Below are 138269 nucleotides of genomic sequence, written 5' to 3'. Positions count from 1 at the left end.
GTAAAAATGACTCTTCATTTTCAAAAATCTATAAGTACTATACTTAAACATATATAACAATAAATTTAACTATAGACAGAAAAATCATTAAAAGGTTATATGTAAATATATAGCGTCTAATTGAGTTGGGTTGAGATTTCCTAGCCTAGACTAACTCATCTCCATATAACCTAGCCCAAACTCGCACATCAATTGGGTTGAGCCCGAGTTGAGTCTAGGTTAGCCCGCCCAAGTTGCAACCCTACCTATAAGTAATTTTCCTTCCTTTTATACCCATGCCTACGGCACTGTCATCCTCTTTGTAATTAAGGGGGTTAAAGAGGAAAAATAATAATGTTGGAAAAGAATTAAAAAAATATTTGAGTTTCAATGGGTAAAAGAGGTAAAACAGTAAAATTAGATATGTTTGATAAAGAAAAAGGGGAAAAGAGAAAAAATTATAAAGTTGAAAGGGTAATATTGGGAAAAGTAGAAGAAGAGAGCGATTAAGTAAAGGGTATTTTTGAAAAGATGAAGAAGATAATAGATAAAATGGTAAAACCTATCCTAAGATACATTGTTTATGGGCATAAATCTTTAGACAAAAAGAGTTGGACCCACCATTGTGTATTCGTGTATAGACTAGAGTTTGCCCATGCCAACGACACAAACCCACCATTCGATAATATGCCGAGATTGCTTGTTATAATTTTTTAAGTGATACAAATCATAATTGACACTATCATTTCTATATATAGTCCATTTTTAGATGACTAAGTTAACTAATGAAATTTCTCGTACGCAAGATCCGAAGACTCCAAGCAAGCAAAATAATGATTAGAAGACATGAGAGAGAAAATGAGGGAAGATATAATTTTAAGGAGAAAATGATAATTTGGAGAGAGTGTTAGGCAAACAAATTACAAATCCAACCAAACTCGACATAGTTGTAACGACCCAATTTTTACCCTTGTTTAAATTATCAACGAGTCACCCCAGTTAACATGTTGTGTATTCATAATGATGAGTAAAGAGCATGATGGAGAACTTGAAGAAGCTTGTGCAATGCCCTTCAATCTTTTTCCCAAAGTCCATTTTGAACTTCCCAAATTCTTAAATTCCTTTTTCGGATATCTTGAGGCCTCCTCGACACTTCAACCACATTCCGAACATAGAGATCATGCGCTTAGGTCCAAATCTCACATTAACCCTTAAAATTTGTAAAACTTGACAAAATAACCAAAATACACATGAGAACCATGCTACATTAGGAAGTTGATTCTTGCCAGGAAACTTCTAATAAAAGGATAAACTTGGATTGGAAAGTCAGAATTTTGTAGGATTTCGCAAAGAAAATATATAAATAGGGACTCAATCAAGGCATAAGTATGTAGCATTCTCTAACTCCAAATTGTTACTTTGTTGGATTATCTTCTGACATCAGTGTTCGGATCATCTCTTGACAGGCGTATCCACTAGAAATCATAGATAAGAAAACTAAAGGATCTAAAGAAAATCACCCTCATACATATAGTGTTTAATTTATGTGGAAGAAAATGATGAAAAATAGAATAATGGAAAAATTGCTCTGAGACACGTAATTTTCTACGTTGTCTTATAAACAATTGGCGGCCCACTCCTCTTGAAATCGAAGATACAATTGGATTTCTGACAAATTTGTCTTCAGGATACAATAGAGTCCAGTTTAGTCAAAATTGTATATTTTATCAAAGTTTGCATTAAATTTGAAATAATCTATTATACAGAATTTCTAATACACGTAGATGCCTTTTTTGTAGAAAATAGAAAAAAGTTCAAATAAAAAGAATATTAGGAAGAGAGAGATTAAAATTTTATGATATTTTTTTTTGATAAAATTGATCTCTATATATAGAGAACAATCTCAAAGGTCACATCTATTCGAAAATGGATAAAGGATCTCAATAGAAGGTGTTATTTGGGTGAAAAACCCATTGGAAGGCACCCTTTACATCGAAATCCAACTGATACGTTATGGAACCATAATGACAAAGTTTGGGGTTCGGGAATAATTTGGCAATAAAAAAAAAAAAAATTAATTGAAAAAAGATCAATAAAGTAGGAAAAAACATCAGATAATTTTTTTTTATAAAAGTAATTTTTTTAAATTATAAAATATGTATTTCATATACTAAATATTAAATAACATTTAAAAATACTAAAAAATCGTTGATTAAATCATGATTTTTCAAAAATTCATTGTTTAAATCACAATTAATCATGATTTTTTAAAAAAATTAAAGAATTTTTTCAAAAACTTCGTGCCTTTTTGAAAAAAATTGTGATTTACTCGACAATATTTAAAATCGTGAATTAATCATGACATTATAAATATAAAAAAATCGTAGATTTTTGTCACTATGTCTAAACCACTAAGCACAATTTGGGTCCAAGAATCCATTAGGCACCCCCGTGGGTTCATTTGGCACTTTTTGGGCTGGTTTGGACTCTCTCTATCTCTTTATTTCCCTTCTTTTTTTCTTTTTTCTGTCTTTCTTTTAAATTATGTATATATAGAATACCAAAAGAATATTTTATTTTTTCATATAATTAATAAGGGTTCTCAAGAAGAGAGTCTTAGAATGAAGAATGAGGGGAGAAGAGATCTTATTTATAGCTTTCAAATTCTCTTAAAAAAGATTTAGAAATTAATATGGGATTTTGAAAAGAGAGTTAAAACAAATTTTCTCGTAAAAAACAAACCCCAACTCATGTGAAAAGACAACAACCAGTAAGATTGCTCCAATCCAAGTCACTCACTTTTCACTTTAACAAAAAAACACAACAAATTAAATGTAATTTTCAAATTGTCATTTAAAACAAATTAAATTAATTTTATTTAAATCAACAATAAATAAATATAAAATCATATTTATTTTTAGAACTTTTAGGATAAAAGTTCCAGAGGTTTATGGCAATGGTAAAAAAGGGCCACTTTTTTTTAATGCTCAAAATAGAGTTATTTCTATACTAACTCATGTTTTTGGACAGAAATGTCCTCACCTATAATTTCTCTTATAAATCCTTGAAAAATAATATTTTAAATTATAAGTTCCTTACTTCCAAAATTTTATACCTTTGAGAGAGTGAGAGAGAGAGAGAGAACTATTCGCTTTATCAATACCTACCAAAAAGTCATTAGACTTAACCAATATTTGAGAAACAATGGTGAACCTTGTAGATTTACAAATTTTCATGTTTGATCCACGATCTATTGAAGATTTCCACCAAAATGTTGTCCATTTCTTTCAAATTATTTTAATTGTTCATATATTCTTATAATCTTGCTATATTTCTCATCCATAATTATATAAATAGAAAATGATAGCAAAATTTTTTAATCTTAAGAGAATTTTTACAGTTCATACAATTTACCTAGTGTCAAGTCTTAACGTCACTTATTGTCAAGGTTCGATGATATTTATATTTTTTACTTACAGAAACTTCTATTTGACAATTTCATCAAGATTCAACAATAGGTACCATTAAGCCTCAACGCTATAATATACTCCAATTTCTAGGTTCGATGATGGGGTAAATTTTATGAACAAAACTGTATACATTCCATGAAATCAATTTTTTTTACTATCATTTTTCATTTATATAACTATGGACAAGTAATATATCAAGATTATAAGAATACGTAAACGATTAAAAAAATGAAGGAAATAGAGGAGAAATTTATAATCTTGATGGAAATCTTCATTAGATCGTGGATCGAACACAAGAATGCGTAGATCTACAAAGTTCACCATTGTTCTTCAAATATAGAGCCTCTTTAATAAGCTCCAATGGCTTTTTAGTAGATTTTGATAGCGCTAGAGAATGGATCTCTCTCTCTCTCTTTCAATGGTATAAAATGTTGAGAAGGAGGAAATTATAATTTAGAAGATTATTTGTCAAGGGTTTATAAGAGATAATGTAGGAAAGGGCATTTTTTTACAAAAATATAAGTTACTATAGCAAATAACCTTATTTTGAGAACTAAAAAAGAGTGGCTCTTTTTTTTTTTTCATTGCCTTAAATCTATGGAATTTTTATGCCAAATGTCCTTATTTTGAACATATAGTACTTCTTTTTGTGGTCGTGGAAATGTACAACCTTCTTCTTCTTTCTTCTTTTCAATTTTTGTATTTATTTATGACCAATTCAAATAACAAATTTTATGGGCTCTTTGTTCGTCTTTGTTTCGGAAATGTCTATTTCCTTTTTTATATTATTCATGTATGGTGATATTATTGTTGATTGGAGAAGAAGAGCACACCATCTAGTTTTATTAATTATTATTATTTGAGTCGTGATTTTTTTACTCAAGTATTTTCACTCGGTTTGACATGGCAAGGGCACGAAATCGTTAATCATTTTCTTTGGAATACACAAGGAAAAATCAACGGTTTTTGACCCTTACCACGTTAGACCGAATCAGAAAATCATTAGCCTTATTATTTTGGGACTAGATCCTACAGCTCTTGTTCTACAATTCATAGAGCACCACATTCAAGGAAAATAACAAAACAGCCCTCTTGATTACATGGTTTAGATTAGATTTACAAAAAAGAAGAAGAAAAAAGTATCAATCTTTTTAGCCTTAATTAAGTGTTTGAATATGGACAGTCAATGTACTCTTATATTTAAAGGATTGGTTACAATTAACTTCATGACAGTGGCACACCCTCAAACGTTGACATGGCTACAATATTTTTTAGAAGAGTCATGATAATATGACTCGCAAGATGGCATACTCAATTGACTCCATGACGTGATAAGTTCAAAAATCGTAGATCTATATGTCTCCGGATACACGATTGCATTTTCCCATAAAAATGTGTATTTTAAAGGGATCTTATATCCCAAGACGTACAGATCTCTATGATTCCCAAATTTATCCACGCCAGAGAGTCAATTGATTATGCCACCAAACGAGCCATATTATGAGGAGTCTTTGTAGAATAACTCTTTCATAACGTGTTTGATCATTCTCTCCTTTCCAACGGAATACAAAGCATAGACATGGTAGCTTTATCAGCTCCAGGTGGATTGTCGTCCAAAGGTTTTTATCGCCGCTGATTATGATGGCAACGCCACCTACGTTACATAAATGTTTTGGACTTTGGAACTTTTTTTTTATAAGTTAATTATATTGTTCAAAAGTCACTATTAGTTCGTCTACTCGATGGTATAATGGGTCAACCCACTTAAGTTGACGCGTTACAGTTGCTTTCCCACACGTAGCTTCAACTCTGAAACTTCCTAACGACAAAATCGTGCTGAAAAGTACTCGGCATGGGCCCAGTTTGCTTGGAAGAGTTGACCAAACCTTCTCCTTTACATAATACTTTTCCCAATTCCCCAACCCCTCCTTTGATGAGGTTCTTGCAGTTCTCTGCAATGTGATTAGACAAATGATAGAGTGCCACTTGGCAAAAACATCAAAATCTAATCATCATCATTACTTCTGTTGTGGTTTGTGGAGCCTTATAATATTGGTAAACAAAGGTGGCTCCGGGCTTTGAGTTTGAAAGAAATTTTTTAATAATATTTTTATAATTTTACTAATATTATATAAAATTCTAGTTAGATTTCCTAAGATATATATATATATATATATATATATTTTTGTGAAATAAAATAATATGTAATTGTGAATTTTCTCTTCATAATGAAATCGATGTTATCAAAAGAGCATTAGAAGAAACTGTATGAAGAAAGTACTACAGAGGATCTACGTCCCTTTAGTAAATAGTTGAGATATATTTATAAATCATAAACACTTCCCTTAGTAAGAAATGACCGCTTCACCTTGCAATCTTATGCTACACTATTGTAGAGGTTGAAAATGGTATTTTTCAATAATGAATTTAAATTTTAAATTTGAGAATTTGGTATTATCCAATTTTAACATCTCAAATAAAGTCAAAAGTTTCTTCTTATTATTATTTTTTTTTCTTGAAACTTAATTTTTTTCATAAAATCTGGATGTTGTGGTGTTGGATTGTCATTGTCATAATCCGTGTAAGCTCAATGACCCTTTAAAAGAATTTGAAACCTAAACAATCTAAAACAAGTTGACTTTTGGATAATTTAGAAACACCCCCTATGAAATTGATAATATTAGGATTACCCTCATTGACTGTAAGTCAACATTATTTTTTCTCAATGATTTAATATTGAAATTTTAATATTTTCCAAATTTTGATTTAGTAATTTAAGTATTTGAAGAGCATTTAAAAATAAAAATAAAAATAAAATCTTTATCTCAAAATCATAATAATAATAAAAAAAACTCAACATTGACTTACGGTCGAGGTTAGTAAAATTAATCTTGCATTTTGCAAAGGAGTAAACCTAATATCATCAATTTTACAAGGGGATGTTTCCAAATTAATTTTGATTTTTCTACTCAAATAAAACATTTACATGTGGATAAAATATAATTTTTGTAAAACTTGGATACCTATCATTGTAACCAAGCTTTTGAAAACCTCCCATTATGCTCTAAATTTAAAAGAAGAGTCATGATAATCTCACTTATACACATGACATACTAAATCAACACCCCTAACGTGACAGATTCGGGGATCATAGATCTGCATTCCTTGGGATATAGAGCCATACTTTTTTTTTTTTTACGAGAAAGTACAATTTTGTATCTCGAGAAATGTAGATCTATGATCCCCAAACCTATCATGTTAGGATTGTCGATTGAGTATGTCACGTGCTTAAGTCGCTCTCAATCGAGAGCTATAGAGAAGAATCTGGTCCCCCCATACGGACACATTGTATCTTTCACGGTAATCTCAATTTCCATCGACCGTTCAAATCCATATTGGGGTACGGAAAACTCCGTTAAATTAACACTGACAAAAAAAATAAAATAAAAAAAGTCTATGATTAGATTCAGACCGAGCGCGTGACACGTCATCGCTGATGTTTCTTTCTTTGAACGCTCGTGCGTAATATGTGTCGAAAACATCATTCCTTCGTGACGGCTTCCATAACGGGCCCACCATTTTCCCTTATATCTACCGTAGTCCCGCGCTTTCCCCACGCATTCTCTCTCTGTATCTCTCTCATTGATGGGTTCTTGTTTCTCTTCAGAAAGCAATCAGGTTACTCCAACGGCGAAGGTTATCTCTTTTAACGGAAATCTTCGAGAATATTCTGTTCCCGTTACAGTTCGTCAAGTACTTGCAATAGAGATCACTACATCTTGCTTTCTCTGCAATTCCGACCAATTATACTATGACGAATACATTAAAGCAATGGATTTCGATGATGAACTTGAAGTGGGTCAGATTTATTTTGTACTACCGACAAGTAGGTTACAATACCGTTTAACTGCGTCAGATATGGCGGCTTTAGCAGTTAAAGCGAGCTCTGCTCTCACGGGGATCTCGAACAAGGACGGTGGACGACGTAAAATGATGAGGATTTCTCCTGTTTTGGAGATGAATCAGAAGAGTATTGAGTATGATGTGTTGAAGAAATTTGAGAAATCAACTGTTGGGACGACGCCGATGACGAGATCTGGTTCAGTCAGAAAGTTGCGGAGAAGTTCTTCGAGACGAGCTAGGATGGTGTATCGGTCTTTTAAAATGAGGTTGAGCACAATTGTTGAAGGTTCTGTTGCTGAGTAATAAGAAGAAGAGCACGGCTTCTAAACAAAGAAATATATTTATTTATTTATTTATTTTATTTTTTCTAACTCTCTTGCTTGTAATAAAGAATTATGAGTAAATTACTATACATTAATTTCATACGCGGATTTAATTTCTATCTAAAATTTCATCTCTTAATTGCTCTGCCTCATGAAATTATTTTTGATAGGCTTGGGAACCGGATGAGACAGGGCCGAAACCAAGGTATATGGGCCCCTCCTCACACACGTGCAATGCCCGCACATCACACACACCAGATAAGTGAGGGAATGCCCTTGCGAGTGCCTAAGGAAATATTGCTCATACTGAGTATTGAACACACAACCTATGGGCTATCATCACCACTTATTGGATTTGAAATTGCTCATTGTTTGGAGAAAAGTATGAACAGAGGCCAATTTTTTTCTAGAATCAGCTTTAGGTGCATAAAAATTGGTAGTTTAGGAAAGAAAATGCGTCCTTCAAAGGAGAAATTCCTTAAAGAATTCTAGAGAGATGGACTAATTTGGGAAATTCTCTTCCCATCTCGGCGTTTGTTGGATACATAATTTGTAATTGAGATTTGCATAATGGTCAAGTCAAAAATTAAATAAGCTTGATGGAGATGTAGGTAGAGAGTAAAGCAGATTGAATTGTTTTTTTAGGAATAAGGTGGCAGTCTAGCTCAATGTGTTTCGTTATAAAGTCAGTGAAAAACTGAAATGAAAGCTTGCTATCATATATAAAAGAGTAAAATGGCTTAGAAATTACACGTAATAAAAGATCATGGAGAAGGTAAAGAAGACATGTAAGCTCATGACAAGTAGACGATGCAACAAAGGGTATTTAGCCTTAGTGGATGACTGATGAGAAACAATGTTTTCTTATATATTGGTTTTCTAAGAAAGTGAAGAATCACCAATCATAGTACAATAATAGCCTTTTGGGCGTCTTCGTGTCGTTGGTCAGCTCTCACTAGGTAACCAATATCTGGACGAGTTATTGTAAGATAGTTAAGTCGACCAAAGAATTGGCACTACTTCGTAGAATCAAGTTCTCCATGAGTGCTAGTGTTGTTGAGCTTAAGGTGTCGCAACATGGGCAAAGTAGTAGAACCAGCACCAAGTAGGCTCATATATATCTTGGAGGATTTCAAGAGTATACTTACACGAAAGCATGTTCCATGTTGTGATCTCGATACACTCAAAATAGTTGAGAGGTCCAAGGTCCTTGATGTGGAAATGATGGTGGATCAAAGATTTATCTTTATAAGAATGAAATCTTATCTTAAAATAGAAAATATCCTAATTGATTAGAGAATTTCTATACAAGGATAATTATTGATTGAGAATTCCTAGATTTGGTGGGAGGGTATTGAGTCCTTCCTTTTAAGGGTGGTTTTAACTTTGTATATTTAAAGGACTATGGAAAAGAAGGTATGCTTGCAGTGTATGTTTAGGGTTGGAATATGATTAGATTAATTAAAAATCAATATTGTTTTAGTAGATTTAGTGAACTAGAGAGGCTGTAAATTACAGGACAACAAGAAAATGTGATTGAAAGCCTGTTTTTATATGGTTTTGTTAGTCTAGACTTGCTATACATTATTGGACAGCAAGTAGGAATGATTTTGGGAGAGATTTTTTATAGATTCAATTACATTTTTGGGATTGGTTGGGTTGGGACGTATAATTTGCTAGAGGATTTGGGTAGGTTCAACTAGGTTTAGGGAGTCTAAATGATGTTGGTTGGGACTAATTTAGTGTTTAGAAAATAAAAAAATAATTAAAGAAAAACTTAAGGAAGATGAAGAAGAAGAAGAAAATAAGATGGTGCCTATTAAACCACGAAGAAAAAAAATTGAGTAGAGGGATGAATCTTATTCACCAAGTTAAATGCCCCAACATTCATGCAAAGATACCAGAAAATTTTGTAGATTTTATTCAAAAAGCTCTTTCCAAATTAACATAAACATGTCTTTAAATAGAAAGTATAATGTAAAAAGCAAAATACTTAAATTACGTTTAACTTAAAAGACAAATTACAAAAATACTTTAATTTTCATAATTCTCTTTCTCAAACTTTCAACGCTTAAAAACTCAATAAACAGATCTACTAAAGTTATCAAACAACCCCCAAATGTCAATACTAAGACCATAGGCAAATAAAACATGCAAATAATCCAAAAAACATGAAAATAAATCCAAAATAAATAGAAAATTAAATATGACCACCCGTTGTGGTCACTTTCCAATGTGGAGTCTTCAAAAAAATTTGCAGAGAGGGTCTTCAAGTCCTCTCAGAAGTTACCATTGATCCACAAGGAAACTTCTGGTTTCCTCATCATATGGTAGTATTTAAAGGGCAATGATCTGATGTCCCCATCAATGGGTGAAAACAGAGAGTATTGCTATAGTCATCACTGGGAGTAGCCGATGAAGGATGAGTGTTGTTAGTCAACATTGTAAAAAAGATGAGTGAAAAAACTGTGAATTCATACTACGGAGATTGCTCTTATACTATGTAAAGTTTTGAGAGAAAAATTGCATATTCCATAGCTTTAGGTATGAGAATTTAAAGAAACAACAAAATAAATCAGATCCCTAAATTGGGCATGAAGATGAAAGCTAAATCCCAATATAGTTATAGGATATACAGAATATGGAGAAAAAAAAAAAAAAAGATCTACACAGAATATTCATGCAATCCAAATCCATGCTAAGAAATGAAGATAAGACCTAAATCCTAATATGGTTACAAGATATCCACAATAAGGAAACAGAGATATACACAGAACATTACAACAGCCCAAATCTATGCTAAGAGAGACAAAGCTCAAAGGAATGGACAGCATCTCGATTTTTATTTATTTTTGATAAATCAGCATCTTGAATTTTTCTTCACAAATTGTCCATGGTGAAGGGAATTGACATGATGATGAACAGTTTAAAGATATAAAATAATATGATTAATCTAATTGTAACACTTAGATCGGATTAAGGAAGCTGTATTCTGGTGAGGTCATTGGCTAAATCTCCTCCAAAATTTTAGTTTCACTTCCAATTGCTATTTCCTGCCAAAACAATAACCACCACAATGCCAACAAAAGCTTTGATCACCATCTTAGGAACTTTTCCCATATCATACATAAATGTAAGACAGAAACTTAAGGAAGATGTGAAAATAAACCATCTTATGATGCAAACTCAGTAAGCTGAAACTGACCACTATATAGTCATTAAAATCCCATAGGCAAGAGGGCTGTCAATGGATTGGCTTCCAATCCGATCTGGAAGCAATTTGTTTAGAAACAGATCGAATCAGAACTGACTTGATACTTCATGGATTGGGTCCCTACTCCCTACCAATAGGATTCTTATCTGATCTCAATATTTGAGTCCAAATCCGATCCAATGATAATTGAATGGGATCAATCCACTTCGATATATGAAATGTATACAATATCATATATTTAAACAAAATATATAATTTAATTTTTATTTTTCCTCACATATTAGTTGATAGGGTCCCTATCGTATTGTGGCATAGCTGATCCAAAACCAGTCCGACATGTTATCAAACCGGATCATAATTGGAACCCAAATCCTTGATATGGATCTTAAGTTATCCAATCTTATGGATCGGATTTTGGATCTAACCTGATCCATAGCAACCCTACAAGGCAAACCATGTTTCAAAAGCAATAATTATTGTGAGGCCCCTTTCCCTTCATTATTTGTCATATAGAAGAATATAAGACTAAGGCAAACAAAAACTAGAGAAAATCAAAGAAAGTGGGAGATATAAGTTTAATACAATTTTATTCTACGAAAAAATTATGAAATTAAAAAATGAATACATCCCAGATGTGATATAGACAAGATAGAAATATAAGTACGAAGGTTGTCGACTGACGATTGGATTCTTCCTAAATCCTATTATCCCAAGAGTCATGATCGGACGTATGGAAACATCCCAAGCAACAACAGCCAAGGTTAAGGGATAGTAGATTGAGGTTGAACCCCGAGAAGCATATGTTTGGTGTTGAGTCAGGAAAGTTACTTGGCTATGTCATGACTTCAAGGGGAATAGAAACAAATCCAAATCAAATTAAAACATTGATCAAGGTGAAGCCTCCAAAAAAAGAAGAATTGCATTGAATTGCTTCATCCCCCGAGCTTCGGATAAGTGCTGACCATTATTCCAACTCTTGAGGAAGAGCCAGAATTTTCTTAGATTGAGGGATGCACAGCAACCTTCGAGCTAATAAAGGAATACTTGGGAAGACCACCCATTCTACCGAAGAGTTGGGGGATGTATTCAGCAATGTTAGAATACTCAATCAATTCAATTCTGTTCCGAACAGAAAGGAAGGAAAAAACGACTGATCTGATTCATCAGTAAAGCCCTCACATATGCAAGATCAGGTACTCTTAAGTTTGAGAAGATTGTAGATCCAAAGCTTGAGACCTTCCTTTCAAGCATCCATATGGATGATCTTGGAGTATCCCTTGTAGACTATACCCGAAAGGACAGATCTGTGTGGAAGAATGACAAAGTGGACAGTCCAGTTGGTAAAGTTTGACCAACATTATAAGCAATGAATGGAAGTCAAGGGGAAAGGTATGACAGACTTCTTGGCCATTTTCGAATAGAAGATGTTGGCTTACATGAGAAGAAAATGCTGTTGATTAAGGGGAAAAAAAAAGCAGGTCGATGTCAGTATATGGGATCTTGGCAGGGGAGAGGTTATTCGTTGACAGATCGTCGAACACAAATGGTTCAGGAATCAATACAGTGATTATCAGATCTGATAATACAAGGCTGGAAAAGGTGGTTTGACTTGAGTTTAGCACCTCCAACAACAAAGTGAAGTAGGAAGCAGTCATAACTAGGTTGAGGATGACATCCCTTCTAAAGGTCAAGCAGCTAGAAGTATATAGTAACCCAACTAATCATAGATCAAGTGAACAGGAAATCTGAATCCCAAGTCAAGAAAATCTCAGTACATAAGACAGGTTTATGGGCTATAGGAAGGATTCGAAGAGATGAAAACATGGGCTGACAATAAGCATGCAGATGCCTAGGTTTTTGTGGCATCTATCCTACAAACAACTGAGGTGATAACGATCAGAGTAGAGTATCAGGAAAGGCCATCCATTGAAGAGCTTTGGAAAGAAAAAACCATGATGGCTCGAGAAGAAGAATCAATGTAGAAGACTCCTCTTCAGAAGTACTTGTCGTCAGGAGAGCTACTTGGAGACCCAAAGCAAGCAAGGAAGATCAAAATAAAGTCAACCAGATATACCTTGATAGGTGGTGAGTTGTACCAGAAATCTTATGAAGGACCTCATTTGAGGTGCCTAGGTCCCAAGGAATCTATGAAGATGTTGGTAGAAATCCAGGAAGAAATGTGAAACAAATTTGGGAGGACGATCATTTACACATAAAGCTATGACTAAGGGCTACTTATGTCCACTCACGCGAACAGGTGCCAAGAAGCTGGTGAAGTGTAATAGCTGTCAAAGACATGCTAAGAGCTCATCAACCAGCCGAGGAACTCAGGTCAATGCTTAGCCCTTAGAACTTCTCTTAGTGGAGGATGGACATTATAGGTCCAGCCCGGTAGTTCCTGGAAATTTAGTTTTTTTTGACAGTGGTCATTGATTATGTCACCAAGTGCATAGAAATGGTCTCGTTGGACCTTACAGGAGAACATAGTATGTTGATTTGGGATTTCTCGCACTCTGTTAACAGATAATGGAGGACATTTACGGGAAGGGTGTCAAGTATATTTGCACCAATCTCAGGATCAAGTTAACATATGCCAATTGCGCCCCTCCAGGTTGTTGCTTCCTAACCCCAAGGGGATTTCGACCTAATCTAAATTCACCATATGCCCATTGTGCAGCTCTTGTTAGAAGTGTACTTAAAATGGAGGGGGGACAATCAAGGTAAAGGATTGGTGGTCCAAAGGAAGGTGCATGAGTTCGAAGCAAGAAGCTAGGATGTCAACACTGATTGGGGAAAGGTTGGTGTAGGTATTGAAGCACAGGTTGACCTCTTTCTGCCTTTTCCCCTACTTACAAAGCAACGGTGTTCAGGCATTGAGCTGGGCATTGAATTTCACCTTACGTATCGAATTTACTCCATGTAAACCAAGTCCTTATCCAGTACTCTAAATATCCTAAAATAGGTTATTTTGGAGTAATTTAGAAATACCCTTGTTTTTAGTGAATATTAAGATACCCCCGTGTTTACAAAATGATGGCATAGCCCCTCAACCACAGTCTTCTCTGATAGACTAACATAAAATAACTTAAATGCCCTTGTCTTTAGCCCCTTGCCAAAAAATGTAATTTTTTCTCTCAAAAACCCATCATATAAAACCTCTAGTATAAAAATAGTTACCATTGTCTACGATCTCAGGATTCCATCTCCTAGGGGAAGTTCAAGATAATGAATTTTGAGGACGAAAAATCAAGGGTTTTTGGCAAGAGGTTGAAGATGAGGAACAAGAGGTTGAAGTTGAAGGATTGAAGGCAAGGTCAAATAGGTTTTAAAAAAATACCCTAGAGATTGAACAGCTTGAATAAAATGGGTTTCTGGCCAAAAAAAAAGAAAAAATCTTGGGTTTTTTGGTGGAAGTTGAAGACAAGGGCATTTAGGTCATTTTCTGTCATGGGGGTAATTCACCAGTATGAGAACAGGGGGGCATCTCAAATATTCCCCAAAACCATGTCCAATGGAAATCTATGTGTTTTGCACGTGGTACCCAACATAACAGCAAAAAAAAACTAAAATCCTGAAACACATGCTGTGTATGATCTACTTTAAGCAACATATATAAGTTAATAGATTTCAACTTGCCTTCAACTTCCCATCTGCTGAGAAATTGCATCTCGAGGTGATAGCACGCCCTTGCTCTAACAACCATCCGGCTTCACAGCAAGTTTCACCATCATCTCTTTCCTCAATTGAACACCATAACTGCTTTGGGAGCATCACAAGATTTTGTTCATGTTTAACCGATTTTAGTGGCTTCTCATCTACAAGTTCCTGAAAAATATTCTGGAGGCATAAAGATACGTTACGATTACATAGAAATCATGGTAATGGGTCACAATCTGTTCATCAACTTATTGACTGTTATAAACACTTACAGTTCAATTAAGACAAGTGAAACTACAAACACAAAGCCGAATTCAAGAATGATGGATAAGGGGGGCCTGTGACAGCTGGCTCTCTTTTGGATTCTGGTTTCTATGAGAATCTGGAAGAGAAATATCACACCAAAAGATAATTTGACTCCGAAAATCATTTATGAGGATCAAAAAGTTGGAATCTGGACATCAGAAGCTCTGCCAAATGCTACCTAAGAGAGTTACAGCTGAATGCAAGAATGGGAAAAGAGTCTTAGGGTCTGTATGATGTCAGAGAATTCGTATTCAAGGGAAAATGGTCATGTGAAAATGAGTTCTTTGGGGAAATGAGTTCCAATGTTTGATTGTAACTAGGAAAATGTGAAAAGAGAATTGACTTATAGTTTCAGGGGTAGAGGTAATAGTGAAAGAAAATCATTTTCCTGCAGGTAGGTTGGGAAAACATCTTCCCACACAAAGGAGAAAATCGCTTCGGGCGGAAAATTGGTTCTCCAGAGAAATCCTGCAATCATACACCCGAAATTCACATATCCCATGGAAAACCATTTTCCCATCCATTTTCCATGCACAGTCATACAGACCGAAAGATAATAAATAACGGAATTAAAATTTTATTTTTCTAAAATTTAACTTCATGCAACTTATTGGAGTAAAAAAAAGGTACTGGAAAACAATAAAATAAGTTCTAAAACTCACACTTAGAGGACTCTGAAAGTTAGCAACAACTCGGGATCCCCTCCATACACCACTAACTTCTGAGCTTTTCATGGGATCGGTAGAAGCAAATCCAGAATCACGGATAGCACACCCACCAAGTTGTTCCCCATTTCTGAATGGCCCATACCATTGTTCACGAAACACCTTGATATCTTGCAACAAAAACATGGTCTTATCTACTCGAAAAACCTGAATGATTCTCACACGAGACTCCCGATTTTCAGGATCAAACAAGCAATGCTCCAATTCCAACAATTTGAATGAACCATTATCCTTCATGGGCCAAAGAGCTACATAACATCCACTTGAGTGATAAGCAAATGCAGAAACTTTGTTATTTACACCCCCTATATTCCTCTCATCAATGCTATGCTGTGTTGCAGCATCAGCTTCACATCCAACGGTTGGAAGTAGCTTTATCAATTTATATACAAGAACATTTTCCTCTGATTGGGCAAGTGTGGGGCATTGAGTTTGCCAATCAAAAACCCGAACCTCCCACTCCCTATAAGCCTCAGGCACAACATTCTCAGGAAGTTCAATTGGCTTTCCTTGGCTAGTGAATTCTGCGCCGTGCCCATCCCATTCACCAGATACATTACTAGAGAATTCTGCCCACTCTGATATAAAAGAAAAAAAAAACAAATTTAAATAATGACACTTGTCACATTCGAGTGGAAATTCAAAATTAACACATACACAAGCTTGATGATCAAAAGGAGCTGTAATTTGACTTTTTCCTTGAAAATATATGGAAATTTACATAGCTCACAAAATATTGGATTTTTTCCTTCTTCTTGTAAAGTCAATAAAAAAAAAATCCACCAAGTTGTTCCTCATATTCTAACTTGACTAAAAATGAAAATATTTTAGTCTATTATATCTTCATAACAGTCAATGTGACCTATAATTATTTTTCCAATTTATCATTTTATTTTGTTCCATCACTACAAGAGGAGGATTTTAAACTTGGGTGACATAATTGAATGTTAACCTCAAGATATTTGAAAGAAAAAGTTGGGTGCAACATGTGCCAATCATACATAACAATGGGATAGATATAAAATTACATCAAGTTTTCGAGAGGTTTCGTGATAAAAAATGGTGTCTTGTTCCCATAGAAACATACGATGTCTACATGGCACGTTTAATTGGGGGAGATTAAACACATTGGGCTGCGTTCCATGTAGAAAACAGCTTAATTAGACTATTGAACTCCAACCAAAACATGCCACGTATGACACATTCATATTCTATGGGAATGGGACACCTTACCTGATCCTGATTCTAACTTTATTAGCTGAGAATCATGTAATAAAACTAGAAAGTTTTTATTAAAAAAATGATTTACCAAAAATAGGATGAAAATTGAAAATTTTCCAAAACAGTAGACAATTCATTTGAGTTAAACTGGTAAATTTCTATCTATGTAAAATGTTTTAATTATGAAAATAGTAATTTCTTGCTTTCGGAATCAAAATGAATAATCTACGTTTTCAAAATTTTCAACTTTTTCTCGACAGCTTTTGCTAATTTCTCCAAAAAAAAAATTCCATAAAAAATTGGGAGAAGGACTCTTTATTGAGAATATGTACCGAACAATCCCCTAATAAAGAATTCAGACCATTTAAGTCCGACTTTATAAAATATTAGTCTATTAAGGATCTTTTAAAGATTTTTTTAAGAAAATACCTAAAATGCCCTTTTAACAACTTTACAAAGTGTTTGATCTAAAAATACAGGGTGTCAAATAAAAAACTTGACCAATTTATTTAGTTATTAATATTTTGTGAAAAATAAAAATAAATATTATATTTATTAAAAATTCAATTCAATATAATTTTATTTGACTCATTCAAGTTGACTTGGTAATTTTTTAGTTGAATCAATTCGATTAACATTCAAATCGAATTTTAAAATTATGTTTTAATTATTTATATATTTTAATAAATCTAATATACATATACCAAATCAGTTTGATGATGATCATACTCATCTCCATCATCATCATTGGTGTAGTCATCATCATCTATGTGATTTAAAGATTACTAGCTTTGGTAAGTGAAGCAAGTCTTTTTTTGAAAAAATAAGTTGATCCATAAGAGATGACCATAGTTAAGGGGCATGTCATTAATTATAAAACATAGGAGTAGCTCAAATATTCTCAAATAAACATGTTTCTTTAAACTTCAAAAATCATTGAAAGGGTAATTATGGTATTTTTGCTTCAAAAATCCTTTTTAGACTAATATTTGATAATTTGGGTACTAAAGAGTCCATATTTTTTAGAAAGGACTTTTTGGTACATATTTTCAAAAAATAGGTCTTTGCAGTCATTTTCCCTAAAAAATTCCATAATTCACCAATTACCAGGACCCATGCAATATACATAAACCCATTAATCCAATGGGACTGACTAGTTGCACACCACATGTGACCAATTGCACTCCACTAAAATTCACTATTGGACTCCATTTGTGTGATTGCACTCAAAAAATAAAAATAAAACCGTTGCACTCTTTTATTTCCTTCTTCTTCTTCTACTTTAACATGCCTACAAAAATTATTACTTGTTCAGAAATTTTTGCAAAAAAGATTGCCAATATTTTATCAGATTTCCCAAGGAATCAAGACACGTTTCCATTAAAGAAAACTATTTAAACTCAATCAATTAATAAATAAATGATTAAATATCTTGAAACAAAGAGAACACGAGCAGAACCAAATAGTTGAACAAGCAGATTATCCTAATGAAGTCCAACTTGTAGGTTAAGAAAGATTATATAAAAATAAAAATAAAAAAGGGGTATTTTTTTAAGATTGGAGGGCAACCAGACACTAGTGGTGTGCAACTAGTCGGTCCCTTATCCAATTAGGTGGCAAAAAATTGGAATGTTTTTCCCTTAATTACATGAAAGTCGTGCAAATTGCAAGCTGTGTACATCGAATCGAACTGTGAACCAATTAATTACGGGAAATGGTCTCTGTAATCATTTTTATAATATCCAACAAATGCCGATAATATACTCCTCGGACAGAAAACCATTCTGACAAATTAAACATGATTAAGCAAATAAAAAAAAACTAGAGTTGTGAAGTTGATTTGAAGAGAACTTACGATTGATCATCGTTTTGGAGCTCTTTTCCTCAGTAGCGACTTTTGTTGCAGAGGCAGAAATCGAAGCTCGCTTGTGAGATTGAAGTTGCTGACGCAAAGATGGAGATTTAGAGATGAATTTAGGGTTTTGAAAGTTAGAAAAAGGGAGGAAATCGAATTGAATAAAAGTTTTGTTATGAGAGAGAATATTTGGAGATAATGCCATTGCTCTCTCTCTCTCTCTCTCTCTCAAGAGAGCACAGACCGCGCGAATTGGAAAATAAGAATAAAAATGGAGGGGAAATGTGTGGATGGAATGGGAATATGCGATCGATTTATTCTCGCACACGTGTAAAATGTTGTCTTTTACCTGATAGATCTTGCAGTGAGATCTGAACCATAGATTTTTTATGTTGTATCTCAAGGAAAAATATATGCTTTTAAATTCATTGCCACATCAGCACAGTGTTGAAGGAAGTCCTCGCTATGCCCACTTCTTCAAAGATTAAACTTTTTATTTCATAATAAAATATCAAAAAATTTCATTGAAACTAAATAGGATCCTACTGAATTTACTTGAAAAAACTCAGTAGGAACCTATTGATTAGAACATCGTTGAAACCTATTGAATCTTTTTTTATAGATTTGATAGAATCATATTGGGTCTATATTGGTGAATTCGGTACTAACCTATCAAATCAAGTTTTATTTAAAAACAAAAAAACAAAAATTCAAACCGTTGTCGATATTTTCTAACAACCCCTTAATTAGGAGTAAGATTTTCCACAAGTAATGCCAACCTATTTTGCAAAGTCTAAGGGTATTGCTGCTTATACCACAAAAATCGTTATTGAAACCTACTTGAAACTTACATAAATACAAAGAAGAAGAATGAGATGGAAAGAGAGGAGAGAGACAAAGAGAGGAAAAAAGAGGAGAGAGAAGAAGAAGGACAGGACCTAATAAGAATCGGGTGGGATGTGGGTGTATGAGTAAAGTTGGATTGCTCGTTGCACCCACTTTTTTAAGTGGGTGGAAACAGTAAGTGGGCGAGATAAACAAAAGGATGCGTACACAAATAGCACAGCCTGAAAATTATCCCTTTTCACATTAATGATCGATTACAAATGATAAGAAATATGATATATTATTTAATGACATTAGTAGCAAATTATTATCTCTACACAAATTATTTACATTTTAATGATAAAATTAACCCTCTTCACATCAACAATGAATTCAAATTGTAAAAGGATAATATTATCTAATGATGTTGGATAAAATTAAAATACCATTCATTTTTATACAGATAACTAAGATAATCTTATTTATATTTTTGTAACCTTGAAAATTATGATAGGCTCTTGCTTCTCTTTTTCTTTATCTCTTTTTTGTTTTTTTTAGTGTCACACTCTAAAATAACACAAATTAGATTAACATGGTTATGTCTTATTCAATTTTAATTTATTTATAAATATATTTTTTTAAATATATTCATAAAAAAAAAATAAAAAAAAGTAGTTAATATTATTTGAATTTGTTATTGTTACATGAAAATCTAATCACAAAAATAGGGTTGCTAACCTATTAGCATCTCTAACTACCTTAGTTGGTATTGTAGAGTTGTCTTGTGTAGAGCCCAATCAAACCTTTTTACAAAATCCTCTAGGAGGATAGTTTGGGTGGATTGTATATGAGGTTGTAGTTGGTTTGGGCTTTGCCTTAACCCTTGTTAACCATTCAACCATTCATTAAAAAAGAAAAAAAAAGAAAAAAAAATGCCACAATCTTAATGGTGATAGATCTTTTTTGTGTATAATATCATCGGACGGTAATTATGTTTATGTTGATATTTTATCTACGAAAATTTTTTTACCAATGGGATGAAGGATATTTCATCTTTTTAATAATATTTAATATTTTAATTGTGGTAGACAATTTTTATCCAACATCATAGAATAATTAGAGTTTGCCCATACATGCTAGCACGACATCTCTTCGAAGTTAAGGGGTAGGAAAGGAAATACAATAAATTTGGAAGGGTATTATTGAGAAAGAATAGTAAGGAAAAGACAATAAAGTTTGAGGGGCATTTTTGAAAAGGGAAGTAGAGGAGGAAAGACAATATTGTTGAAAGGGTATTCTTGACAGATAATAAAGACAAAAAAATTTCCTCGAGACTCAAAATGAGATTAAATCCCAACCCTTTTATACAGAGATAAAGATAGTCAAGACCACCGTTGTATTTTATTTATATAGATATAATTAATTTTTTATCAATCTTTGTAAAAAGAGGGGTAATCTTGTCATTTAAAAATAAATGTTTTTGTCAAGGAAGAATTTGTAATAAAGTTAAAAAGCAAGGTTTTGTGACGAGTTGTTTCAACTTTAAGTCATAGGTCTTGACATGTTCGGGTGCAAGTGTTCCTATTCATGTAATATCAACACATCCTAAAAAGTAAGGGGATGTTCGTATTCAATATGGTTTGTCTCCACATGTAACGTACCTCAAAAGGATGGCATCAACTTTGTGAGACTAACCCCAAGGGACACCCCTTATCTCCCAAGGTCGTTTGGGGTCTATCTAATATATTTAACAAATTTCCAAACTTAGATAATTTGGAGTCAAGGTCATGACAGACTTGGTGAGAAGAGTTAGAGTCTGTGACAAGATGTCATCAAGGTGAAGTATGAGGTTGACGGGTTCGATTGGGGAAGTAAAATAATTACATGTGATCATGGGTGTGATTTTTGAGAAGAGATTTTCAAATTTTGCCACAAAATACTTAAAGAGATCATTTTCAAGGTGGGGGGAAAGGGAATAAGATTAGGTTTTGGGAAGATCGCTAGATTAGGTTTTTGGGAAGATAGCTAGTAAGTGATTTCTTAGTCTCTCATGGAGCATATCTATATTGGGATCTTGGGTTTAAAAGAGATTTTTTACAATAGTGATTTCTTAGTCCCTTCTGAAGCACACCTATCTTGGCATCTTGGATTTAGAAGAGATTTTAATAATTGAGAGGTCCAAGATGTTGCTAATCTTCTTGTTTGTATTTTTGAAGATCATGTTAATTGCACAAGGGAGGACAAAAAGGAGTGGGAAGGAAGTAAGAACAAATTTTTTTCCATGAAATCTTGATTCAACTCTTTGGCACGTGTTCACACTTTATCTTTTCTTGCCCATTTGAAGGCCCAAGGTTCATTTAAAAATTTTGTTCTTCATTTGATCTGCAACCCTGGGAAAATCATTACTTTATATCAAGTAATGGCTAGGAGATGCATTGGTAAACCATTGTCCATTTGCTATAGAAGTTTGGACGTATTTTTTATCATTATTTGACTTCTAGTGGCATCTCCTTCCTATTGTCTTTTTTTTGGATAACCGAGTATCTTTATAGACAATGGACCAAGCTTGTATATAGGCTTTACTCCGTCCATAGACCATGGTTTTATCCAATGACTAGTCTTAGGGCACATGTAACGTCTCGTATATCACACACACCAAGTAAGTGAGGGTGCGCCCTCACGGGTGAAAAATTAATTTTTTTTTACTATTTTTTTTTCAAAATTCATAGAATTTTATCCTTTACAGCCCTAAAACAGCATATCATATTTTTGGATGTTAACAAAGTGAGCCCAAGGACTCTTAGTAAGGGTGAAATCCTGAAATCCTTACTAACTTAGTAAGGCTAGTCGGAGTCCATACAATTATACCTAGTTGGATTGGGAACTTTAGCTTTTGTTAAAATAATTTATCTTTATTTACAAACTAAAGAGTAAAAATAAATAAATAAACAAATATTTTTTTCAGTTAAATTTTATCCCAAGGACAATTAATCAAAACCTTAAACAACGATGGGAATACATGCACATCAAGTCCCCAATTTTAAACAACGGGTGGCCCTGAGAAATTAATGCTAATACTGGGTGTTGAACTCACGACCTATAGGCATTAATTGTTTATCGGTCCGAAATTGTCATTTAGCCAACCCCTCGAGGTTCTATTGTTCTTATTTAGTTTGAAAGTTGGTTTGTTGAAAGAATTATGACAATCTAACTACCTTAATGTGATAAGTTTGAGAACCGTAGATTTGTGCTCCTTGGGATACACGATTCCCTCGAGATACATTTTTTTAATGGGGAAGTGCAGTTGTATATCCTGAGGAGTGCTGATCTACAATTTCGAACTTGTCACATTAGGGTAATTGATCGAATTTATCACATGTTGTTGTCAGATTATCAAGAATCTTATTGAAAATCATCCTTTTAAGAGAATAATTCTATGGTCTCTAATCCCATTTGTCATTTATTAGGACATCTGATTATAACAAAATAGTAGAGTGTTCGATGGGAAGGAAAATCCTTTGCAAGAAGTGTTTGATCTCTGTTTTGAAACTTTTATTCTTGCGAGGAGATTCTTCGAAGATTATCTATTTAGATGGACCTATATTGCACTCATGGAGATTTTTCTCTTTAGGATTATTTTAGTTTTTTTCCTATTATTTTCTTTCTCTTCCTTGTATTGTGGGGCTCCTTGGCCACTCATTATCTTCTTAATAATATAAATAACATTCTGCTTTTGCCTATGATAATTAAAACAGAAAAAAACGGGCAAAAGCCATAATGGAATCCAAGTTTGACATGAGGTCCCCAAGTCGTCACCTTAATCTTAATTATGATTTTGAGGTCCAAAGTCCCATCAATCTTAGCTGTAAACAAACTCAGAGTTTGACTAAATCTTTGGCACACCACATCAATCTTACGAGAAGAATGTCAACAACTGATATTTTCTGGGTACGTAAGTTTGACGTCCTCTGAACTTCAAATACTCAAATTAAGCGCACAAACCCCTATATGACTTAAAGTTCTAATTAGATATTTATTTTTAGGGAAAATTACTTAATAGACCCTAACGCTAACCTTTATTTTAAAATTAACTTTCACGAATTATCAAAATAATCTATTTAATAAATTTTCTTTGCAAAATAATCCCTAAAACCCATTTTAGATATTTCTCATGATTGAAATATCAAAATTGTCTTAACTATCATTTCTTGTCAAAAAAAGAAAAAAAGAGAAGAATTTTTGACATTTCGATCAAGTTTTGGAGATTATATTCCGATGAAAAAGATTTGAGAAGGAATAAGTCATTTCAAAAAATTTGAAAATATATATAAAAAAATAGGATTTTTTCAATTATTTTACCTCCGTTTTAAATGGAAATCGATCATTGATAGCTCTTTTGGTTTGAAATCATTTATACAAGTCATTAAGTCAAATTTTAAGTCAATCTTTCTATGTATTTTAGTTGGAGAAACTTGAACAAACGAAAACGGGTGGGTTTTACAACGTTGAGGTCGACCTTTTTTTATTAAAATTATTATCGAGGTTGACAATTTTTTTATTTATTATTGGTGTGGTCGACAAATTTTTTTTTTTTAATTATTAGTGAGGTCGATAATAATTAAAAAAATGGCGATCTCGATAATACTATTTTTAAAAAATTGTCGACCACAACGTTGTAAAACCCACTTGATTTTATTTTCTCAAATTTTTTCTAACTAAAATACATGAACATATTGACTTAAAACTTGACATAATGACTTATGTAGATAATTTCAAAGAAAAAGAACTATCCTTGATTGACTTTCATCTAAAAAGGAAGTAAAACAATTGAAAAACCTTAGTTTTTTTATATGCATTTTCAAAATGTTTGAAAAAAAAAAAAAAACAATAATTGAAAATGATTTTTTCTTCATTCTTAAATTCTTTTCATCGTAATGGAGTCTTCAAAATTCGATTGAAATGTCGAAAATATATATATTTTTTATGAAAACGATGATTTCAAATGGTTAGGGCAATTTTGATATTTTAATTGTAAGAAATATCTAAAGTGGGATTCTTAGACTGTTTTAAAAAGAGGGAATAACAAAACATACTATTTTGATAACCCGCAAAAGTCAACAACTAAATTGAAAGAAAAACTAGCACCACAGACTATTAAGTAATTTTCCTAATTTTTTTTTTCACAATTGATTGTCAGCCTTGATTTGGTAAGACTTACATATGAGTAATCAAACCTTTTATTTTATTTTATTTTTTATTTTGGTACAACAAGACTAACAAAATATCCCCAGATCATTGAGTGCTAAAATAAAATTTTAGTGGTAGTGTATCAAATATTTAATACATTAATGTAAATTTTCGTTTAAATACATATACGACGGCTAAAAAACTACGTGGTTAGCTCCCATTGAACTCAAACTTATTATCCGTCGAATGGGGTCAATATAAAATATATACTTTGCCATTGAACATCCCAACCCACCTTATTAAAATAAATTAAAATCGGTTCAAATGGTATGATTCATTCGAAACGATTGGCTTGAACAAATCAAATCTATGTTGGTCAATTCTATATTGGTGAGAGGTGGGCCAAGACCAAAGACCTAATTTAAGATCATGGCAGAGACAAATTCAAAAATTATGTTTGCTCTTTCTTCACCTAGTTACCAGGATGGTTCTAGGATGTGTAGATTAAAAATTATAAAAGACAATACTTTTGAGTTGGATTTGAAGTTTTAATTTTAAAATTGTGAAATTTTTTTTTTTTCAAAGAGAGGTGTTATTGGCACCCCATTTTTTACTTATTACACCCACATTTATTGAATTAATTATCACACCCCAATTAAATATTAAAACATTCTTCTAAGTTCTAACATTACCAATGTTTTGCTCAAATTAAAATCTCAATATTACGAAACATTATAACACTACTTGTTTAAATAATCTCAACTTTTACTTATTTCTCCATCATTTATTATTTTTATTTTGGGTGTAATAAGTAAAAGTTGGGGTGTTCTATTCTAATCCCTAGTGACACGTTCCGACACATGACCCCTTACGTCAAATCAAAGAGTTCAAAAGTTATCCAGATTTCTAGCCGTAAGATTCATTCGATCGACTCGATTTGTGTTGGCCAACAAAACTGTCTAATTTTTTTAACCAAACGAGTCGTGCTACACTTACTTCTGTCGACATAGAGCTGACGTGGAAGTACACAGAGAACCATAGATTTCTTTCCTCGAGATACAACAAAAATTCTATGGTTGTATGTACACTGCCAGGTCAGCGCAGTGTTGGATGTAGTGTTGGAATAAGTCAGTTCAGCATTTTCCTAACAGATAATATTAGTCAACCTTTTATGTCCAGGGTTCCCACTACTGTCTTAAAAGCTAATGGTGGACCAAAAGTTATTTTGAGCTCTGAAAAACTGTTTTCTTCTGCAAAAAAGGCCAAAAAAAAAAAAAAAAAAAAAAATCGAAGATCACAAACCAACCTAAAAGATAAAAGGGTGGAGTTGTCGCAGAGACAGTGTTTTTGGTTCCTCTAAGGTTCGTTTGAGCTTTAATCATGGCAGGAGGAGAGAGTTTGCAGTCGAGGGAACTCGACCAGACACCCACATGGGCTGTTTCCCTCGTTTGTACTGTTATTATAATAATCTCTATAATATTGGAGAAAGTTCTTCATAAATTTGGACAGGTAAGGATTAACAGGTTGTTTGATTTCTTTTTTGTCAAATTTTTAGAGTTTTTTTGTTTTGGACTTTTTTTTTGGGTTTTAACGTAGATTTTGGAGAAATTCGATGGGATTGTTGACTTTCTGTTGGTTTGATCTTGATTTATTTAGATTCAAATGGTTTATTGGTGTTGAAGGCTTGCATATTTAGAAATTATTGTACCTCAAATCATACTAATTTGTTTAGTTTTAGAACACCCAAAGCACAGTAACAAAGTTTGAATTCGGTATTTGGTTAATTCGGATAAATAAGTTGGATCTTTTCATAAAATTTCTCCTTTTTCGTCCTTTTGTTTCTTAATTAATTAATTTCTGAAGTGTTGGGTGCATTGGAGAAGTTTGAAGGGGCTTGATTGGCTCATTGGAGTTGAGGCCTTGCATATTTAGAAATTATTGTACCGCAAATCATACTAATGTTTTTAGTAACAAAGTTTGAATTCGGTAATTATTTGGTAGGGGTTAGATTAGGTTAATTCGGGGATTTTTTCGTAAAAAAATCGAGAAAATTAAAAATAAAATAAAATGCAAATGATGTTTTTTTGTTACCAAAACACATCATCTTCAGCTTCTCTAAAAGCCCTATTTTTTTCTTGAGATTTAAATGTTGAAGAAAATAAAATTTTGAGGGTGAAGGATAAATTTTTTACCATATTCAAAGTAATTGATAAATCCGGTGATTTGCTGATTAAATTTGCTAGTCCCTTATCTGGAAAATTTTACGAATTTTCGGAATAATTCAGAGAATTTTGTGACTATGACCTGGAAAACTAATTTGATTATTGGGAGCAGGAAGAATGGGTGGTCATTTTTTGTTGGTTTGATAGCTTGATTTATTAGAAAATTGATCGTTGAGGTAACCGGGCGAGTGAGTCAATGTGTATCTCTCATCACAGATCCGAAATGACTTGCCTTGTATTATGAAAATCTCCGCGAGCAGACTGATTTGGATGTAAAAATCAATTATTAATAATTTTAATGTTTATGATCTGTATACAATAACATTTTATAATTGAATATCTATTAATCCAGTTTATAATGGAAAAAATAATTTATTTTATTTAAATTGATTTTAACAAGATGACTCAGACAAGTTTATGCATGACTTCCACAAAGGTTCTCTGGGTTTGAAAGCCATGGTGGCCATGGCAATACTTCCACGAGACTCAGATGAAAAACAGGGTTTCTATTAATCCAGTTTATGCATTCTGTTCTTAGTTTCAGTTTAACTATTTTTGGTAAAAAAGAAAAGGAAATAACACATCGGGTTTTCAAATTTTTTCTTCTTCTTCTGGTTTGTATCAATTTCATTGAAACAAGTAATCTGTTGGGATCCAATAGAATAAAAAAACAACAACAATGAGTTATTTATTATGTACCTTTTTTGTGCTTTATATTTGAAAAAAAAGAAGTTCTGAAAGATATTGTTCAATGTATTTTTTATTTCAGTTCTAAATGACTAGTTTTTGTTCACTTTGTTTAATGGTTCATGATTTCTGTGTTGTTTTGATTTTAGTGGTTTACTGTAAGGCACAAGAGGGCTCTCTTCGAAGCTCTTGAGAAGGTTAAAGGAGGTAAGAACACAACTCTTGATTGTCATTGACAATATTCTATCGAGAGGAAAGGGGAAAAGACTCGTACTATTATGTTTATTTTGTTTTCTTCAATTAATTCATATATATTTTTTTTCCGCAGAGCTAATGGTTCTGGGTTTCATATCTTTAATCCTGACATTCGGGCAGGTCTACATTGCCGGAATCTGTATTCCCTTAAAGGTTGCAGATACAATGTTGCCATGCCGTAATAGGGGTGGCCTTGAAGTAGAGGCTAGCAAGGACGATAAGACTGAGGAACATCACCGAAGGCTTTTATGGAATGAACATAGATTCCTATCAAGTCGTTCGGAACCTACTCAATGCAAGGATGTAAGTTTATCTTCTACAACACTCATTTTATATAATTGGAATCGAATTTTCTGATTGAGAGTACAATTCATATAATATTACAATGAAACTATATATGTGACAAGGCCACAACACTTTTGTTCCCTTCGTACAAAGGAAAACCAAAGAAGGTGATAAACCTTACTTCTTTAAGGGAAGTTCAAGTGACTCAAGGGAGGCAGTTCTTGAGGCTCAAGGCTGGCTCAATATAAGTTGAGGCCTAAGGCGAAAGTTTCAAATGAGGGTCTTTCTATCTTTAATATATAATATATTATATAAATAATATTAATTAACTATTTATATAACAATTATTTAAAATCCACTTTTCTCCTTTTTTTGAGATGCAAATATAGAACTTAAGAAAAAAAATTTTAAACTTCCCCGGTGTGGACTTCTAATGTGGATATGCCCTCATGTTTTGGTGAATATTAGAAATGCCCCAATATATGTTTGGAAATAAACTGATTACATGCCTCCATTGACCTCAAACTTCTTAATAGATTAATGAAAAATTTAATCCAAATGCACTTGTCTTGAACATCTGACTGAAAACCATTGATTTTTGTTCTCAAAACTAGTTATCTACTACTTCTTTCGATAAAATATTTAACCCTCAATTTGAACCTTAAGATTCTATCTACTTCTACCTTCAAACCACAAGTCCAAATATGATTTTTGTGTAAGCATTAAATTATAGAATTTTGGGCGGAAAAATCTAGGGTTTTGTACAATGGTCAAGAAAGTATAGAAAATGATGGGCTGAAAATAAGGTTGAATAGATTGAAATAAATTTACTTTTATAGTTTAAGATCTTGAAGATGAATCGTTTTGGATAGACAATAATGTATTAGGTAGAATAATCTAGTTTGTGTAAAAAATCTAGAGCTTTCTTTAAAGGGGTTAGTGTTAGCTTGAAAATGAGAATTGAAGATAAGATTGTGTATACTAAAAAAGTAATTGATAGAGATTGAAGAGAGATGGCCGATTTTGAAAAGAAGAATCAATGGCTTTGGCATGAAGTTGAAAATAAGGGTATTTAGGTATTTTTTTATTATCAATCTATTAAGAAGATTGAGGTGAAGGAGGCATCTGCAAAACGTAAGAGACTTTTATCTAAAATAAGAGAAAGTGGACTAGAAGTGGTTCGAGTCCCCACTTTTACATTTAAACTCAAGAGTCAGGCTAGCTTGGCTTAATGAGGTTGCATAAGCGTAGTGTGTTCACATTGTGTCATCCAAAAACATGATCCGATCCAGGGGATGTAGACGAGAAAATTTTAAGAACTTTGAATTAAAAAAAAGCTATTTTGCATAGTTGAATTTCAATTTTAAATTTGAGAGTTTGGTAGCCATCCATTTTCAACACCATGGATGAAGCTTAAAATACATTAGTTTTTTTAATTTGAGTTTTTCCATGAAATCTAGAAGGCTAGTGGTGTTGGATTGCCAATGTGGTAATCCATGTGGGCCCAACAACCCGTAGTAAGATTTGAAATATTACTTAGTTAATGAGAATTTTTTTTTTGTTTAAAATTTAATAACTATACTGGTAAAGTTATTATTATTATTTTCTTTCTAAATTTAATATAATGAGCTTCCGTCAAAAACCAAGAAACTTGCAACAACAACGCACGTTGGTTGGTTTTCAAAATAACTTATCGTGTAATCTTCAAAACCATTTAATCAATAACTTAATTACAAATTAGCCCTTTTGATACATGTGCGTTTGCATAGCCCACCTTCTACACACCCTTGCAGACGTTGAGTAGTTTTCAAAATCACAAAAATCTTTATAATAGATTTTTTTTTTTAATTGGAAAACTAAAACGAGATTTCTTTGGATTGAGTAATTTTTTCTTTTGAAAAGTCTCCGTTGCCCAGGACTCTTAAAGGGGGCTGGCCCTGTTGAGGCTATTTGAACAAAGGTGATAGTTGATTAGAGATAATTGAGATCCTAGGACCGGTTCTATCATGGAATCTAATAGAGGAGGTTTGAGACCTTTCACGAATGTGGTATCCAAGCCATTTTCATCGGGAAGAAGGTGAAGGAAGTGTTACGCCCCAAAATCCTATCACACACCCACCTGATTAAGTATTTGAATTTCGAGGTGTGAGATATTTCTTATAAGATGATAAACACATATAATATAACAAATTTTGACAAACCTAATATTGAAGAAATATTTTGGTAAGGACTGTTCCGATCATTTGATAATCAGAAAAGATAATATTCAGAATTTACTAATAACTGACGGAAGCAAAGTGGACCATAACCGACAGTTGAACACTGTGAATGCATCTTAGAAGTTACAAAACTTTTTATTATGTGCTGATCCAAAGGGTTATCCCGTTTTTAATTTATTATTTACTGCGTTTACTACTCATGCTCTTCTGTTTTTTGTAAGTTTTAATTGTTTTACTTAGTTTAAAACAACCCTCTTAATTTGGTATGAGAGCATATTCATAATAAAAGAGAACAAGAACTCTCACTCCTGTAAAGCAGGAAGGGAGGCTCTCCGCCTATTCCCGGTCGGTCATACGAAGGGCGTGCTAGCTGATAATTCCAAGTGGCTGCGACTCTCAGGCCAGACCTCACTGTAGCGGCTCTTGGGACAAACCCACCAGAGTGAGGTGTTAGATTCACCTTGGGTTTCAGTGAGAGCATACACACTTTGGTATCAGAGCCTAGTTTAAAGACCTATGGCAAACAAACTCCCAAATCTCCCAGATCCATTACCGGATCCTCCTTGGAGTAAATGGACCTCTATCCGTATCCAACGGATTAGACCAAACCCGAAGTAGAAGAATCTACAAGTAGACCCACGGAAGAGTTACCTACTGAAGGGACTTATATACCAGTCCACTCAGACGTATATTGTACTCTTGAATACAACACATAGACAAAAACAACAGTTCTATCTCTCAATTTTCTTTATTTATATATAACATAAAGAAATATTGAAACATACTACAAAAAATATACTAACCTGCTCTCTCAACATAAACCAATCTACTCTATCTACTAACTCTCATAACAAACAATTCTACTGATCCTGAAATTGCTACAATCTTAAAGTTGATTATTGATCACTTGAAAATCTTGAAACTAAGATGATTGGTAGAGTGAGTAACATGAGAGTTACCCAGTAGGAAACACATATTTGTAAATCATAGTCTTAATATGTAGTTGATCATACAATCCATTAATAAATAATCCAGGTTTATTAAAACAATAAATAACTCTTAAAGATCTCAAATAATTGTAAAATAAAACAGAATAAAGCTCTGAAATAAATTTGAAATACACATCAACTCATAATATCACATAATGACAGAGTACTACAATATAGAGTTGAGGGTCACGACTGATATGAATATCTTAGTCAAGATACAATTGATCCAATACTTCACTGACTTAGTTCTTGATTTTATAGCCAGCCTCTGCCGTATTTGTGTGATTGATTTCCTGACTCAGGTTGGTCGTTGACCAAGGTATTAAGAAATGGGTCAAATAAGTTGGTCATTCTTTCCTGACTACTATAGACTATAAATGATTATTGACTAGTCATCTTCGTCTATGTCAATTTGGCGTGCATGTGATCCTTGGTAAACTCTATTAATTATGAAACTATCTTTACATCTTGTTCTTTATTAAATATAAAGAATTTCTCAGATTCCTGGGGTTATGTTTCGTTCTTATGCATCTCATACTATATATAAATCAGACATTACAACTATCATCCTAGAATAACGTGTCACTCCGGAAATGATATAAGTTATTCTTTATAGGCATTCGCAATATCTTTAATAGATCACTAAAATAATATATTAGTATAATTTTCTTCTTTTCAAAACATGAAATTTTCATTTTCACAAAATATGAAACTTTTTGCTCTGTTTTTTTTTTTTCTTTACAAAACTTGAAACTTTTATATTTTTAAGAACATAAATTAAATTGAAAAGTAACATCAATACGAGTATGAATATCTGGTCTTTCTGTGAAATACTATCTTGTCGCAATATCCATTCCCGTGAGCACGCAAGCTATATCTCGGAATGTAAATCATACCTCGCGAGTTATAAATATGAAAAAATTACACCTTGCAATCACATGAGGTATATCTAGGAAAATAATTTACACCTCACAATCATGCGAGCTATATCTAATGTACTTGGATATTCATACATCATACACATCAACTAATTATGAACCGAGTTCTCAGTACAATAATACCAGGGATCACACCTCTAGTGCTACTTTAAAACAACCAACCAGAATCTCTTTTGAAAATATTTCTCTGATCAGTCCATACCTTGAAATTTCCTTTACAAAATTAATAAAACCATTCTTGAAATCACAATGAAATTTTTTTAAACATCAAATATCCAATTTTTCATAAAACAATTCTCTTGTTTGGTTAGTTGAAATTGTAGAAAAACCTGTTTTAGTTTTCAATATTTTTCATTTGAAATTATTTGAAATTCATTTTTTCCACAATAACATTTCTACTTCTAAACTAAATGGTTAATCAATGCAGGTTTCTGATTAAGCATATATTATACTCGATTAGCTCATAACCATGTTCTATTGTCTCGATTAGTTTAATAATAAGAAACATTATTTGTTTTATTTATAACGAATTTTAGAAGAAATAATTTTACAATTAAAACATTTTACTGGATCATTTTAGGGCCATCAATTAAAATCTCCTATAAAATAAATCTAACATCAATGTACCCAAATTCTAATTCAACATGTATGAATTTTGGCAAAATACATACATTAGACTAATTTTTTGAAACAACTCATTTATTTCTAAACAAAAACGATTTAAAAAAAAAAAACAAATCTATGACTACAATTAAGAAATTGGAAATCCCTATCTCTTTGGATTTGATTCTTAGCTTTTGAAATCGGCATCCTAAATCTTTATTCAACTAGTCCAACTTTTAATTCACTTTTTGACGAGAACAAAACCTAAATTAAAAGTCAAGAGACAAACAATTGGCATTTTTGAGGTGTTTGACATTTTTTGCTTTGTGCAGATGAGTCAAAAAACTCGTTGAACAACCACTGAGTCCTTGAGCAAATTTATGCAAATCATCTAAGAAAATGAGAAGGTCATAAATACACACACACCAAATGTGAGATACTAGGAGTATTATGGAAAGAATGGGGGTAATCTCCCCATTCTCATTTTTTTTATTGGTTAGTCTAGAGGAAAACACACACACACACACACCCAACAAAACAAAAACAAGGTCAAAGGGGCATGTCATGTCACACCCCAATCCTCGAGATTGGATAATCCAACCCATGAGTCATGAATCGAATTTGGATCTAGGACCCAAGGGTGAGATAGGAATAATTTGTATATATTTTATTTTAGGTAGAATGGTAAGAAAAAAAAAAGATTTTTTTTTTCCAGTAGGGCATTTTTACTTAAACACAACATAAGTAAACAACATACTATAACTACTAATACTATAATGTAAGAATTTTTTTTCTTGGAACTCATTTGTTTAAGTTTTCATAAGAGATAAATATTATGTAAAATACACTTTAAGTCTCACACTTTTGTAGTTTTAGTAAAAGTGAAATTCCTTTTTCGATGATGAGAACAATTATTCACAAAATGGATCAATCAATTGAACTACATTGAAAAAACAGATTTTGTATACCGTATTACAAAATTTGTAAATAAATAATTTTTTTTTTTTTTAAATTACGAGGGTTTTTGGAAATGAAAGGTAACATCCTCTAGTTTTTCCAGAAAATAAAATATAGAGCCTTTATTTGAAGAGTTCAGTTGATATGTATATTCGAATCCCGATTTTTATTATTTCTGCTACTGCAGTCTTAAGTGAACAGCCTGCAAAATAGAATTATTAAAAATAATTCCCGATTTTATTTTAATTTGAATTTTTTTATTTTTTTAGGGGGGGTGGGGGTGGAATCTACTAGGACTTGAGAACTCTCCAGTAAAATATTGTGATTTTTCAAAGTTCCTAGAATTTTTGACAATTTATGTGATCAGATCTGTCCTAAAATTTCAGATTACACCTATTAATGTCCAAATATTTATCCTTAAGTCATTTCATAGGATTTCAATTTTTCACCTATTATTTGATATTTCTATCATATCATAAAAGCTTCAATTGATTTAGATCTCTGTATGTATACCTTCTCAAATAAAAAATATTTTTTTTTGGTGACGACTCAAATTGAATAGATGATGACCCCAAAGTCAGTTAGGTGTTCAAACAAGAAAAGGAACATAACAACTATCGCTTTCAAAGTCGTCAAAACTAAATAAAAAGGTTCTCCCATCGCCCCATACACCCTTAAATCAAAATAATCATAACATTAGACATAGCCTAAACATAGAGATTTGAAAATAAAATGGTAGCTGAGCATGTTTGCCCGGCTCATCGCCAATAGCTCCATAACGTAATCTGAAAATGTTAGAACCGCATAAGCTACAAGCCTTGTAAGATTAATCTATCACTCTTTTTCTTCTAGTAACTAATTAAAGGAATAAAAAATGCAAGCATACTAGTGACATTAACATAATGATGATGTAAATGTAAACAACATGTAAATAAAATCTAAATCTCCCCAGGCCGATTTTTCCCAACTCCTAGTCCATATCATTCCGAGATCTTCTCTCGAGGGTTTAGGGCGTACCGCCCATGGACTTCTGTCCAATAGCATAATCAAGCACTATCTCACATTCACTGGTAGAACAAGCTTTATCCATTGTCAAAACTTGCATTGCTTATTTCGTGCAATATGAGCACAATAAAAGTACTAACTAGACATGTTCACATTTTTTTTTTCTTTTCTAATAATTAATCACAAGAACAAGAAAGGTTTAGATTTTTCCTACTTGTTTTCTTGGATAAAAGCTTCCGATCATCAAACTCTTCAAGATTGCATCTCGTGATGGTCTTCCTCTATAGAACTCCAAGTGTTACTTAAGTGGTGTTAATTGAATAAGAAGGAGAATATCTTGTTATTGAGATGAAGCTGGAAAAAAATGAGAGAGGTAATGATGAGATCCCTTTTTGTCAATTCTCTCAAGTTTAAAAGGGAAGAAAAATATTATTTATTAACACCCCCAAGCTTCCAATGAATTTGGTGGTGGACCCACATTGTGTCAAGGATTTTTTTGTGAATGTGGGTCGTTGGAATTGGGTTCGTAAGTTGAACATTTATGGGGGTCATGCTTATGTTGCAGCTTTGTTGCAATGTTTATTTTGGTCCCTTGTTTCCTTTTTTTCCTAGGCTGTTCTTCTTGACCTCTGTTTTAATGAAATTCTACTTTTTAGGGGAAAAAAAAACATACAAGCAATAACTTGAGCTTTAAAGTTTAACTGTTATTGTTTCCTTTCTAGTTTATTATCATTCAAACCACACTTCATCATTACCTCTTTTGAAGAGATTCTTAAGGATCATTTTTAATGTAGATTGTGTTTTGTATGAAATAATTGCCGTGCTTTGAATGCCAATGCATGCATTTCTATATATCCCAAACTGTAACTGATGCAATTCTTCCTAACAGGGGTATGTACCGCTTATATCTGTAAATGGGTTACATCAACTGCACATATTCATATTCTTTTTAGCAGTCATTCATGTAGCATACAGTGCTTTGACGATGACGCTTGGAAGACTAAAGGTGGGTGGAAATGTAGGAGTATTTATTTGTTCTCTTGAAACGCTTGACAAACCTCAAAGTAATTGCAAGCATGACTTAAAATCTCGAAATGCATCGGTCAATAGGTATTGGTATCGGCCAAGACCTTACGAAACATTGAATGTTTCGGGAATGTATAAGAATGTATCGGCTGATACTGTATTGGTTTTTTCATTAACTGAAACATTCAATCGACACGATATTTTAAACCATGGTTGCAAGAAATAAAGGATGAATCTGTAGTCTGAAGTATTATTGACTGTATGCATTCATAAATAGAGTATCAGGACATGTAGTAGTAAAGGGGTGTTGGGATTCACCATTTGATGGGTCCCATCTAGGAGATCACCTAGTTCAAAAATCAACTTGATTGACTTACCAAAAAAAAAAAAACATCAACTTGATTGGATAATGATAATTGTCAATATCTTTTGTGTGCTTTTGATGGTCATAAAAATTTGTTGTTTAGTCCATGAAGAAAACCCCATGATGGATTCTATCTGCTAATTAAATTGATTTTGGATTTGGGAGGTGTCTTAGGTAAATCCATTGAATAATAGGGGTTCTACACATTCTATTTGTCTCATGTTATATGGTTATAAGATCAGGTCTTAATCAATCTAGGCTTCGCTTGGCATTTGTTGACTTTAAGCTAGCTCAGTTCAAGACTGCATAAATATCCATAAGTCAGGCAAATTCAAAATTCAAAATTCAAAATTTCATTGAATTTGGCTCTCGGGCTTGGCCTGAAAGCTGTTAGGCCTAAAGATTCAGGTCCGGGCTATCTTGTATTCAAAGAATAGATGTCTAAGACTGTAGATTTACTCTGTATCGGTTGTACTTGTTTTTCATTCCTGAAGCTCTTTTATGCAGATACGTGGATGGAAGAAGTGGGAGGAGGAGACATTATCCCACGACTATGAATTTTCTAATGGTATTTTTGTTGCATGACAAATCACCTGACTTCCTAGTGTTTCAAAATGAAATACCAATCATATTTTATCATCATAAATAATACTTTTTGTTGGAATTTTTGTGAAAAAAAAAAAAAACTGAACTGGGCATACTTTATTCATGCAGATCCTTCAAGATTCAGGCTTACTCACGAAACATCTTTTGTGAAAGCTCACGCCAGTTTCTTGACTAAGATCCCATTCTTCTCTTACTTTGTAATAATATTTTCATAATCTTAGAAGCCCCATCTGCCTTTTATTCTTCTCCTCGGTGGAATTTGGTGGTAGACAAACCTTGCATTGTGAGCACAATTTTTATAAATTTTTTTTATCTCCAATAAATATTTTCTATGCGCTTAAAATAATGGCCCAAGTCCTGTTCAAGTATTCTCTCATCAAGAACAAAACAAACCTACAAGGTTCTCTCTTGTGAATTGAACATGTCAAGAGAAACGCCTTTCTTATTAGCAGCCACGACAAGACTTGTGAACCACCAAATCATATAAATGCTCTCACCTCTACCTCCCCTGGAGCCCTCTAGCACTGGTATTTTATATTATTTTTCATATTGGTCTGATGCTGAACAATATTCTTCTCTTGCAGGTTTGCTTCTTTCGACAATTTTTCAGGTCTGTTCGAAAGTCTGACTACTTGACCATGCGCCACGGGTTCATCACAGTGAGTTTATTAAGCTGCAAAATTTTAAATATAAACTGTTATTTTCTGTTGCAAATTTGTGGATTATGTTATTCTTGTAGGTTCATTTAGCTCCTGGAAGTAAGTTTAACTTCCAAAAATACATTAAAAGATCGCTCGAAGATGACTTCAAGGTGGTTGTGGGAATCAGGTATGTTTATATTATTTATGGTTTCCTCAAGCCAATCTTGTTACGGTTTTATGTTGCCTCTAATTTTTTTCCTTTATCATTCTAACTTAATTTCTTCATGCATCGGTAGTCCTGTGTTATGGGCAACGGTTATGATCTTTTTGCTTCTAAATGTTAGTGGTGAGTTACCTCTTTCTTCCAACTCTCAAGTCCAAGTAAATATTGTTCAATTTCAATTTTAAATAAAAATTAGTTTTGTTCATTGAGTCATTTTGTTCCTTTAGGATGGCAGGGGTTGTTTTGGGCATCCCTACTTCCCCTTATTGTAAGTAAGCTTTGTCTTAAAAGATTAGATTTCTACCTGTATTAATTGATTAAGGAGAACATTGAATTGGTTTCAGGTAATCTTAGCTGTTGGAACAAAGCTTCAAGCTATTATAATAGAAATGGCTCTCGAAATCCAAGAAAGACATGCAGTGGTTCAAGGGATTCCTCTTGTGCAAGTCAGTGATAAGCATTTTTGGTTTGGGTGGCCTCAATTAGTTCTCTATCTCATCCATTTCGCTCTGTTTCAGGTATTACAGGTTTCTCCTCTTTTATGGCTAATAAGATCTACGGTAATTGTTTTGAGTAGAATATCATAAATATCTTCCGATGACATTTTGCTAGGTGTAGAATGGGGCTCACTATTTGATCGTTCTACCAGGGAAATGTTCTAGTTCAAAAACCCAACCCATTTTGTTCAACTAAAGCGTCTATTGCTTTAATTTGGATGGATCAGAAAAAATATATTCTTCTTGTCCAGAAAAATCTTGATAGGTCCAGCCATAGTCACAAAAAACTGTTTTTTTGTTCCGTTTATGGTTTTATAATTTTATTTAATTTGGGAAATATTTATATTTTTTATATTTTGGGATCCATCAAGTGGTTGGTTTTGGATAAGTTTAAAATTTGTATGATTTTTGAAGTTGGAAATTTTATGGTTTTATAAATTTTATTAATCATGGAAAAATATAAAATAGGAAATATACATTTTTATATTATTTCCATGTTAAAATATATTTTATTTTTTTGATTTTCCTTATTTTTTTTTCCAGACTTTTGCCTATTTTTTCGATGATGTGTGGTAGTGTTGTTAGAGCATGTTTAGCGGTTTAGATTAGATTCAATTATATAGAAGCATGCTAAGTTGATTGGAATTAACTTACACATTAGAAGCATCTTAGGAAGGTAGATTAGAAATGTTCTGTTCTGGAATTAAGTATGTTTGGGAATGTATGCATGGGCCTCCTGTTTCATCCTTTTTTTTTTTTGCTCCATTATCTCTTTTGATTTCAAATTTTTAGTACATTCCATGATTACAATACATTTTCCCACTCAATTATATGATTTACATGCTAGAACCAATTGGATTGACCCAAAACAGGTTAATGAACTATAGTAGAGACTGACTTTAGCCGGATGGGATTGGTGCTTGATATTTAATACCAAAATTCTCATCACCCGATCCTCCTACCCTAGACTTAGGTTTAGACCTATACCTTATACAGGATCCAGAGTCAAACTTTGTTCATATACTGTAAAACTAGGTGGCGACTTTAGTTATACCCATAGACCTAAAACATGACATGAATCCAACCCAAAACCAAAACCCAACCAAAAACCCGCTCTGAGCCTACTCAAGGAGGGTTGAAGCTCCCACAACTATGTGGGACTTTCCTTGGCTTATACATCTTTTATTTTAACAACTTTCCTGTTTTATGGGAGCCAAGCTTGGAACTTCATTCCATGCGAAAGTAACTATGTTTGAGTTATCCTGATGGGGCCATTGTCTTTTATGTGCAGAATGCATTCCAAGTAACATATTTCTTGTGGATATGGGTAAGGAACAGTTCTGTTTCTTTGTCACTAACATTTGTGTTTTCTTTACTAGTTTCTGGACAAATATCCTTTTAAGCCAAAGTTTGACAGTAATACTTTTCCCTGTGCAGTACGAGTTTGGGTTGAAATCTTGTTTCCACGAGAATTTCAAGCTTCTGATTGCAAGAGTTTCTCTTGGGTAAGACTTAGTTTCCATCTATTGTTCCTCGCCATGATAGGACTTGACACAAATTATTGCATCAATATCATCATATTGCTCAGACAAGGATGTAGAAAATAGGAACATGTGGGTGAGGACATCTTCATGTCTGACATCCATAGAGGCCCTCATGTTTGGTGCACCTGGCACACATTTGGTGGGTGACCTACGATTGGGTCTTGTTTTAGAGATTTCTCGTATCAATGATTGCCCCGATCATTGGATTATATATTTAGTATTCATATTTAATGAACTCGAAGTTTCTTGAATTAATTATTTTCTGAATATTCTGGGTGGTGCAGGGTAGTAGTCCTATTTATGTGCAGCTACATCACTCTTCCTCTTTTTGCCCTTGTAACTCAGGTGTGTTCTTTCTCCGTTCAATTCTTCTTTGTTGTGTATGCAAATGGGCCAGGCTTGTTTAAGGCCTCTACATTGATAGAGGATGGGCTTCCGTCGAGGTTGTATGCTTAAACATGAGCCCAGGCTCCCCGACCCGCAACCCTTACCAACCATACAGAGGGGTTTCAGCTGGGCCGATTTTATTAAATATTTAAGATTTAGGTATACCCCTCTCATTTTTGTGAATATTTGAGTTACCCCCATGTTTACAAAACTAGTGACATGCTTCCTTGACCTTGGCTGTCTCATTAGGAGACCTTGAAATGATGGATTGAAGTTTTGTAAATTAAAAATACTTTTTCAGAGAGGTTGAAGATTTTGAAATTGACTGGTTTTGGGGGAAACAAAACATCAAGGGTTTTTGGTAGCTCGATCTTGGGGTTCTCTGCTGGCCTGTTGGCTGTCACAGGCCAGACTTGCATCCTCATGGTTTGTAAGATAAAAGAGATGGGTTTGATTTGAATTTCATAAGTTCTGTACGTATGAGGGAGTAATCCAGATAAGTTTCTGAAAAGTAGTCACAAAATTCTCGAAATTTTTTCAAAAATTCGTGAAATTCTCTGAATAATGGAGTAGTTGATTAAATAAGAGAATCAATGAATTAATCACTAATTTGAATGTGGAATATGATAACTTTTTTACTCTTCACCCCAAAAAATTTGTTTTCTTCAACATTCAAATCTCAAGAACAAGATAGGGTTTTTAGGAAGGTTGAAAACAAGGGATTTGGTACGAAACTCAAAAACATTATTAGCATATTCCCCCAAATTTGTCCCATTGTTTTTACAAAACTTTCCCAATTCTATCCAAATTGAACCCAACCCCTGCTGGATCTGAACTTTGTTTTACCACACTGAAAACAATAAAGGGATACCTAGATTGAAAACTAACTTATTATTTTGGTGATGACTCGCAGATGGGATCAAATATGAAGAAATCTATATTTGATGAACAGACATCAAGGGCACTTAAGAATTGGCATAAGGCGGCTGTGAAGAAGAAAAATGAGGAAAGGGCAGGACGGTCTCGCACTAGTACCCCGGGTGCATCACCCTTGCACTCCATGGCACACGCACTTCATCGGTTCAAGACTACTGGGCACTCAGGACGCTCGTCCACCTCCACTAAGAAATACCACTCAGATAATGATCTGTCGGATGTGGAAAATGACCATTCACCCACATCATCGACAACCAGACTGATTGGCAACACAGATCACGAGGCTCTGGAATCTGGAATAATAGAACAACACGATCACAATTGGGAAGTAGAACACCCGGCTCAAGACGATTTCTCCTTTGCAAGGCCCGACCCACTGAGTGGACCAAGAGACTGATAGTGTTTGTTGTTGTTCTTGTTGTGCATAATTGTCTTCCCACTTTGTATCATGTTTGATCCGATACGTGAACACTAGATGCTTTTGGGATTGTTTGTACTTACATGATGTGGTTGCATATGTTTTGAATAGTCCATTCATGTGTAAAGGTTTTCTATTACCTAGCAAAGGTTAAACTCTCTATGTTCAAATTTCCTCTAGAGTTAGGACTCTCTCTCTCATACAGTAAGTGGTGAAATTGGAGTTCTAGAATTCCACTCCATGGAATCACACTTGTCGTCGTGTCTTCTAAACCATCCTCCTTGTCATGGAGGTAAGCAGTCCCTTGATCTTCTGGTTATCCTAGATTGTGATATGGGCTTTGCAATGATAACCAAATCGATACTTTTCATCACAATTGAAATAAAATCCCATCTTTCTTTATTCATTCATCTCAATTGGTGCTTTCAGTAGTAAATCAATGGATGACACGCAAGTTTGGCAATTTAAAAAAAAAAAAAAATAGGCACTCCAAAGTTCGACACCGAACACTTGTGCTCATAATGTATGTTCAAGAGAAAAGGCAGAAACGATGGGACTTGTTACAACATGGTTACCATTAACCTCAGACCACCTGAGATACCCATAATTGCCCAAGTTTGTTCTAATGCGTCCCAACTTAATCTCAATTGTCACTGAAAATTTAATGTTGTCGTACTTAATTCTGAAGAAAAGTATCTTAGGCTCCACAACAATTTTCATGCCGGTTTGAGCCCACACCATAGCACGATAAACAGACAAAGAATCAACAACGTTCGTCAATACCCTATTAAAGGTGTGGTTTGCTGTGTGGGTGTTGTTTAGGATGATGATGAATGATGGATAATTGAGATCGAGATTGGCTTGATCACAAGTGTATTTCGATCTCCTACCAATAACCCTCATTTGCTAACTAGTGTAGTTCAACCCACACAAGAAATTGATGTAGTCCTGCACTTCTATATCATAAACTAGACCTGGATCCATGGCCTCGTTTGGGTTTAAATGTCCAGCTCCAAAATCAAGAGGGCTCCCAGATGTTCCTGTACTCATGTCAATGATCCTTCCATTCATATTATCGATCCAATCTGCAGTAGTCATCATAGCCGATCAAATGGCAGCGGGACCCCAATCGTTGTGCACTGCTTTTAGCAAAGCAGCTATGCCGACTACATGGGGCGACGACATGGATGCACCAGACATAAGGTCATAATCAGTGTGCAAGTATTCATTCCCAATTCGGGCACTTCCCCTATTAGGCACGTATGCCGCCAAGATATTAACTCCCGGGGCTATTATATCCGGCTTCATTATCATAGGAGCTAAACGATTTGGTCCTCGAGACGAGAAGACGGCCACCTGAGGAGCTGGTTTAGTACCCAACACTGTTATTTGAAACTTAATGTCCACAGTAGGCCGTTGCGCAACCTTTGTCATGTACTTCAACACAACCTTTCCGTCAGTCAGGCTAATGGCCACAAATGGCATAAAGAAAGCACTGGGACACAAGAATTGTGCGGAATCTGTCGCAGGTATCGCTCCTAGTGCACCTGTTCTGTTGACTTCATCCATTTGTTGATATATATCTGATTCTTTACTGAACTTGCAGAAAACAATCTTGTTTGAAACATCTTTAGGATTTAAGGATTTGTAATCACAAATCTCCTTACTTGTATTACCGCGTCCATGATAGAGGGAACTCCTGATACAAACAAGTCCTTAGGAAATATCGATCTTCCTTTGATGGTTGCAACACCTTTACCGAGAGTCACATAAGCGAAATAGTCTCGATAAATAGTTCCTGCACCGACCGTTGTGATCCAAGGAGCACCGTTAGTGACAGTGTAGGAATCAGACCCTCTATTTCCAGCAGAACAAGACACAAAGATCCCTTTCTCTATGGCTGCAAATGCTCCCAATGCAATTGGGTTCTTGAAAAATTCTGTTTCGGAAAAACTCAATGACAACGACATGAGATCCACACTGTCTTCTATGGCCTGATCCATGGCGGCTAATGTGTCACTTTCTGCCGAACGATGCTCGAGAATCACTTTGTACATGGCAAGCCGAGCCATGGGCGCAACCCCAATCACTGTACCCTTGGCGTATCCAAAGTAGCTAGCATTGGACACATAATATCTGGCCGCAGTCGACGCAGTGTGGGTGCCATGCCCGATAGAATCCCTTGGCGTATCATCATCATCATCACCTCTATGATTGCCACTTTTTTGCTTCGACTCTTTGCTAAAATAACGAGCTCCGATAAGTTTACGATTACAATTTGAGGAATTGAACATGACACCAGTCTCACAGGCACCACGCCAACGTTTGGGCACTGGTGGCATACCATGATCATTGAAACTCTTGCTTTCGGGCCAAACTCCAGAGTCAATAAGACCTATGATCATGTCATCTCCAAAACCTGAAGCCCGCCACAATCCATAGGCCTAGAAACTGTGGGGTGTGAGTAGTGTCGAGGTGACCGAATGTTTCAGGATATGTGGCAATGTGACCTGGCATTCTCTCCAACTCATCAAGTTGGGTATGGGACAACACCGCACTGTGGCCGTCCATCACATGGTTGCAGGTGTAGAGATGGGTAGGAGCAATGCCATCAGATGTTGATAGTGAGGAGAGTGTTGAAGTGTACCAGCTATGGTGAGTGGAGAAAGGAGAAGGAATGGCTGATTTGTCCATGTGGATGATATAGGTCTGACGTTGTTCCATAGTGGAAGATGATGAGGAGATGATGAAGAGATATAAGAGAAGGTTGAGAGTAAAGATGTGATCCATTGTTGGAGGGATATGGAACTTTGGTTGCAGGTGTAGGAAGGACTTGAAGGTGCTTTATAGTTTATATAATAAAATGCCTAAAAAGAACAGTCAAGTATGGAAGACATGGTTTTTAAACTCGTCTGAGACCGAGACGTATAGCCCGAGTTAACTTGGTATTGAAGCCCAACGAGACCAACTCACAAAGTGTTATGAGACGATCATGTATCGTGAGATAAGTGAGTCATCTCAGATGATATTTTCGATTATCTCGGACGATACAAATGATATGGACGAGACAACGCAGTAAAGTGTTTAACTCGCAAGTTAAACGAGATGTCTAGGACGAGATTTTAATCTTGTCCAAGTTAAACGAGACAAATGAGTTATGCCTCAATCTTCTATTCTTTCACCCCCAAATTGATTTTTTTTTTAATTTCATATTTTTTTGGGTTTATGTTTTAATAGGAATCATTTCTGAATTTTTTCAGAATTTTTCAGATTTTTTAAATGGTTAAAAATCATTGTCTCAATGTCGAACGAGACAACTCAAACAAGACGAGACATATCATCCGAGTCAACTCGGTATCCGAGCTGAATGAGATGAGACGAGATACCGAGTTTAAAAACCATGATTGAAGACCCACATTTTTTAGAGCTGCTATTGGTACCTCAACTTGTACTTATTACAAACTAATTTCTTAAATTATTTATCACAACCCAATAAAAGACTTAAACCACACTCTTTAAACATTACAAAGGTTTGGATCAAATTATAATCTCAATATTAAAAAACATTATAGCACTCGTTCAAACATTTTCAGTAGTTGTTTACAATTATAATTAGGTTCATATAAAATCCTAAACCCAAAAATTAGAAATCTGTAGAGAGCTTCTATTGGCACTCCAACTTTTACTTATTCTCAACCATTCACTTATTTTCTTTATTTTTAATTCGGTTGTAATAAGTAAAAGTTGGGGTATCAATAGCAGCTTTTTTTTTTTACCAAAGGAAGTAAAAAAATATCCATGGTTTATCCCCAATAAGTCAAAGTCTTTGACAAGTACTTCTTGCAAAGGTGGCACATGTGGTTCTGGGGTACTCTCGTTATTATGAGGGCTCCACTCCAGTTGGCTTGGACTAGAGGCCTACTTGATAGGGAAAAAACCTGGTGGACTCAGTTCAATTGCCAACTATTGTCTCCTTTGGAGATTAACATTGGTTGCTCATGTTATTAAATGTTCAGAATCTTTAAGCTTCTGCAATAAGATGTTCTATAGCCCTTGAGAAATTATCACCCTTCAACCTCCATTCGTGAATCAGCTCTCTGAACTCTGCCACATATTGGATGTGTATCCAAGGATCACATTGTAAGCTTTGACATGGGCATGTCCAAAGGTAGGACATCGGCACAGTCAGGGTAGGATGTGGACACAGCCAAGGGCAAGCGATGGACTCATCAAAGGGCAAGACATAGACAAGTCCAAGGGCAGGACATACACCAATACGCACGCCCATTGAGCGTGATATGACCAAGGGCAAGACATATACCAATTTGCACACCCATTGGGCACGACCAAGGGCAAGGCATGAAAAATGTAGAGGGAAGGCCATAGTGTCACAGCTGTATTCTTTTGAAGCAAGATCGTGCGGCGCAAATGGGTGCTAATCCACAAGCAAGCCTGTAAAAATGATCGTACACCACAAACGTAACAAGCAAACAAGATAATGGGACAACACGAGGCAAAGCCCGAAGACAATTTTGTTGATATAATATTGATTACACGGCGTAACGTGTTACAAAAGCATAAATGTGCGTTACAAATCAATAGATGATCCTATGACACACGGGACTTCACGTAGCTTGGCTTGAGGGCTTCAGTCAACATGGATGTAGGCCCGGGATTAGGAAGCACTAGACACCCTTCTTACAAGGTGTATAATATTCATTTCCTAGGTTTCCAGAAAGAAACATCAAAAGTGGAGGCTGGTTATACTCCCTTATTACAGAAAATGCCACTAAACTAACAGATATACCCTAGCACGGGGTTGATATAACTTTATAGTGAGCATTACATAATATTACATGGGTGCTCCCGAATGATTCCAGGGCAATTCTAGGTGTTAGAGTACATGGCCGTTACACATAGGCATGCCCTTGTCCATGAGTAAGGGTAGGATATGGGAAAAACATAAACAAGGCAGGGCCACGAGCACGATTAAGGGCAGGACATGGCCATGGCCATTGGACTGAAATATATAGCCCATAAACACTACACATAGACAATTAAATATTAATTAGGGTTGGGTTGTTACATGTCATTTGAAACTTTCCTACGAGTTTAAAATATCTAAAGAAATATGTTCAAAGTGTCTATATATATGCTTCTAACAACATATACTCGCATTTTTCACGAACGGACTAAAATGGCCTAGTAATGTATATTTGACAATTTTCACTAATGGATTGGCATTGAGAATTATACATATCCAGTTCTATTGGATAATGTTTGGGGATCAGAAAGAGTCTTAAGGATGAAGAGGCCTTAGTGTTAGTGGCTACACTTCTTGGCAATTCAGATTGACATCCACATCTAATTACTAATTTTTCTCGTAAAAATGTTGTAGATAACATTCTAGTGTGAAGGGATTAGGGTTTAAACCTCACATCTACAAATTACAATGGGTTGGGAGTTGCCACCCAGTTCAGTATTTATCGTTTGGCCTTAAATTCATTCAAGAAAGCTTTAAAATTTTCAAGAGATTTTCTGGAAGCCTTTGAGAAAATGAAATGATTGTCTGCGAAAAAGATGATGTACTTTGTGTACCTGACATGAGTAAGAATCTTGTATTTGGAGACCTCCTCTACACAAGAGGCTTTCAATTGGTGTATGAGTTGGATAAACTTATCTTTTCCAATAATGGACACATTAGGAAAAGGTACTTTTGTAATGGGATGATCAAATTGAATCTAATACATGCTTCTTCTTCCACTTGTATGGCTGAGTCTATTTCTTTGTGGCATGGAGAAGATTAGGGCATGTGAATTATACATCCATAAAGAGCACATCTAATCTCAATTTAATTTCTAATTGTAATGTTGACAATTTTGAGAAATGTCAAATTTTTTCCCAAGCTAAGATTGTTAGAAAAATATTTTAAATCAGTAAACCAAACTTCTGATATTCTTGACCTTGTGATCTAAATAATAATGTCACTCATGGAGGAAATTAATATTTTCTTACTTTTATTGACAATTATTCTAAATATGCATTTGTGTATTTATTAGAAAGCAAAGGTGCGATTTTTGCGAAATTTATATCTTTTAAAGCAGAAGTTGAGACCCAATAATAACCATAAAATCAAAACACTTAGATTTGATAGAGGTGGTGAATAATACCCAACAAAGTTTATTAATTATTTTTGAAACACATGGCACAATTTGTCAAGTTACGGCACCTTACTCGCCATAACAAAATGGTGTTGCAAAAAGGAAAAATAGGAGTTTAGTTGAAATGGTTAATGCTATGATTATTAGTTTTAGTTTACCCTAGTTTATGTGGGGTGAAGTTATTTTAATAACATGTTTTATGTTGAATATAATTCAATCGTAAGTCTAATTTAAATCGTCTCAAAGTAGGGCTTAAAATGGGACAAATTTTATCTGAAATCCGAGTGATTTGAATTTGAATTTAGCTAGTTTGGTTTCTTCAAGTATATCTGAATTAAAATATGGGTCGAATATGGGTTGATGTCCCTTGACCCAATTCAGATTCGGGTCGGATACTAATCCATCCCTATATCCGTCAAGATCTGAATGATATATTACTTTGTGAGTTGTATTTTTATATTTTTCAAGTTATCTTTTATCAATTAACAATGGTCAGCTGAAGTAGTTAAGGCCTCTCTTAAAAGAGGAGATGTCTTGAGTTCAAGTCACCATTTGACCACACTTTAGATCCGAGTCGGATTCAGATATAGACATACTCACATCCGACTGAACCCGACTCGTTTTAAGCCATGTCTCAAAGTGTGGGGTTGTCTTGCTTATGTAAGAGAGAGCCCAGTCCTAAGAGACCAAAATTCCAAAGCTTCTCTGATGAGACCATTTGCAATAAAAAGATAGCTAAGAACTTTTCTTTTTCTCGATAGCACAAATCTGTCAAATCTTCCTCCGCCAAACTAAATGGTTGAACCGTTATTAGCGAGAGTGTTACTTTCTGTATAAAACCCTAATTTATCATTCTTTAACCTCTATGGAAAACCTTCTATTTTTCTCATCGGTTCATCATTTTCAACCTCTGTAGAAAAACTTTACTTTTTTATTTGTTTTTAAAATCAATCATCCCATCTCTCTATCCCATTCATCATTTTCAACCTCATCTAGAAATCCTTAATTTTTCGTCGTACTTCATCTTTGGACGTTGGAGTCTCCTTGTTTGTTTGAAGTTGTTAGTGGGAGTTAGGGATGCCGCATGAGGTCAAGTTTTCACATATTGTTCTATTTTGAAATTTTGTAACATTTTAATTTTTTTATACGTGAAAGTGAGTTCAAACTCAAAGACATTTTTGTTATAAATTATTTCTTGAATCCTTAAAAGATGAGGTTCAGATATTAAAAGAGCTACATAAAATAGTGGAGCAAGGAGTGTCAATTCCTTGCCACTAGCCAAGTTATTTCTATTTTCAAGACTTAAAAAAGAAAAAAAGAAAAACTTTAGATATCACTTCTTGAACAATGTCTATAGAAGTGATGTCTATTCTTTTAATGAATAAACACACGTAAAAAGGGATTTCAAACATTGATTTTCCCAAAAACCTAAGTCTAAAGTTCATACATAATCGATGTCTAATATCCCACACATTTAGGCATGATCCCTTCACCCGTGAATACTGCACTTTAGATTTTATTTTTTAGAAATCGATGTTTATTATTTTTAAAAAAAATTGATGTCTAAAATCTTTTTTATGGTAGTAAATTTTTTAAGAATGTTTTTATTTTTTATAATATAAACATAATAATCTTATTCATTTGCAAAAAAAAAAAAATCTTTCACTAATATAAAATTAAGATAATTTTACATTTAGATAGGACTTATGCTCATCTTGCAAATAATGACGTGCTTGTGCAAAATTCAATGCTTCGAGATTTACTTCCAAGATAGAAGAGTTGTTTAATTGACTTACTAAGGCCTAAGTGGGGGGAAAAAAGGCGATGATAGAATGAAGAAGTCACAATTCGGTGCGGTTTTCACTTTCAACAAGCGATAAAAATAAGCATGATGGTCATTCGTCAAAGTTATTGTCTTGGTGATGGGAAGCATGAATTTATTCTATAATCAAATCCGAGGCATGAATTGTCACTGTTGCACAATTGTGGTTTAGCATTCAACCATTTAGTATATAAGAAGTTAAATATAATGGTTTACAATACAAAACGAAACATTGAAAGTTGAAAAGGTCCATCGAATTCCAATATTAAAAATTCACTTCATGATGTAATTTTATTTGGATTTTGTTAATGTGTGCCCTAAGGACACACACGTTAAAGTGCAATAAATACACCTTGGGAATAAGCATGAGAGAGTATTTTGGTATAATTTTTTTTTTTAAAGGGCATTTTCAATACAAAATCCAATTTCCAAAGTGTATTTATTGCACTTTAACGTGTACTTTAAGGGCACATGTTAACAAGGCCCATTTTATTTTCATTTGATATTAGGCTTAGTAGATATGCCCTTTTGATTCCACTTTGGGTGGTTTGTTAATGCTGGCAGAAGTAACCAATAAGAGATCTTCCAAAACAAATTATCAAACGAATCTAGGATCATATTCAAACTAGGATAATTGTAAATTGATCTTTATTACACTTACATGTTTCTAACCTTGCTAAAAAAGGAAACTTCATTTACCCAAATTTTTTAAGTCAATATAATATTTTGTTATTTTTTTCATTCACAATTGCTTGCAAATATACTCAAGCACCAAGAAATTCTACGAGTTCACACCATTTTTGTTATAAAATGACATGTTGCATCAAATGAAGGCATTTTGTCTTTTTTTTATTTCATTGATTTTGATCATTTGGCTCTCTATGTTTATGATAATGTATATATACAACACATGTGATATAAAAAGTCTCTTGAAACTTTGAGAATACTCGTTTTCTAACCCATAAGGGTTGAGATATAGATATCACTTAATTATTTTATCATTTCCTTTATAAGTACAACAACTGTCATTAAATTTTATTATAAATATAAAACTTACGGGTCAGGTCAAGATCAAGTGACTCATGAAGAATGATTCTTGGAAAAAAACACATGATCTCAATCGTCTAAATACAAAATCCAACATTTGGGTCCTCAAGATAAATATCTCCAAGATATATGTTATGGAGATTAATATATATCTCAATTGTTGGATCTTGTATTTAAACGATTGGGATCATGTGTTTTCTTATGAGTCAACGGATTCCCACCCAATGTTTATTTATAATTTACTTGTTGATTTTTATATTCTTACAAAGTATCTATATTATATATATATTGCTCACTGACAATTTTGAATTCAATAAGTGAGACCGTAGGTTGTGTGTTCGATACGCAATACGTGTAATATTTCCTTAGGGGCCACCCGTCAGTCTGTTCCCTCACTTACCTGGTGCGTGTGAGGTGAGGGCGTTGCACGTGCCAGGGGAGGATTCCATATGCTTGGTTCCGACATTGGCTCATCCGATCCCCATAGTCAGAGGTAAGTTCGAAAACCACCGTTATAAAAAATAAAAAAATTAAATATTAACTTTTAACAATTCTTTTTATATAATAATATAGTAAAACAGGTGCAAGGCAAGTGCATTTTACTTGTAAAAAAAAAAAAAAGAAACCAAGAATATCTAACGTTAACTTGTTTCTTTGGTGTAAAAATTACCTTGAAGCCTATACATATACATTTCGGACCCACTCAGTTGCCGGCTATCTCTCGTATGGTTTGAAAGGCAACACACGTAGGACAGGCGTCAGTGTGTATAGATACAGTATAACTTATACGACTGACGATGACTATTTTCGTGAGTCAACAATCTCTCTGTTTCTCCCTCATTTCCTTTATCGCTGTTCTTTGTTTTTATATATTCTCTCTCTCTCTCTCTCTCTCTCTCTCTCTCTCTCTCTCTCTTATATTAGTTGAATGCTAATAAAGTCTAATCCTAACCCTAATTTTCGAAATTCGATTTCCATGGAAGATGAGGAAACAGTTGGTTACAGAATTATTGTTCTTTGTTCGAGTTCCTAAAGAAGATTCAATAGGTCTGGGAATCTTTGAAGCGGAATTAGGTTTTTGGAGAACTCTTCAGTTTTGCAGATTGCACGAAGAAGGTGTGATCTCTTGTTAGTTTTTTTTTTTTTTTGGTTGTAGTTAATTATGTGGAATTCTTGAATTGGTGAAACGTAAGAGTTATTAGGGTTTATGTTTCTTGGAATTTTGAGGAATCATAAAATTGGTTATGTTGATATTTTACAATTTGATGTATCCAATTGCAGTATTTGTATCTAAATCTCATCGCCGTCTTTGCCTAATCAGAAATATTTGAGCCGGCTAGATTTCAAATTAAACATATATAAAATAAATATTTGTGATCTTATCTTTTAGTTCCTCCACATTTTCTGCCATAAACTCATAAATTAGAGCCTTCAACTGCTCAATTTCATTGCTTTTTATTGTACTTGCCCAATTATCTCAATCGAGTTTCTTTCCTTGTGTATTTTATTGGCAAAATCCTCTCAAATGTGCTAATTTAAAAAAAAAAATTCCTTCCCTAGTTATATATTCCATTCAGCTATCTCAACATCGTTGTCTCTGCTACATTCATTCTGTAAATATATTGAGTAAGGTTGTTAAAATGCAAATCAAGTAAACGAGCATTAAATTGATTCACAACTTCTGCGTAGATTAATTTGAATATAGATCCATATTATACAGAAATAATCATCTACAAATATCACAAAATACTTAAAATCAAACAAACTTGGTACTCTGGATGGGCCCTATACATAAGAGTGAACCAAAATAAAAGAACTCAACCTACGGCACTCTATATGTGGTTGAAAAGTAGAACAACCCTGGAATCGAACAAATTTAGGTTGTCCTACACCACCCGAGACTATATTGAAATTTGGCAACTCTAAACTACTAACATTGCTGTCTTTGTGTCTCTAGATTAGTGATGAGGGGTTGATGCACACTCAACTCCTCCCACATTCCTCTTAGTGTAGAATAATACACTCTTAGGCTTTTGTCACTCTTCTGCGATGAGAAAATCTCTTCATACAACTGGTAATCTGATATAAATTCATTTTTTAAGATTATATGTATCCTGAAAGGCTTCTCAAATTTCCTTGATAGTGACTAAGAACATGACATTAGAACCAAATGTCATTTTCATGTTATTCCACAACCTGGTCATATTCTGTACATTTCTCTGAATCCATTCATCTAACTATCAGTCCCCTCTTTAGGTTCTTCCAACCTCAAGTATTTCAGTTTTTCTCTCTTTTTTTTTTTTTTTTTTTTTTTTTTTTTCTGGTTAAAGTGTAAGGAAATAATCTTGCCTACTTTGAGTCTCGTCTTCTTTTGGTCTAAGGTTTACAAAATTACAAGGATTTTAGGGGGGGTATTCTTTGAAGATTTTGTAAATAATTGGGAAAGGGTGTGTTGTATTTCTATGGAGTAGTCCCTTTGTATTGGAACTTGCTTGGTTGGTCATCTCGTCTGATCTCGCTCTTTTTAATAAAATTTTGCTTATCAGAAGAAAAAAAAAGAGGATGAGAAGTCTTCTGAAAGTGCTTACAGCGCTGTGAGAAAATTTGCTCACAGCACAATAGCAGTTTGACATGTGGTGCAAGTGACGTAAGCATTGAGAGAAAAATTATCTCACATGCCTGCAAGTCCTTTGCACAGATTTTTTTAAAAAATTTCAAATCATAAATAGGTTCTTTTGTCCCATATGGATTACTACTTTGGCAATCTAACACCTCAGACTTCCAAATTTCATGAAAAAACTCATATTCAAAAATACAAAATCAAAAGAAAACAAGTTTTTCGAGCTTGATCCAAGATGTTGAAAATTGATGGCTACCAAACCCAAAATTAAAATTAAAATTAAAATTCAACGGTGAAAAAGCTAAAAAGGAAGAAAAAGATATCACAAAAAAAAAAAAAAAAAACCACCCTACAAAATCCGGATGCAATTAAGAACACAAAGCATCTCAATTAAAGATAAAATCCTCCAAGAACACCCCATCGAAATCTTTGTTTCTCTTGCTCCAAAAGAAAGAAGCCCCAAAATCTCTAACAAAACATCTCGATGCAATTGCGCCTTACCCTGGAAAATCCACTTGTTTCATTCCTTTCAAATTCCCCAAGCAATGAAGAAGGGAGTAATGGCCCAATGATATCTCTTCCTGTCAGAAAAAAAATGTTCCAATTTCACCCAACAAAGAGATAGTCCATAGACCAAGGAAACACCTACGCAATCCGGAAAAGGGAAAGAAAAAGACACCAAATTTCTGAAGTGAACGCACAATGAATAAAGATGTGATTGCCCGATTCGGCACTAGAATTACAAAGATGACAAGCATTAGGCCCAACAAAACCTCTTTTCATTAGATTATCCCCAATAAAAAAAACTTATACGGATTTAGACCATGTTAAATAATTTTTATCGTTGAACTTTATTGAAGTCATCTGAACTCCCAAAAATCGGGATATGTTTAAAACATTGCTTCTATCACTCTTATCCTCCATAATCATAATCACACAATACAAACGAACTCTGATTATACTGAAAAGAAAAATAACTTACAATGATACAAGGGTTGTTACAAAATTTTAGGCCACTTGAGGGGGTCACGACGCCATACACTAACCTTGTATTCTCAAAAAAATACAAGAAACAAGCCTAGCATATCATGCCCCTTTTCTTTCGACACATTGAATGAATTTTCCAACAAGGTTTCAACTTCACAAACCATCACACCACTATTAGATTAGGAAGAAAACTAAGGAGAAACCCCTTAAAAACAGCAAATATGGATTTAGGGTTAAAAAAGGGGGAAAAAAATAAGAGGAAAAAAAAGACAAGAAAAGATGAAAAGAAAAACCTAGAATCAAGATAAAAAATTCACTCACTCTGATACCATGTTTAGTTAGAAACTAGGGTTTTATGAACTTTTAGTATATGAAGAAAGGAGAAGAAGAAAAACTAAAAAAGAAAACAAGAGATTGAAATTATAAATTGGAGATTGAACAATAAGGTACGGCTGGTCGAGCTAGTGCCACCTTTTATCATAATTCCAATTATACAAAAAAGACAAGTAGTACCACATTAGTACATTAGTGTGCAACACACTTAAGTGAAACAAATATAAATCCATATACTATCCTTATTTAACAAAAATAATAACTAAAGAGTATATAACTATACCAGAATGACATTTTAAGAATAATATATACTATTTATACATGTTATAGTGGTAAAATATCTGAAAATTTTCTTTTATTTTTATTTTTAAAATTTTATAATATTTGTAAATCTAGTTTCACATCTTTTTTACATTTGAAGTAGTGCAACCTTACCATCTAACTTGGGCACATCTTAATCCAAGTACTCTTTGTAGTGACACACTTTATATTCTTGGTTGGAATTTGATGACTTACTGTGAAAGTCCTAATTTTATTTTCTTGCAATAGGTTTTTCTCTATAGATGGCAGAAAGCTGGGATGGGAGTCATGATGCTGGTAGCCAGTCTGAGGAGAGCTACCACTTTGAAAGGACACATATTGAGCCTATTTATGATTCATTTGTTTGCCCTCTTACAAAGCAAGTAATGTGTGATCCTGTTAGCATAGAAACTGGGCATACTTTTGAACGAGAAGCAATTGAAAAGTGGTTCAAGGAATGCAAAGAGAGCGGAAGGAAACTAATTTGCCCTTTGACACTGAAAGAGTTAAGAAGCACCGATCTAAACCCTAGTATAGCTCTACGAAACACAATTGATGAATGGAACATAAGGAATGAAGCTGCTCAGCTTGATATTGCTCGTAGGTCCCTGACTTTGGGCAGTTTAGAGCACGATGTTATGCAAGCCTTAATGTATATCCAACACATCTGCCAGAAAAGCAGATCGAATAAGCATGTTGTTCGTAATGCAGAGTTAATACCAATGGTTGTTGACATGTTAAAGAGCCGAAGTATGAGAGTTCGGTGTAAAGCCGTAGAAACCCTCCGTATTGTGGCAGAGGACGATGATGATAATAAGGTTATCTGTAGGTTTACTTGTTTTACTGGTTTGATATTTGTGCATATTTGCAGCCATAGCAACAAAATTTTGTGATTTTTGACAAATATCGTGATTAAATCACGATTTTAATAGTTGTCGATTAAATTGCAATTTACAACAAACGAAAAAAACGCAAATTTTTTGGAAAAATATTTGATTTTTCAAAAAATCATGATTAATCGAATTTTTTTTAAATCACAGATTATTTTTTATTATCAATATTCAATATTTTCTAAGTGTTATTTTATCATGTAATATTCGAAATGCATATATATATATATATATATAGATATTACAATTTTTATTTTTTAATTTATCCGATTTTATCAACTTTTGCCTAGTTTTTCTGAAGCTTTCTATTGCCGAATTATTCCTGAACCCCGACTTTGTCACTATGTTCATAGCCATGGAAGTAATTTTTGGGTATGTTCTTTACTTTTTCTTGTTCTGCAGGAAGTAATGGCTGAAGGGGACACTATACGCACAATTGTTAAATTTTTGTCTCACGAGCTTTCGAATGAGAGGGAGGAGGCTGTGTCACTGCTTTGTGAGCTCTCAAAATCTGAAGCTATGTGTGAAAAGATTGGTGCGGTCAATGGAGCAATTCTTATACTAGTTGGGATGACAAGTAGTAAATCAGAGAATATCTTGACTGTTGAGAAAGCGGAAAAAACATTGGAGAATCTGGAGAAGTGTGAGAAAAATGTGAGACAGATGGCTGAAAATGGTAGACTACAGCCTCTTCTTACACTCCTCCTCGAAGGTAATTTCTCCTTCTGTAATCTTTCAAATTTGCTTCCTCATCAAATTTATTCCGGATAGAACTCTTCCCATGTCTTAGTTTTAGATTATAATGGATGCAAAACATGGAGTGTACTGCTCTCCTCAAAACAGAAGCAATTTTTCATTATAGGAGGATATTTACAAATGCTTTATATTAATAAATATGCCTATCCCTTTTTCATATCTATATAATACAACACAACGGTGACTCCCACTCTCTTTGTCTCAAGATTTATACCCCCATGAACAACGTATCTTGATGACAGGTTTACCTTTTCTCTTCCTCCTCTTTCCAAAAATGCCCCTAACTTTATTCTCTTTCTTCTTCTATCCTTTTCCCAACATTACCCCACCAACTTTCTATATTGCTTTTCCTCTTTTACTCCCCTAAGAGGATGGTACGGGCAAACTCTAGTGTTACTATAAAATAGAAAACTGTCTCTTTTGAGTTTATTTTTTTAATCACTAACCATTAAATCCTTCATTCTTTGGTTTTTTTTTTTTTGGTCTGTTGTGGTTTGAATCCTTGTTTCTCTAAAACACGTTCTATGTCATATTTTAAATCTATTTTAATTTTTCTATGATAGTTGTTTCATTCCATTTTCTCGATTCTAACCATCTTGAGCCCACATTCTTACTCCCGAAATTTCCACAACTTTACGTGTGAGGGCTCCTCTCCCGTATGTCATTAGCTCCAGGGAGAACCAAAAAATAAATTATATCTTCATTTTCTGTTGATGGATAAATATTTATTGATATTGGTTTGAATGGGTACCTTGTTGTTTCAGCGAAGTCTCGTTGATTCTTCTTTCTTAATATCATATAAGATATAATATATTAATGCAGTTATGTCTGTAGTAAAATTGTTTTGTTGCACTTCTTAGTTCTTACCATTGAAATTTGATGCAGGTGCCCCTGAAACCAAATTAGCAATGGCATCATACCTAGGAGAGCTGGTTTTGAGCAATGACATAAAGGTTTTGGTTGCCAAAAGAGTGGGTTCATCACTAGTGAATGTCATGAGAATCGGAAACATGCAATCGAGAGAAGCCTCATTGAAGGCTTTGAACCAGATTTCATCTTGCGAGGCAAGTGCCAAGGTTTTAATAGAAGTTGGGATCCTTCCCCCACTAGTCAAGGACCTTTTCACTGTTGGTGTCAATCAGCTTCCCACGAAGTTGAAAGAGGTTTCTGCGACAGTTCTTGCTAATATTGTGAGCTCAGGCTATGACTTTGATTCGATTCCAGTTGGGCCTGACCACCAAACTCTTGTATCAGAAGACATAGTCCACAATCTACTCCATCTCATCAGCAACACTGGTCCTGCCATCGAGTGCAAGCTTCTCCAAGTTCTTGTTGGACTCACTGGTTCACCCACTACTGTTCTGAATGTAGTTGCTGCAATCAAAAGCTCGGGTGCCACTATCAGTTTGATTCAGTTCATTGAAGCTTCACAGAAGGACTTACGAATGGCTTCGATAAAACTTCTCCAGAACCTTTCACCTTTCATGGGTCAAGAACTAGCAGATGCCCTACGTAGCACAGCTGGACAACTTGGTAGCCTTATCAAAGTAGTTTCGGAGACAAATGGCATCACCGAAGAGCAGGCGGCCGCTGTTGGTATGTTAGCTGACCTTCCAGAGAGGGATTCGGGCCTCACTCGGCAACTACTTGATGAAGGCGCCTTTGAGGTAGTTATTTCCAGAGTGGTCGGGATTCGGCAAGGAGAGATCCGGGGTAGCCGATTCTTGACCCCATATCTAGAAGGGCTCGTGCGGGTCCTAGCGAGGCTCACATTTGTCTTGGCTGATGTGCCAGACTCTGTTGCTTTGGCACGTGAGCACAATCTTGCTGCATTGTTCACTGATCTTCTTCAGACAAATGGGCTTGACAAGGTACAGATGGTGTCAGCCATGGCTTTGGAGAACTTGTCACAAGAGTCTAAACGTTTGACACAACAGCCGGAGTTACCAAGCCCTGGGTTTTGTGGTTCTATCTTCCCGTGTTTAAGTAAGCCACCGGTGGTCACTGGGTTGTGTCGACTCCATCATGGGACTTGTTCGTTGAAGGATACTTTTTGTCTTTTGGAAGGAAAAGCTGTGGGAAAGTTGGTGGCTTGTTTAGACCACACAAATGAGAAGGTAGTTGAAGCAGCATTGGCTGCACTATGTACGTTGTTAGATGATGATGTCGACGTTGAGCAAGGTGTGATGGTCTTGTGCGAGGTGGAGGGAATTAAACCGATACTTGATGTTTTGCTTGAGAATCGAACTGAGGTACTGAGACAACGGTCAGTTTGGGCTGTTGAGAGGATTTTGAGGACTGAAGACATTGCGTATGAAGTTTCTGGCAATCCTAATGTGAGCACTGGACTCGTTGATGCATTCCGACATGGTGACTATCGGACTCGTCAGATTGCCGAGCGTGCATTGAAGCACGTGGATAAGATACCAAATTTCTCGGGCGTGTTTCAGAACACTGGGTAGGATTGTCCATTATAAGTGCTTCACTCATGACTGCCCAGTCAACGAATGCAAGGGTTGCATGCATTGTTTTCTTGTCCAATATCCCTTTTATGCAAGAGAGCTTTTATTGCCACTCCAACATTTGCTAACGCCACACCAAGGTGTGTAATTCTTTGGTGATTTATGTATGAATTGGGGTGGCTTTAGCAAAAATGGTATGTCAATAGAAGTTCTTTTTATACAATCCATTGGGAGATTTATCAAAGGTCTCATTTGATAATGGTTTTGTGTGAAGCCTCCCCAATTGCTGGACTCCTTTGTCTGGTAGTATTATATGTTGTGTTCTTATGGTTTCCACAGGGTTTCAACTGTAATTTGTTGTTAATGAATATTTCCAAATTTTTTTGGAGTATGTAATAATTGGTTTGTCACTGCATTTGGAAAACTCAAATGTTCTGTTTCAATTTACATACCTATCTTCCAAAACTGGTAAACTCTCCTAATTCTACTCTAAAGTGGATCTTCACCTAAATTAGATAATAAATGGATCTTCATTCCCATTAAAACTTTACAATATATCCTAATTACATCACCCTCAAGATTAAGGATTTGCGGTTGAGTGACGAGGAATTCTGATGTGAACCTAACCAATACATCCTAATTTAATGGTGCGAACTCTTGTCACTTGATGGTTCGATCTTTTGTTGCTTTAACAATGGTGCCCTTAATGGATCCCTGTTAGTCCTTTTTCCAGGTTACTCCTTTAAACTTGAACCTACCAAAGACATTATCTTGATTCTTGACTCTGATACACCTAGTAGATTATGGTTTGGAAAGTAATATTAACACTTCCAGGAAACTTGCAACTTGTTTCATTGGTTTCTCATCTTTATAGAAGGGGCCAGATTATTTGCACCCACTTTTTTGCTCATCTCATCCGATAAAATGCTATTTTCTAATAAATAGCAAAAGCAAAAGTACTTGCCACACCCACTTAAAAAAAGATTAATTTTTTGTTTGGTAAAAAGATTTTGTTCAGTAGGAAGTTACTGAAAATTTACATTGCGACTCAGTAAGATCCTAATAAATCCACCTAAAAGGACTCGGTAGGAACCTACCGATTGGAACACTATAGGAACCTACTAAATCCTTTTAGGTAGATTCGGTAGGTTCCTATCGAATCTATGTTGGTGAATTCGATACTGACCTTCCGAATGAAGTTTCGTTTGAATTTTTTTTTCGCTATCAAGATTTTCTAACAACTACTAGGTTAGGAGTTGAGGTTTCCACAATCATTGCTACCCTATTTTGCAAGCTCTAAGGGTATTGCTTCTTGTATCACAAAATCCTAGTTGAAACTTACATATAATCAAAGAAAAAGATAAGAATGAGAAAGAGGGAGGGGCGAAGGAGGAGGAGACCGATTCAGGTTCAGTAGGGGATGGTGGGTGAAAGCAGTAGAGCGGGTGAGACGAGCAATTAGACGGGTGCAAATAGCACCCCTTAAAGAAGATGTGGTAGTAGATAGGGCTTAATGGTGGAACAGGTTTCATGTTACCCAAACCCAAATAGTTTGGAAAGGGCACTTCTAATTACTGAAAAACTAAAACTTTGCTAAGGGCATCTCATGTTGCTTCTCTGCTTTGCAGTAGCATAGACGACCTCTTCATATGCTTTGAAAAAATTGCTCTACAACCCAAAATGGAAGCATAGAAGCTTGTATTCACTTCATTTCCCATACTTCACACCTCCTCCCAATTTACCTGATAGTTATTATCTTGCACACAATTTGGACTCCAATTAAAAAATTAAAAAGAAAAAAAAATGGCCTCTCAATTTCTTTTTGCACTTGTTTCTAGCATTGTGTTCCGATAATGATTTCTAGAATGATTCCCACAAAATCCAGTTTGTAATCCTCAACAACAGCTGAACATAGCTAAAATATCTCCACAAACTTGAGTTCTATTCATTGTATGAAAGACATGTGGGTCAAACCCACATGTCTCACATGTGCAGGTGAGAGACATGTGACCCACATGTCTCACATGTGCAGGTGAGAGACACATGTGTAGGCGGGAGACACCACTACCTATAACAACATCGACTTATTCACTCTGAAAAGCTGAAGAAACAAGTTTCCTACTTTGGCAGAAAATAACCATAACACAGAAGGTACTTTACCGAAAATAATCACCACTGTGTTTACGACTATAACCAGTCATAATTTTGACAAACTATCATCCCCTGTACACGAATCAAGTCTCATAAATGTGGCATAATAGGTTATTTACAAGCAACACATTCCCGCTTTCTAACCACATTGTTTCTTGACCTTGACAACGTAGCAAGGAGTTCCATGTAAAGTAATCAGGAGCAAGACCCTTTTCTACCATCTGAACAAGAAACCTTACAGCACTCTTAAAATCTCCTTTCCTACAACAAGTATCAATAAGAGGACTATAGCTTCCTTTATCAGGTAAGCAACCCCTTCTTACCATCTCATCCTTGAGTTTTGAAGCACTCCCCACTTTGTCTTGCTTGCAAAACCCACTAATTAAAGCATTAAATGTCGATGCGACGGGAAAATAACCATGCCCAACCATTTCATTTATCAGCTCAAAAGCTTCTCTTACGTCCCCTCCTTCGCACAATCCATCAATTAAGCTGACATAGACAAGAGCACTAGGAAGACTCCCTTCCACAATCATCTGATCATAAACCCTCTTTGCTTCTCTAATAACACCCTCCTCACAAAATCCCAATATCCTCAAACTCCTATCAACCGCTTTAGGAAAGAATCTACCCATTTTGGTGAGAAATTTAAGTGCTTCGTCTGACTGGTTTTCCTTATATAGACCATAAATTATACTATTATAAGGGTGAATTTGACCACCGAGCCCTCTATTCTCTTCCATTAGATCCAAAATCTTTAATCCATCTTCCATCCTTCCACCCGAACACAAACCTCTGATCAATGTATCATACATGATGAAATTTGGGTTGATACCATCTACTCTCATCTCATGGAACAGATCAAGTGCTTCTTCTAAGTACCCACACTCACAGAAACCGGAGATTAATGCGTTATATGTGTTCACATTTGGAAGGCAACCCTTTCTTTCCATCTCCTTCAAGAATCTGTGTCCAACCTTTGGTTTCCCTAATTTACAAAATCCCTTAATCAAAGTGTTGTAAGCCACAACATCAACTATGCGTCCCTTCTCCTCAACTCTTTCCAAAAGCTCGACTGCCTCCATGACACGGCCTTCATTGCAGAGAAGCTCCAAAACCTTGGTAACTGTGACAACGTCGGGTGTAAACCCTAACTTAAAGCACTTCTCCAACAACACGAGGGCCGGAGCCAAATTCTCTTCTCGACAATATGTCGATATCAAAACATTAAAAGTTACCTCATTGGGTTCCACCATCTCGTTCATCAAGCTTCGACCCCTCCCAACTTTCCCATTCTTGCAAAGAGCATGAATCAATGTGTTATATATTACGGTATTTGGTGTGATACATCGCATTTTCATTAATTGTAGAAGCTTAAAACCATCGCCAATCCTATTTGTCAAGCAAAGACCCTTCATCAAGATTCCAAAAGTGTGATCGTCCCCTTGAATCCCACAACCCATCATCTTCTTCCTATAAAATTTTCTAGCTAAATCAATATCTTCCTTGACAAGTACATCGAGTATTGAATTGAAGATTTTCAAAGATGGGTTTTTCTCAAATCGAGTTACCAATTCAAGTACCTTGATTGATTCACGGGTCATTCGTGATCGACCGAGACCACGAACGATTGTAACAAATATGTCTTCATCAGGGGGTGAACCAATCGAGGCTGGCATTTCATCGAGCAGTTCTTTAACGGTTTCAAAGCGACGAAAGGTGCACAACTTGTGGATTAAAGCTCTGTAGGTGGCTTGATTATGGGAAAATTTTGGGATTTTTGAGGCCCATCTGAAGGTTTTGAGGGCTTCCGAGTGCGATTTCTGATCAAGGACAAGATGGGCAATCTGTTCATGAGTTGGGACTGAGGAAGATGAGATGGGTTTTGATTGAATTCTAGAAAGAAATCTCAGATGGGTTGCAGAGAAGAAGGGGATTTTTGCAGGATTGGTGACATTGGGCATGGATGATGAGGGGTTTAAGCTTTATGTCTGTGGGAGAGAGCTAGGGTTTTACAACGGTCAACTCTCTGATCTCCTCTTGCGACTGGGTTTAAATTTGTTAGTTAGTCTACTAACTTGCGCGGTATTAACGTTCTTTAACTAAATTGCGCCATACTGCTTCTGAAGGTGGGGATGTATTGAGGCCAACGTCACTTTTTTCTAAAGCCCTAAAGATTAGGGTTAGAAAATGCTGAACTGACTTCCTTCGACACTACATTCAACACTGCACTGACGTGGCAGTGTGCAATGAGCCATTGATTTTCTACTTGTATCTTGAGGAACTAAATTATGATTCTCAATATACTACAACATGAGCACAATGTTGAATGCAGTGTCCAAGGAAGTAGGTCGAGTCGAACCCACAATTTGATTGGAGTCGTGCTGGAGTGACCTCAACGAGAGACACATGAGGGACAACTTGATGGTGGTGGCGCACGCATGTTTGTAAATGCATTTTACTTGAATAGGAGAAAACACATCTACTGGCACGCACTCTCCACCATGTCAAGATGTTTATTGTGTGTCCCCACTGAGGTCACTTTAGCATTAATCATTAGAGTAAATGTTTTCCTCTCATGTTAATAAAAAACATTTAAATGTTAGACTTTTTTCGTAATTAACAATCTTTAACCAAGCAATTCAAATAATTTGAATGCGAAATTTCATGAATAATTCAGGATCTTAGAAATTATATACATTTCAAAAGATTATAAATTAAATAATTTTGATTTCAAGAAAGCATACATTTAACCATTGCTCATTGCTATCAATTAAATATTTTCGATTTCAAGAAAAAACAAATTTTTCCCTTATAAAATGTAAGATTAGGATTACCCCCCTTACCATTTAATGGTAAAATTTTGATTTTGATTTTTTTTATAAAAAATAATAATATTTAAATACTTAAATTATTAAATCAAAATTTGATTGGTAAATAGTGTTCACTTATAACTCTAAGATGTTGACCTAGTGGCAAGTCGAGTCTTGACAAACTCCTCTAGAAGAGTAGGTCAAGTGTTAAAAATCCCACGAAACTTGGGATCACCCTCCAAATTCAATTGACCATCGACTTAATCTGTTGCATGTAGGAATTCTTGAGAGGGCGATACATGTGACCAAGGGATTAGGGTGGGAGTACCCATGATATCATAAAATTAAAAATAAAATAAAATAAATAAATAAATAAGTGTTCATTTACTATTTAGGGAGTAAACCAAATCTTGCATTTTGTAGGAGGTAAGCTAATATCACTAATTTAATAGGGAGGTATTTCTTAAATATATATATTTTTAAACGTGGCTCTCAAAAATCACACCGCTCTTTTATCCACTTTGATCTTTCTCTCCTGTCCCCTGTTTTGTGCTCTGCTCTGCTGTCTTTACTAACTAACAACTAAAACGGCCATGGCCATGGCCTTCTCTTCACGCCTCTTCTCTCCACTCTCTCAAACGCGTTCATCTCAACTTCCTCTCTCTCCTCCTCTTCATCCCTCCTTCTCTACCATCTCTACTCCACCGCCACCACTACCACCACCACAATTTCATTTCTCTTCTTTTCAACTTTCCCCCTCTTTCCATAAAAGCGAGCTTCGATGCAGCAGAAAAGCTCAAGATTTAGATCCTAAAGTCGGGGTTTCAGTTTATAAGCCCAAATCCTACGAAGTGCTTGTCACGGACGCTGCGATTTCTCTCATTTACGCTCTTGAAGAGGGAAAAACTCGTCTCGAGATCGAATTCCCGTAAGTTAGTTGTTTTACCCTTTTTATTTTTATAATTTGTTTGTTGGGATTGATTTTCTTGATACCCATTTTCTGTGTTTTAGCTAAAAATTGGATTTTTTAGAGGCGCCCAATTCAATTTAGTGTTTTTGGGCGAGTTTTCCAGTTCTTTCGGTATCACATTTCCTTGTTTGTAGATTTTTAATAAATTTATTTATTTTTTTAAATATTTAGTGCATTAGTCTTGTTATCACTATTAACATTTTTTTTTTATTTTTAATTTTTATAACTTACTCATTATTGGTACATTTTAATTCTGAAATATTTAAAGTTTCAAGATTCCTTCATTGCTGTTTAACCCCTAACAAGGGATGATTTTGATGCCTTATATAACTAATTAGACCTTTGAGTTTGTTTCTATTTTCTTTCTTTGACACCAATTTCTTTCTATCTTTCTTTCTTTTTTTTTTCTTTTTTGGGGTTGTGTTTGTGGTCTTACCTCATTGGATCGCGTCACCAGGCCATTGCCTAGCGACATTTCTACTTACAAGGTACTTTTTCCTTAACTGAGATTTTTAATTAGCTAATTATGTTCTTGAGAAGTTATAATAAGTGAATACTTTTATTCAGAATTGCTAATGATTAAGAAAGATTTAATCACTTTTATGTTGCCATGTACTGTTAATGATTGAATCGATACATTTTATTTGCAACATTTTCGCTCTTTCTCAAATTTATTTGAAGTCAAGTGGCAAGCATATTTTGAATGGTTGAATTTATTAACAATGAGATGATCAAGAGTTCGATTAAGTGCTGCAAATATGAAGTTTGAAATACTCCTTGATGCCATGTTAGTGTATTAAATTGATGTTAAAGGGAAAATAAATTTTGACTTCAGCAGCTTCTTGCATTTCTAATTGTCCTTTTGATCTTTTGGTTTTTGGTTTTGTAATAAATTTTGTAACTTGTCAAAGGAAATCTTGGTGGGAATGCCCATGCAAAGTCATTTGTCATTTTATTAATGTAATTGTTTCTTTGTATAATTCATATTTAAGATATTTATTATTCATGAATAAACCTATAGTTTTGTGGAGCATTTCTGTTGATTTTCATGAGATGAATTAAGGTCCTCTAGTGACATTGTAGGAAAACAGGTACACCACGGATTTTTTTGGGGGAGAACTGTTTGTTGAGTTCCTGATTTTTTTTTTTTTTTTTGTCCATTAGTGTATAGTGTTATAATCCAGTGCAAAAGAGGAAATATACCCTCAAAAGTCGAGATGATGCACCATGGTCACCATGTACAATTAAAGGAAATCAAAGGAAGAAAAAAAGAAGAACAAATGATGTTGTGACCCATCTTTTCAATCCTAAAGCCCAGATGGAATTATAGACGAAAAAGGTCGGTCACAAGCCTTTCGTAGCAAAAGCAGTATGTAAACTATACATTTTTTTTTCTTTAAAACAACCAATAAAGACAATCATCACGATCCTTCATTTAATAACAATATGTTTACATAGATAAAATTATTATAACCATACAATAAAATCTTAGTATAGACATAATGTTATAAAGAAGATTCCTTCTTCTATCCCTCAATCTGCAACTTGTTGCTCCTCAAACATTTGTTGACATGAAACATTAGTGAGTATGAAGCTCAAAAAAGATCTAACAGTTCAATAACAAATTAAGGACTTATGAATCAAAATTTCAATTCAGAAATTTCATAGAAACAATACGTAAGATTTTGTGAAAACAATGAATTGTATTCACTAGGTCCTTGTCTTGGCATAAAGTTTTCTTATTTTACTGATCATGCTCCTTTGTTAACATCTTTTATTATATTCGATGGTTAATATTTCCTCCACTTGTCCCCGGACCCTCAAGAGAGACAACGTGCCAAGTCAACTTATATTGAGCCTCATAAGCCGCTCAAGGTACCTTTTCAGTTAGAATCTAACGTCTGACTCACCCCATTTGAAACTCATTAATTGCTCAAGGTAAACCCATCTTGGGACTCTCAAGAGTTTCTCATCGTGTCTTGTCATTATCATTAAAGTTTTTTTCCTTTCCTTTTGTTTTATGTTTCTTTACCAATCTTTTCCTTTCTAGAATGAGTAGTTTGTTCATAATCGAGCCTGCCACCATCCTGTATATGTATATCCTTAAGTTATAGGGTAGACACTTTATAACAATCTATTACGAGTGTCCCCAATCTTAACACTTCCCTTACATCATGAGAAGTACCTTGGAAAGATGGCTTTGATTTTGATGTAGGCCTTGAGAGAGAATTCTGTTACTGGTTTGATCTGAGAGTCCAATTTCTAGGTCCTTGTGGTAAGTAGTGACTTAAGATGAATTTACAAATATTCGTAAGATTTTGAGTGTTGATTTCTTCACAAAATAAACAGATCATGACAAATTTATGAAGTTAAAAATCAAGTATTATATCGTTCTCATATTAAAAATTCTTCTCATAAGCTTCCAAAGTTGTGTTTGTGCATTAAAAGATCCATTTGCTGTTTCTCCCTTGCGTGCAATCTTTGATTTGCTTTTGTCCTTCTTGTTGAGTGAATCTGAGATACTTGATTTCTTTTATTATTTCTTGTTCGCTACATCAAGAATATATTTAGATACTGGTATATTTCTCATACACTAAAATTATTAGTGAAAATTAATGTTGATTTCTATGGACATACCAAATAATCTCATTAAATATTTCGAACATTAACAAACAGTTTCCTCACTGATGGAAAAATAACTAACCAAATACACGCTTCTATCTAATTCTTAAATACATGAAGGGATCTTCAGATGAGTTCATCGATGCCAATATCCAACTTGCTTTAACTGTCATAAGGAAGCTTCAAGAAAGGAAAGGAACCAGAGCTTGCATTGTAAGTTTGTATCCTTTTTGTTTCACATTTTTCTTCTTATACTCCACTCAACAATGTATATTGTAAAAGATTTTAAATTGCAGGTGTTTCCTGACAAGCCAGAAAAGCGGAGAGCTTCTCAGCTATTCAAAACAGCGTTTGACATGGTATGGAACAGTTAATTGATCTTTTTTATTTTTTTTGCTTACATACTCTCTAGATTGACAAAGATTATATCTTATCAGAGATTTCAGTTTGTTAGTGTACAGATTATGTTGGTTGAATATATTAGTGAAGAAAGTTTAAAAAATAAAGATGTGGTTAAATAAAATGTTCACAAAAGTAGGATATAGGCTATGTGATGATTTATTGGTAAATACAGATAGTATCCTGTTTCAAGTTTTTGTATTTTTCATCATTTCTATGTTTGCTTATTTTTAACCTTTCATTTTCATCTCACTTGTTTCATTTTCCTAATATTTTTAATTAGATTGTAAAAGTCTGTTGTAAATAGTGTTTATACCCTTGGATGTGTGTATCTACACACGACTGATCAAGATTGATCAAACTATGATTGGATCATAATCCAAAAGCTGGACCAGCTTTAAAATCCTAGCCACCTAAAGAATCTAGCTATTTTGTATGATCAAATCATAAAATGGCCGAGTTTTATTTGGTCATGATAGAAAGAGATTTGTCTTGTGATGTCAAGATAGATCAATGTGATCTTCTTTGTATCAACCGAAAGGTGGCTGACCAATCAGATGTCTTTGCGCACTTAGCTTATTCCTTGATTCAACAGTGGAATCGGATGGAATTAGATGCCCTAATTCCGACTTAAGGACAAAAATGGTTTATAAATGTCAACTGTACTGAATGCCTCTCATTGTGAGGGTTCCTCATATTATATAGAAACTGATTACAAGGCTGAATGTCAACAATTACAAAAATCAAGGAGAGACTAAATAAGGAAACTATAATCTTCCTACTAATTACAAGATATCTACAGCTATAATACAAAATCATGCTATAACTAGAGAGAGTAATTCTAGCTAAATATATATGTTGTATCTTACTGACATCCCCCCTCAAATTGATGTTGGGCAATCAAGAAGCATCAATTTGCCCACAAGGAACTGATGGCGTTGTCGTGTCATGGCCTTTGTAAACACATCAGCTATCTGGAGATTAGTGGAAACATGAGGAAAAGAAATAACACGAGTTTCCAAGGCTTCTCGAATAGAATGACAATCCACCTCAATATGCTTCGTACGCTCATGGTAAACGGGATTAGTAGCTATCTGAATAGCACTCGTGTTATCAGCATGAAGAGGAGTAGGATCAGATTGAGAAAAACCAAGCTCAGCTAGAAGCCCACGAAGCCAGACAATCTCAGAACAAGCAGCAGACATTGCTCGGTATTCAGATTCAGTAGAAGATTTAGAAACACGAGCTTGTTTCTTACTTTTCCAAGAGATTAAAGAATCACCAAGGAACATGCACCAACCCGTGACAGACCGCCGAGTATCAAGACATCCGGCCCAATCTGCATCACTATAAGCAACAAGGCAAAAAGAAGAGCCAGTTGGAAAGAACAATCCACGACCAGGTGACCCTCGAAGATATCGAATGATACGACGCACGGCAGCTAAATGTAGATGACGTGGAGTTTGCATAAACTGGCTAACTTGCTGTACAGCGAAGGAAATATCAGGCCGAGTAATAGTCAGATAGTTCAAACTGCCTACCAATTGTCGAAACATAGTAGGATCAGAAAGAAGATCGCCCTCCTCACTACGATATTACACATTGACCTCCATAGGAGTATCCACCGAAGAAGAATCCTGAAGACCAGCCAGGCTAATCAAATCCTGGGTATATTTGTGTTGATTCAAGAATATACCCGAAAAATCAATGTGCACTTCCAACCCCAAAAAGTACGTAAGAGGACCAAGATCCTTCATATGAAAAGAAGCCTGAAGATGCTGTTGGAGGTGGGTAATCAAGGTAGAGTCACTGCCAGTAATGACAATATCATCCACATACACAAGTAAAAGAACGAGACCAATCGGTGTCTTGCAAAGAAACAAAGAGGAGTCATATTGGCTTTGGACAAAGGAGAACTGAAGCAGAGTAGACCTGAACTTGTCAAACCATGCCCGAGGAGCTTGTTTTAAGCCATAGAGAGACCGCTTCAACTTATACACAGTGGAAGACGAAGAAGAAAACAAGCCTGGAGGAGGAGTCATGTAAATATCCTCTTTGAGATCACCATGAAGAAAAACATTTTTGACGTCCATCTGGTGAAGTGGCCAACTTTGGGAAGCGGCAATAGAAATAACTGTACACTGTAGTCATCTTCGCCACCGGAGCAAATGTCTCATCATAGTCCACCCCATATTCTTGCTTATTCCCAAGGGCAACTAATCGTGCCTTATATCGGTCCAAAGTCCCATCAGAGCGGAGCTTAATCGAGTAAACCCATTTACAACCGATAGCTTTAACATTAGAGGGGCAAGGAACCATGTCCCATGTATGATTGTCTTGGAGAGCCCGAAGTTCCTCATCCATCACTTTCCGCCAACATTCATGTTTAACAGCCTCAGAAAAGCATGTAGGGATGGGAATAGAAGTCAAAGTAGCATTAAAACCATACCAATCAGGGGGACGTGATACTCGGGCAGATCGTCGAGGAGTAGGATCGGGAGGCATGTCAAGCTCGGGAGAACTTATCAAAACTGTCTCAGATGGCGGGTCAATCTCAGGAAAAGTCGTCGAAGCCGTCTCAGATGAAGGGTCAGTCTCGGGAAGGGGTAAAGTTGGTAGACGTCGAGTATACACCATTCCAGGTTTGAAACGTTCAGTGGAAGGAGTCAATTCATCAAAACAAGGTAGAATACTAATCTCAGGCAATGACTCAACATGTGTAGAAAAGAAACATTGATTCTAAAAAAAACAACATTACGAGATATACGAAATTTGTTAGAACAAGGATCATAGCAAACATAACCTTTGTGGGAAATACTATAACCCATAAAGGCACATTTAACAGACTGAGCAGAAAGTTTGTGACGTTCATGAGGAGGTAAATGAACAAAGCAAACACATCCAAAAGTATGCAGATTAAAATAGCTAGGGTGCTGATGATACAAACGATAATATGGAGAATCATAATTCAAGACCTGAGAGGGCAGTCTATTAATTAAGTAAACTACAGTAGATAATGCCTCAACCCAAAATTTAAAAGGAACAAAGGACTCGAGCAATAAGGTGCGAACAACGTCCAAGAGATGTCCGTTCTTTCGTTCTGCCACACCATTTTGTTGAGGGGTATACGGACAAGAGCGCTGAGAAACAATTCCTTTGTGGTTTAGGAAATCATGAAACTCGTGGGACATGTACTCTCCACCAGAATCAGACCTCAAAATCTTAATACTTGGAGAAAATTGGGTCTCAATATATGCTACAAAGGTCCGAAAAATAGACAAGATCTCAGATTTGGACCGAAGAAAATAGACCCAAGTATATCGACTAAAATCATCTATGAATGTTACAAAATATTTATATCGAACATGAGAAATTACAGGAGAAATGCCCCATACATCACTATGCACAATATCAAAGCATTTTGCAGCACGACTACCATGAGGAGGGAACGAAAGAGTCTTACTCTTACCAAGTTTGCATACAGAACAGTCAAATGAAAAATTTTTAGAAACTTGTTCTTTATTGCCTAATAAACCAGAGTTTAACATATGAGACAGAACAACAGAGTTTTGATGACCCAAACGTTTGTGCCATACTTCACTTTGAGTGTTAACTGTCATACAAGCTAAAGATAAATAACTAGGAGTTAAAAAGTGCAATGGGAATAGTCTGCCAACTTTAAGTCCCTTCGCGAGTATCTTCCCCGACACCTGATCCTGCACAAGACAACCATCACGAGAGAAACGGACATCACAGTTGTTATCAACTAATTGGCCAACTGAAATAAGACTAGTAGAAAGTCCAGGAGACACATAAACATCTTTGAAAGAAGGATTAATATCTCCTACTTTATTAATAGCTAAATGACTCCCATTAGCTATCTGAATATAGGATGAACCATGATATGGACGAACATTGCAAAGTGTATCAGACGATCCGGTCATATGATTGGATGCAGCAAAATCTAAAAGCCAAGATTTAGACGAAGTATTACTATTACCTTGGAGCCCTAAGGCAGAAAAGGCTGACACAATCATCTGTTGGACCATTTCAGGAGTAAGAACAGATGGTCCAGCTACAGAAGAAGAGGCTAAGGACATCTCTGGAGCAGATGAGGTGTTCACTACAGCTTGATAAGCGTTAGCTTGACAATTCTGAGGCCGAGTGGAACATTCTTTGATAAAATGGCCATGTTTCTTACAGTAGTTGCAAGATTTCTTTGCACAGTTGGCAGCAATATGACCATACTCCTTGCAGTTGAAACACTGGACTTTGCGCATGTCCTTCCCTTTCCCATAGGCTGCATAGGCTATTGGATTTGGATTGGAGATTCTAGAATCATGCTGGAACGTAACTTGAGTGAGAAGACGTTGCTCCTCGCGAAGTAATTCTCTAAAACAAACATCCAAGGATGGTGGAGGATCACGGTTCATTAAATTTGAGCGAGTAACCTCAAATTCAGGGCGCAATTTCATCAGGAATTGATCTCTCTTGCTCTGCTCATGAACAGCCTGAACGGCAAAGAGAGATGCAGCAAGTACCTTCGCATAAACCATATCAGAAAATTCTCCCCACAAATTTTGAAAACCAGAAAAATACTCCTGAACAGAGAGATTGCCTTGAGTGTAACCAGCAATCTCATATTCCAATTGAAAACGGCGTGCGGTATTATCTTGGTGATAAACCTTTAGCAAATACTCCCACATGGTCTTCGCAGTCTTATAAGGCTTCAGATTGAGCACAATAAGAGGATCGACAGACCCCAAGATCCAAGACATCACACGTGCATCCTTGACGGTCCACTTAGCCAACTCCCTAGGCTCCGTAGGGGCTGGATCACTACCGTCGATATGGCCCCACAACTCTTTCCCCGTAACAAACAATTGAAACTGGAATTCCCAAGTAGAATAATTTTTTCCAGTAAAACGGACCCCGAAAGATTCAGTAGAAGACATCATGAAACCAATATAACAACAACACCAACTTGAAATCAAAATAAACACCCGAAGCCACTAGGATCAGAAATTGTAAAACCTGATAAAGAAGTAACATCCCTAAACCCACCAGATTTGTTGGACAGCAAGCCCAAGTCCACCAAACAGCAACCTTTAAAGCCCAAAATCACCAGTCAGCAACCCAAACAGCACCAAACAACAGTACTCCAGCATAAAACCTACCAGATTTGTTGGACAGCAAGCCCAAATCCACCAAACAACAACCTTTAGAACCCAAAATCACCAGTCAGCAACCCAAACAGCACCAAACAACAGTACTCCAGCACCAACCGATCCACTCCAACACTGTTCTAGTAAGAAATAGCAACCCAAAACCTGCCGACAACCACCACAGATTGCACAGAACTTGTCGACAGCCACCACAAAATTTCCACAATCTCTAAAGAATCTGCCGATAGTCACTAATCACCACAAAAGAGTAGTTTCCAGCAAGAAAGAAACTCTCTGCCTTAAAAAAAATTGAAACCTAGAACAATCCTAGTTTAGATGATTTAGGCTCTGATACCATGTCAATTGTACTGAATGCCTCTCATTGTGAGGGTTCCTCATATTATATAGAAACTGTTGGGCTGATTACAAGACTGAATGTCAGCAATTACAAAAATCAAGGAGAGACTAAATAAAGAAACTATAATCTTCCTACTAATTACAAGATATCTACAGCTATAATACAAAATCATGTTATAACTAGAGAGAGTAATTCTAGCTAAATATATATGCTGTATCTTACTGACAATATAGAGTAGAGCCATGTACAAAGGACAGAGCGTACATACTGGATCTGTTCCCTATTAGTGGGCCTTCTTTCAAAAAGCTTTCCAGCTGCTCAAATCATTGACTCCCTCAACTGTATAAATCCCGAGATGAAAATCCTATCACTAGATAGGGTTAGAAGTGATAAAACCTAGGTTGTCGTAAATCAATTGTTATTGTATATAATTTTTTTTTCTTAGTAGATATTATCGTTATGTGTGATTTACAAATCCTTTGTACTTTATCAATATCTTTTGAGTAATTATTCAAAAAAGAATGTTTTAGTCGGAATGTACTGTTTATCAAATATTTCTGTCATGATATTGTATTTTTTACTAAAAGTTTGATTATTTTTGTTGAAATTTATCTGTTCATTAAAATATTTCAAGAAATGAGAATTGACTACACCAAAATTAATACAAAAAGAAATTGTCAGTTAAATATCACGTGGAGACTTGTGGAAATATAAAATTTTTGGTATATTTTATTGAAACATGTCAAAATATAATGCTATGCCTTTTAATTATTATAACATTAAATAGAATGGAAGGCAACTTGCAAGAAAAGTGGTAAAATTTAGATATCCTCTTTCCCTTAATCATTGCCCTTATATATCTATAATGTAATGATTGAGAACAAGATAAAGGTCATATAAGTTTTTGTTCTATTAAGCATATCTTGTGTTTGATGAAGAAACTTGGAGAGCCTATATGAGTTAGCCTTTTAAATTATTATTTTTAAATTATTATTTGGACAACCATCCACTTGTTACTTTTTATTTCTTTAATGCTTTATTCCTATTTCTTTCAGACTAACGATATAACTATTGGTTCCCTCGATGATGTCCCCACTGGGCCTGTCTCCACCTTCTTCAGATCCGTAAGAAACACTTTAGATTTTGATTTTGAAGACGAGAATGAAGGTTAGTTCCTGTACTCTGAAATGATTCCACATTCTAGGTTTTGTGGGAAAATTCTTGGAGATTTTATTGGGTTTATGGAAATGAAGTTTAATTAAATGAAAATTAGATCACTATATATGGTTTCTTTCCGTGCTCTAAGTGGTTAAAATTTCCAATTCAGATTGTATTATGTTAAAATGTCTTGATTTAACTATTTCTCTGTAAATAATATTGACTGGAACCATCAAACCTTGACGGGAGCGTGTACAAGGTTGCATTTTTGTGGGGATGCACCAGGATTAAGGAATACTTCTCATTCACTTGGTGATAATAATGTCTTATATTTCTTAGATTTTCAAGGGGAGTGTATACTTAGAAGGTAAGTCAGGGCCTTTTGTTAAGGGAAATGTTCTATGTTTCTCATTTCTGCAAAGATTCAGGAGTAGTTTTGGAAAAGGAATCTGAATGATTCCAATTTGAAGAATTTGGATCAATGGTTATGCTTGTTATTCATTCTGTTAGGGTAATGCTGGTGAGTCAGATCTCAAAGGAGGGAAAAGTTCCTTGAATCCAACTCGGTCAATGATATCATATGGAGTGGTTTTTCACTGTTCACTCTATAACTCTTCAAATACGAAGTTTACTGATCTGGTTCTTCCTTAAAAGAATAAACTCTATGCATATTTAAGTTAAGAAAATTTCTAGTGATATTTCTTGCAGATTTTTGCATGATTTTTTTAAACGCTTTACCTTCTTTGAAAGTTTGAAGTTAGTTTTACTTTCTAAAGCATCTCTCATGAATGTAGGCCGTTGGGGATCTGACAAGCCACCAGAGTTGTTTGTGTTTATTAATTGTAGCACACGTGAGCTTTCTGGCATAGAGAAGTATGTGGTATGATATTCTTTCTCAAAGGCCTTCATTTTCTGTTTGATTGCTCTTATATGCTAATGTGGCCCCAATATTTTAGTTCCTTAAGTTACCAGAAAAATGTTCTCTTGTCCCTATTGATTACCGTCTTAATGAGGGATGTTGCATGATTTGTCTAAATATTTTATAATTCAACTCAAAGGTATAATGCATTTACTAGAGTATAATGCATGTAACAAATGATCATATCATTATTTAATATTGAAGAATGTTATGAACATCTCATGAACTCCGAAGAAACAAAGTTCAACACATTCTCTTCATTAAATGAAAGTTTATTACAAAAATGATTTTGTTAGGACACTACTTCTAACAGTTGCTTCATTTTACAGTTTCAGTTTAAATTTTTGATCAATGAAAATTTTGTTCAATATCTATGTTCGGGAGTTTAAAGAATTTTACTGTGGTGAGTATTGTAGGTTTATGATATATCCTCATCACCGTTGGATTACAATGTGTTAAGTTGGTCACTTTACAAGACGAATCTTTAAATGAACCATCTTAATCAACTAATATTCTATCTTTGGGGAGTGCAGGAAAAATTTGCTACATCCACCCCCGTTCTTCTTTTTAATCTGGAACTGGACACATTGCGGTATGATTGCATTACATTCCTGATAATACTTGCACTCGCTGTTCCTGGATTTTCTTTCTTTCTTTCTGTTGACCAATAGCTACTTAACCTTGCAGTGCTGATTTGGGTATTTTGGGATTTCCTACCAAAGATTTGCATTATCGGTTTCTTTCCCAATTCACCCCTGTATTCTATATTCGACTACGAGACTACTCAAAGGTATCTATCACTTTTCTGATTTTCAGTTTCACCCATTTTGAATAATCCATTTGTCTTGTTAATTCTAAAGACAGTTGCAGTTGCGCCTTACATTGTAAATTACACTGGAGCACTATTCCGCCAATACCCAGGTAACGCTTTTCCCAAAAATGCACAAATTATGATAAATCATTTTTTTGAATTTATTATCACTCTTCTAGAATTACATTAAAATGGCGTGACGTTTTCTATCTGGCCAATCCACATAGTTGCCCCTTCATTTTTGTGACAAAACTCCACCTTTACATTGAAGAGATTTGGAGTGACACACCGACACTCCAAAAAACCTATTCCTTGCTGTATTTCCTTCATTAGTTTTCTTTTTTTTCCATTTAGTTTTGGTAAAGCTAAGAAATGTATCATAAATGAACATTACTATTTATTATATATATATTTTTGGGGTGGGGGGGGGGGGGGGGGGGGGGGGGGGGGGTAGAGGATGGGCAAGCTAGAGTTGAACTCACTACCTCAAGGTTGCATTGCAATATGTCAACTGATTGAGCTTTGCTTCTAAGCCTTTATAAAGCAAACATAGTACAAGCTATTACTAGAACTAGTGTTTGGTATGGGTATTCCTCACTTAGTCATAATATGACATATTACATAAATCAAACAAGCTCCATCCACAGCATTTTCTTGCCAATCAGTCAACAAAGAAATTTTCCTCTCTAAAGCTATGCTGATTTGCAAATCTCTGCCACTCACGTAGTATGGACCAATCGAGTAAAGCAACATGGCATACTATAGAAGGGGCCATGCATGATAATCTGACAATATATACACATGCCAGTCATGTCTTTGTGCCACCATGGGACGATTTGTTCCCGACACATAACTGGTAATAAAGCATGTTGCAAAGGATGTCAAGCATGCTGATTTCTCATATTGTGGGGACTTCAATCCAATAGATCACTAGGCAGGTCCAAACGATTCAAGGGACAAGACAAAGGGAAAGTTTTGTGGTTGGAAAGGAGACCTTTGGATAACCCTGTTGTTTCACAACCAACAAATATATCAATGCGAGATCACTCGTGAGAAAGGAGTTGATGACATGTTAGGAATTGGGTGACCTTTATTATATGTATCTAAGTCTTATTCTTTGTCTTGGATTATTCTTGTAACCTCGACCATATTTTAATATAAATAAGTGAATCCTAGGAGTCATGATGATTCTCTCATGATCTCCTTTTCTCTCTATTCTTCTTTTCTTGATTGAAACCAACTTTTATTGAATTTTTCCACTTTATGACATTTTTTTAAAGGGGAGAAGGGACAAAAAAAAAAAAAACTTTATGACCACAAAGGGTGCTTGCATGTTATATTTGAAAGGAATTGATTTTCAAAAATGCTAAATATAAAAAGTAAATGTGGAAAAATTCAGATCTAATCTTTTATGATCTCAACATGTTGATCTAAGACCTATTTAAAAGAAAAACATGGTTACATCTCTTTGTTTTGATCGAATTGGGCACATGGTCAAAGTTTATCTAGTCTCTGTCCAAAGATTGGCACATGGGTCTGGGAACCTTCCTTTTCTCGAAATCCAAATATAATTATCGCTTCTCTCTGTACTTCGGTCTGTTTATAGAGGTAGAACATGGCTGGATATTCTGCGGCCGACTGAAATTGGATATTTTATGTCCAACTGTAATAATGAAACAATGAACTGGAGGTTATATTCTTAATAAAGTGGTGGATCCCTTGTTGCATATTTTTCCTTACTGACGTTACCCAACATAGCCTTGGTACCGTATCCTTGCAAGTGTGGCATCAATGGTTGGTAGATCAAAGTGACTATACATGTAAACCAGTGATCAATATATATTATACTTTTCAAAAAAAAAAAAAAATCTCAGATTTAGGCCCAACCAATACATTAAAGAATTCATCTTCCATTGTTAATGATGGTTTTGGCAACTGTATTCTTTTTGGATCCCAATCCTTAGGTTTGGGGATCAATTGAAGTTTATTACTGCAATGGCCGAGACAAGATCATTCTCTTTTACAGAATTTTACGTGCCAAAACACCACACTTTCCCAGTTTTTGATAAATAGAAAATTACAACTTTTTCAACCAAGGAGTTCCACATTAGTTTCTTGAATGTGTACCTTATGTGTATTATATTGTATTTGTAAATTGGACTATTGGGTGGTTAATATGTTCTTCAACACCATTATTTTGAACCCTGCTTCATATGGTTCTGGTGCAGGGCCTTGGCAGGTGATGCTCAAACAAGCCGACGGTTCCTATGTTTGTATAGCCGAAAGTGGAACCCGTTTCACGTTGGGTGAAGTAAATACTAACTACTTGTGTTGTGCCCACCAAACCCATTTGTGTATATTTCCAGCATTTTTTAATCAAAATTGCCATTTATGACGTGGTGTGCATTTAGACTAACTATTTGGCATGCCTGTAGACAAAGGAGGAACTCCTTAGGGTACTTGGACTACAAGAGGAACAAGGAAGCTCCCTCGAATTTCTTCGAAGAGGCTATAAGGTTAGTCCTTAGTTGAGTAGATTTGGCATTTGTATATAGATATCTAAATGTCAATATGTCCTTTTTGGTCCTTCTCTTGCTCTTTCAGAACCTTCAAAGAACATATTCCTTCCAATTGTGGATATTATCAATACCAAACCATCTCTATCACTTTTCCCTTACTGTACCTATTGGGGTTACTCTTACATTTTTCACAACTGCCTTCATTTTTTTTAATCAACCTTAATCTTCCTAGTAATCCATTTCAGCATTCTCATCTCTGCTCATTCAATATTTAAACTTGTTTTATATTGCTAAATTTTGTCTCCATAAAGCATAGTTGGTATTACTGTCTTTTTATTAATTTGATCAAGATGAGTCAAGTCACATGGCACACCTAGAGTTCACCTCTAATTTAGTCAACGTTATAGATAATAGAACAAGATGGTCCCTTCGAGGTATTTCTTGGCTGTCAATTTTTGTTGGTCCTCCATTTCTCTGTTAGTAACTAAAGTTGAACTCCTACAGTGTCTTGGACTTGTTCTAAATCCAATAATCCATGATATTTCAAAGCAACTCTCCAAAGTTGTGATTTTGATTTGATTCCCTATCTAGTCTCATCAACTAACACTAGATCATCTACAAATAACATACACCAAGGGACTTTCTCTTGACCATGCACGGTTACTTCATCTATCAGTAGAGCAATCAAGTAGACTCAAATTATTCCATGAACTAAATCAGTTCTAATTCGGAATTCATTTTTCTTGTCACCATTCGTTCTTCCTCTACTTTTTTTTGTTGATAAGTATAATATATTGCAACGAAGAAAACTGAATACAAGGAGGCCGAGGAAGCCTCACAAAGCAAAAGAAAGAAAAGAACTAAACAACATCACTGGTTACATAACAAAGGCCATCTAAAAACAAAATCAGCAAAAGAATTTCCCGCGAACTCAATGTTTTGCTTAGACCAACCTTTACTAACGCCACCCCCAATTCATATGTAAATCACCAAAGAATTAGCACAATCTTGGGGTGGCGTTAGCCAAATTTGGTGAGTCAATAGAAGCTCTCATGTATAATTATGTCAATATATCCACTTGAGAATCTATTCTTTCCTATTATCCACCAGATTAATTATGTATGTATTAAATGAAAATTTATTTAGTTGAACAGAAGATGATAACCGTTTTTTTTTTTTTTTGGATCAAGTGCAAAGGCTATTTTTATTTGTTATTCACCAACTTGAAAACCCATCTTATTTGCGTCTTGAATTGGTATTACAGACCACTACTTGGTGGGAAGAAGATGTTGATTTGGAGTTGTCTTCTGCATGGCGTAATTGATTGAGTGTCAATTAATTGTTCTTAAATGAGTGCAAAGCGGGGATGAAGATAAGAGAATCATAGTCCCATTAGTTTCGACAATTGGATGAAAGCAATGACCAAATACACGTCCCAAGCCCGCAATACTTCTCTCGTTATTTCCTAAGAAAATATGCTCAAAGGTTTGTCCCCATATTGGTTTTTAGGGTCTGTAATTCGTGGTCTCTATGATCTGTTGTTCTATCTCATTCCTTTGAGAAATTGTAAATGTTTTTCCAGTTTCCAGACTATGGATCAGTTTTGTTTTCTCTATTTTGTTTCTTTTTTTATTATTGTATTAAAGATTTTTGGATTCCACTGACCCTTGTTACTTGAAATATCTTACTTTTAGAGAGCTTCTATTGCCAAACCAACTTTTGCTAATGCCACCCCAAGATTTGTGCCAAGTTCTTTGGTGATTTACATATGAATTGGGGCGGAGTTAGCAAAAGTAGGTATGGCTGTAGAATCTCTCTAGTTTTAACATATAACTACTGAAGTGAAAGCTGTCTACATTTTAGGACTTCTCTGGTGTGAAACTAGAAATGTAGTTTCCTAAGGATCGGTTTTGAATCCCTAGGAAATATCTCCTCATCTCGCCATGTGTTGGAGTATTGTATGCATCTCACTAATTGTAGATGGTAATACATTGTTTATCGATGCTCTGCCCTCCGAAACTTTTCATATCCAATGATTGGTATTCTGTCGTGATTCATGCATCGTCATTTGCTGTTCTATCCTTCCAAATCTTTCATTGTTGGTTGGTTAGCATTTTATCGTTCGAAACTTTTCATATCCAACGAGTGGTGTTCCATCATCACACTGTTTTGTACCTCATCTTTGAGCCCACTGGTAAAACAACTTAGTAAAGAAAGTTTCTTGAACGCATCACCTCATGACACCTAAAAACATGATCTGATGCCAAAGGGATCTAGAGGACAAAAAAATCTAAGAATTTTGAAAAACGAATTTAAAAATAAGAACTTATTTTTTATCGTTGAATTTTAATTTGAAATTTGGTAGTTTGGTGGCCATCAATTTTCAACACCATTGATCAAGCCAAATAAAAGAATTTTTCTGATTTGTTTCTTTTTCAATCTGACTTTTTCCATGAAATCTAGAGGGGTTGTGGTGTTGAATTGCAAATGTTATAATTCATGTGGGACGACGGACCCTTTAGGAAAGTCATTTAGGCCAACCTACCTATTAAAAAACTAATAAAAATAAAAACTTTTTTGAGGTTGTTGCTTAGAGGAAGCTACTTGTTTGGACCGATTCCAAGATGATTAATGGGTCTGAAACCGGGCTCTGCTAATGTGAGCCTGATGGATAACAATTTGAATAGGTGCCCAATGAGTTTTTTCTTCTGTCAAGGTGGAGTTCAGAAGTCGTTAATGGCGTGTAAAAGATTTGGGCCTATAATTCCTTGAGAATTTTGTTCAATGAGAGAGAACCGAATCTCCATTAAAATTGAAAATTAGTTTTTCTTAATCCTCTCTTTTTTCTATTTTTCAGTGGCGTGAGTTTTAAGGATAAAGAAATTTCGGTCTAGTAAAAGCCGAACTAGACCGAAATTACGTTGATTTTTTTTTTTTTTCTAAAACATCGGTTTAAGGGTCGAAAGTTTGAAAAAAAAGGCAAAAAACAGAAAAGGTCTTTTTGACAAATTTTAAAATATTATTATCTTTTTTAAAATTATTTTTTAACTAGGTTTTTTTTTAATAATTTTTCTATTTTTTTAAATTGAAAAAATCATTAAAAGAATAATTATGATATTTTTACTTCAAAAATTCTATTTATACTAACATTTGATAAATTAGGTACAATCCAGTCCATATTTTTTATTTTTGTTTAGAAATGACTTTTACGTACATATTAAAAAAAAAAAACAAAAATTATTTTGGAATCATTGCCCTTGAAACCAATGTTTGTATAATTGCACACCTTTATGGATTTTATGGATTTGAATAAGACAAATGATTTTGAAACTCATCCTGACAGTCGGGACTCAAAAACTCATTGACCTGCAGACGTAGAAAAACGTAAATTCTGTCTCTCAAGATACACAATCGACCTGCCATCTGCAGCAGCTGTGTATGCAGATGTAGGGTTGTATATCCCGAGTAAAAGAATCTATGTTCTTTACACGTGACAACTCGGTGAATTTTTGAGTCCAACTGTCAGGATGAGTTTCAAAATCATTAGTCTTATTCAAATTCATAAAATCAACATTAAGAGAGAGAGAGAGAGAGAAAACTTGTTAATGATGATGATGGTACTCGAATCGCATCAAATGTTGTGGCCTTCACTCCCACTTTTAAATTGAAATCATCAGAGGAAACAAACACCATTTTTAGATTATCATGACTTCCTTTCATTCAATAAAAAGTGGGAAAGAACGACACAACGGTTGCTGCGACACGGACTTCTTCAATAATACTTTTCTAATAATAAAGAAACAAAATCTTACACACACACACACACACACATACACACGGGCAGGGAGAGGGAGAGCTTTGAAATGGTTTTGGAATGTTAAACGATGGATGGATGGGATGGATATATGAAGAAATTGATTACGTGTAGAGTAAGTTTCTTGAAGGGATATAGTTATTATATCAAGAAATTGATGACGTGTAGAGTGAAAGTGATACGGAATTTTTATTTCGATTTTATACTCCGAATCCAAAGATTTGCCAATTTACATAGTGCCCTCGCACCACACGTGCTACTGCTTTAACCACCAAATCTATTTCTTTCCAGACAATTTCGCAGCAATCACCCTAATAAACACCCACTTTAAAACCCCACTTATTTTTTATTTGTTATTATTTCGTTTTTAACAACTTCTTATTCTCCTAGAAAAATTAAGTGGGAAAATGCTTTAAACGATTTACATTGAATCCTCATATCTCGAGGAAAAGCATCAATTCAGTGTTTAACACAATGTCTTGCATAGACTAACCAAAATTACTAAACAATTCAATGTATAATTAACATAACAAGGTAAAGCTTAAAACACTAAAAACCTTGCGCTTAGCTCTGACTCATGGTTTTCTCATCTCATTCATGAATGAGACTGAGCCATCTCAGATAAGTTTTCTTATACATCTGAGACGTCTTTGTTCAACAATGAGAAAAATGAACATGAGTTTTAAGACTATGATTGGATTGAGAGAAATGGAAAGAAAAGAAGATAAACGAGTTTCTTTCTCTCCATTTTTCTTGTTTGAATTGTTAAATGGGGAGAGAAGAGGAAAGAAAAAAATGTTAATTTTCTTTCTCTCCAAAAGGAGAGAGAAATGGAGAAAAATCCTTTTCAAATATTTTACAATTCCAACACTGCCTGTTAGATTTCTTTTAAAATATTTTAAAATTCTAAAGTAATCCCAAGTTCTCTCCTATCAATCCAAACATGGTGGAGGGAAATTGAATTTCTCTTCTCTTCTCTTCCCTTTTCTTAATGAATTTCTCCTCTCCCCACTTCTCTCAATCCAAACATAACCTAAATCTCATTCGATACATTGACTTGTTTGTCCGTCTCGTTGTTGGCGATACCAAGACAACTTAGGTAATATATCTAAGTCTCGGACAAGTTTTGAAACCTTGCTCAGAATATCCCAAATCATATACATCATACTCATTTCAATAAATCAAATGTAATTTAATCAATAACTCATAGTTGTTTGTGCATTATGAAATTATATAACAAAACGTACTCCATCCAATTTTCACACATTCATACATCTTCACAAATAAATCGATTAATTTTAAATAAAATTACTTCTCTTTGATGAATGCCCATGTCCAAACTAGCTTAAAATGCTAAACCTGCAAACTCTGAATCCTAATTACCAAAATCATCATTTTATAATATGGCTTATAATCACTTAACTTCGTCAACCACCATGCAAGTTAATCCGATAAAAACCCAATAATTTATAACAACTAAGTAAAACAAATCTAACCAAAATTCTTTATATCCAGATAAAACTAATTCTCCCCAATACCCTATTATTTAGAAAAACTTCTTACTAACATCAAATCCATTCAATCTTATCCACCCAAAACCATCCAAACAAACCAATTTAAACATTCAAAACCCCAATATAAAGAAAATTACTTAAGTGGCTAATAACTCAAACCCTCCATTTAGTTAAGCATCATGTGTAATTTTCATAGTTCCAGTTTTTAAGGAAGATTTGCTAAAACTTTCAAAAATATTTCACACCACATTCAATGAGGATTTGGATAGATCACCATGAGGATTTGGGATAACCAAGATTCAAGAACTTAATCTGTAATTGCCACAATTTTATTTCACCAATGACAACCTAGGATAATTGATGGGGACGTCAAAGCTAGAAGAGTATTTTCTTTTTCTCTTTTAACCTTTTGTTTTATATTTTATGTTTTATGTTTTTTAAGCATATTTTCATGTTTCATTAGTCCATGGCACTAGTATAATGTTTAGCGCTAGTTTGGCAAATTTAATTTGTTTTTTATTTAAGTTTTTTAATGTTGAAAGTTTAGAAGAGAGAAAATTGCAAAATTAAATTATTTATTTATGACTGTTAGTTGATTTTCTTTATTTATAGATTGTATTATGGTTTATTGACTAGGAGTTATAAATGGAATTTAAAAACAAAATAAAAAATTTCTTTTGTTTATTGCTTTGATGTCGATACATTAAACGTGGTTGAAACATACTACAAAAAGTTTCTCTTTCATGACAAAACATAAGTCCAATAGAACAAATTTTGACCATTTGTATATTCATGAAAAAAGTCTGCTAATTCTAATGTAATAGGTTGATTATAGTAAGAGCAAAGTAAATCTCTTGCCATGAAGGGCTCAGGAACGGAAAGAAAAATCTCTTAGGAAAAGATTAAAAGCAATAGTTATCACAAGAAAATACGATAGAAGAATTATACATAAGAAAAATGGTTGTTATAAATAGAATTTGAGGGCTGCTATTGGCACCCCAACTTTTACTTATTACACCCCAATTTCTTAAATTATTCATCACAGCCCAATTAAAGATTAAAACACACTATTCAAACATTACAAAGATTAGGCTCAAGATATTAATCAACATTACAAAACATTGTAACACTTATTCAAACAATTTCAGTAGTTGTTTACAATTAGGCTCATCTAAAATCATAAACCTAAAATATATATACATATATATAGATAGAAATTTAACTAAGAGAGAGAGAGAGCGAGCTATAATTGGCACCCCAACTTTAAATTGTTCTCAAACATTCAGTTGGGGTGTAATAAGTAAAAGTTGGGGTGCCAATAGCAGGTCTCTAGAACTTTGTAGAAGAAAAAGATAAATTAAAGTTCCAAGTCACATTATTCAACATGAACAGAAAGTCAAGCACAACATCACCACATACGTTTACACATACGATTGCATAATAAACACATCATTTAATACTCTAAACACGCAATTAATTATACACAGAAAATGTAAATTAAAAACGGGTAACATAGTAATTAAAGGAGTAAAAGTCTTACAGGACCTACACACACACACACAGAGCGAGAGGGGTAGATGGAGATCGATCGATCGATCTCTTCAATCGTAGATTCGGCACTCCTCCGTCTCGGGATTCTCGCTGCAGTAAAATTCCAAAGGATCTTGTTTCTCCATCTTCCTTCGCAGATCGGCTTTGGCTTGGCTAACCTCTTCGACTTCATCCCAAGCAACTTTGCACTCAGCAGATGTCAGATCCCCTTCACACACTTCCTTTGCTTCTAGAACTTTCTTCTCTATCATCTCTGTTAAGTGCTTCTCTCTCATCTGTGTTCCTTTGAATTTCATAACCCCCATCGCTTTTACAGGAAAATTCACCATTTTAGGGCTTCGGATGGGATGAGAAGTACGAAATAATACATCGCAGAAAGAGTCCGATCGCAGAGAAATCGAAGCAGAAAAGAGCTTCGAATCATGTGAAAGAACTGTGAAAGACGCCATTAATTAAGCAGAAGTTAGAGCGATCGAAGACGATCTGATCAGATCTAAAATTTACAGAAAGACGAAACGAAATTTTTTTTTTCGTTTGTTGCTATGTGGTTTCCAGATCTTGATGGAGTTTACGAAGGACTCTCTATCCAAAACAGGGTACGGAGTTGGACCTTTTCTTTGATATCGACCTCGGGATAGATCAGTCTGTTTCTGAATTTACACAAATACCCTTGACAAAATTAGTTGTAAATCGTTTTCATTCCACGTCATTCAGCACAAAAGCTCATAAGCTGATGCTATGGTTCGATAAAGCAAGATTTCAAATCTAGGTACCCCACGAACTTTTAAAGGCACCCCAATTTTTTTTTTACCGGTTTTACCTCTCTTCTTCGTATTATATATTATTACCACTTTATAAAAAATAAAAATAAAAACAGACGAAGAAAAAGAAAAAGATCTTCTATTATCACACCAACTTTTACTAAGAGTAGTCCAAGATGTGTATTTGTTCTTTGGTGATTGCATATGTATTAGGATGCTCTTAACAAAGTTGGTGTGGCAATAGAATCTCTCGAAAGATTAAGGGGTGTGGGGCTGTGAAGAAGGTTTTGAAAAGAAAGGAAAAAAAAAAAGAAATAGAGGAATAAGATGGAGTGAGAAAGGGCAAGGGGGAATGGTGGCGGTGCCAAACCCTTGTTAGTAATCTCCTGTTTAATTCTTGAAAAATTTACAAAATTTTTCATTTTTTTTTCAATGAAAATATTATTTTTCAAATTATTCTAAATAATTCATGAATTTTAAGTTTGAAAAGAATAAAACGTGAATTTTATGAATTTTTATAAAACTTGATGGGGAAAAAAATGCTACTAGAAATTGTTGCATGTTGCAAAGTGTAAACTTGTATCTTGTGACATGTAATACAAGTCGACTTTGAAATGACCATCTTTCAAAATTTTGGAAGAATTCACTTTTTTACATGACAAATGCCCTTTTTATCTTTAAAAAATATGACACGACCCTCTACATTTATTTGAGATTATAATTTAATTTTTCAAATTGATGATTTATCCCTTGACTTTGATTTTTTTTAAAGATCAATGAATTACCATCACCATAAACATGACCATCACTATCATATGGCCAAAAATTTTAAATGAAACGAATAATACACCCATGAAGCATATGCTGCATATTTTCCATTTATTGAATTTTTAACCGAATTTTAGACCAGATTTTGCAATCCAAAATCAAATAGAACTCAAATTTTTAACAAATTGAATTTATGCCATATTTCAAATTGCTAACAAGGGACCAGACAAATTATCCTAATAGTGTAAACACAAAATCTAACTATCGAGATTTATATGTATCTTCATAACACACCACTCAAAGAAACTTATTTTGAGGATACATCTCAACCATTAGATTTTATATTTAAACAGTTGGGGCCATGTGTTTTTTCCGTAAGTAATGTTTCAAGAGTCATTGGATGACTCATATATACATATATATTTATAAAAAAGTTAGGTAAGTTTCCTAACGAAATCACCATATAGCATCCAAATCAATTATCTGATGCCACAGGGTTGTAGAGGACAATATTTTTTTAATAAGAGCTTTTCAATGAAATCTATAGGATTGTTACGACAGTAAATTACCATGACACTAGAAAGAGGTAAAAAGCACCATATATACAGTTGGGCGAAATGGGTTTCTTGATGATTATACTCTTCAGTTATAAAAAATGATACCTTAAAACTATAACATTTTTCTGCAAAAAGAACATTCGATAACACCAGGAAACTCATCAATTTAAATATATATAAAAAAAAGGATGATAAAGCAGGAATTCGAATTCCCATGGCTTTCACTAACACAGACTACTTAGCTTCTGGTGGAAATACTTGTAAAAGCTCCACATTTAGTTCAAAGGTAGCTCCGGGCTGCAGTTGAATCAGCACAAAATTTTCAGTATCTTTGGAAACCCATAACAATGCATTCTTGTACATACATGCAGGCAAGCGTAAAGGGCATGGGTGTAATGCTCCAACATGGTACTTCCCTTAGTGCGGGGAGTGAGTGTGAAGCCAAATAATACAACAACATTTATGTCGTTTGGCATTGCTTGCGTCCATAGATGATGTGAGAGCAACCCAAGAACTCAGAGAAAGAAATTACACATGGATCTCTCTCTATAACTCTCTCAGACCTCCCAAAGCCAGAAACCCTAGTTTTTGTTATTGTTCGTGGAGCCTGATGGCACTAGTTAGCAAGGAGTATTGTTCATCATTTAATGTAGTGCTTATTGGTTGAACTCGGCGCCGAGCTCGCTTGGGGAGGGGGAGGGGGGGGGGGGGGGAAGGGTGTATTCTGTAACTGCAAGTTTTCTCTTCATGGTGAAATCAGTGTGATCTATGGACGTACCTCAATTTTGAGGGAACCACGTAAATTATGTGTGATTGCATCTTGTTTTTTCTTCTCGTTCTACGTCTTTCCTAACAATTTCCCTACTCAATTTCACTCCCATAAGTGTACAATACTTTCCTAGAGACCAATGATTCAATCAAAATAGGGTGAATCCAACATCCTAATTTTAATGATGATAATAATAAATACAGAGGACTTGCATTTTTTTTTTTTTTGCTAAGTGAGGACCTGTATTAATTATGACTAGGAGAATGATTCATAATGCTATGTTGGGAACCCAGCCCAGCTATACGAGCATCACATTTCTTATTAAAGAAATCATCGTACCAAAAAGAACATGAACACCTTCCAATTTTCAAAACAAAACAAAAAAAATACAAAAAAAGAGGATAGTGAGGTTTACCGGGATTTCATTCATTCCTTTTTGCCCATACCCAGCTTCGGGTGGCACGACCACAGTTCTCTGTTCAGTGAGATTAAAAATAATAATAAAAAGCTAGATGAACAAAATATTAAATCCGACAAGCAATCGGATTATAATATAAATATGGACAAAGACTCTTACCTTCCCTCCTACTTTCATCCCTTCAGTTATTGAGTACATAGCTGGTGGGGGTTTTGGTGCAGCCTGGGCAGAGAACAGACCATTTGGGCTGTCTACAAATTCACGCTTCCGTTCTTTTCCTGGAGGCGCTCCAACCTTGAATTCATACGGCTACTTAAGCACATAGAGATATATGTCAGTTGTTTGTTTATTTGAAATATGAGGCAACATTCATTAGGAGGACACATAGTATATGATTAAATTCAATACGAATCACAATTAACAAATGAAGCAAGGAAGATAATACAAATAACAGTTAAAAATGGTAAAGTCAGAACCAGATCAATTCATTAGAATGAGCGAAGAGCCAGGATACCATACCTGTAATAGATAAACATTCACGTTGTAGGCATGTTGGAACTCAATTCCGAGAAAATTGCAATTGAAGATTTGCAAGAGTTTAAAGTAGAATTGTTGCCTTGGATTGAAAATTTGCATGCAGATGGTTCGGAGTCTCCATATTTTCATCCTTGAATTATATTGGATGAGCCAAGAACGATTTAATGATCCAGATGTGAAGTTGGTGAAGTAGGCAGGACTAAGAGGATCTTGTATTTATTCTACTATTTTGGTCTTAGCCATGGATGGTTCACAAACCACATTGTAACTTTCGTAAAATGCAGGGGTTTTCAAGCAATTCTATTTGTAACGTAGTTTATTAAATTTTTGGGTTTTCTGTCTTTTTGGATCACCTTTGGACCCACTGTTAGGTGGGAAAATGATCTCGATTTCAAGATCTCTTTGTTGGTCCTACATTTCATATGTGAGGGCATGATTTACATGTATTTAGATGAACCATGCAACATTTGTTGAATGAAAATATTTTAACTCCAAATAGACTCGCTCACACTTTTCATTCCTTCTATACCTTTTAAATTTGAGAACATGTAGGCTAGAGCATCCCAACTATATAGTGAAGGTTGGATCTTGGTGAGTTGACATCCCAGTTGAAGGAAGGGCTGATGAGTGTTCTATGAAGAAGTTGAAAGGGCTTAAGAAAACATCCAACAATAGAACAACGATGAGTTCAGAAGAGCGGATTGAAAGAAGGACATTTTGAACGTGATCAAAGAGTTGGATAATAAGGTAGAAGTGCGGGGGCTTACTGCTAACAAGGGTATCAAAAGGACAAGGACTAAGAAGAGTTCCTAAGGTCTTGAAGTTGGAAGAAATTTCTCGGAAGCCTAAATGAAGAGTTCTATGGTTGAAGGGAGATGATAACAACACCAAGTTTTTTCACAAAGTAGTGAATGCTCATAAGAAGGACGAGCATAATTTCTGGAATTAATATTACTTGGGAAACTGTGGGAGGAAAGGAGAAAATCCGAGAATGGTTTGTGGAGTTTTATGTCAAGCTATTTTCAGAGAGTGAGGTGGATAGAATGGTCTTGATAGTCTTCCATTTTGTGTGTACAAGTCAGGATCAAGCTAGTTGACTTGAGAGATCTTTCGTGGAAGAAGTTTGGGAGGTTACCTGGAACATGGATGGCAGGAATTCTTTTTGGAATTTTACGAGTGTTGAGAGTAGATAAAAGAGCAATTTCATATCAATCCAAAAATGGACAAAAAGAGATTTCACAAAAATTATAATATTTTATGACGTTTATTACCATTTGCAATTTGTTGGTGCATTAGGAAAGAGAAGAGTACTAGAGCTTTTGAAGGAAAAGAAAAATAGATGAATAGTGTTCCTCTAACCACTAAAACAACCTTGTTTCTTTGAGCAAAGGGTCTAGATGACTTTAAGGGGATCTTCTTTGAGGACTTCGTTCATAGGTGGGAATCTTTGTAGGGGTAGTTTTTATAGCTATTTGTGTCCTTGGCGAGATTGGTGAGGGGAGGGGGTTTATTTTGGTACAGGCCATTCATTTCTAGTTAGATCTTCTCAACCACCATTTGTGTTTTGCTGTTTTGTACCTATAATAGCTTCTCTATTTAAATTAATATTTTACTTATCGATACAAAAAGAATTTTATTTCAATATGGAACAAGAGTGTGGTGGGTGGTAAATAAATTTGTTTTAAACACCCATTTAGTATACACCCACTAGAGAAAAGAGAGGAGAAACACAAGTGAGGGAAGAGAAGAATTGTAGAAGAGAATTCTCAAGTCTCATAATGAGAGCTTGACAGATATATATTAACTAAAAAGAGAATGGACATAAATGCCCTTACATAGAAAACTAACAATAGTAAAATAGAAATAAGCATATAGAGAAACTACATATTTCCAATAGGAAGCGTTGTGTGTTTGTGCCGGCAGGCACGCATTTTTTTCTCCTAAAATGGTATTGAAACTCTTTCATTCTTTATGGTGACTGTTCAGCCTCAATAGGTATGTCTTTGAGACTTACGGATCACCCTCATTTCCATATATTGTTTATTTCCAAAATAAAAAAATCACACAATAGAACAATAATTTTTCTCTTCTCTCTTTCTTTTCTCTACTTCCTACTATGATTTTTTTCTCATAAAGTTTCTTGGAAGAGTGTCATCTTTGCAGATCCATAGGTACAGCTTTGTTCATTATAATTTTGAGAATTTGGAGTATTCCCTTCTCAAGATTTTGAGAAGTTTGACTCATGAGAGGTTGACACCTAGACATTGTTGGCACGAAAGTACGAGCATTTTCTAATTAGGATAGCATGTATAAAACTAAAACCGAATTTTTCTCCAACAAAAAGCAGAACCAAGCGGCAAAATTTTATACAGGAAGGAAAGAAATAAAACATTTCCGAACAAAACTAAGCCTCTAGATTATGCGATACAATGTAGTAGAGCGATTGCAATAAAAGACTTAACTTGTGCAATACTGCGATTTCCTGCTAAGAGTTTGGATTCTCGACTTGAGATTGCAGTAATTCCACGATATAGGCAATCAAAATGAACCTATATATATGCACACAAAAAATAGAATGAAAGTTATTTTGAATACAATGATATGGGAACGAAGATGCTCTGCTCCTGTTATAGATGAACCTGGACAGTTGATCCTTTCTCAGCTGCAGGACCCTTCCCTTCAACAATATCGTAGTACTTGAGACCATCATCTGCTTCAAAAGTTTTTTGAAATACATTCAAAATTCAAGAATCGAAAAGCAAACACAAACAACTTATTAACCTTTTTCGTAACACCTGACGAATATCTGCTTTGTTTCTTATGTTTTATGCTTTACGTACAAGGACGGAGGAAAAATTGAGGAACATTTACCCATATAATTAGATTAAGTGGTTAATATATGATCAATGGATACCAATAAAACTCAAACGAAAATTTTATAAGATGGCCATAAAAACAAATTTGTTCAAGAACGATGTAGAAAAGATGCAAACGTTGAGATGGATAAGTTGAGAGAATAGAATTCGAAACATGAATTCAGAATTGAATGTAATGAAATTATCGTAGCTTTAAAACACGTCACAATCAATGGAGATTGACTGAAATGGTTTTTTCAAATTCAAGGAAAACTAATGTCAAAGATGCCAGCTAACTAAGTTGGTCAAGCCTATGGGTGTTGATACCATAGACCTGGGTTCAAAATCCAACATCGCCTGAGTTACTGATCTCACTAAAAATAGGTTTACTTGTCCAAAACCCGTCATTGCTCGAGTTACTGACCTCATTAAAAACAGTTTTAGACCAATAATAAATAATAAAAAATTTAAATATTAATGACTGCACCAATGAGATGCCACAGGTTGAAGGATCTAAAAGAGAACGATAAAAACCAAAAAAGATTTTGGATGGAATTATTGGGTGCAATACAAAGACGTTTGAACTAATGGAAGGTATGGTTATAGATAGGGTAAAATAGCTATAGATATGACTAACAGCTAATGCTTAGATGACTATGTATAAACCAATTTCATTTTTTACAATAACAAAACTATTTTTTTTATGGGCACATAGCATGTGTTTCCTCAAATGATGAAAGCAAGTCTTTGAAGCCCTCACCCTTTTCTGAAAACTCGTTAAATCGCATTAAACAAATTCTACTAATCATGATCAGCATAGATACTTCTTAAGAACCCAAGTGACTGTCAATACTCAAGCTCCCACTTCATTATAATCCTTAGAGTTTTCATGAAGGGAGAAGTTATATTTGTATTATTTTTCAGAAATCTAAGAAAAATATGTTTAAGTTGGAAGGAACCGAATTTCAGATTCTTATCCACCACTGCTTCCATTTGTAGAGAAAGAAGCCCATTGTTCTCCAAGATTGAAATGTGCCTTGAGATTTGAAAATCAAGCAAATAAGAAGTAACATAGCTAGAGACAGTTCCACATTGTGCATTAAGAATTGGGTATTTCTCTTTGAACTTCAAAACTATGCTTGAAAAAGCTAGAAATGCATACACCAAATAGAGATAATCAGAAGCAGAGGAATATGGGGTGAGATTAATCCGTGTTGTGCATTATATTTTTTTATTTGAAAATTGAGAATTTTATGTGAAGATGGTTAAAGCAACAGTTATGTAAAATGTCAAATCCCAATTATCAAAATCAATTAAATTCCATATTTTTGCTAATAAACTATATATCTCTTAAAACTTGAGAATTCTTCCAACTATGGTTAGAAATCAGAGAAACCAATGAAATATTTATTTATACACATAAACATATACGCTAGAAACTCCACTATTTTAGCTAATGAACTCTACATGGGTATCTCTTAAAACTTGAGAATTCTTTCAACTATGGCTAGAAATCAGAGAAACCAATGAAATATTTCTTTATACACATAAACATTTACGCAAGAAACTCCACTATTTTGGCTAATAAACTACATGGGTATCTCTTATAACTTGAGAATTCTTCCACACACACACCACTATTTTAGCTAATAAACTACATGGGTATCTCTTAAAACTTGAGAATTCTTCCGACTATGGCTAGAAATCAGAGAAACCCATTAAATATTTCTACACACCTATATAACCCGCATTGTTCACTACATATCAAAACCCAAGGAATGATTAAAAAACAGAACCCATGTAGTTATATATCATGAAATATAACTGCAAGAACAAGCATAGAAAAGGAGAGTGGTAACTAACAGCTGATCCTGTAGTCTTCAAGAGGGATGTCTTTTCTGTTTCTTCTCTCTCTTGCCTGTGAAGGTGGGGAGAGTGAAATGAGGTTAAGAGGCAGAACAGATATCAGAAGAGCAGATCTTCTTGAGATGGGTATTGGGAAAACTAGTTGATTTCGGTGTTTTTGTTTTGGGTTTGTTGTGGGTTTGGAACAGAGAAATATAGCAACAGCCCATCTCTCAAAGCTCTGTGTAGAAGAAGCCATGGCTATTGGGAATGCAAAGCCCATCCCCAGCATACAAAAACCAAAAACATATCCATTATCTGAAGGGTGGGTCTATTTGCACACACCAAAATCGCTCAATGCACCCACTTAAATGGTTTTTGTGAAATAAGAAAGTAAATTATCATTTCACCCTTTCGTTTTGACTTATTGCACTCACCATCATCCCGTTTGACAATCACTCGTAAGTATTAGTAGGTGGCATATGCAAATCATGCCTTTTAAAACTAGTTTTGACATCTTATCTCGTCCATGAACAAGATCAAGTCGTGTCGGATGAATTTTTCGATATGTTTGAGACTTCTCGTTCAACAATGAGAAAATTGAACGTGGGGTTTTAAATCTAATCTGATACATTGACTTGTCCATTCACCTCATCCATGCCTGATACCAAGACAACTTGGGCTATACCTCTCGGTTTGAGACGAGTTTTGAAACCATGCTGCAAACCACTTGTATAATATAGTTTTTATCATAATTTATCATTTTATATATTATAAGGATCCTTTTGTAATTTCAACTAGAGTCTTCCTAGAGTGATGTGACGATGATGCTTCTCACTTGTATCTCAAAGAGAAGCTTCTATGGTTCTCTACACACTTCCACATCAACATAGTGTCATAAATGCACAATCACTTTAGCATTTTCCTTTAAACTATGGACCAAGGTGATTTTGGTGATAACATAATAAAAAGAATATTTATTTATTTAGAAAGTGTACACTGGCCAGTGTAATTCTAAAAATTGTGGGATTAAATTTTTTATTTTAATAGAATTTTTTTTAATAATAATAAAGTTAAAAGCAAATGTGGGGCATTTTAAATAAAAGGCAGATGTAAAAATGCATGTGTTACAAAAATTAGGATTTATGCATGAATCATAATTTTTTTTATAATAAATTTTAAAATTTTAAATAAATCATCTAATTTATATCATATTTTATCATTTACTTTCTTTTCGTAATTTAAAATATTAATTGAGGTAATTTTGTATTTTAAATTTAAGTTTTACCATGAAAATCTAGAAGGTTTTGGTGTTAGATTGCCAATATGATCATGTGGGCCCAACAATGATTTTGGGAGAGAGAATTGATATTGAGAGGAGAGAAGATATAATAGGTATTTATTTTAAAGAATTAAAAGTATTAATTCTAAATATACCTAGAGTAACTATCATTTGCCTGAAGTGGCATGTAGAAGATTTTGTTTTGCATCGAACGTAACACATGCAAGTGAGATCCAATCTCTTCCCAATATGACATGACAATCTTTTAGGGAGACCACCTTGCACATAGCACCATCGATAAACTCTCTCGAACGAAACTAAACACAAAATCATCATCTAGATGTCCACAATACATCTTATCTGCAACATATGTAAGATCTTCTTTGTAAGACTTGTGGAGTTCTCATAATCATCTCTATACAATACTTTAAATGACTTCCTAGAAGGTAAAATAGTGAACTCAAATCGTCAAGTTTGACCACCTAAACTGTTGATCTCGACGATTCACATTTAAATGTCAAGATCGACAATTATAATCTCAACAATTTGAATGTTGATCTATATCATGTTCAATTGTTGAGATCAACGATTACCATTTTTTATCTCGATGATTGTAAAATGTTGATCTCAACAATTAGAACAAATTTTGATCTCAATGATTTGAATTGTCCATCTCTATAATTTGAATCATTGATCTTACCAGTTGAAATGGGGTCAGGGGCCATTAAGAAAGAAAAAGTTTACTAAATGTGCCACCAACTTATCGGGAAAACTTAGGGGTGATTTAGTAAGAAGTCCTTCCCACAGGGTCTATTTAGTAATTTTCCTAAAAAATATCCTAATTATTTTCATTGATTTATTTGGTTGTCTTTGAGCCTTACTTTAAATCTCAACTCAGCAACGCATGTCATTCATGGTTGAATCCTCCTATTAGGTGCGTGGTTCCCACTCTTAAACGTTGTTCGGATGCTCTAGGAGTTGATCCTTCTCAAGTCTTTCGTGTAGTTATAATTAATAGAAAATTGTGAGATTAAAAAAAAAAAAAGAGTCGTGATAATCTGACTCGAAAAAACATACGTGATTGGCATGATAAGTGCACAGAACCATAGATCTTTTTCTTTGGGATACACAAGGAAAAAAATCTAAGGTTCTATGCACTTGCCATGTCATAGCAATGAGATACTTTAGTTAAGTTGGAGTAAACAAAATCACTTATGAGCATGGGATGAATGAAAATATGATAACCTATAAACTAGAACGAAGCATATGATTCTATTTCCATAGTCATAACTTATTAAACGAAACTGTCTATCATCTTAGATATATTATTAAATTTTAGGTTGTGAAAGAGAAAATTGTACCGGATGAGCCATGGCCAGAACCAACGCATATGGGACCCTCCCCCGGGCATGTGCAATGCCCGCACATCACACGCACTAGATAAATGAGGGAACACCATCGTGTGTGGCCCCGAGGAAATATTGTTCATATTAGGTATCAAACACACAACCTACAGACTCTCACTGCTTATTGGATTCAAAATTGTCATTGAGCCACCCCCTCGGGGTTTTTGATAGACATGTTGAACACTCTAAAAGTGCTCCATTAACACTCCCACACTTCCACCCTACTCACTAAGGATGTCATTTATATGAAAAAACCCAGAGATATCTCAAATAAAGACTGAAAATGTCAAAATTACCCACATGACAAAAACAGCTCTTTTTTTTTTTTTCATTTAAACAAAGAATTAACTTAATGATGTTAATAATAATATACATCACATCAAAACTGAGCACCATATAAAGTAGGTCAAGCCAGGAAAATATATCACCCAAATATTAAGAAAAATAAAAGGATACACCTTTCTATAAGCCAAAAAGAAAAAAAAAAAAGTAATGATGATGATAGCAAAATTAATGCTATACTATAACATCAATATTCATGGATTTAACCATAATTTGGTATTTCATGTATTGGACAAGGCGAGGGCGCTTCCTGCAATAACATGGTTGAACTGGTGGTAACTGATTTACATGGCCGAGGACTGAGCTATTCGCCTTGCTTCTTCAATTCGATTGTTTTGACCTCCACTTGTTGGCCTGGAAAATTCCAAGTAGAAAAAAACTAGGTTACTTCAATGGAAAAATAAAAGGAACTTCATTGATTAAAAAACTGTTTCTTTTGTTTATTTATGCCCTTTTAATTTTATTTTTACTATATATATATAGGGTAGCATTTGGGGGACAACGGGAGATAAAATTTGTCCTACATGACTTAAAAATCAGCCCAATCTGAAATTTCAAACACCATCAAAAGAGTTTACAAATTAACAGAAAAAAAAAAAAGCGACATCCACAATTCTTAACCACTTTTCATGGGGTTAAAAGTTTCAAGTTGAGCTGATTTTCTGTGAGGATGATCTCCTCCAAAACTTCTAACCCATATAGGACAAACATTATCTCCCTAACATTGTCTGCCGAACGGGACCCAATATATATACCATCATCATCATCATCATCAAAGCCTTATCTCAAAGAATTGGGTTCGCTAAACCAATCGCATTACATTGTTCATGCATATCTGCTTTCATTGCATTGCCCTAACCTTCAACTTGCATATTTCTTCTAACTAGGGCTATAATCAGCTTTCGTTGAGCTTGGCCAAATAAAATCAATCAAGTTTCTCTTAGTTTTCTCGAATGCATCATTTATAATTTTTTTAACTTTAGTCATTCATCTCAGCATTCTGAGCTCTCCTATGCCCAATTTATTAATATGACGTCTCTTGACCGCCCAATATTCGGTTCCATAAAGCACGGCTGGTCTTACTGTTTGTCTCATAATTTTTTTATTTTTTATTTGATTTGTATGCATCGATCACATAACACTCCATCTTTAATATGAGAAATATAAATAATATTAAAAAAAGATGAACACAAAAGAGGAGGTCAAGAAGAACTACTTGTTAGAAAAAATCATAATACCCAAGAAGAAACCAAAAGGCAAATGAACGAATTACGATATCTGACAACAGACAGGCCCATGCTTAAACAATAAATTCTCGAAAAGAAAACCCTTAAAACTCCTTGAAGAGCTAGCACGAGAAGAAGATGAGATGTAAAACCCATTTAGCTGGCAAACTTACAACCATTTTCATACTATCTTCGCTATTGCTACTAGTTACTGTTTTACTGTGTTGTTCAGGATATTTTAGGTGATAAATCAAGAGCTGCTAGTAGACCCCAACTTTTACTTAATACGGCCCAATTTCCTAAATTATTTATCATACCCCAATGAGAGATTAAGACACTCTTCAAACATTACAAAGGTTTGGCATAAATTATAATCTCAACATTGTAACACTCGTTCAAACAATTTTAGTAGTAGTTTAACAATTATGATTAGGCTCATATAGAATCCTAAACCGGAAAAATAGAAAATCTAGTAAAAAAACCAAGAGAGCTTCTATTGGCACCCCAACTTCTACTTATTCTCAACCATTCACTCATTTTCTCTATTTTTAATTGAGGTGTAATAAGTAAAAGTTGGGGTGCCAATAGAAGCTTTCTAAATTAAGTGTTAATATTCGAAAAAAAAATCTTCAAATTAGAAACAACAAACTCTCTTTTAAAATGAAAAGTAAAGAGAAGCACTTACAGTCCAGAAAACACTTTAATTGTGTCGTAGAAAAACCATTGCAAAGTTATAACAGGCCCCACAAGCGCAATCCGAATTGGAAGACTTCTGGTAAACAAACTCACTAACCCAATGTTCTTCACGGCCTGTTCATGTGAAAGAACAAATATTGAATCTAACTCAACTGGAATGATGTGGGAAACCTAGATTCGTTCAATTGTAAGGTTGTTCAACTTTGGGAAGGGTGGTGGAAAGGTTAATTAGTTGGGGAAGAGGAAAAAAATATAAAAATGTTTTTTTTTTTTATAAAGAAAAAAGGGTCCACAAAATTCCAAATGGTTAACGTAAAAGTTTTGCAAAGTGTAGGGTAAACTCAAAAGGGTTGGGTTGCATGATTTAATTATAACATTTTGCAATTATGGTTAGGTTTGAACAAGAGATTAAGGTATTTGGTTAGGGTTGGGTAATAGAATATGAATTTTAAACAAGTCAAAAACAAATTAAAGAAATTTCAAATAACATTGAAAGAGTACCTGAAGCACTGTCCCAGCCTTCTTGTTGTATAAATAGGAAACAATGTTGTCAGCGGGTGTAGAAACAAAGGTACCAACAGCCCCGGCAGCATAGCCAGCTGTACACGTCACTGCAAGCTGTTGAGCTCTTGAGCAATCCTCCTTTCTTTTTTGAATAATATTATGATATAAGAAGTCCACAGAATGCTCAAACATTGAGAACATAAAGATTGAGACTGTCCAACACAATTTTTAAAGAGAGTTAATGTGAAATAAAATATATATATTTTGAAAAAATGGGATAATCAAATAAAGAAGGTTATCAGCTATATAAATGAATATCAAATGACCAAGAGTATGGTTTCAGAATGCCTCATAATAGATAATGACCCAAATATAGAGTGTCAAGCAAAATAAAATATACCCATGTCCAAGGGAGGGGCGTGGCCCATGCACAAGTTGTGCTACTAATTGGATCATACAATGATACATCATGCCTACAGATATGAGGCGTGGCCCATGGGCTTCCAACATTGAAATAAAGCTTACACTTATCAAAAAATAAATAAATAAAGCTAATACTGTAGATAACAAACACCAATGCATTTTGAACAAGGAAAGAAAATAGGTTTAGACTTCTTTTGCAAAAGGACAATGAATCAAAAGATGAAAAACCGATTCCCCAAATGATTTACACAGATGTCAATAATTAGCCGCAAATACACCCCAAGATATAATGGTGTTCAATGGTGAGAATTTTCCCAAGGGCTGCTGAATAAATAAAGAAGGAAATCTTTGATGGAGCCTTAGAACCCAGATGGCAATATCCGAGGTAAAAAAAGGGAATGTTAGAGTTGGACAAGGAATTGTAGAAGGATTTTACGGATAATATTTCATCTTTGCTAGCATTCCAGACATGACTATCCTCTACAGAAGCATCAATACAGGCCTTAGAGACAAACTTGATAGGGTTAGAAACCTCTTGAATCTTCCAATCATTAAAACTTCTTCCAAATCCAAGATCTCCAGATTGAGTCATAAAGTCTTTTAGTAGATTCATTTTTTTCAAGGCAAGGAAAAAAAGATTTGGGAACAAGGATTTAAGCATTACTAGCTTTAAATTTCATAATTATTCAGATAGAAGAAGGTAATACACATCACTCGCCTATGGGGACTCACATAGAATAAGCACTAAACCGTAAGATTTGTATACATTTTTCTTAATGAGTTAAAAAAGGATATTATATAATATTCAAGATTAAAAAAAGACAAAAAAAAACACACATAACTACACAGTAACTCATCACATAATGATGAGGTTTTGTACAAACACTTGCAATTAATGACAAAACAATACCAAAAAAAAAAACCAAACTATTTAAACCTTATGGTAATAGGAACAAAATATCTATCATCTAATAGAAAATTTAAAAAAAAATCATGTATCATCATTTATGGTCCAATTAAAAAAGTTTCCATCCCCTAGCAAAGTCTTAACTCTCAAGATTTTAAACTACGCACAATATTGTGCATTCCCTATATCATCCATGTGAGCTTACCACTAGGTAGGTAGTAAGACAACCCATTAGTTTCCATTTTTATATAGTTTTTTATAGAAAAATACCAGCATTGGTGTTAAGAATTTCTCTTAGATTTTCTTTTTCCAAATTTTTTCATTAATATTTGGTAGATCTTAAGATTTGAATCCTTAATGAAACCCAAGTTGTCTGATATACACAATATGATTGTTTCTGAACAGATGTAGACATGAAATAAAAAGTTTGGGTTAGAACATGATTTCTTTTCTTTTTCTTTTTTTCTTTATTCGATAACAAAGGGAATTTTCTTAGAAGAGGACAAGGAGTCCTCAAAAGAGAAGCCCAACAAAGGAGCAACAACAAAGAGAAAAACAAAAAACACACCCACCACAAAAACCACCCCAACTGACTTACTCGTTACAATAGAACTTGATTTCATCCATGGGCTTCCAATAATAGATCAAGGATTTTAATAACCATGGTTGCAATAATTCCTAGAAAAAAAAAAAAAAAAAAGATAGAAGTCTTTAGCTTCCTTCTTATTTATTCCAGCTTTAAAAATTATCACAAGATATTAGAAGAAACATCAAGAAATCCCTTTTTTTTGTGCATCTAATGTCAATAAATACAATTTAATCAAACTACTAAACATTGTACAAATGATGAAACCTCAATATAACAACTTAAATAAATGAAAAATTTATGGAGAATAAGAAGTTTGAGGGTCCAACTCAAAACCAATTGGCAATGAGTGGAGAGGCCCATGAGCTTAGAAGGAGATAGATAAGGCAATGAGTGTCCGATGTGGGACTAAACTCAACACACCCCCACACGTGTGGGCCGGACTGGGCCAAAGCACATGGAGACATGAATTGGGTAACAAGGAGGAGAGAAAGGCCCGCTCTGACACCATGTTAAGTTTGGGGGTCCAACTCAAAACCAATTGGCAATTAGTGGAGAAGCCCAGGAGCTTATAAGGAGAGAGACAAGGCAATGACCTGTCCGATGTGGGACTAAACTCAACGGAGAAGATCTTACTTCTTTGCCTGCAATAAATGCAGGTATGTCACACATGCATGCTTGTTGAACAAAAATTCCAGTTCAAGACTTTTAGAGGGTCATATGAACTGTAGTCGCATTACATTTTTTATTATTGGCAGTTACTGACATATTTAGATATGCTAATGATAGTAGATGAGCTAAAAGCACAAACCATTCTTCTGATAATTTTTTTAACAAAATGGTTGAGTCTTTAAATACCAGTAATCCCATGAAATTAAATAAACTTAATACCAGTGATTAACTGCTCAATCGGTACATATGCTCTATTCATCTAGATTGGCAAATTGATGACCGTCCTCCTGGATGGCCAATCACCAAGGCATGGACAAACAAAAAACAAGGTACACCAGTAGGATGCTTTGTATGATGCGTTGGTGAGATTTTTAGGGATATAATCTAAACTAATCTCAATAAAATAAAAGTGATAAAAATAAATAAAAAGATACTCTAGACCGAAACAAGCTGCAACCTAGATAATTAAAAAAATTCCATTGGACTCTATTAATGTTGACTTGATTTGCATCCTGCATTACCCCCATTGCTAAATGGTATCAGACTTGTGATGATTTTTCCTTTATAAAGCGTGCTTTTTCTTCCAATTTTCCATGATCACATAGAGTTCATGTGTAACAATGAAACCATTTTTCTACCTTTCATAACCAAACATAACACCACCACATAACTTGACATATTTTCCAAATATCGGGAGAATAAGTAAAGAGAAATTGTTGGATAGAGGGAAAAGTGAAATTACATGGAAGATTCCGACCCCAAAGTGGAAGAAGGCCCTTGTAGAATCTGCAATTAAAAATGAGTACCCTTTAACATCAAAGAAAGTCAAAGGAATTGAGAAAAAAAAGGGAAAATTAATTAATACTTATATAATTTACCCAAAGACACCTTCAGTTGCATATAGCTTTGGAAAACCATCAACCAAGCCCTTTGCATAATTGGGGTGTACTTGAACACGGACTTTGATGGCTTCAAAAGGGCAAAGTGCCATGTCAGCAAATATTTGAGCAGATGCACTACTGAGAAAGAAGATGAGATTCCTGTTGTGGCCAACCAATGCATCTGAGTAAAGCTTCTTAAAATATTCATATAGACCAAATCTGCAGCCACCTTGAACACCATATCCAAATAATTTGCTAGTCCAACCTCTCCAAAGGGCTGAAGGACCATTTTCTCTGCAGAGAATATGGAAACCTGAATAAATACTGTTATACTTGATGGGATTCACCTGAAAAAATGGATTAGTTAGTCAAGCTAGCGTCTGATAGTCAGAATATATCAAATAAGATGTTAAAGAGATGAGCTAAGAGAGATAAAACAATCATAAAAACCCAAAAAAGAAAAATAGATAGCATAGATAATAATAAGCTCTATTAAAAAATGTATTAGATAAGGGAAAATTTGTGATTTCTCAAGAGATTATAATAATGAATTGTTTTGTAGTCATGCTCTTGCTAACCAAAATCATTGTCATCATAATCATCCAACATTGCCCCAACAACTATTTTGGGGCCGACTACAAGATCTTTTTTTGTAATTTCTTTCTATTAAGGGCCATATATCCACTGTTTACCCAATGGACTCAAGTTCAAGTCATTTTTCAATACCTTAATCACTTCCTTCTCAATTTTCCCTTCTTCCCAAATCCTTTCAACTTGCACAAATGCACTCCTCACCTGTGTTATTAATGTCCTTTTGACTTGCTACTTATCCAGTATGACACCCTCATTTTCTGTCATACACATTCAATGTGCATGATCCTACATGATTGTCCAACTCTCACTAAACAAAATACAGACAAATTAAAAATAAATTGGTTTACGAGGGAGCATAAAATGCGCATGCCTCCCTACCTGCACATGTCTCACCTTAAGTAACAAATTTGGGCCCCACTGGAGGTGCACTCGGAGACCAATTTAGTCACATGAGACCTAGCGTGATGATTCTAACCTGGTAACCATCTAGAACACACCCAACTTGCAAGGCCTGTGAGAGTAGACTACGGTGACAACAGACCTTTATTGGACATGAATGAACTGATTTCCAAGAACTTTGGAGCCAATCCTGTACATACATATAGATATGGGAGCATTAGTGGTAAGGGATTTTTCGGAACTTATATCATCCATTACTCTTCTTTCTTGTGAACACCAAACCACTTCTTAAGGCTTACTTGAGCATATGACTGTTTTTTGCAGGTACCCCTGGCATGAAACCCCATAAGACCTCTTGCTACTGCCGAGAAGCAGAAGACAAAAGAAAGGAAAATCAAAGCAAGAGTTGAAAGATTTTGAGTAAGTGATAGTATAGAACACCTTGCGAAAATTTCCACTTACATTTGAGGTCCAAACTTGAATTTTTAATCTTTCTTGAACTAAAGAAAATAAAAACACGCTAAAGTGAGTATGAAAGTGGGAAAAAAAAGGAAGTTTAGGATTTGGATAATAGACAATTTTGAGGTCAAACACCTACAAACATGAATAGTCAATCTTTCTTGAAATAATAAAAACAGGGGAATTCTGATAATCCACAAACAAATGGTTTATTTTCTTTAGTTATAAGTAATTAGTGGGTGAAGGCGAGTTTTCAAACCAGGCCTTGGTATCAATGCTCAGAGACATCACCAACATAGCAAGTTGGCACATTGACTACACCAACAAAGATCAAACAATACTATAGCCTAAGTGATAACATGCATGTCAACATCCTCCAATATCCACAAATAAGTCTAGAAATGAATCATGATCCACTAAAATCACCAATGTTCAGTCATTAAGGCATATGAATAATCAAAGTGCGTTCCTAATTGCAAACATTCTGTTAATATCATCTTTAAAATTCACAAAAATAGATAAACTATCTGAATCCAAGTGAATTTTAGAAGTCAAAATTTTGACACAAACTCACCTAAAAACTCCAACCCAATTTATAAAACCATTTTTATGAAATTCCTAAAACTAAAATTCTTGAAAACAACCCGAAACAAAACAAAATAAGCCATTCTATAGGTAACAAAGAACAAGTAATGGATCATCTATTAGAAAACAACCCATTTTATAGGTAACAAAGAACAAGTAATGGACCATTTATTAGAAAACAACCCATTTTATAGGTAACAAAGAACAAGTAATGGATCATCTATTAGAAAACAACCCAAAACAAAACAACCATTTTATAGGTAACAATGAACAAGTAATGGACTATCTATTAGAAAACGATCCATTTTATAGGTAACAAAGAACAAGTAATGAATCGTCTAGTAGATCAAACTCACCTACATATTAACTTTGATCAAACTCACCTGCATATTAACTTTCAAGACATCTAGAGGAGTGATGACGAGATGGGTCGTCCCAGCACTAAGCATTCCTCCAATGGTGCAGATCCCATAGTAAGCAGGAGAGAATTCCTCGCAAATTCTTCCATTAAATACTCCCATTTTACTTTTTTTTGTTTCAGTGATATTTTCTTCTTCGAAACACCTCTGTTCGAAAGTCCCCATATCCCTCTCTATTCAAATCTCCTCCTCAACATGGGTCCTGAAACTCTCCTGAGGAGAGTTCTTGTGATGTTGAGTTGGAAGAAAATCAACGCAATGTTCCTCCTCAGCATCCCTCGCTGGGTGCTTGGCCACGTTTACAGACAAATGTAAGGCCCAAAACATAGACACTCTGCTTTGGTCTTTTTCTTGCAGTTGTAAACCAAACTTTACATAAATCGGGAGCAACTTATACGTCTAAAACCCTAAACCCTTCTAGTGCGCAACGTCGTTGGACACGGTCAAATGTCACGTTATGCACGTGACATCAGCATAATCACATGACAGGTAGACAGTTAGAGAGCTTCTATGGTAACTTATCGTGACAAAAATATGAAATATTTTGAAAAAATAATGATTTTAATTGTTGTCGATTAAGTCATGATTTTTCAAAAACTCGAGAATTTTTTTTTTTTGTTTTGATTTTAAAAAAAAAATACAATTAATCGTGATTTAATCACTGGTTTTTTTTTTTTTTAATATCACAGATTATTTTTAATATTTTTAAAATCTTATTTTATCATTTAATATATGAAATACATATTTTATATACTTACAAAATTATATTTATTTCTAATTTATCGGATGTTTTCTTGACTTTATCAACTTTTGCATACTTTTTTCCGAAGATTTCTATTGTTGAATTATTCTCGAACCTCAACTTTGTAATAATGTAATTATATTTCAGATCTAAAGATAAGTTGATCTTCTCTTTAAATAGCAAGACTGTAGTTCGCTAGATCATTAGATTTGGTATTAGAGGGAGGTTAGTTTGGTAACGTGTAGAGAACTTGAAGAGAGAATTCTAGTAGTCAAAACCTCCATTAAGGTTATGTTTGGATTGATAGAAATGAAGATAAGAGAAACTCAATTTCTCTTCACCATGTTTGGATTGACAAGAGAAAACTTGGGATAAGTTTGAAATTTTAAAATATCTTAAAAAGAGATCTAGGAATAGAGTTGAAATTATAAAATATTTTAAAATTCAAACAAGAGAAATGAATAAAAACTTGTTTATTTTCTCTTTTCTTCTCTCCATCTCTCTCAATCCAAATACAGCGTAAAAAACTTTCCTTGAACAAACCTAGCACCTTCAATATTATTAGGCACAATTTGAAAGATTTACAAATTAGGTACCTATATCGTCAAAATCTTCTTGTTTTCAACATGCATGAAATAAGGGTAAGGGTTCAAATGTTTCTCCTCACCTTTGCAAGTCAAGCCATTAATATTATATATGTATACATGATACTGCAAAAATGTCATTTGTGTAGTTTTTTTAGTCATATATCAAAGATTATTATGAAACTATAGAGGTATTTACTTGGATATACCTTGAATGCCTCAACACTAGCTTTAATGGTGAATTTGTCTGCTTCTGCTGAGTTGGAATACCAATGTAGTACCTATCAAATACCCTTCAACGCTCAAGTTAGTCTCCTAATTGTAGAAAGCAATAGTTATAAGATTGAACCACTACCCAAAAAGTCCGTTTTAGTATGACATCCTCCTTTATTTATAAGCTATTTCATTTCCTTTATCATATTCCTTGACACGTCACCCCTTTCATTACTTAAGGATATTCTTAATGATCCTCCTCTAGGTTTTCGAGTTTGTTTAAAAAAAACCTTATCAAAGTAGAAAGTTAACTATTTGGAAAGAACGTGATTGACTTATCCAATCCTTCTGAGATTCTTAAGATACTTTCCTAATCCCATCGGAAGCATGGCTAAGCTTGTGTCAACCATTTGCTTTTTTTCTTTTTCTTTTGAGAAGTGATTAGATAAATTGAGCCAAACTGAGTTGACCTAGACTACAAATACCCTGGGTTGAACTATGTTGGAATATAACCCTTCCAATCTTTTCTTTTTTCCTTTTTTTATTTTCTCATCCCTTTAATTGGTTGTAATACATTTTTGGTGATGAAACTTAGTTTATGTTTTGTGATACTCAATTTATGTTGGTAGACATTGGTTTACGGGTGTGTGATTTATTTATAGTAAATAATGATATTTCATTTGTAGTAGTGGAAATGGAACTTATTTTTTTCAATTAAGATTATAATTTTATTGTATAGGTTACATGATTTGGGTTAGGTTACCTACTTAATAAATGTGTCGGGTTTGATTTTGGTAAATTTTCATAATACCCTTACCACAACACGACATGAACATGACATAACACATTGCCACCTTAGTAAATCTTTTGAATTTTATAGATATATTTGGTGTTTGGTTGATATTTGCAATGCAGATTATTTGTAGTGATTTCTAATTAAAATTAGGCGTGGAAAGAAAATTTTAACTAAATCAACCCCATAAAAGAAATTATTTCAAATTAAAAAATGCCCTCAAGTCTTACCACATTAACATTAACATATATATGAATTGATAAAAAAAAATCTCTATCAAAAGGTCTTCTAATTTACATATTGAAATTACAAAAATACCCACTATTCAACTTATAAAATACATGTAATATTTGATAGAATAACATGCATATGAATTTACAAAAATACCTCTATAGTGAGGGATATTTTATTGACACGCCAAGAAAGTCTAAGAGCTCTCCAATTTTTCAGAGCACCTCTAAAAATAAAAATAAATGTTTAGGGCACCCCTCTCATCCTCCAATGATTTTGACGAATCAAAGGAGAAGAAGAAAAAAAACCAAACATGCATGGAGGAAAAAAAGGAAAAAAAAAAACACAAAGAGATTGGAGAAGAAAAAAGAGGAAGAAAGAGGAAGAGAGATCAGAGGAGGAGGAGAAGATTCCGACTTGTAACCCTTAATTTTTAATTTTAATTTTATTTTAACCTTGGCCTGCCCTTAGATATATATTGTGGCATGTCAATACAATTTTCCTATTTTTATTAGAACATTGACGAGGGTATTTTTTAAATTTTCACCTGTTTACATGTATATTTGATGGAAGTATTTTTGTGAATTCATATGCATACTATCGCCTCCTCAGGTATTGAGAATAAATTTTATAATTTAAAATTTTCTTTGATGAGAGGTATTTTTAGTAATTTTAATATGGAATTTAATGAATCTTGGAGGATGGGTATTTTCATAAATTTATGTGCCAATTGTTGCAATAAATACTAAGAATATTTATATAATTTGATTAATTTCTTTCATGAGTTTTTTTTTTTATAAATAATTTTCATATGCATAGATTGGGGTTGAATAATTTTGCTAATGATTTGAGATAATTTTTGTGCTGGAAATCATATGCTAAAATTTCTCAAGAATTTAGGTGATCCATGCAAAATTTTCGAAATAGAAATCATTTACACTTTATAACCAAGCACTAATAAAATTAATTTTAGAAAATTATTTGATTTTGCAAATGATGTAGATCATACAAAACAGGGCCTAAGATGAAAATAATTGAAGTTCAAGATCAAAGAAAGAAAATTCCAGCTAGTGTTGGATAAAGCATGATCTATAGTGTCAATTCTACTTAGAGATATTTACAAAAGTGAGACCAACTTTTGACGAATTTACGATTCTACCTCACCATTGATTTTAAGACTATCTGTACATGACAAGGGCACAAAATCATTGATCTTTTTTCCTTGTATATCTTGAAGCAAAAGATCTAAGATTCCATGTCCTTGCCACATAATATGGCGTATGTTTTGCCACATCGATTTGTCACAGCTCTTATTTTAATCATTAAAACGTGAATGAAAATGATATCAGAGGTTTTAAAGTGATAATTTCCCTAGTATAAAAGTGACTATCTCGTAGTTTTCATTACTTTTAACGAAATATTTATGAAAATGTGACCAAATTTTGACAAATTTACGATTTTGACTCACAATTCATTTCAATTATCGAAAACGTGAACAATAACAATATCATCAAAGATTTTTAAAGTAATAATTTCACGAGTTCAAAAGTGATAATCTCACAAGTTTCACTACTTTTAGCGAGATCGACACTATACAAATCAAAGACATTGTCACTACTTCTCATGTTATTCAATCATGAATCTAAATCTAAAGTAAAAAAAAGGCAAAAAGTCAAAGACAGACAAGCGGCTCCCGTAATGATCATATTAAAGTCTTTGATAACTATATAATTTACGAGTTGTCATGCACGCACATAAATACTCCAACAGTGCGCATTGCGCACAGTGTACACTGTAGAAACAGCGGAGTAGAAAACTCCAACATCTCTTGTACCTCTGAATATGCCGCCAAATGGAGGGGTCGTGCGACAAAGCAATTGTTTCTGAGTTGTTTTTCTTTCTTTTTGTATCTTAAAAGTTTTAATAATTAAAAAATAAAGAAAAAATTCCAAGACAGGTAAGAAACTAAGAAAGAAGTGAAAAATATTATTTAAAAAATAAGAAACAAAATTACTTAATTGATCATGTGATGAGGACGGCTTTCTTAACGTACCTTTTTTTTTTGGGGCCAAATGTTAACAACCCAGTTGGCAAAATCTCTTTCTTAATGTCCCCACAAACTCAAAATTTTAAGATCAATTGTTCATCAAATTGTCGATTGGTAATTTGATTCATTAATCTCGATGATTAATGTTGAAACATCGATATCGACTTTGATTGTAATAAGATTGATCTCAATAGTTTAAATCGTTTATCTCAATGATTCACGTTCAAATGTCAAGATCGATGATTTATAATCTATGATCTCGACAATTGTAAAATAAAAGCCAATTTCAATGATTTCTCAAAAATTTAAATCATCCACCTACCAATTGAAAGAGAGATTTTTTGCTCAGAATTTTTCGTCACAGTGCTCATAGGCTCTCCAATGCGTGCAACATCAAACCTAATAAGGGTAGTTTTGTAAATTGGGGATGTTATTCAACACATGCGGACTCATGTGATTGGTGGATTCCAAATTATGAGAGAAATTTTTTTCGCTAATATTTTCTGATTCAAAAATTTTCTCTCGATCTGTACACAGTTGACGCGGAAAGGGCATACAACTATTGACATTTTTCTTATATATGTCAAAGAAAAAGATCTATAGTTCTGTGCCCTTGTCATGTCAACCGTGTACAAATCAAGTGAAAATTTTCGAATCAGAAAATTACGACTCATTTTTCTATATTTTATATTTTTGCCAATTGAAAAGGGGGGGGGGGGGGCTTAAGAGACATTAAGCAAGATAAAGTTTACTAAATTGACCACAAAATTACCATAGAAAAATTAAAGAGGATTTAGATTTAGAGAGAAATCACTTGCTAAGGGACAAGGGTGCATTAAGTAAATTTTGTTAAAAACCTATGACATGGAGAGGACGAGAAGAAACAGTCCTCCGTACAGAATCAAGAATGGATGAATAATGATGCCTCTCCAAATGAACGTAATTGGACCCATTTGACACCAAATCATCTGATCCACATAGAGTTATCTTATTCTTACTTTTCATGGAGTGTCACATTTTGTTGGGTCGTAATGATACCAAAGGATGGAGTGGTGGGGGCAACCAACCGGCTCTTCCCAACGTCCCCACACCAAGAAACCAGTATCATCTTATCATTATTAAAATGGGGCGAACCCATTGTCCTAAGGTTAGGGACCTGCATGAAAATTTCTGCTACTTGCATGCACTACAACAATTTGATGTCCACTTATGATACTTGTGCCAGCTAACCCTATAGAAAAATACTTTGGTGGACCCATGTTCAAACACCTATCTTGATTGGGATAGCTTCTAATATTCAAGTATGATTAATCTCACTATTTTATTTTTAAGATCAACGAGTGATGGTAAAATCCTTGATGATTCTTTGACCCTTCTTTCTTCAATCATTAATTGATGTTCTTATAAGAGGGTTCTTACAAAAATACTTTAATGTTCAAGTCAATAGAAAATTCGATAGAGTAATATATATATATATATATACATTTTTAGGGATGTATGTTTTTTCCCTAGAGTTTTGAAGTCTAGAATTTTATTTAATTTATATTTTTTTATTCAAAACTTTTAGATTCATCCCGTGTCTTTCATCGTTTATTCAAAATTTATGAATTTTGATTCTAAAATCTAGAATTTAAAACGAAATAGACGAGATTGAAAATTCTGAAGTTTAAATTTTATAGGGTGGACCACCTCTATTCAAACTTTAGAAGTGTTACCAAACACACACTAAATTATTAATTTCTCTTTATAGGTCTTCCGTAGGAGCTAGACTTACTATCCTCCTACTTGCTCTGGGAGAAATAAAAATGAATCATGTTCAAGTGACTTTGACATTGTAATTCTTTTTTTTTTGTTTTTGAAAGGTCAACAAGGTTAAGACAGACCCAGACCAGTTACAATTGAAGGAACGGGATACCACATATATCTTGATAAATAACAGATATAAGGTCACTAAAGAGCAACTTACAATCTAATTCAATACAATCCAGATTATTCTGATTGGAAGCTAGCATATCGACAATCTTTTTGGCCTCTCTAAAGACGTGGGAGAAGGAAACTTCATTGAATCTGTGAAGCAAGTTCTTCGTATCAACTCATTGCATTTTCTTGATGTGAAAGCTGTGAGTAATCATAAATGTTTTTCATCGAGATCCGGGTGACAATTATTTATGGCTCCAGCACTTCCACGTCATGAAAGTACGATAGAGGTCACTTCACCATTATTCAAGGAAAAATGACCATCTCAGTAAAATAAATAAAAAAAGAAAAAAAATAATAGAAAATGAAGCTTCGCTTTCTGGTCGTTTTATTACTAGCGTCTTCTTAATCTCGTCGTCCTTCAAAAAGCAAATGTTTTCCATTATTTCTTCTTTTTTTTTCTTACACGAAGAAACTCTCACAAACCTCATTAGCTTTAAATCTCAGTTTTTTCTGAAATTCCTCTCTGTTCAATCAAGATCTTTTCTAAGCTTTTCTCCCTAAATTCAACTTCTGGTTCTTTTCAATCATGCTGAGTTTTAGAAGAAGAAATTCATGATGGATGGATTCACTCCAAGGTCAGTGTGGGTCACAATTCTCTTTCTATATGGATTTTTTTCTTGGTTTGTGTGATTGGATGGATTTCAGTTGAATTGGATTGTAAATTTCCGGTTGTTATGGGTTAGAATTCGAAATTCACGTTGAGTGATTCTCTTGAAAACTTATTATTTGTTTATTTGGATCAGAATTCAGAAGCAAGGGTCAGGATATGTTTTACTGCTTGTGAATTTTCATGTTTTTTTTTTGGTTCTTTTGTTATACGTTCATCGGCTTTGTTCATACAGAGATTAGTTAGAATAAACTAGTGGTGTTTGTTAATTTTGGTTTTAATTATAAAATAGGTTCTAAATATTTTGGATTTTCTCTTTTTTCCCTTTGTCATGAATGTTTAGGGGTTGAATTTTATTTATTTATTTATCAAATTGGACACTATGGTTGTATTCTTCTGTTAAAGATGACTTCTTTTCAGGTTGAATTGTGGCTGCACATTTCAAAATTCAGTTCATTTGTTTCTGAAACTGAGCACCACAATGTCCTTTATATAGTTGTCTTTGATGTTTGAATCTTGGAAATTTCGTAGTAGATAGGTGTATCAATCGTGGAATTCAACCTGTTCCAGTCCTATTTTGTGGATAAAATTTGTTTATATATGTTAATCTGATGGCCACTTTTGGTTCCTCTTTTTTTCTTGATCTTGGATGAGATGTGAGGAGTATAGAAGAATCTTGTCATTTGAATTGACTAATGATTTTGAGTTTCCTCATTTTTGTTATTAAAACCTTGTTTCTTGAATGGGTTATTTTAAAATAAAATACACAGGTTGTGAATGAGTTGTTCCTAAAACTAAAATTATGGATCAGTAAGTCAAACTCCGAAAAATTCCATTGTACATATTACGTTCTCAAGAATTCTATCAGTTAGGCATCTTCCTTTGGACTGAGTCTGTCTCATGAGAATTGGAACTAGATGTGGGTGGGGTTTAGCATTTTCTCCATACTTCATTCTCTATGAGTTTTTTTTTTCACCCTAATGTTTGTGTGAGTTTCATCTTATATCTCACCAGAATATGCTTTCTTTAGTGCTCTTTACAAAAAAAAAAAAAAAAATTCAGGGGATTTTAATTCCATTAGATTTCTTTCTGAGTAATTGTTCTCAAACCCCCCCAATTTTTTATTAAAATTAGACTTCACCCCTTAAACCAAACTAAGTTAATCACCACCCTACCAAGTCCAACTGTCATTGACTAATATGGAAGGGTTCAGTTTGTTTCTGAAAGACATACCATCATCTTCCATTTACCCTTCTCCGCAAGTGCTGCGAACTAATCCCCAGTCAGAACTTTCTCGCACTCCCAACCTCACCACCATCTCTCTCTCTCTCTCTCACACACACACACACACACACACACACACACACACAGGCACACACTAGCGGAATATATTTGTGTGGATTTTGAGCTTCAATTCATTGATCAGTTTGTACCAATTCTAAAATTGGAGATGGTTTTGTAGATCTTTGTTTGCCGGTTCATTGATTGTAGATTTGAATGAGATAGACTCATTTCTGGTATGAATTTATTTGGACTTTTTAGATTGGAAATTACAAAGGGCAATGCTACTCATTTTAAAAAGCTTTGAATAATTAAATGCCTACATAAATTAAACCGTTTCCTTGACATCCAGCTGATAACAGTACGAATGTCCATAATTTCCTTCAATTTACAGACACTCTCATCTATTCATCTTGCTTTCTCTATAGTAAGGCAGTGAAAAAGTAATTACTCTTTCCTAAGTTGCTGAGACACTGTGAATGTGTGTGATGCTGTAGGGGAAAGTCTTAGTAAGGTAAGCTTAGTGAAGATTGAATCGTCGTCTTTTCTTTTCCTTGTTTGGTATCTAGAATCAGAAAACTTTCAAAAAGCATTCACATCTGAAATTATACTCGACTTTGCTAATGTCCTGAGAAAGAATGCATTGATGCCATAAATATTTCTAGAGGTTCTAATCACAGGTTTCAATTTCAAACATCAAATTTTATGAGCTGGAAATCATCCTATCATGGTTTCATAAGCTTAATAAAGATGGATCCTCCTCTTTCTCAGCTAATTTGTAGGTTCTTATTTGCAATGCCACCGACCGATTTGTTGTAATGTTTCATTTGATGATGAGGGTTTTTCAGTCCTTTCACCACACATTAGTCAATGACAGTTGAACTTGGTCAAGGCTGCTCGGTCAGTGAGTTATCATTTCAGCGTTTGCATTCAAATGTAACCCCTTAGAAAAACTAGTTTTTAGTGGGCTTGATCTTTTAATGACGTTGGGCCTTTATGTTTGTTTCAAGCTGATGGAGCTTGACAAGGCTTGGTTCTGCATTGCTATGCTGTCCTGAGTATTTTACTGTGATCTACTATTTATTGATTTAAACTGCATGCTTTGGTTTTGCTAGTTCTCAGCTTTGTTTTTAATATATTTATATTGGATGATTGGTAATCTTCCCAGGCTGTCATGGGATGAAACATTGTCAAATTAATAAGGAAACTAAGGCTTTTGGAAGGACAGGCCTGATCGCATGGGAGGCTTATTGCACCTTTTTGACTTTAATCAGGCCAGCACATCCTGGAAGACTCTTACACATAAGAAATATGTAGATGGTAAGCATCATTGTTCATTAATTTTTTTTGTTTTTTTGAATGGAGTTGTTGTTATCAAGTCATTGTTAATGTTCTCTTTTATTCTTTTCTTTTGTTCATTCAACACTTGTGCAGGCCTGGAAGCCCCGCGAAATAGCTTGGAGCTGCCAATAGAGGCTTTGCAGAGCTATGATGCCATGGGTGAAAACATACCGGTAATATGTTCAATATACGCCATATTATTGTTTTCTGGCTGATTAAAGCTGCTTTTCTTTCTCGTTTAATACACATCTTTCTTCACTTTCCTCCATTCTAAAAATTAATAAAATCTTCATTCTTAAGTACTCTTGCTTCTCTGGAATGAGGATGTCTTAATCCCTTTTGTGTGGACCATCCATGGGAATACGACCATCAAATTAGAGTGGCCACTCTACTTGCTCAAGTACAAGTAGGACAGCCATCCAAGTGGCATGGGCCGTCTTGCTGCACTAAAAACCAGCTCAACATTCCCCCACGTGTCACAAAAGTTAAGATTGACGGCTGTTACATCTCAGACCACTATAGTGAGCAGTATGCAAAAGTGTTTTCTGGATGGAGCGTAATTTCATACCTTGGTCACTACAATCTTAATGACATTGACATGCACTTACCTTAAAACTCCCAAAGTTTTGTTTAGTTTTTTGTTTATTGAGAGTCTTGTCCCAAAGAAAGAAAGAAAAGAGAAGAAAATCCCATGGGAAGCGACAAAATCAAAATCAGATACGATGTGGTCTCACAATCACAATACCTCTCAAATAGAAACAACTAGGGCTTGAAAGTTATACTTGTTATTTCTCTCTCCGAGAGAGAGATAAGAAGAATAAGATAATCGCGTTTAAAAGACAAACCATCGCTGGCATTTGGTTTATATTACGATTATTAGGTTTATTTTTGTTTAAAATTATTATTTTTCCGTACAATTCAGGTAAGCCCATTACCTTGTAGTATTGAGGCTATATACTTGTGCATAGTCTCAAGGGAATGAAGGCATAGTCCTCAATGGACCTGAGGCTAGTCTTTCTAATCATAGCGTGCACTTGACCATGGTTTTAGAATTCAATTTTTTGGTCTATATTTTGGTCAACTTGGAAATGGAAATATTTCAATCGATGAAGAAATATTATAGGATTTCGGAAAATAGGGAAATAATATATAGTTCATATAAAGAATGAATTTAAAAGAAATGATTAAACTAACACAAAAACTCACTCATAATTCATAAAACTGCAATCAACAACCAATTGGAGAAAGTAAAACAAGACACATTGTTGGCTCATGCTTACACTATTATTTGAGACATGAACTATCATGTTCAGATTCAAAGATTTAAATGTTCATAATCATGTCATGAACTAGATAAAAACAAAAGAGCTGACTTACTGCCTAAATGGTCTTAAGTCATCTTATGTTTTTTTTTTTTTTTAAATTTGATTTGTTGTTTAAAATACTTTTAATAGTGAAAATTAGATAATGCATTAACCCATTGGAGTTCTTATGTACTAATTATTTAAATATGTGTTATAGCAAAAAAGCAATTGCTATTACACTTCTTTTTTATTATTGATTTTACTTTCTATAAATAATGCATTGCTTTTAAATACAAAACTGTATAAAAATATATTTCATGGAAATGGAAAGATTCAAATAATGTCTCCTTGTGGTCTGAGTGAAAATATCATGCACTTTACACCATGACCAATGCCTTCGATGGCTTTGTGGTTACAAATCTTGGATTATTCAACTTTTTGAGCAGAACCTTATTTACTTTTTGAATGTTCAGTATTCATATCAAGTAAAGCAAAACTCCTCCAAGCGTAACTGTTATCCAAGTGGAGCTTCAATGAAGAAGTTGATCGATGAAGAGATATCAAAAGAACCAAACGTTAGACGCAATGTACCAAGTGTTGTGGCCCGTTTGATGGGGATGGATATGTTACCGTCGGACACAAAACCAGCAATTCACATAGAGGAGAAAACGGGTGAAATCATGGAGAACAATTTCCCAAGAAAGGTACAAACCAATAGCAATTCAATCCGTCGTAACCCTCTTGGCTTAAAACATTCCAAGAAAATTGAACATGATGTGCTCCCCCACAGTAAAGAAATTCATCCTGAAGAATCCAGCAATAATCTGAATTTTGAGAAACCACGGCCCCGAGAACATCCTCAAGAAGAGCAACTACAGAAATTCAAGAAAGAATTCGAAGCATGGCAAGCAGCCAGGGTTTGGGAACATTCAAGGGTTGAACTTGGTAGCATTCCAAGACAATGGCTTGCTCAAGAACACCTAAACAAGGAGAAGATGGCTCTCTATGCAGATTCTAGGAGACCAACAACAAATGCTTCACGGCCTGCATTAAAAACGAGCTCTCAAGAAAGAAATGGGTTACGACAACATGGAAATAAGAGGGAACCATTCCGAAATGACCAACAAAGGGAATCAGTGAGTTTAAGGAGCAAAACCAAAACTAGTGATCTTCATCAGACCCCTTCGATGAATCATGACGAGAAACACAGTAAATCTTCTGTGTCCACAAGGATAGTTATCTTGAAGCCTGGACCTGATAAGAGTGTCAGCAGTGACGAGTCTTGGGCTGGTTCATCTGAGATTGTAGAGGAGGAAGAAAGTATTGAAGATTTTCTTGAGGAGGTAAAGAAAAGGTTGAGATTTGAACTGCAAGGGAAGAATACTAAAAGGGACATTGTGGTTAGAGGAGGCGGGATTGAGACACCTTTCAGTGAAAAGCCATCAAATCCGAAACAAATTGCTCGACATATAGCGAAACAGGTCAGAGAAAGTGTTACTAGAGACCTTGGAATGAATTTGCTCAGATCAGAATCAACTAGATCGTATAAAAGTGAAATTCAGGTCGATGAACTCGGCTCTGCAGAGTTCATTAATAGAGAATCCAGGAAATTCTTGTCAAATAGGCTGAGAAATGTCATAAAGAAGGAAATCCATGTTGATCCTAATAGAATTGGGAGTGGAAGCCCGAGGGCTTCTATGTTAAGTAATGAGATCGAAATGCAATCAAGTTCTTTCAGACATGGACAGCAGAAAGCGGAAGTGCACATGGGAGAAATGTCACCAAGGAATCTTGTAAGATCTTTGTCGGCCCCGGTATCTGGAACTTCATTTGGTAAGCTTCTTTTAGAGGACCGGCATGTTTTAACCGGGGCCCACATCAGGCGGCGGCATGAATCCACCGAGAATGTTTCAGTGGAAGTGAGTAAAAGCAGGAAAGAGAGGTTCAGTTTCAGAGGAAAAGTTTCAAATTTTAGATATAGGTTCACCCTTAAAGGTAAATTGTTTGGTCGGAAGATCCAATCAGTTGATGAATCTTGGAGCAACGATTCTGATTCATTGAAGGATATTATGAGTGGACCAACTGTTGTGATGAACTTTGGAACTGCCCAGGTAAGAGTTGTTATTTAGTTACGTGCAGTGACAAAAATCCGTGATTTTTTGAAAAAGTCGTGATTAAATCACGATTTTAAGTGTTGTCGATTAAATCCCGATTTTTTAAAAAAAATCATGAAGTTTTTGAAGAGATCTTTATTTTTCAAAAAATCATGATTAATAGTGATTTAATCAACGATTTTTGGAAAACAGATTTTTTATTTTTTAAATGTTATTTTATCATTTAATATATGAAATGTACATATTCTATTACATTTTTTTATACATAATAAAATATTTTTAATTCTCCGATGTTTTCCCAACTTTATCTATCTTTTTCCAAAGCTTTTTATTGCCAAATTACTCCCGAACTCCAACTTTGTCACTATGGTTACGTGTCTTTTGGAAAATTCTAGTCGCCAACAAGCGTCCAACATACGGATGAGATGGGAAGATATTCCTAGGGATTTACTATCTGAATAATGTATGTTGTGTTGGTGGGTTTCAGGAGAACTCAACGGAGGTGCCTCCTAGTCCTGCATCAGTGTGCAGTAGTGCTCAGGAAGAGTTGTGCAGTACAGCAGACAATCGCGGCACAGTCCTCTCACTTGATGTACCTTTGATAGAAGACGATGTTGTGCCGGATTTTTTCAGAGAGATCAGCTCCAATCTTCAAGGTTAGAAGAAACAAACAGTTCATTGAGAATTCCATAGATTGGTATTTACCAATAGTTTTTCTTAATAATGAACACTTCTAGTCTCCAATGACATTGGAGATTTTGAATCCAATGAAAGGCTGAGTAGTGATGACTTACGGAAGGGGTTGGTTCAATACGAACCAATTCGATAAGATTTGGATCAATCTGGAACCAATCTGATATTTGTTGGATCTGGACCTTTTTATTAAATTGGATTGATTTAAGAGAGATCCTATTGCGATGCCAACTTTTGCTAACGCCACCCCAATTCATATGTAAATCACCATACAATTAGCACGCATCTTCAAGTGGTGTTAGCAAAAGTTGGTGTAGCAATAGAAGCTCTCTTGATTTAATCTTATCTAAATTATGTATGTTCTCACATATTATTTAATCGGGTTCTATAAGATCCGAACATTGTCTGATCTGATAAAGTTATCAAATCTAGGATCGGCTAATTATCCAAACCCAAACCATTGATTGAGACCCTAATTTATCATATCAGATTTCAGCTGGTCTTATGGATTAATTCACTCATAGGTAAACCTAAATGCATCATAACAAACATTTATGTTTTATATGTTTTCTTCTTTAATAAAATCTCTTACTTGGTTAGGCAAAAAAAAAATAAAATAAAATAAAAAAAATTTGTTGTGTATGTGACAGATTTTATTGTTTATTATGACTGCACAGAGCTCAGAAGGCAGTTGAACCAACTTGAGTACGATGGGTCGGAAGATATGGAAAATGTAGAGGAGGAGACCCTGAAGGCAGAGATGGTTGAGCTGGGAGGCCAAACCGAAGAAGCCTACATAAGAGATCTCCTCATTGTTTCTGGGTTGTATGATGGATCTTTTTTAAGTTGGGATCCATTTTGCAAACCTGTTAGCAATTGGGTCTTTGAGAAAGTAGAGGAATCTTTAAGAAAACGGGTCAAGGAGACTGTAGGAGAAGGTACAGATGATCAAAAGGTTGTTCGTAAGATGCTATTTGATTTGTTAAATGAAGCAGTATTGATCATACTTGGACCATACGTGACGACAATGTCTACCACATTCAAGAGAAAGGTTACGGAGCCTCCACGTGGAAAGGAATTGGTGGACATTGTGTGGAGGATGATGTGCATGTATGTGAATCCTCCATGTGATGGCTCTTTCTATTCATTAGATGGTGTTGTTGCCCGCGATCTAGTGATGACACGATGGTTAGGTAAAATGAATGATGATGTTGATGTAATTGCTAGGGATATGGAGTGTTTGATTCTAGGAGAATTGATTGAGGAAACTATGAGGGATATGTGGTTATAATTGTGTTTTGAGTGGGAATTAGCTTTAATTTTATTTATTATTTATTTTTTTAATTAATAAAATCAGGGTGGGTTAGTTGTGTGTATGTGGTCATGTGGCCCGGAGGGATTAATATGAGAGAGAGAGAGAGACATCACAGATACAGGATTGGTTGGTGTTAATCGAGAGAAGGGACCAGTGGACTTCTATTATTGAAGATATGTAAGTTTAAAACCCCAGGGGGCCTAGAAAAGTTGGCATATTGACATGTTAAGCTAGAAATGAAAAAGGGATTGCACATGTATGTAATTGGTGTGTATGTATTGTACATCCATGTTGTTGTATCATTGTGACTTGAGGGTAGCACATGAAATGTACATTGATTTTTGGTTGTTTATTTATTTTTATTTTTTACACAAACTTATAAATATATTTTACTAAGAAAAGAAACTCCACTTTTTTTTTATATAAAAGAACTTTTTTATAAGAAAAAGGAGGGGGCGTTCAAGATGACCAACTCTGCACAAACAGATAAACAACACGAATTAAAGTAAGAGTCGTGATAACCTGACTATCCCATGTGGCACACTCAATCGGCTCTCCTGACATGACAAGTTTGGGAACTGTAGATCAATACACCTCGGGATACATAATATTTACAAATTCAATCCCACCTTCTCACAAAATCTTCTTGAGCAAAGAACCCAGAATGCGAAAAGAATGAAAATCCAAAATGGAAATAAATATCTCTTGCAAGGAATGCTTGATGCTCTCAAAAATCCTACAAGATGTTTTTGTTTTTGTGCTTTCCACAACCCCAACATATAGCAAACGGAGTGAGGCTCCATAAACATTTCTTAGATGAGGAAAAAATCCCTTCATTGTCAAAACGAGGGAAGTGTCAAACCTCTCCATATTAGTATTCAAGACGAGCTGACCTATTGCCTAACAATGGCCAAAGATGAAGCGTCAAAGCAGCCATGATTCCATCATATCAAAGCATTTTTAATACACAAAGCTCTCCCAAAAGGTTCAACCGCAACAGATAAAAGAGCAATCAAAATAAAACGTGTTTTTGAAAATAATTATCGTGCTCTTCTTTCTTGTCAATCATTGTCCCTTTTAGAGCAATGTCTTTCTACAAGCTTTGATATTTAAAAAAAAAAAAAAAACTTGACCAGATCTTGTCGTAGATTATCATGGTCCCTCAAGTCGAAAGTTCGATTTCCCTCTCATTTAAGGTTGAGATTTGTTCCTTCAACTCCTTACAAGTTATCATCATGGTTCAAACATTTTGGAATCAGATTGGCTCAAGAAAAGAAACCTTTGATAACAAATGGTGGAATCCTTTAATCACACAGGTTTTAACATGCAAAACAAGAAAAAGAGAACAGATGACTTGCTAAAACCTAGGTGATTGTATTCAACCCAACCTTTCCATTCATATAATAGTTCCTAACTATTATTGAAATTGACAGATTGCCCAAAAAATTGCTGAAATACCTATCTAAATAACAACTGAATATTTAAAAAAAAAATGTTCCTAAATATAGAAAATGCAATGAAAATGATGGTGATCTTATACAGTGATGTTCTCAAGAAGGAATGTAGATTGGAATATAGCAATTTGGGTGCAAAATAGGGTTTGTGAATTTTTATTTGTTTTGGGTATAGACAAGGGGTTTTTCATTGCCCCCATGCATCACTCAACCTACAGGTTGGGTGTTCCATTGTTTTTCACAGATCAGACAGTTCGAATTGCCTGATCACATCGATAGGTGCGATAAATGTATGATAAACTGGGCGGCAATTAAATAACCAAATATGCTCTTCAAACCCACCTCTTATTCATTTTTGTTCTTACAACTTATTCCAAGAAACATACATTGGGGAGGGGGATGAGGCCTGAGAGCCCTGACTTCCCTGCCATCATTTACAATGATCAGGCAGGCATTTTATTTAAGTCACAAATGGAAATAACCATAGAGTTCTAAGAAGCAAATGCAAAGGTTCCATGGGTTAGAATCGCTGCTTGTAGTTCCCATCAATATAACTCTAAAGAATCGGAAGGGAAGCAGCGCAGAGGGACCATGAACAGGCCATGACGCAAATTGCCCGGGCTTACATATTGTCTGGTCCTTCTCATGTACCCTCAAGTTGGTCCAATTTTTTCCGTCCAAAGAACCCTGAAATAAATATAAATAAATAAAAAATTATAGTCAACCAATATGCCTACATTTTGTGGAGTAATAATGAAAAAAACATGTTTCGACATAGTTACCTGAAGAGCCCACGATCTTAGGAATGCAATTGAACCATCCTGCCTCAAGGTGTAGTAGTTGCACATAAGCTGTAATCAATCAAGCAACCAAATACAATGTATTTTCCTTACAAACAATATTAGTAGGAGACTATGAAATAGAGTAATTATTTAGAGTCACGATTCGGTAAGGTGCTCAGTTCCTATAGATAGGAACGGTGTCTATGTGGCACGTTGTAATTGGAGAATAAACACATCGTGATGCATGATCAGTAGAGAACGGTTTGGTTAGGAGCTCTTACATGTTTCAAAATCCAACCCAAACGAGCCCACATAGAATAGGAACGGGACACCTTACCGGATCCCGATTCATTATTTGAAGACTTGTAATTTTTGCCTATTAGAAGATGCCGTGGATACTAATTCTTTATATCTCACAAATCCATGGAGTTTGTTCTGTGTGGCACATCTTGATTGCTGACATCCAACACGGTTCAAACACTGTCAACTGGACCTAATGTTGGGAGTTCGAGACACAATTCGAAGCCATTGTTGAAGAATTATTGGATGTTGTCCCTTATGATAAAATAGTATCAATGTTGAGATCACCCCAGCACTACATATTTCCAAGACAACTTTGGTTGAAGAGAATTAGATGGAAGAATGCCTCCGATTGTAAGAAAGGAAAAGGGAGTGGATTCAGCATATAGATCAGATTTCTCCGAGTGGAAGGTAGTTGCTCACCTTAGTGTGTAATGTGTGGAAAAGTCCTAGACTTTGGGTGTGATGATCAACACAGATGATTCGGTACTCATTCGGTGTAGGTGGCTACAAAAGTTCGAGAGAGAACTTTGGTGTAACTTTTTATAATTCAATCCAAGATGGACACTGTTAGTTTGTGGCTTGCATTAGAAGCCATATGGGAAGAAGACACAAGGGAGAGTGGGCATCATGATTTTGGTGCAATCAGCAGATCCACTTTGTATCGCATCAAAACGAATGTTGTGGCTGCCACAATTGCCACTCTTTGCTTGGAGTGAAAGTGAGTAACTCCATCTACATATGGATGTGGCACCTAAAAGTTGGGTGAACATTAGAACACTAGAGTTGTTAGTTAATGGTAATACCATAGACCCAGGTTCAAAACCTACCTTCACCCACTTGCCTACCAAAAAATAGCACAAGAATTGTGATAATCTCTGTATCTTTTTGAGCTTATCTATGGTCTGAATATATGAAGGGTTAAATCAACCATTGAAGACATGACCTAAAATGACCAAAAAAGTAATTACAAATCTCGAGGAAATAGTAAAACTTGATTAAAATATTTGATCAAATTAAAAAATTTGATGGGAGAGTTTTTGAGACAAGTGAACTTGCTGTTAAGTTTAGAATAACCGAAAACAACATAGTTTATAGTGAGCACGATTTGAAGATTTAAGTTAGTGGCCTCAAAAAGATATTTTACAAGAAAATATATAAAGACTCGATTCATATTCATTTTCTTTTAAACCCATTGTCCCAGAAAAGTCAAATCTAAAACATGTTTCTCCCTTGACCCTTGTCTTAGGTTTTGTCCTCGTTAAACAATGAATCATAAGTTGGACCAGCTGAAGAAAAGATTCAGATCGTTGAGATTAGTCGATGATCATTAATGGTCTAGAATACTCAAGAAAGAATGACTGACTTAAATGAATCATTTCTAAGGCATTGGTCAATAACCAACTTGAGCTGGGAAATCAATCACCTAAATATGGCAAAGGTTGGTCATAGGATCAAGAACTCAAATAGGGTTCCACACTAATGAAGTATTGGATCAGTATCTTAACTGAGATGTTCACCTCAATCATGACCTTCATCTCTCTATTGTAGTACTTTGTCATTGTGCGTTATGTTATGAATTGATGATGTGTTTATAGTATTTCAGATTTATTTAATATTTAATATTATTTTACTTTACATTTATTTGAGATTTTTTCAGATTTATATATTATTTTAGTAAACGAGCATAATTTATAAAGGAATTTGTATGATTAATATTCATATTAGGACTATTTGTTTAGAATTCTGGGTTCCCTGATCAGTAACTGCCATTGTTCACCCTACCAATCATCTCAAATTCAAGATATTCCATTGATCGATGATCAACTTGAGGATTGTTGCAGTATCGGGCTATTGATCGGTAGGTTTGTATGTTGTAAGTGTCAAAAGATAAAGTAGGTCGGTTTATGTTGAGAGAGCATATTAGTATATATTTGGCAATATGTGTCAATGCTAATTTTTGTAAAATATAAATAGAGGAAGTTGTGTGATAGAGTTCTTACTTTTGTTCATGTATATTTTTATTTATGCTTCCACTGCATATTATATCATTGTCAGAAACCATTTGTATTATGTGTTTATTGTATATCTCACATCTCGAGATTCGAACACTTTAGTGTTCGATTTTGCGGCGTGACATGATCCCACGTAAGAGACTTGAGTGAAAAATCACCCAATTGAATGGTAATTCAAATCCTTTCCAGCCATCCTCAGGCTTTCAACATACCTAGTCAGAGTTGATGAATGGTCTTAACTCTTAACCCTTGCATATGCATCAGTTATAAAGCCATGGCCTTACAAAGCATATGAGAATGATTAATTGGTAAGGTGTATATTTGTATATGTTTTTTTTTTTCCGTATTAGGGGTTTCATTACAGGTCGTTTTTGAATTGGTTAGCATAAGACTGGATATGAATGTTTCCACTATCCTAACAAAATTTAGAAGAAATTTATGACGCTATAGTTCATATATAAAACCTGATGATCTTGGCCAATGTCAACCATCCACCATGCACAATTGTTCCCATCCTCAATCCGGGGACCAGCGAAAGAGGTTCCCTAATGCATGAAAGAGTTAATATACTTGTCATCAAAATATTTTTGAAGTATGAACCTTTTTTTTTTTTTTTCGTTTTTTTGATAACCAAAGAAATTTATTAAGGGGAGGACAAGTTTGATAGGGATCACCATACCTGGTAAGTCCTTGAGACTAAAACCTTGGGGTCTGTGTATCTCGAAGCGGGACTGCTAGCGGTCACAATTATTTTCTGTAACACATAGTTTGATAGGGAAAACTCACTATAACAAACACACACACTGGTACGTTGAGAGTGCAAATGTGTTGCGAAGCTTACCTTAGCTAGAACAGGATTGACCCATTGGTGTTCCCCATAAGATGTGCCCGCAAAGTAAATAACTCCGTTGCTATCCCCATCACATATATATTGAAGCTCCTTAAAACTAGACTGTCGATGCTGAAATCTTACACTACAAGAATAAGATATGTTACCGACACCCCTTGATGCAGATATCAAATTTCATAACATAAATCATACAAATATAAGGAACTCTTAACTCTTGTTCTTAATAAAATTTCACACTTATCAAAAAACAAAAAAACAAAAATTATGTAAGTGATTCTGACATTTACAGAAGAAGTTATAGAGACCACATCATCCTACGGAAAAAACATTGGGAAGGTCTGAAATGACCCAACCTTACTTTTTCCGGGACCATTAACGGAAAGGACTAGAAAAAGGGTCAACTACTTGGATTTTAAAGATTATCAAATTCAGCTAGTTTAGCCCCAATTTGTTTGCATGGTGATCCAATCATTCAATCAGTCTGAAATGATAGGCTTCTCTGCAATCTTTATAATACAGTCAAGGGCAATGACATTGTTACCTTGTAAGTGAGCTACACGTCAAAAGATACAAGTTCTCACATTGGCGTGGCCCATAGGCCTCCACAGTTGTGCAAAACTGTTTTATTAATTTTGATTCCAATATTTAGGAAACCATTCATATTAGAATATTAATGGGAATCGTCTTAAAGAATTGTCTGTGTGTGTGTGTGTGCGTGTGCTTATTCCATCAATCACAGTAAACTTAGCCATCCCATTAGGTTCGAGAGACAAAAGATGAGTCTAGTTTTTCTGTTCACCAAAGGAGTTTAGCTTGCTTGGTTTTTGATCAATTATTCACTGGTTTGTCATTTGATGTCAATGGTGCAGAGAATGCTCTAAACTCCCTTTTGATTAATTTTGAATTTTGAATTACAATTAAACCATAGTTCTTGAGAGGTGATTCGTTTCAATTGATCTTATTGACATACAGTGAGAATCATGTTTAAATTCTCCATTACTTAGTTGGTTCTTATTATAGTGTAAGTATGTTGTTTGAAGGCTTTCAATATGTACTGAGATTTCTCCAACAATTATACAGTACATGTCACTTCTATATTTATTGTTTTGGATATATTTTAATCCATGAAGCAGGACTTCTTTATAGATGAACAAAAAACACTTGAAAATGAAAAAAATAATAATAAAATAAAAAAACAATTTGGAATATAGCTCTAAATTCTGATCTTATTTGTAAAATAAACAATTTGTATTATAGAAACTGATTTCTAGAATCTAGAATCAGAATCTTCTTTTTCTAAACCTGTTTCTACAGTTGTTATACGAAATGTAGTATAACTAAACATAAAAAAAGTCATTTTAGAGGAAAAAAAAATATATATTTTAAAATCACAAGAGACAGATCCTGCCTCGTTTATATTTTTTGCCAATTTTTTATTCTGATTAGGGGAGTCACTTTCGTAATCCAAACTAAATGTAAGTACATAACATTGGATTCTATCATCCTACAATAGGATTATGTACAAGAACAGGATTCAAACCCAATGCCCCAGAACAACACCTAGATGTTAGGTTTTTTTCTAATAAGGTGAAAAGCAATTTTATTGAAGAAAGGAAGCAATAGAAGGTGGACGAGAAAGCGAACCCCCTAAATACAAAGATCTCACATTCCAACAACACAAACACACAGAACAAGACAAAAAAAACTCAAGTGTCACATAACATATCCCATTTGAACATAAATTTCTCAGATGTTAGTTAATACTCACTTCTTATTCTCTGGTTGTGCCATTCCAGAATCAGAATAATTAATGGCCTCCAACACCTGTTACATGTTCATGGAGAGAAATTACTTCAAAATATCAAAATAAATAAATAAAAAACTACTCATCATAAATTCAAAAACGTGACAAAAATAAACACACTGACAAGTTGTCCAAATACAGGAATCTGAATGCTAAGATTGCTCTTCTCTAGCTGCAACATCATTAAATCATAAAGGACAGTGATTAGGCCACATTAATGCGTAAAGAAAGGCTAATGCCCCTTTGTACCCAAAACCAAAATACCTTCTTAAGCAAAGCCATGGGCATTAATGGGAAACGAACTAATGGAAGAAGGGTGTTAAGTGACTGAAGCCTATCTCCAAAAATGAGTTCGGATGTTGATGATTTCAAGGATGCATCGACAGCTTCCCACCCACAAAGCTCCTTGGCTTGCACTCCCCACATTAATATGGCATCAAGAATTCTTTCTTCAGATGTTACAGTCAAATCTGGATTCTGAAAATCCCATAATTATGATCAATAAATACAGATTATGCACTTCTACTAACACATCCAGATGGATAATCTTTCAAAGAAAATTGATTACAAAACTCATACAAAAGATATAGGAAATCATTGTATAAACCACATCTTTGAAATGTAATTTTAACTGTGTATCTTCATGTCATTATTGTTAATTTAGGTTTGATAAGCATTGAGCCTTTCATTGAACACCCCACCCCCCCACCCTCCCCTCCCCTCCCCTCCCCTCCCCACCCCACACCCCACCACACACACACACATTCTGGTCTCAGTCAAGGGCAGAACAAGACATTGACCATGGAACATTGAATGTTTTCAGGAATGTCTTCTATTGTCTCGAAATGTCTCAGTCAAGACAGACTTGGTTTGGACAAAGAAATTGCCTCTTGGAGGTTGCACTAATACAGGGGTATGAGATATTAACACCTTGCGACTAATATCCAGAAAGTATTCACCACCTAATTTTCTTATAGGGCACACAAATTCTCTGTCAATACACATTCTGATCTCCCCAGCTTTGGTGTCCTTAACACCTTCACATCATGCATAGGTCACACTATTTTAAAAGGGGGGGTTACTAAACTGGGTTTGTAGGGCCAAGAGGGGTGATCCTATCAAACATCCACGACATTGGTGCACAGTTAGTTTATGCATGCATCATAGTCGACGCAAAAGAAGCAAACAGATGCATAAAACCAGACCTACTAAGAAAAAAGCTAGACGGCAACTATTGTCCTTTGTTGTCCACATGAACATGTTTTACCCATACCAACCCATTCAAATGACATAGGCACATAGCACCAATAGGGGTATGGCGCTAACCCCAACAACCTTTTCAGAGGCATGGCCCTGACGAGCGTAATCACAGAAAACTCTGCACATCATTTTGTTTAAAACACATTTTGAATTCTAACAAATAAAACAACAGAAAAAAACTCGTTTCTAATAAAATAAAAGGTTTTACGTTTTAAATGTGTTTCTTACGTTTTACACATTTTTTTAAAATAATAATATTTAAAACCCATTTTTATATGGTTATGGTTAATTTAGCTAGTCCTATAGTTGTTTATGTCTTTGTGATTTGGTTCATAAATGTTATTTAATGTGAGATTGATGATACTTTCTTGATGTTACGATTTTTAAATTTTATCAATAATGTTTAATTCTGCTCAAAATATATGTTGATGGCTAAACATTTTTCATGAAATTGCATAACTATGTGTGGAAACATGTCATCATGCATTGACATCTAATAGTAATTTTTTTTTTTTTGCTCAAGAAAACATTGGAAATTGAGAATAAACAGAAGATGACATTTGAGAAGGATGATGAACACCTCAATGACCATGTGAGGAAACTTTGACAAGCCTCTACGGCCATCCACAAGCAAGTAGATTAATTGTGCTTGTATCATGCATGAAGCTGGAGTATCGTGCCCTATTGTAGAATTTACACACCCCCCGACGCCTATTGGTCTCTATGATGCCTCAAGAAAAACCACTACCTCAGTCTTCAAAAAATTATTCAGACACCCCCAAGCTTCAATATTATAATTAGTCCCCAAAGCAAAGATAATGACCTTAAAAAAGGCATCAAATACTCATTAATGGTCTTAGAAAACGAGAACTTCATCTCGAAGTTCCTTTCCTTGAGCTCCTATAGAAAATGTTGCCAAGACTCTGTAAAGTATAGTGAGTTGCACTTGAGCCTAACAAACATTGGTGATAGCATATGAGGCACAAAAAGGCATACCTCTTGGTGACATGCCCAAGAAACTCTAGGGAAAAAAAAGGAGGTTTAGAGAATGGTGGAACGCCATGTAAATTTTTTTTAAGGATTGCAATCGGTATGAAAACTATACAAGACAGAACCGAAGTCCAATGCTAATAGCCACCTATTCTCATCATTGATCTGCCATCACACGACAGGAAATGCCGTACACAATGCCTCCCAAGGCTAACATTGAAAGATACTTATGTCGTGTCCAATGGAACTCCACAGAGGCCACATATCCAAATGAAGCCTCAATGATGAACAGTCAAATGCGTTCATTGAAGCCTATTAGACGCCTCATTTCTACTAAGCTGTAGAAAAAAATAATAAAAAACCTTTTGGATAGCCCCCATGTTTAGCATTAGTGTTAGGAAACGCTCACTCCTCAATGCGCCCACAGCACCTAGTTTGGTTTCACAATAACCAACTTTGACAGCTGCGCCAACGTTAAAGGTCACCTCAATAGAGAATCTTATGACGCCTTCTCAAACCAAATTGCTATCACCTATAGCTTTTCCAAATAGCCCCAAAATCCAATGTCGAGAAACACAAGCTCCTATTTGAGCAATCAAATGTCTGGGCCAAGAATTTGAAGATGCCAAAAATAAGGGAAACTTTGGGTCCCTATTAAGTGGTCATCTCGACCACCTTGTAAGCCTTCACTGTATTTTGCTCCTTCATTAATAAATTTATACTTGCAAAAAAAATGCAATCTACCAACCACATGGTAGTGTGTATGCCACCCAAACAAAGAGATCAGATGGTCATTTGATGGTTCCTACCTAAGAAACCTCCTATCATGATAATAAATTTAAATATATATATATATATATATATATATATATATATATATATATATAGAGAGAGAGAGAGAGAGAGAGAGATTTGATGATATGATTTCCATCAGATCTATTGCATTTTCTTGTATGGTAAAAAAATATATATAGTGAAGCATTCAAAAAGGAAAGTCTACCGATCAGATGGTGAAGTGCTTGAGTATTTATATCGATCAATCACATCATATAGGCCTCAGTTGGACATCTAATTGCTTCAATTTTAATTATTCGGATCCAATGTTTGCAATCATCCATTTGGATTAAGAATTTTTCTATGTGGAACCCATTGTTCACAGTCATCCATCCGGGTCAGTTTTGGATTAAGAAATATTCTATGTGGAACCCCATTGAATGGCAGGTCACAACGTCCACATTCAGAACACCTACACATTTTCTCCTATGTAATAAAGGATTCTCTAGTTTCCCTTAAGCATTTTTCTTTTTTGTATTTTTATTATTTTCTTAACATTCCCAAACAAGTATGTTCATAATTTCACATTATCGATTTCAAATTGCAATATTGTTGTGTATGTAATGTGTTATCATACCAAATGACCCATACTGGTTTCTGAGGTGGATGATACATGCTACTATACTTTTTCTCTCTTCTTTGTTCTTATTATTATGTTATTGGAAAGACATCTCAGCCATCTCAGCCTCCAAGCACTCTTGTATTTACTTTTCTTGCCTTGTTTATAATTTCTTACAACTACAAAAGAAAAAAAACAAAAATAAAATAATAATGATGATGATGACGGGGCACCAATATCTTCAGAAGCAATGTCTTTCAAGGTGTAAAAAATAATCAACCCCATAAAAGACAAGAAAAAAAATATTTATATTAAAAAACTACCTCAAAAAGCACACATTAGATTAAAGTATTCCTTAATAACATTCTCCAAAATGTCACTGTGAAGTATTCGTTGTTAGGATTATAATTCTTGACATGTTTTGTATCCAAAACTATGAGTCATTTTCTAGTCATCTAGAAGTCTTGATGATCAAGGTCAAAGGTTCAAGCACGTTGCACGAGGATTCGGTATTCCATTCGTTGCCAAATTATGATGGTAAGTGCCCTAGAGACTATTTAGTCTTAGGTGGTGTAGAAATGATTCATAAATATAAAGGTTCTGATGTTTTGGAAATGAAGAATAAAATTTGGATTAAATTAAGTTTCAATCAATCAATAGCAAAATTCTACCCTATAAAATTGGGTTTAAAACTGATCAATCGAAACATAGATCTAACCAATCTAATTAAGGATAAAACCGATCGATCGAAACATTGATCTGATCAATCGGATCACAAATTTTCAATGTTTTAAAAGTCCGAATTTTAATACTATAAGAGGACATTTAATACCCCTAGGATTTCAGATCAAAGAATGCATGAAAATAGGTTATTATCTTGTCTCCGAAAACTGTAATAACCATCTCAAACCCCTAGAATTTCATTCTCCAGTCGTAAGTGTTTGAGAGATCAGACCAGACACCCATAAATTTAATCAGGTCTTCTTTGCTCGTGGAAACAGGTGCTTGTGTGTGATCCATCCAGGAGTTGGATTGTTCGTTGCTATAGTTGCGGATTGTGGAGATACAAAAAGCGTGTGAATTGAGTCATGATAGATCGAGGATTTGAGTCTAATCAATCAATTTTGAGTGTTGTAACTTTTGTACCTTATTTTTTATTACAGTGGATTTTGTTTAGACCAAGTCCAGCGGTTTTTTTCCAGAAGGGTTTTCCCTGTTAAAACCTGTTGTGTCGTGTTTGCATAATTCATGCATGTTTATTTGATTGATCCACTGAGTAAATTAAATTAAATAATTAATCAAATTCAAAAATCACCAAGTAGGAAGTTAGAAATTTCAAATGTTTCCAAAGTGAGAGCCCACCTGAAGGATATCACTGAAAAGTGCCTCATCTAACAAAACGAATTCAATGCTGGAAGTGGTGCAATAATCAAAGTGCCTTGAAAATTTCTTCTCACATGTTTCTTCAAGAAGCTTACACGATGGAATCGATGAAACCACTAGGAGAAGGAAGCATACTGCATCCTGCAACATATTTCAAACAGTCAATTTCACAAACAATAACAAAACTATTCTTCCAAAACTGTCTGCAGCCTTTGTCCGTTAAACTTGTGCACATAATACAAATAACTCTTTGCTGCATGAACTTCTTCCATTATGAGAACTCCACCCTGCATATATGTACACGAGAGTATCAATATTCTATGATTTTTCATCATCAAAAGGCCCACTTCTTTTGTTTGGCAGTCTGAACATAGCTCCTCAATTCCCCAAGACACCCTCTCTTCTATAATCTCTAATTATTGGAGGAAAAAAAAAATACAAAAGAACAGGATATAATTTTTACAATAAAAATTAAAGAAAAAAAAAACCTAGAAAGTTGAGGGAAATAAAATGAATAACCAAACTACCTCAGAGAGGCATTCTAGAATTGTCTTGCAGCACTCTTGATGAAGAGCCGTGATTCCAAATTGATCAGCCAACACAAATTGGAGTAACAATCTACCCAAGTCCATTGTATTTTTCATATCAAGTTCGCCATTGTACATGAATTGGAGCATATCCATAAAAGCTTCAAGTGAGATATCCTTTAAGAGGATTTGCGAAGAATTACTTTCACGCATTCCATTTGTAAACATCTGCAAGTTTAACATCTCTTATGAACATAAGGCATAATGGCACATACAAAAGGAATGAAACAAACTACTAAAAAGTTGATCATAATAGCACATATGTAGCTCTCATATGGAATACATGATCATCACCAATCAAAAACCAAATTGATGGGGCCAACATGGAGATCCCTTGCCCAATGCCATCCTATCCATCCAAAATTGTACACTTTTTTCTTCGGGGCGGCAACCCCACCCTATACAAAAGAGTAATGGATGCCCACGATCTCCCAGTCAGTCAATTATTGCAATATGAAATTTTGCAAATAAGTCGTACCAAATTAATAGTTCTGATAGCAGAGAACTAATGTCACACCGCAATAGAAATGTCAGGTTCAAAGTTCAATTTGAACTGGTAAGAGAGGAAATCTGTTACTATGTGTAAAAGTGGATTATGTGCTGAGATACACACGGTAAAACTTTTTGTTTCTTCTATGAACTCCCTTCTTATTTTATTTCTTCAACCAAAGATTTATATGGTATTGTCTGATACAGAAATGGCAAACAGCATATTGGACAATACAAACATGATTCAATACCAGTTCCTTGTCCATGAATGCTTCGTAATTGGACTCAACCAACTCACATACAATGGATCATAGTCACCAAGTTGGGATTTGGGAATAAGTCGGCAACATCGGGTAAAAATCAGAAAACAATCAGGCTAGGCTTTAGTCTGTGTAATTGTTCATACTAGGTGGTGTTCTCATATTATATCACCAAATCTCATATTAAACCACAATAATAAATCACCTAACCCCATATAGATATCATCCTTGCATCCACAACAAATAACCACAAGTCCACAACACATTCAAGGTTTACATTATTCAAACTATAAAAATATTCAATGTCATCCTCATTATCTAATGCTTCATTGATAAAATGGTCACCATCATCTTCATCGAGGTCATGTTCTCTTACTAGTGCTTCAATTTCATTTTTCGTTTTAACCCAATTTAATCGCAAAGTTCGCAATTTAATCATGAAGTTCGTAAAAGTCATGATTTATTGAAAAAATTCGTGATTAAATCGGTGAAAGAAAAAAGTCACGATTCACGACTTTTTCGGTAAGTCAGAGAATAAATGGATAAGACAGTCTAGTGTAAGAAGATATAGGTATATAAAAAAGAGAGCTGCTATTGGCACCTCAACTTTTACTTATTACACTCCAATTTCTCAAATTATTTATCAGCCCCCAACTAAAGATTAAAACACACCATCCAAACATTTCAAAGGCTTGGCTCAAGTTATTATCTCAACATTACAAAACATTATAACACTCAATCAAACAATTTCAATAGATGTTTACAGTTATGATTAGGCTCATATAAAATCTTAAACCCAAAAATATAAATCTAGGGGGAAAAAAGAGAGAGAGAGAGAGAGCTTCTATTGGCACCCCAACTTTTGCTTATTCACAACCATTTACTTATTTTCTTTATTTTTAATTGGGGTGTCAATAGCAGCTCTCCAAAATAATGGAGCAAATTAAAAATGAAGAGATACAGGCTTGGCTCACCTTCGTAAATGGGGCACTCCATAAACTGAGGATTAGTTTATGTGAACGGACAACGAGATCCTGCCCATCAATACAAATGTCCACATCACTGTACTCCCCAGTTGAAAACAATTGCTTGAGCCTTTGGACATTGATGGGGAGTTCAAAGGGGAAAGCTGCACAACGTTGAGGCTGGGAACATGGATATGAAATCTCCACTTTCTTACCCGAATCAAATAATTTTTTGTTCAGTTTAAAACGGTCAATGATATCCTCGCATTGCTTAACCAAAGGCATGACTTCAAACTGTAGGCTAAGATCCCTCAAGGAACCAAGTTGTGGCTCCAAAATCTGCATTACACGAGTAAACAGCATTCTCCTTCATCGTCATCAAAGCTCATCCCAAACATCATCATTGATAAATATTAAACCTTTACAACAAAGTCCCAATTTTTATTACAAATTGCACCATTCATTGCAATCTAACACTATACCAATCATTTGTAACATGGGGACTTGGTGAAAACTGTGGTGCACATCCTGAGATGTACCAAGAATGGTTTGTATGCCAACTTAAGTCAATGGTCTGAACATCGTAGACAATAATTACTGCCTATAATGGAAATGCAATAGGTTTGCCCCCACCATTCAATCAGGCCCCAGATGGGAGATCTGCTAGATAAAAAAATCAACCTAATTGGATGATCACAACTGCCTGAATAATTGTAATTTTTCTCAAAATGGCAGAAGTCTCGGTCAATAATCTTGATCTTGGGAGATCTCTTAGGTGAACGAACCAATTAGTAGATAATAATATCTTACAACAAAGACTCTATTACAAATGTATATATATATATATATAGATTTACATGGGTTATATAGAATAGAAAATTAAGGCACAAGATTCACATTACTTGATTTAATCATCTAACTTGGTGCCTTTGTATTAAAGGCAGAGAAAATAAAGAAAACTGAATTGTCAAGAATGCATGAAGAAGGGAACTTTTGTTTTTTTTTTTATAAGTATGAAGAAGGGTAAATGACACTTACTTGGGTCCTGCCAGTGTAGATATACTGAAGAAGAGCATGTAGAATTGGATAGGTTATCCCAGGAAGTTGGACGACATCTTCATTAGATGAGCTAAAATGAAAACTACCCGAAGTACTCAAGATAACCTTATGGGCAGGAACAACCTTTTCTTCTTCACCAACAACAAAGAACATATCGGAAAGAGCCCGGCTCTCAAGAAAATTTTCAAGTCCCCACTCTTTGCAACTTTCAAATTCATCTTCCAACTCATCTTCATCATCCTCATGTTTGTTGTGATTCACATGCTTCCACAATGAAACGTGATTATGTTTTAAAGGCAACACATTGACATTTCTATATCCCACATGTTTGTCCCAACTACTGAGCCCAACATATTGAACACTACAATTGGGATGTAAATCGAGCCATTGAAAGATGAGATTTTGAAAAGGGAATTGGCCCTTTCCAATACTGATTAACCCATCGTATATACTAATCCAATAACTTTGAAATGCTGAAGAACAACAAAGCCCAACCCCTGCCTCATCAACTACAGTCTTCCCATCTACCTCAATTTTCAATCTTCGGTTCCTATGGCTTCCTATGATTACGGTGTAGTGGGGACTATTATCCATCTTGTAGTGATAGTGTTGGCTACCTACATGTTCCCTAAACACGACTGTTACATCATTGTGAGCAAAAGCTTCGAAAGCCACACAACCACGACCAGCTTCCCGGAATCTCAACTCCTTGCGCCAAGCACACTCGAAGGGGGCCACAGTAAGAAACTTTTTCTCATCCATCTAAACCCAACTTTCTTCACTCCAACTAGAAAATCAATTATGGCTAAAGATGAAGTATAAATTCAGCAAGACCATTTATCTGACATAAAGAAGAAAAAAATCACCTAATTGACTCAAAAAAAAAAAAAACAATTATTTCCATGATATTAACAACCTAATTTCTCACACATTCTAGGAAAAAGGGAGGGCTCTCATCAATCAAAAACAAGGGTTTTCCAGGATAAGAGATGGACTATAAAAAATGTTTTTTTTTTTCAAAACTTTCTCTCAATTCAAGGATCCAAGCTATAGAAATATTGAGATTTTCCAAACTAACAAAATGGATTTCAAATTAGAAGAGCTTCAACAAGTCTATATCAGATCATATCCAAGAACGACTACTTTGTGGGGAAAAAATCAGAACTTGAAACAAATCAACAACCAACACAAAATTTAAAACCCATCAAAAAATGGATAAATATAATCATACCCACAACTTTATGTTTGTCCTACCCCATATTCTTATCCAAGCTCCACGCCATCAATGGATCACAGAGATATTTAACAAAAAATTTTGTGACATAGAAGATAAAGAAGAATCTAGTAGTTGATACAGGATCCAACAATAATAAAATCAGGTTTGGATTTTTGGAGGGAACCCCACCATAGATTTTCATACGTTTTATCATAAAAAATAATTAAATTTAAAAAAAAATTGTAATGGTGAGCATGCATACATACCTGATTCCTGATAGTGATGTTAATGGGACCTTTTGAGTATCCTAATCGAAAGTGAGAACGAGAGAGGAAAAATTAAAAAGAAGATTTTTTTTTTTCATGAATTGGAAGAAGGCCGTTTCATTTTATTTCATGCAAACAAGGCGACAAGGGCTTCGTTTGGAATCGATAGGTAAAAACAAAACGCATTTGATGGTGATGCCAAACGCAGCTTTAACCACTTTCAGAATTCATACATCATTAAAGGGGAAATTACTTAATAGACCCTATATTTACCACTTAGGTGCTGTTTGTTAAACTGAACAAATAAGTGCTGAATGCTTATAATTGCTGAAACTGTATAAGCGCTGAATTTAAGTGCTGAAATTGTTGTTTGTTTACCGATCTGAATTGTGCTGAACTGATTTAAATTAAGCGCTGTAATCACATAAATTTGTTTGTTATTTAATGCTGA

General features: G+C 34.6%; 11 protein-coding genes and 1 pseudogene across 17 annotated transcripts; 5 read left to right on the top strand and 7 right to left on the bottom strand.

Moving 5' to 3' along the window:
* Positions 1-7094: 7094 nt before the first annotated feature.
* Positions 7095-7655, top strand: LOC147403872 (uncharacterized). Its single transcript, XM_086437583.1, has one exon. It carries the CDS (start codon positions 7095-7097, stop codon positions 7653-7655), a length of 561 nt encoding a protein of 186 aa, XP_086293709.1.
* A 2815-nt stretch (positions 7656-10470) lies between these two features.
* LOC147403871 (glycerol kinase) lies at positions 10471-18917 on the bottom strand. 2 transcript variants are annotated; one of them, XM_086439628.1, is made up of 4 exons: positions 18654-18917; positions 15515-16155; positions 14526-14714; positions 10471-10728 (listed from the first exon to the last, which is right to left on the bottom strand). In XM_086439628.1, the coding sequence occupies exons 1-4, from the start codon at positions 18856-18858 to the stop codon at positions 10684-10686; spliced, it is 1080 nt and encodes a 359-aa protein (XP_086295754.1). In that variant the 5' UTR covers positions 18859-18917; the 3' UTR covers positions 10471-10683. The 2 variants fall into 2 exon arrangements, with proteins under 2 accessions (XP_086295754.1, XP_086295753.1); XM_086439627.1 differs by having other exon boundaries at positions 14526-14726; positions 18654-18915.
* Positions 18918-25903: 6986 nt separating this feature from the next.
* Positions 25904-41629, top strand: LOC147403870 (MLO-like protein 9). The gene is made up of 15 exons (XM_086439626.1): positions 25904-26174; positions 27724-27781; positions 27903-28132; positions 35715-35831; positions 36723-36783; positions 36930-37018; positions 37406-37480; positions 37561-37649; positions 37759-37808; positions 37913-37953; positions 38030-38203; positions 39474-39509; positions 39620-39687; positions 40011-40071; positions 41027-41629. The coding sequence occupies exons 1-15, from the start codon at positions 26046-26048 to the stop codon at positions 41444-41446; spliced, it is 1698 nt and encodes a 565-aa protein (XP_086295752.1). The 5' UTR covers positions 25904-26045; the 3' UTR covers positions 41447-41629.
* A 354-nt stretch (positions 41630-41983) lies between these two features.
* On the bottom strand, positions 41984-44257 carry LOC147403869 (subtilisin-like protease SBT3 pseudogene; annotated as a pseudogene).
* A 7054-nt stretch (positions 44258-51311) lies between these two features.
* SAUL1 (senescence-associated E3 ubiquitin ligase 1) lies at positions 51312-59292 on the top strand. The gene is made up of 4 exons (XM_086439623.1): positions 51312-51613; positions 54987-55555; positions 56030-56339; positions 57269-59292. Exons 2-4 carry the CDS (start codon positions 55001-55003, stop codon positions 58843-58845), a joined length of 2442 nt encoding a protein of 813 aa, XP_086295749.1. The 5' UTR covers positions 51312-51613; positions 54987-55000; the 3' UTR covers positions 58846-59292.
* Positions 59293-60705: 1413 nt separating this feature from the next.
* Positions 60706-63433, bottom strand: LOC147403867 (Pentatricopeptide repeat (PPR) superfamily protein). Of its 2 annotated transcripts, XM_086439625.1 has the most exons (2): positions 62580-62711; positions 60707-62469 (listed from the first exon to the last, which is right to left on the bottom strand). In XM_086439625.1, exon 2 carries the CDS (start codon positions 62460-62462, stop codon positions 61080-61082), a length of 1383 nt encoding a protein of 460 aa, XP_086295751.1. In that variant the 5' UTR covers positions 62463-62469; positions 62580-62711; the 3' UTR covers positions 60707-61079. The 2 variants fall into 2 exon arrangements, with proteins under 2 accessions (XP_086295750.1, XP_086295751.1); XM_086439624.1 differs by having other exon boundaries at positions 60706-63433.
* Positions 63434-64336: 903 nt separating this feature from the next.
* On the top strand, positions 64337-80390 carry LPA3 (Low PSII Accumulation 3). 2 transcript variants are annotated; one of them, XR_015177618.1, is made up of 12 exons: positions 64337-64737; positions 65237-65267; positions 67522-67614; positions 67698-67760; positions 74379-74490; positions 75276-75361; positions 75934-75992; positions 76088-76190; positions 76261-76321; positions 78440-78565; positions 78647-78727; positions 79995-80390. XR_015177618.1 is itself a non-coding variant. In XM_086439622.1 (12 exons), the coding sequence occupies exons 1-12, from the start codon at positions 64403-64405 to the stop codon at positions 80052-80054; spliced, it is 1167 nt and encodes a 388-aa protein (XP_086295748.1). In that variant the 5' UTR covers positions 64340-64402; the 3' UTR covers positions 80055-80390. The 2 variants fall into 2 exon arrangements, 1 of the variants encoding a protein (XP_086295748.1); XM_086439622.1 differs by having other exon boundaries at positions 64340-64737; positions 78440-78522.
* Positions 80391-85411: 5021 nt separating this feature from the next.
* On the bottom strand, positions 85412-86211 carry CP12-3 (CP12 domain-containing protein 3). Its single transcript, XM_086439621.1, has one exon. It carries the CDS (start codon positions 86056-86058, stop codon positions 85660-85662), a length of 399 nt encoding a protein of 132 aa, XP_086295747.1. The 5' UTR covers positions 86059-86211; the 3' UTR covers positions 85412-85659.
* A 1512-nt stretch (positions 86212-87723) lies between these two features.
* On the bottom strand, positions 87724-94420 carry LOC147403864 (FKBP-like peptidyl-prolyl cis-trans isomerase family protein). Of its 2 annotated transcripts, none has more exons than XM_086439619.1 (6): positions 94138-94420; positions 92059-92132; positions 91882-91968; positions 89042-89191; positions 88880-88939; positions 87724-87992 (listed from the first exon to the last, which is right to left on the bottom strand). In XM_086439619.1, exons 1-6 carry the CDS (start codon positions 94409-94411, stop codon positions 87930-87932), a joined length of 708 nt encoding a protein of 235 aa, XP_086295745.1. In that variant the 5' UTR covers positions 94412-94420; the 3' UTR covers positions 87724-87929. The 2 variants fall into 2 exon arrangements, with proteins under 2 accessions (XP_086295745.1, XP_086295746.1); XM_086439620.1 differs by having other exon boundaries at positions 92059-92129.
* Positions 94421-97171: 2751 nt separating this feature from the next.
* On the bottom strand, positions 97172-105878 carry PHT3;3 (phosphate transporter 3;3). Its single transcript, XM_086439618.1, has 6 exons — positions 105465-105878; positions 103042-103391; positions 102906-102949; positions 99573-99787; positions 99061-99185; positions 97172-97503 (listed from the first exon to the last, which is right to left on the bottom strand). The coding sequence occupies exons 1-6, from the start codon at positions 105663-105665 to the stop codon at positions 97434-97436; spliced, it is 1005 nt and encodes a 334-aa protein (XP_086295744.1). The 5' UTR covers positions 105666-105878; the 3' UTR covers positions 97172-97433.
* Positions 105879-112421: 6543 nt separating this feature from the next.
* Positions 112422-121095, top strand: TRM26 (RB1-inducible coiled-coil protein). The gene is made up of 6 exons (XM_086439614.1): positions 112422-112665; positions 115147-115298; positions 115413-115492; positions 117097-118734; positions 119225-119393; positions 120108-121095. The coding sequence occupies exons 2-6, from the start codon at positions 115217-115219 to the stop codon at positions 120719-120721; spliced, it is 2583 nt and encodes an 860-aa protein (XP_086295740.1). The 5' UTR covers positions 112422-112665; positions 115147-115216; the 3' UTR covers positions 120722-121095.
* Positions 121096-122510: 1415 nt separating this feature from the next.
* On the bottom strand, positions 122511-137992 carry LOC147403861 (BTB/POZ domain-containing protein At2g30600-like). 3 transcript variants are annotated; one of them, XM_086439615.1, is made up of 13 exons: positions 137819-137990; positions 136316-137177; positions 135287-135616; positions 133504-133731; positions 132956-133117; positions 128215-128427; positions 128075-128122; positions 127915-127970; positions 126138-126270; positions 125976-126050; positions 125761-125841; positions 122982-123050; positions 122511-122886 (listed from the first exon to the last, which is right to left on the bottom strand). In XM_086439615.1, exons 2-13 carry the CDS (start codon positions 137096-137098, stop codon positions 122665-122667), a joined length of 2400 nt encoding a protein of 799 aa, XP_086295741.1. In that variant the 5' UTR covers positions 137099-137177; positions 137819-137990; the 3' UTR covers positions 122511-122664. The 3 variants fall into 3 exon arrangements, with proteins under 3 accessions (XP_086295741.1, XP_086295742.1, XP_086295743.1); XM_086439616.1 differs by lacking the exon at positions 137819-137990 and adding an exon at positions 137591-137748; XM_086439617.1 differs by lacking the exons at positions 122511-122886; positions 122982-123050; positions 125761-125841; positions 125976-126050 and having other exon boundaries at positions 126138-126257; positions 137819-137992.
* Positions 137993-138269: the final 277 nt, after the last annotated feature.

The sequence above is a fragment of the Akebia trifoliata genome, chromosome 4 (genome assembly GCF_017979445.1).
Source record: "Akebia trifoliata isolate Shusen 1 chromosome 4, ASM1797944v1, whole genome shotgun sequence".
NCBI classification, from domain to species: domain Eukaryota; kingdom Viridiplantae; phylum Streptophyta; class Magnoliopsida; order Ranunculales; family Lardizabalaceae; genus Akebia; species Akebia trifoliata.
The sequence above is the reverse complement of the archived record's forward strand: the minus strand, read 5'-3'. Positions and strand labels throughout refer to the sequence as shown.

What these genes read in the sequence shown, in the direction of transcription:
- LOC147403872 (XM_086437583.1), top strand. Translation starts at nt 7,095, where the DNA reads ATGGGTTCTTGTTTCTCTTCAGAAAGCAATCAGGTTACTCCAACGGCG.
- TRM26 (XM_086439614.1), top strand. Translation starts at nt 115,217, where the DNA reads ATGGGAGGCTTATTGCACCTTTTTGACTTTAATCAGGCCAGCACATCC. An exon ending in CCATGGGTGAAAACATACCG is followed by an intron (nt 115,493 to 117,096) that starts GTAATATGTTCA and finishes TTGAATGTTCAG; the next exon opens with TATTCATATCAAGTAAAGCA. An exon ending in GATCAGCTCCAATCTTCAAG is followed by an intron (nt 119,394 to 120,107) that starts GTTAGAAGAAAC and finishes ATGACTGCACAG; the next exon opens with AGCTCAGAAGGCAGTTGAAC.
- LOC147403864 (XM_086439619.1), bottom strand. Translation starts at nt 94,411, where the DNA reads ATGCTGGGGATGGGCTTTGCATTCCCAATAGCCATGGCTTCTTCTACA. An exon ending in AGAAAGGATCAACTGTCCAG is followed by an intron (nt 91,969 to 92,058) that starts GTTCATCTATAA and finishes GCATATATATAG; the next exon opens with GTTCATTTTGATTGCCTATA. An exon ending in GAAATCGCAGTATTGCACAA is followed by an intron (nt 89,192 to 91,881) that starts GTTAAGTCTTTT and finishes GTGCTTAAGTAG; the next exon opens with CCGTATGAATTCAAGGTTGG.
- LOC147403867 (XM_086439624.1), bottom strand. Translation starts at nt 62,960, where the DNA reads ATGCCCAATGTCACCAATCCTGCAAAAATCCCCTTCTTCTCTGCAACC.
- SAUL1 (XM_086439623.1), top strand. Translation starts at nt 55,001, where the DNA reads ATGGCAGAAAGCTGGGATGGGAGTCATGATGCTGGTAGCCAGTCTGAG. An exon ending in AGGACGATGATGATAATAAG is followed by an intron (nt 55,556 to 56,029) that starts GTTATCTGTAGG and finishes CTTGTTCTGCAG; the next exon opens with GAAGTAATGGCTGAAGGGGA. An exon ending in TCTTACACTCCTCCTCGAAG is followed by an intron (nt 56,340 to 57,268) that starts GTAATTTCTCCT and finishes AATTTGATGCAG; the next exon opens with GTGCCCCTGAAACCAAATTA.
- LOC147403871 (XM_086439627.1), bottom strand. Translation starts at nt 18,858, where the DNA reads ATGGCATTATCTCCAAATATTCTCTCTCATAACAAAACTTTTATTCAA. An exon ending in CTCCAAAACGATGATCAATC is followed by an intron (nt 16,156 to 18,653) that starts GTAAGTTCTCTT and finishes CTTTTATATCAG; the next exon opens with AGTGGGCAGAATTCTCTAGT. An exon ending in ACTTTCAGAGTCCTCTAAGT is followed by an intron (nt 14,727 to 15,514) that starts GTGAGTTTTAGA and finishes TTATGCCTCCAG; the next exon opens with AATATTTTTCAGGAACTTGT.
- CP12-3 (XM_086439621.1), bottom strand. Translation starts at nt 86,058, where the DNA reads ATGGCGTCTTTCACAGTTCTTTCACATGATTCGAAGCTCTTTTCTGCT.
- LOC147403861 (XM_086439615.1), bottom strand. Translation starts at nt 137,098, where the DNA reads ATGGATGAGAAAAAGTTTCTTACTGTGGCCCCCTTCGAGTGTGCTTGG. An exon ending in GGAGTGCCCCATTTACGAAG is followed by an intron (nt 133,732 to 135,286) that starts GTGAGCCAAGCC and finishes TTAAACTTGCAG; the next exon opens with ATGTTTACAAATGGAATGCG. An exon ending in GCACAACCAGAGAATAAGAA is followed by an intron (nt 126,271 to 127,914) that starts GTGAGTATTAAC and finishes TTATTCTTGTAG; the next exon opens with TGTAAGATTTCAGCATCGAC.
- LPA3 (XM_086439622.1), top strand. Translation starts at nt 64,403, where the DNA reads ATGGCCATGGCCTTCTCTTCACGCCTCTTCTCTCCACTCTCTCAAACG. An exon ending in TCAAAACAGCGTTTGACATG is followed by an intron (nt 67,761 to 74,378) that starts GTATGGAACAGT and finishes TATTTCTTTCAG; the next exon opens with ACTAACGATATAACTATTGG. An exon ending in CCCGTTTCACGTTGGGTGAA is followed by an intron (nt 78,523 to 78,646) that starts GTAAATACTAAC and finishes GCATGCCTGTAG; the next exon opens with ACAAAGGAGGAACTCCTTAG.
- LOC147403870 (XM_086439626.1), top strand. Translation starts at nt 26,046, where the DNA reads ATGGCAGGAGGAGAGAGTTTGCAGTCGAGGGAACTCGACCAGACACCC. An exon ending in CGACTATGAATTTTCTAATG is followed by an intron (nt 36,784 to 36,929) that starts GTATTTTTGTTG and finishes TTATTCATGCAG; the next exon opens with ATCCTTCAAGATTCAGGCTT. An exon ending in CATATTTCTTGTGGATATGG is followed by an intron (nt 39,510 to 39,619) that starts GTAAGGAACAGT and finishes TTCCCTGTGCAG; the next exon opens with TACGAGTTTGGGTTGAAATC.